Source organism: Bos indicus, chromosome 3 (genome assembly GCF_029378745.1).
Source record: "Bos indicus isolate NIAB-ARS_2022 breed Sahiwal x Tharparkar chromosome 3, NIAB-ARS_B.indTharparkar_mat_pri_1.0, whole genome shotgun sequence".
Lineage (NCBI taxonomy): Eukaryota > Metazoa > Chordata > Mammalia > Artiodactyla > Bovidae > Bos > Bos indicus.
Window position 1 is genome coordinate 117,862,055 of NC_091762.1, and position 140,882 is coordinate 118,002,936.

General features: G+C 50.4%; 2 protein-coding genes and 1 long non-coding RNA gene across 5 annotated transcripts; 2 read left to right on the top strand and 1 right to left on the bottom strand.

Moving 5' to 3' along the window:
* Nucleotides 1-15,742: 15,742 nt before the first annotated feature.
* LOC139182301 (uncharacterized) lies at nt 15,743-24,521 on the bottom strand. Its single transcript, XR_011565969.1, has 2 exons — nt 23,807-24,521; nt 15,743-22,614 (listed from the first exon to the last, which is right to left on the bottom strand). It is a non-coding gene; the product is annotated as an uncharacterized lncRNA (long non-coding RNA).
* A 181-nt stretch (nt 24,522-24,702) lies between these two features.
* On the top strand, nt 24,703-85,282 carry TRAF3IP1 (TRAF3 interacting protein 1). Of its 3 annotated transcripts, XM_019958021.2 has the most exons (17): nt 24,703-24,919; nt 28,726-28,794; nt 29,150-29,311; nt 31,007-31,150; nt 31,248-31,646; nt 34,015-34,086; nt 35,118-35,193; nt 39,551-39,646; nt 44,267-44,368; nt 46,643-46,663; nt 47,703-47,787; nt 48,178-48,261; nt 50,405-50,528; nt 50,722-50,758; nt 53,291-53,367; nt 82,119-82,342; nt 83,015-85,282. In XM_019958021.2, the coding sequence occupies exons 1-17, from the start codon at nt 24,797-24,799 to the stop codon at nt 83,178-83,180; spliced, it is 2,061 nt and encodes a 686-aa protein (XP_019813580.2). In that variant the 5' UTR covers nt 24,703-24,796; the 3' UTR covers nt 83,181-85,282. The 3 variants fall into 3 exon arrangements, with proteins under 3 accessions (XP_019813580.2, XP_019813578.2, XP_019813579.2); XM_019958019.2 differs by lacking the exon at nt 39,551-39,646 and having other exon boundaries at nt 24,706-24,919; nt 44,306-44,368; XM_019958020.2 differs by lacking the exons at nt 39,551-39,646; nt 44,267-44,368 and having other exon boundaries at nt 24,708-24,919.
* A 17,452-nt stretch (nt 85,283-102,734) lies between these two features.
* ASB1 (ankyrin repeat and SOCS box containing 1) lies at nt 102,735-126,931 on the top strand. Its single transcript, XM_019958022.2, has 5 exons — nt 102,735-102,876; nt 107,005-107,146; nt 108,797-109,099; nt 119,752-120,137; nt 121,323-126,931. Exons 1-5 carry the CDS (start codon nt 102,837-102,839, stop codon nt 121,448-121,450), a joined length of 999 nt encoding a protein of 332 aa, XP_019813581.2. The 5' UTR covers nt 102,735-102,836; the 3' UTR covers nt 121,451-126,931.
* Nucleotides 126,932-140,882: the final 13,951 nt, after the last annotated feature.

Consider the following 140,882-nt stretch of genomic DNA (forward strand, 5'->3'; position numbering starts at 1 on the left):
GCTTCCTCCCTGGTTTCCCAACTTTTGTTTTGCTTGTACAAACAAACTGGGGATGCTAATTCCTGTGCTGTCTTTCTCATCTGGGTTTAAAAAATAAAAACCAAGCTTCTAAGCATGTTTGCTTAAAGACCATCACCTTGCACTATTTACAACAGTCAAGACATGGAAGCAACTTAAGTGTCTATCAGCAGATGAATGGATAAAGTTGTGATACGCACACACACACACACACACACATATATAATGGAATACTCAACTACAAAAGAGAATGAAATAAAACCGTCTGCAGCAAGGTGGATGGACCTAGAGATGATCATACTAAACGAAACAAGTCAGAGAAAGGCAAATGTCATATGATGTCACTTCCATGTGGAATCGAAAAAAATGATACAAATGAACTGATTAACACGACAGAAACAGACATAGGAAACAAAGTTACGGTTAGCAGAAGGGTAACAGACAGAGGGATAAATCAGGAGTTTGGAATCATCAGATACACACATTACTATACACAAAAGAGACAAACAACCAGGGCCTACTGTAGAGCACAGAGAACTCTATTCAATACCTTGTAATAACCTATAATGGAAAAGAACCTGAAAAAGAATATATATGTGATTATATACATACATACACATACGTATCCATATACACGTCACTTTACTGTACACCTGAAACTAACACACCATTGGAAATCAACTCTCAGCTCAGTTCAGTTCAGTCACTCAGTCGTGTCCAAGTCTTTGCAACCCCATAGACTGCAGCACACCAGGCCTCCCTGTCCATCACCAACTCCTGGAGTTCACCCAAAGTCATGTCCATTGAGTCAGTGATGCCATCCAACCATCTCATTCTGATCTTTCCCAGCATCAGGGTATTTACCAATGAGTCAGTTCTTCACATCAGGTGGCCAGAGTACTGGAGTTTCAGCTTCAGCATCAGTCCTTCCAATGAATAGTCAGGACTGACTTCCCTTAGGATGCAATGGTTGGGTCTCCTTGCAATCCAAGGGACTCTCAAGAGTCTTCTCCAGCACCACAGTTCAAAAACATCAACTCTTCGGTGCTCAGCTTTCTTTATAGTTCAACTCTCACATCCATACATGACTACTGGAAAAACCATAGCTTTGATTAGATGGATCTATGTTGGCAAAGTAATGTCTCTGCTTTTTAATATATTGTCTAGGTTGCTCACTGGAGAAGGGAATGGCAAACCACTTCAGTATTCTTGCCTTGAGAACCCCATGAACAGTATGAAAAGGCAAAATGATAGGATACTGAAAGAGGAACTCTCCAAGTCAGTAGGTGCCCAATATGCTACTTGAGATCAGTGGAGAAATAACTCCAGAAAGAATGAAAGGATGGAGCCAAAGCAAAAACAATACCCAGCTGTGGATGTGACTGGTGATAGAAGCAAGGTCCGATGCTGTAAAGAGCAATATTGCATAGGAACCTGGAATGTCAGGTCCATGAATCAAGGCAAATTGGAAGTGGTCAAACAAGAGATGGCAAGAGTGAATGTTGACATTCTAGGAATCAGCGAACTAAAATGGACTGGAATGGGTGAATTTAACTCAGATGACCATTATATCTACTACTGTGGGCAGGAATCCCTCAGAAGAAATGGAGTAGCCATCATGGTCAACAAAAGAGTCTGAAATGCAGTACTTGGATGCAATCTCAAAATGACAGAATGATCTCTGTTCATTTCCAAGGCAAACCATTCAATATCACAGTAATCCAAGTCTATGCCCCAACCAGTAACGATGAAGAAGCTGAAGTTGAATGGTTCTATGAAGACCTACAAGACCTTTTAGAACTAACACCCAAAAAAGATGTCCTTTTCATTATAGGGGACTGGAATGCAAAGTAGGAAGTCAAGAAACACCTGGAGTAACAGGCAAATTTGGCCTTGGAATACGGAATGAAGCAGGGCAAAGACTAATAGAGTTTTGCCAAGAAAATGCACTAGTCATAGCAAACACCCTCTTTCAACAACACAAGAGAAGACTCTACACATGGACATCACCAGATGGTCAACACCGAAATCAGATTGATTATATTCTTGGCAGCCAAAGATGGAGAAGCTCTATACAGTCAACAAAAACAAGACCAGGAGCTGACTGTGGCTCAGATCGTGAACTCCTTATTGCCAATTTCAGACTTAAAATGAAGAAAGTAGGGAAAACCACTAGACCATTCAGGTATGACCTAAATCAAATCCCTTATGATTATACAGTGGAAGTGAGAAATAGATTTAAGGGACTAGATCTGATAGATAGAGTGCCTGATGAACTATGGACTGAGGTTTGTGACATTGTCCAGGAGACAGGGATCAAGACCATCCCCAAGAAAAAGAAATGCAGAAAAACAAAATGGCTGTCTGGGGAGGCCTTACAAATAGCTGTGAAAAGAAGAGAAGCGAAAAGCAAAGGAGAAAAGGAAAGATAGAAGCATCTGAATGCAGAGTTCCAAAGAATAGCAAGAAGATATAAGAAAGCCTTCCTCAGCAATCAGTGCAAAGAAATAGAGGAAAACAACAGAATGGGAAAGATCAGAGATCTCTTCAAGAAAATTAGAGATACCAAGGGAACATTTCATGCAAAGATGGGCTTGATAAAGGACAGAAATGGTATGGACCTAACAGAAGCAGAAGATATTAAGAAGAGGTGGCAAGAATACACAGAAGAACTGTACAAAAAAGATCTTCACAACCCAGATAATCATGGTGGTGTGATCACTCATCTAGAGCCAGACATCCTGGAATGTGAAGTCAAGTGGGCCTTAGAAAGCATCACTACGAACAAAGCTGGTGGAGGTGATGAAATTCCAGTTGAGCTATTTCAAATCCTGAAAGATGATGCTGTGAAAGTGCTGCACTCAATATGCCAGCAAATTTGGAAAACTCAGCAGTGGCCACAGGACTGGAAAAGGTCAGTTTTCATTCCAATCCCTAAGAAAGGCAATGCCGAAGAATGCTCAAACTATTACACAATTGCACTCATCTCACATGCTAGTAAAGTAATGCTCAAAATTCTCCAAGCCAGGCTTCAGCAATACGTGAACTGTGAATTTCCTGATGTTCAAGCTGGTTTTAGAAAAGGCAGAGAAACCAGAGATCAAATTGCCAACATCTGCTGGATCATGGAAAAAGCAAGAGAGTTCCAGAAAAACATCTATTTCTGCTTTATTGACTATGCCAAAGCCTTTGACTGTGTGGATCACAATAAACTGTGGAAAATTCTTCAAGAGATGGGAATGCCAGACCACCTGACCTGCCTCTTGAGAAATCTGTATGCAGGTCAGGAAGCAACAGTTAGAACTGGACATGGAACAACAGACTGGTTCCAGATAGGAAAAGGAGTACGTCAAGGCTGTATATTGTCACCCTGGTTATTTAACTTATATGCAGAGTACATCATGAGAAACGCTGGACTGGAAGAAGCACAAGCTGGAATCAAGATTGCTGGGAGAAATATCAATAACTTCAGATATGCAGATGACACCACCCTTATGGCAGAAAGTGAAGAGGAACTAAATAGCCTCTTGATGAAAGTGAAAGTGGTGAGTGAAAAAGTTGGCCTAAAGCTCAACATTCAGAAAACAAAGATCATGGCATCCGGTCCCATCACTTCATGGGAAATAGATGGGGAAACAGTGGAAACAGTGTCAGACTTTATTTTTTTGGGCTCCAAAATCACTGCAGATGGTGACTGCAGCCATGAAATTAAAAGACGCTTACTCCTTGGAAGGAAAGTTATAACCATCTTAGATAGCATATTCAAAAGCAGAGACATTACTTTGCCAACAAAGGTCCATCTAGTCAAGGCTATGGTTTTTCCTGTGGTCATATATGGATGTGAGAGTTGGACTGTGAAGAAGGCTGAGCACCGAAGGATTGATGCTTTTGAACTGTGGTGTTGCAGAAGACTCTTGAGAGTCCCTTGGACTGCAAGGAGATCCAACCAGTCCATTCTGAAGGAGATCAGCCCTGGGGTTTCTTTGGAGGGAATGATGCTGAAGCTGAAACTCCAGTACTTTGGCCACCTCATGCGAAGAGTTGACTCATTGGAAAAGACTTTGATGCTGGGAGGGTTTAGGGGCAGGAGGAGAAGGGGACGACAGAGGATGAGATGGCTGGATGGCATCACTGACTCAATGGACATGAGTCTGAGTGAGCTCTGGAGTTGGTGATGGACAGGGAGGCCTGGCGTGCTGTGATTCATGGGGTCGCAAAGAATCAGACACGACTGAGCGATTGAACTGAACTGAACTAGGTTGGTCATAGCTTTTCTTCCAAGGAGCAAGCATTTTTTAATTCCATGGCTGCAGTCACCATCTGCATTGATTTTGGAGCCCCCCCAAAATAAAGTCTGTCACTGTTTCCATTGTTTCCCCTTCTCTTTGCCATGAAGTGATGGGACCAGATGCCATGATCTTACTTTTCTGAATGTTGAGTTTTAGGCCCATTTTTCACTCTCCTCTTTCACTTTCATCAAGAGGCTCTTTAGTTCTTCACTTTCTGCCATAAGGGTGGTGTCATTTGCATATCTGAGGTTATTGATAGAGTTGATAGATCAACTCTACTTCAGTTAAAAAAAAAACCATGCATCTGTCATGAGTGAGATTTTGGGGATTGAAGGCAGAGATCTGGCAAGAGGGTCCTCCTGGAGCAGAGTCAGGGCAGTGGTGAGCTCTCTCACCCCCGCCCCTGTGTACTGCCTGCTCACAGCTAGACCCCTGAAGCTTCAGCGTGCCTCTGGGTCACTCTGCAGCCTCTTCCTCCTCTGATGCCCACAGGTCCCGTGTTTGAACATGTGCTGTCTGCTCATGTTCTTCGATCCATGAAGATGGCCCTGGGTGACCTCTGGGTGGGGACATCAAGCCCAGAAAAGACATGGTGGGAGCCGGGTGTGCGCTGACTTGAATCCTGGACATGGCCTAGTGCAGGGAGTCTCCACCCTCTCCAGCTCTCACCTCTGCCTGTCCTCTCTCGGGGACACTGTGCCCACGCCCACCACCTGTCCCTGATTTCCTCTCCTGCCCTCCTCTCCATCCTCACCTCTCACGACCCCAGGGCTCTTCTCACACTCAGAACTTATGGTCCAACTGCCCTATTTGGGAAAAATTTGATGACATCCCTGCCTGGGACCATGGAGGCTTTTTTATTCTGAGGGACAAAGTTTGCGCCCGCTTGGTCTGTAGGTCTAAGTGAAGTGAAGTGAAGTGAAAGTCGCTCAGTTGTGTCTGACTCTTTGTGGCCCCATGGACTGTATAGTCCAAGGAATTCTCCAGGCCAGAATACTGGAGTGGGTAGCCCTTCCCTGCTCCAGGGGATCTTCCCAACCCAGGGATCAAACCCAGGTCTCCCGCATCGCAGGTAGATTCTTCACCAGCTGAGCCACCAAGGAAGCCCTGTTCTCACACCTGTTTGAAACTCACTCCCTGTTTTTCCAAGGACGAGCTCCACTTCGTCCTACCAAAGCTTCTTGCTTTGTTTCTGTTGAACTCGTTTGTCCCCAATCTTCCCCTCAATATTCCCCTCCCTCCCCTTGATATTCAGGTCACCAAGATTTCAGGCCACATGTGCGTCAGTCCAGAGATGAACTCTCCTCTACGCGCCCTTAGCTGGCCAATAAAGGAGCTCCCTGAAGGCTTGCACATTGAGCTCCCATTACTGGGAATTGTCCTTCCAGGTCCTTGGAGGGTTCTCAGGCTAAGCAAGTGGTTCCTGGAAGAAACATGTGCATCCCTGGTGGCTCTAGGCCTCTAGCTGCATGGCCTGTGTGTGTGTGTGTGTGTGTGTGTGTATGTATGCCTATCACGAGGGACTAGCATCTTTCACCAGCATCAAAAGACTCACCAGCATCAAAGGACTCACTGGCATCAAAAGACTGACCCATTTTCTGCAACCACCTTCTTGCAGAGGACGAAGCCTTTGTTCTCTTTGTGTGGGAGATCTGAAATGTACCTCCAGCAGGCCGAGTTGTTTTTCAGAGAAGTGCTGGGGGCTTAGCAGGTGGGAAGGAAGCTTGGCCATGGCTCTTACGTAAACCTCCTTTCTTTCTGAAAAATTGGTAAGACTCTGGTTTCCTCCTTCTCAGTGATAACGTAAGCCCTCTCTTTAGACATAAAGTTGACAGGGTGCAATGGAAATACCCTGAAAACATCACTCCTTGCTGGTACCTGCGATTCAGGCCTGTGAATGCCCCCATTCTTGGTGGTGGTGGACACCTAGCAGGCACCAGGTTCAGCTCTTGCACATGGCGGAGAGCCTCAAGGAAAGACAAGCCCAGAGCACTCAGCATTTGCCGAGAGCCTACTAAGTCCCAGAAAGTGGAACTGGTTTTAGTCCGTTCGTAAAATTTCATTGCACTTACAATAAAAACAGTTGCTTTAACTCTTGAACTATTCCATGCACGTGGACCCACCAGGAGTCTCAGCTGGACCAGCCCCGCTTTCTTCCGGCAGCTGGTATCATGCCTCCTGTTACCTGTCTTACATCTCTAACAGCTGTTGGGCACATATAAAGTTCATCTGTTTGCATTGATTGAACAAAGCGAAAGGACGAGACTAACGTTTAAACCGTTAGCTGTATACTGCCTTTCTTAGGAACACATCACCCCTGGATCTCTGTCTCGGCTTTTTCTTGGCCGTGCAGTGAATATTGTGGGAATTAATATGAATGTTATTTTCCTGTTTCTCCGGCTGTTTTTGTTCTTACAGTGTTGACTTGATTTGTAGGCGAGCACATCAGAAGGAAGGGCATATCAAACCTTATTTAGAAGGTGGTAAACAGGCTTGTTTGGGGGGATCAGAGACCAGCATGATGGACAAAGTCAAGGAGAAAGACTGAGGTTGGTGGGGAGGGGGTCAGGCACGGTGGGGGAGGGGCTAAGGGCCTCTGAAATTTGATCATCAAAATGATCCCCAGTGGGGCTTCCTGGCGGTCCAGTGGTTAGGATTCCACGCTTCCAATGCAGGGAGCGTGGGTTTGATCCCTGGTTGAGGAATGAAGATCCCATATGCCACAGGGCTCAGCCATAAAAAAAGGAACCACAGAATGTGGCCCGAGAAAGGGGTTGGATAAGTGGGCTGTGGGGACCAGCAGAGGTGGGAGTTGAAGATCTCTCAGGAAATGCAACCCTGAGCAGCTGTGGTTTGTTTTTATTTTTTTTCTTATCCTGCAAATGTGTGTGGTGTATACTGTGCAGAATGGTGGCTTGGGTTTCATAATTCACATGGCCAAAAAGTCCGGAAAAGTCTGGTTTCATAATTCACATGGCCAAAAAGCTTTCCACCGAGTGGCCTGTGAGATTCCTCAAGGGATAGTGAGCGGGTGGAGGCCAGCTCCGGCTCCTGGTGTTGTCGGCTGAGCTTCAGCAGAGGCTGACCGGTCCAGCCTTGGCGGGCAGGAGCTGATGTGGCTGGGCCCAGGCCATCCTATTTCCCGCCACTGCGGCTGACTTCTGAATGGCCAATGGCAGGGGCATGTTGACTTCAGCTGGTCAAACCATTTGTCTACCTTGTCGGTCATTGCCTGTTCCTGGTGGGTGTTTTCTGGTGGGTGTCAGTGTGGGAAACGAAGGTCTTCACGTCATGACACTCACCAGGGCTGATCGACACACATGCCCCTCCACAGAACTCGTGCCCTCAATCTTCGAATCCTTCCAGGCCCAGACTAGTGGCAGCCAAGCCTTTAGTCACTGTCCATGGGTTTGAATAAAGTCAGGTCGCTTCCCTCTCTATACACAATGAATGGCTAAGTGTGCTCCCCAAGGGTGGTGGGCAGAATCATGACCTTTAAAGATTTTCACGACCTGATCCCTAGAACCTCTGAATATGTTCATGGCCAAAGGGACTGTGCAGATGTCTTAAGTTGAGGATTTTTTCCCAAGCATGAATTTTCTTTTATTTATTATTTGAAACTTTTTATTTTATATTGGAGCATAGCTGATTAACAGTGTTGTGATAGCTTCAGGTGAACAGTGAAGGGACTCAGCCGTACATATATATGCATCCATTCTCCCCAAAACTCCCCTCCCATCCAGGCTGGCACATATCAGTTGAGGAGTTTGAGATGAGAAGGAAATCTCAAGTTACCTGGGCAGGCTCAACTGAATCATGTGCGTGCATGCTAAGTCACTTCAGTCACATCCAACTCTTTGTGTCTGTAGCCCGCCAGGCTCCTCTCTCCGTGGGATTCTCCAGGCAAGAATACTGGATTGGGTTGCCATGCCCTCCTCCAGGGGATCCTCCCGACCCAGGGATGGAACCAGGGATCAATGTAGCATCTTCTGCATCGGCAGAGATTCTTTACCACCAAGCCACCTGGGAAGCACCAACTTAATCATAAGTGTCCTTAAAAGTTAGACACGGAGGCAGGAGAGTCAGTCAGAGAAGGTGTGACGGTGGAAGCAGAGGTTGAAATGATGTGACGGCTGGAAAGGAGTCACTAGCCAACAAGCCCAGGTGGCTTCTAGGAGCTGGAAAAGTCAGGGAAGTGGATTCTCCCTGAGTCTCCAGAAAGAACACAGCCCTCGCAGCACCTGGATTTTAGCCCAGTGAGACCCGTTTGGGATTTCTAACCTTCGGGATTGCATGATGCTAAACTTCCATTGCTTTAACGTTTGTGGAAATTTACCGCAGCAGCGACAGTGAATGAACGCATCACGTGTCTCCTACCTGGGAGACTGGGACTACTTCCCTTCACCTCTGCCTTTCAGAGACAACTGAGTGAGGCTGGAGTGTGGCAGCTGCTATTCTCAGGCACCTTTTGCCAGCCCGTTCCTGTTGGAAATGCATCCTCCTCTGTGGGTGGAGCCACCCCAACCCAACACGGCAATAAGTGGAGCTGAGGTACAGCAATGGGGACAAGAGCGGTGGGTGATGTGAGGGTCTGGGTTTAGGTGGTTTACTTTAAAAAAAATTTATTTATTTGTTTGTTTAGCCGAGTCCGGTCTTAGCGGCATCACGGGGATCTTTGTTGGGCCACACGGACTTCCAGTTGTGGAATGCGGGCTCAGTGGTTCCGTCACACAAGCTTACTTGCCCTGCAGCTTTGTTCTCTGACCAGGGATTGAACTCGAGCCCCCTGAATTGCAAGGCAGATTCTTAACAACTGGATGACCAGGGAAGTCCTTCATGCGGTTCACTTCTGTCCTCTGGCCTTGCTTCTGCCCTCTCCTGAAGTGCCACTTTCTTCTTCCGGGGGTTGCTGTTGGCTGTGCCTGACCATGTGACTTGGAGGGTCTGGTGGCATGGTGACTGCTTGGCATTTCATGGTCAGGCGCTCCATCTCTGCTGGGGCACAGAGGCATGCTGGCATGCAGGCTGTTGGTTTGGGCTGCAGGTAGCGTGTGGCCATGCTCCAGAACCCTAGGCTTCTGCAATTCTCCTGCAGGAGCTTGTCATAATATTACCACAGACTTAGTCCATCCCAGAGGAAATCAGTCCTGAATATTCATTGGAAGGACTGTGCTGAAGCTGAAGCTCCAATACTTTGGCCACCTGATGCAAAGAACTGACTTATATGAAAAGACCTGATGCTGGGAAAGATTGAAGGCAGGAGGAGAAGGGGGCGACAGAGGATGAGATGGTTGGATGGCATCACTGATTCAATGGACATGAGTTTGAGTAAGGTCTGGGAGTTGGTGATGGACAGGGAAGCCTGGCGTGCAGTGATTCATGGGGTCACAAAGAGTTGAACACGACTGAGCGACTGAACTGAACTGAATGCTTTAAAGGAACACAGCTTCTTTTCCCAGCATACCTCTATAACCACAGAACCTTCCAGATTGCATGGTGTAAGTGGTAGGGATGGTTATACCACAGTCTGCATCTGCTAGAATTTTTTCGGGCCTGGGACCCACTCAGAGCTGCGCTGGGACTTTTCCCAGAGCCACTGGGTAAGCGTTGTTTTTGTCGTTGCTGTTGCTTAGTCGTGTCCAACTCTTTGTGACCCCAAGGACTGCAGCTTTCCCTGTCCTTCACTAACTCCCAGTTTGTCCAATTTCATGTCCATTGAGTCGGTGATGCCATCCAATCATCTCATCCTTTGTCGCCCTATTCTCCTCCTGCCTTCGATATTTCCCAGCATCAGGGTCTTTTTTAATGAGTCGGCACTTTGCATCAGGTGGCCAAAGTATTGGAGCTTTGGCGTCAGTCCTCCCAATGAATATTCAGGGTTGATTTCCTTTAGTATTGATTAGTTTGATCTCCCTGCTGTCAAGGGACTCAAGAGTTCTTCTCTAGCACCACAATTCAAAAGCATCGATTCTTCAGCGATCAGTCTTCTTTACGGTCCAAGTCTCATTTCCATCCATGACTACTGGAAAAACCATAGCTTTGACTAGATGGACCTTTGTCGGCAAATGTATTCAGGCATTATTCCCGCGTGTGGCCCGTGCTGCCTCCAGCATCCAAAGAGGCTACCAGGCATCGCGGGTCCTTCTTAGTGGTGCAGAGCACGAGATGTAGTATCTGTCCTTTCTTTTGGAGCAGATGTTTGCTATGCTGTAAAGCACTGGACTCTTAAATGTTGGCATTTCAGTATCCTGAATCATCCCATGATTTCTCCCCCACCCTCTGCAGCACGCAGATCTTACCAAAGTCTCTGATATGTTTTCCTCTTGCTCATCCAGCTTAATTAATATAATACCATCAATATGCTGGACCAATATGATGTCATGCTGAGTGCCCAGACAGTCCAGACCATGTAGTCCAGCCCAGACAGTCCAGACCATGTTCTACAGAGGGAAAAGAGTTAACATAACCCCGGGGCAAGACCATCAGTGTGTCCTCATGTCCTTCCTAAATGAATGTGAACTGGTCCTCCTTCTTAGTAGGGATGGAAAAGTGTGGCCCACGGATCTGAGATCGTGCTGACCTGCTCTAGCAAAGACATCATGACTGGGGCTACTGCTTGCTTGGGTTTGCAGTGGGTTTGCGCCCACTGTCATTGTCCAGGATCCATCTGAATTTTATAGGAGCTAGACTGATAAATGGATATGTGATGGGGAAGACGATCCATTTTAAGAGGGGGTAGAACCATTCCTATCACCGTTCACTCACGCCGGTATACGGTATCATTTGGGTTCACCCTTGTGGCTCAGCTTGGGGAGGGGCCGTATCGGGGGCTCCCACGCAGCCTTCCTCCCTGCTGTAGCTCTTATTCCACAGTCTAAGGACCTGGACAACACGGGGGTTATCCCACCTGGTGATATGTCCGTTTCGACTGTGCATTTAAGAGCTTGGGAAATGATGACCAGCTGGGTCGATAGATTCAGAGGACCTCACAAAATCTGAACAAACCTAACCCTAACCTAAGCAAACCTTGGTCCAGACTCTTTACCACTGACCCTGAATGCCCTCATTCTAATAGGGGTCAATATGGTGCTTCAGGTCCCCTGGGCCTATATATGTCCTCCCCCAGTGTAACATTAGCCGGATGAGTGAACTTAGGTCTGTCTGGAGAAAGACCGCTCAGGACTGCAACTGCATACAGTGGCAGTGATGGGAATCGGGGCCTTCCATCAGGCAGTGGGGTCCAAGTCTGAAAAGGAAGGGACTGAGGCATTTTGTTGGGGCGGATACTCTAAACCTCTGGGTTATCTTTCTTCGGTTGCTTAAACCTCATTGACTGCCCGTCCATCTGGTCCCCAGGAACGTTGTGCTCTCTTAGCCGTTTTCATAGCTGTCTGCATGCCAGCTCCTCCTGGCTACCACCCCAACTTTGTCGCTCTTGACTGTAATTGTATCTGCCTTGTTTCTGATCTTTCAGCATCGCTACCTGGCGTCTATTGTTCTGAGAACCCAGCATCCCCTTTGTTAGCAGGGAGCCCAGACTTACAACAGCATCTCCTGCCACAGCTGAGTACATGCCTCACCAGTCATTGCTGCGGTAAAAGAAGTGATCCTGGGGACTTCCCCAGTGGTTCAGTGGCTAAGACCCCACACTCCCAATGCAAGGGACCCAGGTTTGATCCCTGTTCAGACAAAGCTATGACAAACCTAGACAGCATACTAAAAAGCAGAGACATCATTTTGCTAACAAACATACCTCCAGTCAAAGCCATGGTTTTTCTAGTAGTCATGTACAGATGTGAGAGTTGGACCGTAAAGAAGGCTGAGTGCCAAAGAATTGACACTTTCAAACTGTGGTGCTAGAGAAGACTCTTGAGAGTCCCTTGAACTACAAGGAGATCCAACCAGTCCACCCTAAAGGAAATAAGCCCTGAATATTCATTGGAAGGACCGATGCTAAAGCTGAAGCTCCAATACTTTGGCTACCTGATGTGAAGAGCTGACTCATTGGAAAAGACCCTGATGCTGGGAAAGATTGAGGGCAGGAGGAGAAGGGGACAACAGAGGATGAGATGGTTGGATGGTATCACTGACTCAGTGGACATGATTTTGACCAAATTCTGGAAGATAGTGAAGGACAGGGAAGCCTGTGCAGTCCATGGGGTTGCAAAGAGTCAGACACGACTGAGCAACTGAACAGCAACTGGAGACCACACGCCACACATGAGTTTGCACACTGCAGGTAAAGACCTGGCGTGCCTCAACGAAGACCCAGGACAGCCAAAACAGATAAGTAAACAAACAAATCAATTTAAAAAAAAAAGCTCCACCAGGACCTTCCATGGAAGCAAGTCAGCTGGTGGGTATGCTGGCCTCACTTTATCAACTCTAGCAGGCCTAATTCTCTGAGCCCTTCAACCCTTTCCTCCACCGTCTCCCATGGCAGGGCTGGTGGTTTTCCTTCTTTTAGTGAAGGCCATGGCTTTGTGTAGGCTTTCAAGAACCAGACAAAGAACTAACATGGTTAGTTCCATCTCCCAGGGCCCTTGCCAGGGTCATAAATCCCATGTTGGGAAAGTCCTCCCGTCTTGACCAACTCTCCCTTATCCAGCTCTTCATCCCATCCCCTGCAGAGGGCACGCTGGGATGAGTCCCACGTGCGGTCTCCAGGCTCTGCTGGGTCCTGCCGCTCCTGTGGGGTCTAGCCCCTTCCTCCCTTAGTGGGCCCAGCAGGCCCAGACCGGAGATGTTGTGACTTGACCCTGGTGAGTGGTCTGGGGCCAGCAGGGGGCTAACGGGGAAGACCCCAAGAAGGGAGTGTGTTGTCTTTCATGCAGTGACCTCTGTGTCGTCTCAAGAAAAGGGGAAACGCTAGCCCTTGGCAGGGAGGAGTGGGCCACTTCTGTAAGACCAAAGATTCCAGGGGAGATCCAGGATTTTTGATATTTGAGCACATCAATCCAGATGTCTTCGTCTTCAAAATCTCAGTCCTATTCCATCCCGAATCAGACACTTCCTCTTGGCACACCGGTCTTCCTGGAGTTGAGAAACAAACCTCGGGAGCCCTTAAAATGATTTTTGAACCAGAGCCTCGGCTATTTCTGACCTTTGGCTTCAAGAGACAAGAGTTTTAGTTTCTTTACAGCCTGCCAAGGAGGTCCTCTGACTCTCAGCCCCGGGCTTCATGGTCTTTATCCACCGTCCTGGCAACCCGGGGGTCCTTTCAAGTACTGCAGATAGCGCCCCCTGCTGGACCCCCATCCCTCCAGCGCTGGGGTGATTTCTCACAGGGCACCAGGCACTCAGAAATCACCAGGTGATTTCTCCCTCTTATGAAAATTGTGACCATTTCAGTTCAGCTGGCCAGTTTGACTCAGCTTCAAACTCTCAGGTTACCAACCACTTCCTCAGGCCCCTCCTGACAGCAACTATATTAGGCGGTGGCCCCTGGGAAAGCGGGTCTGTATCCCCAACTCACACGTGGACTCCCTGGAGTCCTCCCAAGGAGTGAGGTAAGCCCCTTTGGTTAAGTCTCCCCAGAGAGGAGCTTAGCTGGGAGCCAACAAGGACCAATAGTCCTGCGGAGCAGGCTTTGGGTGGCCGCCCACAGCGTCCACGTCCGTGGCTCCGGACTCTGGCTCAGTTCAGCCGAGATTCACTGTGGAACTGGAGGAGACGGTGCAAACGGCTCCTGCCTGCCTGGAGCTTGTGTTGTAGTGGGGAGGAGACACTGCACACCCAAGCTACACAATTCTCACTGAAGTGCCGCCCGGAGGAAGCTGACGGGTATCCGCATGCCCCCTGGTGAGGCACCGTGGAATACAGATCAGAGGAGGCTCCCCAAGAAGGGACCCACAAGCCAGTGGGAGGCCACAGGTCATGCGGGAGTGGTAGGCTGGCATAGTTCTGGGGGAAAACTCAGGCTTTATATCATTCAGACAGAAGCTGTGTGCTTCAACTCCTCCGTCAGGAGTGGTTGGTAAGCTCTGTGGCAGGCTGGGCACGGGGAGGAGGTGGGGTACCCCGGAGCTCGGCACCTGCCAGCCTGCCCTCCTTGTGACACCTACCCTGGCAGGAGGCCCCGCGTCACATGAGCTGTACTCGTGCTTTCGGGCACTCAGAGGCTGACTTTGGACACTAGTTAACCGGACTGTTCTGGAAAGGGCTTGCTGGGGATTCTGACGGCAGCTGATTCTCGCCCTTCGTCTGAGGACCAGCCCTCCCCTGTGCAAGTAAGACGGAAGCCACGAACCCCAACTCCAGGAAGGTGCCCCAGTTACTCTCTATGTGTCTTCATGGATTCAAGGTCTCTCCGTCAGGTCCCCAGGTCCTGGGAGACCCTCCTTTGTAGGAATATTGGTGGACTCCTGGTCCTGCCTCCACTCTTCTGTGGGGCGTTTCTAAAAGGGTTTGTCTTTAGGGAAATTATTGGAACCGGTGTTTGAACTTGAATGTGAAAGCTGCTCAGTCTTGTCCGACTCTTTGTGATGCCATGGACTAACAGTCCATGGAATTCTCCAGGCCAGAATACTGGAGCGGGTTAGCCTTTTCCTTCTCCAGGGGATCTTCCTGACCCAGGGATGAAACTAGGTCTCTTACATGGCAGGCAGGTTCTTCACCAGCTGAGCCATAAGGGAAGCCCGTGTTTGAGCTTATTTGATTCCAATCCCTCACTTTCCTGGTGAAATAGACAAGGATTAAAGCCAGAATGGATGAAAATCACAGGGCTGGTTACAGGTAAAGTGACAGCTGGTCACTCTGATTTGGGGAGCTCACCCCAGGACCAGGTAAATGTCAGTCTCATTGTGACCCTGATGGACACAGTTCCACTTGAATGGGGTAGAAGCGGCCATCCAGGGCATTTACCAACAAGGCATCAATACTGTGCTTCTCCCTAGGAGGGGGCCTCTTCCGACAACTTTTAACTTTTTTTTGATTGAAAACTATTATTTATTGAGAAATACATCTAAATCACAATGAAGTACAAAGAAGCAGAGGAAATGTCCCATGACCCAACTCCAAGATCACGTCTGAAACCTTGAAACTGCTGGACTTATTCACACACTCGCACAGGAGACACTTCACATAACTGAGATCATATTGTCTATGTAGCACCTTACTTTGGTGTTTTCATTTAAACTTGTGGTATAATTAAACCATATTATTAAGAGCGCTTAGGAAAAAGCCATTGTACTAACAGCATCATCTATTCAGCATTTGGCAAACAGGTATTGAGTATTATGTATGCCTGACAGTGTGGAAGTAAGTATAGGGATTCAGGGCTGAGCAAATCGACCTGTATCAAGGAACTCACTTTCTGGGGGTGACTGTGTGGGAGACAAGACAGAAAACAAAAAGGCAGATATGAATAAAAAATTACTTCCAGACGGTGATAAGTGCTTTGAAGAAAATCAAGATAACAGGCTGGAGTGTTCTCATGTGGTGTACTTTTTTTGTTTATGTTTTATTTTTTGGCCATGCCACATGCCCTGTGGGATCTGAGCTCCCCAACCAAGGATGGAACCCATGCCTCTGCATTGGAAGTGCACAGTCTTAACCACTGGATCGCCAGGCAAGTTCCAGGTGTGGTTTACTTTCGCCATCTCTGAGACCCAGACAATGGCAAGGATGCCGCCATATGAGGATCTGGGGCGTGAGTGTTATTCCGCTGAAAGGACCTGCAAGTCACCAAGGTCCTGCGGCAGAAATGATCCTAGAAGCTCAGGAACAGATAAAAGGTGTTGTCTCCAGGCTCACTTGGAGAGGAGGGGGCGACGCCTTCTAGGCAGGCCCTTCGGGTTTCACAGAATGATGTCAGTTACCTTGAGGTTTCGATGCTGGAGTACACAGCGAGGTGCCTGGCTGGCCATACAGACTGATGCCTGCTCTTCTGAGCCTGTCGGGGCCCCAGGCCTGGGGAGGCTGTCCCCAGGCTCCGGCCACTTCTGTCCTGGTACCTGTCTCTGGCTGACCTACATTCTGGGCTCTTCTCGGATGTGCAGCTCAGGGGTCGTGCCTCTCTACCTCTGTGGGCCTTTGTCTCTAGGAATGTTCGCCTCTCAGGCAAGGGGAGGTGGGGTTGGAAGCCACCTTGTTTTGTGGACTTTCTCTCCCAGGGTGAGTCATGGCCACGGCTATCTCATTCATTCTTTCAGACATTGCTGATTTCAGAAGCATCTCCTGCCAGGCTTTTATGTTTCAAACACTTTCTCAGCTGTTATTTTCTCAAGTTATTGATATTTAATCAATTATCTTTTGTTATGAATGACACTTAAAAAAAAAAATGTTCCTGCCTTTTTCTCTAATCCTTTCATGACTCTGAGGAGCTTAGAGGGAATTCAGGTTACAGACACCTCCCCCCCAACCCCTGCAGCCAGCTCCCAGAACTGGGGGCTCCAGGCTGGCCTCCCACCCCTTTCTCTTCCCTGCCCTATTCCCGAGGCCCTGGTTCCAGATCTCTTTTCTTGTTGTTGTTCAGGAGTCCTTAGCTGCATCGCTAGCCCTGCCACCCCAGGGCCGGCTTGCCTTTGGGGTGAGGGTGTGGACTCACCTAGGGACAGCGTTAAGGACACGACCCGCAGGGACTCATGTCCATTCCACAGCCAGCTCCCCGGGGACAGGCCCTCAGTGGAGTGAGGCGAGCCTGCTTCCTGGTCCCAGACCTTCTCAGATCTCACACCCTCTCTTGTGGCCTCACAGGAAGTAGCAGGACCTATGACCTCGGGCCCCTATAAGGCCTCCTCAGCCTGGAAGGCCACTTGCTGTCCCCAGGTTGTGGGAGAAATTGGAGCCAGGACTCCCCTCAGGTGGCACTGGCTGGGCTCCTTGGTGGGCCCTGAGGGCCAGAGGGCTCTCCACAGCCACGCCTGCACCCTTACTCCTCAGACCAGTCAGTAACTGGCCACAGCGGCCCTGCCTGCTCCAGGGCCCAGAGGAGGATTCCGCCCGGCGTGGATTTTCTGGGCATGAGGCTGGGGAGTGTCTGTTGAGAAGGCTGGGTGCTTGGGGTCAGAGGCCTCCCTGAGTGCCCCCTTTGCCCCACCCTGCTCAGGACAACCACAGCCAGGGTTCAAAGCTCAGAGGAGGGGGCTCCCAGCTTGGCCACAGGGAGCACACAGGGGGAGAGGCCTGGGTGGGACGCTCCAGCTCTCAGACTCCACAACGCCCTTTGCTTCTTGAGCGGCCCCAGAGGAGCTCCACCTGGCCACCCAGTGCCAGGGATGCCCCTTCTCTCTCCCCCTAACACCTGGAGGGCAGGGAGTAGGTGCATCCTTGTCTAAGGACCTAATCACCTCAGAGCATTGGGCCAATCATCATGAACTAAGGGCCCAGCCAAGAAGAAGCGCACAGTCTCACAATGGCTTCCCTTTTAATAACAGACTTTCAGGGGTGACCCCCCCCGAGGCGGGGAAGGGGAAGGAAGGGGGTGAATACTGTTCTTCACTGTCGTGTGAATTATTAGTATCAGTGTGGGTGAGGATGCTTCCAAATGAAGAGGCGGTTTGGGAAACTATTTTATTCTTCTTTAAGGGGCTTGATGGACTGTTTAAGAAGGAAGGTTTGTTTTGGGGAAGGAGGATGTGTGTGTGATAAAGCCAAGTGTATGGACAATCTGGAGAACAGCTGGAATCTGGGAGCCCTGGATGGAGCTTAGTTCACAGTGAACACCATCACCCAAGGGACCAAAGCGCCGGATGCCACAGGGGACTGCTCTGCCGAGGCTTTGGGATTAAAGTTTGGCCTGAAGAACCCAGACTCCCGGAAATGTACTGCTGGGAGAGAGGGAATGGAAGGGAAGACGACAGCTTCCAAGGGTAGAGAGTGGGGTTTCCTGGGAGACAGGGAGATTTGATACGGCAGCTTTCAGAGGATGGAAGCGTTCTGGCCAAGGGGTGGACCTGGAAGTTGGGAAGCAGGGTTAACCGAGGGCCACTCAGGAGGAAATCTGAGAGTGTGGTTCTCCGGGAACTTTCTTCCCCGTGGACCGTGGAGTAGTTCTACATGGGCAGTTATTGATTGCCTTCCCTCGTGGGCTGTCGACTCTTAGGCTTCTCTCAGCCTCTCAGTAAAGTCTCTAACAGCCAGCCCACTTGTAAAAATCTCCAGCATCTATAGCACTCAGCACCCAGCAGTTATTTAATAAATGCCTAAATGGCATTTGCTGGGCTCTCTTCACCAGATATATATCAATGTCCAATAAGTACATGAAAAGTGCTCAGAATCAGTAATCACTAGATAAACGCAAATTAAAATCATAATAAGATGACATTACATACGTACTAGGATCACTAGAATTAAAGAGACTGGCATCAGGTGTCACTAGGGGCAAGAGGCAGCTGAGATCCCACGTGTTGCTGTGTGTGTGTGCATGTTCACTCGGTCATGTCAGACCCTCTGTGACCCCACGGACTGTAGCCTGCCAGGCTCCTCTGTCCGTGGGATTTTCTAGGCAAGAATACTAGAGTGGGTTGCCATTTCCTACTCTAGGGAACCTTCCTGACCCAGGGATCGAATCCATATTTCTTGTGTCTCCTGCACTGGCATGCAGATTCTTGACCATTGGCCCTACTTGGGAAGCCCATCTGTTGCTGACGGGAATGAAAACTGGTGCAGCCCCTTTAAAACCAGGATGGTAGGATTTTATAAGGTTGAGCATATTCTTCATGCACATGCGCGCACATGCATGCACACACACACACCAGATAGGCCAGCAGTCCTATTCCTAGGTATTTATCCAAGAGAAACTAAAACAATGTTTATGTGAAGACTTGTATGTGAATGGTCTTAGTAGTATTAGTCACAAAAATAAAAAGCTACAGGCAACTCAAATATCCATCAACTGGTAAACAGATAACTAAATTCTACTATGGAATTCTACTCAGCTGCCAAAAGGAATGACATACAAATGAATCTCAAAACATTATAAGAGAAAGAATTAAACACAAAAGACTATGTACTGCATGATTCTATTTATATGAAACCCTAGAAAAGACAGGGCTTCCCAGGTGGCACAGTGGTAAAGAATCTGCCTGCCAATGCAGAAGACGCAGGAGACTAGGCTTCCACCCATAAGTAGGGAAGATCACCTGGAACAGGAAACGGCAACCTGCTCCATTCTTGCCTGGAAAATTCCATGGACAGAAGAGCCGGGGAGTGGTGGGGTGATGGGAGGGCTACAGTCCAGGCAGTCGCCGAGTCAGAGATGACTCAGCACACTAGAAAAGGCGTGAACTTTTAAAAAAATTATTTTTCTTGAAGAATAATTGCTTTATAGAATTTATTTTTTTCTGTCAAACCTCAACATGAATCAGCCATAGGTATACATATAATCCCCTCCCTTTTGAACCTCCCTCCCATCTCCCTTCCCATCCTACCCCTCTAGGTTGATACACAGCATCCTACCCCTCTAGGTTGATACACAGCCCGTTTGTTTCCTGAGCCATGCAACAAATTTCCGTTGGCTATCTATTTTACATATGGTAATGTAAGTTTTCATGCTACTCTTTCCATACATCTCACCCTCTCCTCCCCTCGCCCCATGTCCGTAAGTCTGTTCTCTGTGTCTGTTTCCTCCATTACTGCCCTGCAAATAAATTCTTTGGTACCATTTTTCTAGATTCCATATATATGCATTCGGTTGAGTTCAGTCGTTCAGTCATGTCCGACTCTTTGCGACCACATGGACTGCATGCCGGACCACCCTGTCCATCACCAACTCCCGGAGTTTACCCAAACTCATGTCCATTGAGTTGGAGATGCCATCCAACCATCTCATCCTCTGTCATCCCCTTCTCCTCCGGCCTTCAATCTTTTCCAGCATCAGGGTCTTGCCAAATGAGTCACTTCTTCTCATCAGGTGGCCAAAGTATTGGAATTTCAGCTTCAGCACAGTCCTTCCAATGAATATTCAGGACTGATTTCCTTTAGGATGGACTGGTTGCAGTCCAAGGGACCCTCAAGAGTCTTCTCCAACACCACAGTTCAAAAGTATCAATTCTTTGGCGCTCAGCTTTCTTCACAGTCCAACTCTCACATCCATACATGACTACTGGAAAAACCATAGCTTGACTAGTTGGACCTTTGTTGGCAAAGTAATGTCTCTGCTTTTTAAATATGCTGTCTAGGGTGGTCATAGCTTTTCTTCCAAGGAGCAAGGGTCTTTTAATTTCATGGCTGCAGTCACCATCTACAGTGATTTTGGAGCCCCCCAAAATAAAGTTTGCCACTGATTCCCCATCTATTTGACATGAAGTAATGGGAACAGATGCCATGATCTTAGTTTTCTGAATGCTGAGCTTTAAACCAACTTTTTCACTCTCCTCTTTCACTTTCATCAAGAGGCTCTTTAGTTTTTCTTCACTTTCTGCCATAAGGGTAGTGTCATCTGCATATCTGAGGTTATTAATATTTCTCCCGGCAATCTTGTTTCCAGCTTGTGCTTCATCCAGCCCAGCATTTCTCATGATGTACTCTGCATATAAGTTAAATAAGCAGGGTGACAATATACAGTCTTGATGTACTCCTTTCCCTATTGGAACCAGTCTGCTGTTCCATGTCCAGTTCTAACTATTTCTTCCTGACCTGCATACAGATTTCTCAAGAGGTGGGTCAGGTGGTCTGGTATTCCCATCTCTTTCAGAATTTTCCACAGTTTATTGTGATCCACACAGTCAAAGGCTTTGGCATAGTCAGTAAAGCAGAAATAGATGTTTTTCTGGAACTCTCTTGCTTTTTCCATGGTCCAGCAGATGTTGGCAATTTGATCTCTGGTTCCTTTGCCTTTTCTACAACCAGCTTGAACATCTGGAAGTTCATGGTTCACGTACTGTTGAAGCCTGGCTTGGGGAATTTTAAGCATTACTTTACTAGCGTGTGAGATGAGTGCAATTGTGCAGTAGTTTGAGCATTCTTCGGCATTGCCTTTCTTAGGGATTGGAATGAAAACTGACCTTTTCCAGTCCTGTGGCCACTGCTGAGTTTTCCAAATTTGTTGACATATTGAGTGCAGCACTTTCACAGCCTCACCTTCTAGGATTTGAAATAGCTCAACTGGAATTCCATCAACTCCACTAGTTTTGTTCGTAGTGATGCTTCCTAAGGCCCACTTGACTTTGCATTCCAGGATGTCTAGCTCTAAGTGAGTGATCATACTATCATGATTATCTGGGTTGTGAAGATCTTTTTTGTACAGTTCTTCTGTGTATTCTTGCCACCTCTTCTTAATATCTTCTGCTTCTGTTGCTGCTGCTGCTGCTGCTGCTGCTAAGTCGCTTCAGTAGTGTCCGACTCTGTGCAACCCCATAGATGGCAGCCCACCAGGCTCCCCCATCCCTCGGATTCTGCAGGCAAGAACACAGGAGTGGGTTGCCATTTCCTTCTCCAATGCATGAAGGTGAAAATGAAAGTGAAGTCGCTCAGTTGTGTCCGACTCTGAGCGACCCCATGGACTGCAGCCTTCCAGGCTCCTCCGCCCATGGGATTTTCCAGGCAAGAGGACTGGAGTGGGGTGCCATCGCCTGCTTCTGTTAGGTCCATAAAATTTTTGTCCTTTATTGAGTCCATCTTTGCATGAAATATTGCCTTGGTATCTCTAATTTTCTTGAAGAGATCTCTGGTCTTTCCCATTCTGTTGTTTTCCTCTATTTCTTTGCACTGATCACTGAGGAAGGCTTTCTTATCTCTCCTTGCTATTCTTAGGAACTCTGCATTCACATGGGTATATCTTTCCTTTTCTCCTTTGCCTGTCACGTCTCTTCTTTTCACAGCTATTTGTAAGGCCTCCTCAGACAGCCATTTTGCTTTTTTGCATTTCTTTTTCTTGGGGATGGTCTTGATCCCTGTCTCCTGTACAATGTCACGAACCTCCATCCATAGTTCATCAGGCACTCTATTAGACCTAGTCCCTTAAATCTATTTCTTATTTCCATTGTTTAATTGTAAGGGATTTGATTTAGGTCATACCTGAATGGTCTAGTGGTTTTCCCTACTTTCTTCAATTTAATTCTGAATTTGGCAATAAGGAGTTCATGATCTGAGCCACAGTCAGCTCCTAGTCTCATTTTTGCTCACTGTATAGAGCTTCTTCATCTTTGGCTGCAAAGAATATAACCAATCTTATTTTGGTATTGACTATCTGGTGATGTCCATGTGTAGAGTCTTCTCTTGTGTTGTTGGAAGAGGGTGTTTGCTATGACCAGTGCGTTGTCTTCACAAAACTGTTAGCCTTTGCCCTGCTTCATTCTGTACTCCAAGGCCAAATCTGCCTGTTACTCCAGGTGTTTCTTGACTTCCTACTTTGCATTCCAGTCCCCTATAATGAAAAGGACATCTTTTTTGGATGTTAGTTCTAAAATATAATATTTATCTTTCTCTTTCTGACTTACTTCACTCTGTTTAATAGGTTCTAGGTTCATCCACCTCATTAGAAGGGACTCAAATGTGTTCCCTTTTATGGCTGAGTAAAGTCTCTGATGCTGGGAGGGATTGAGGGCAGGAGGAGAAGGGGACAACAGAGGATGAGATGGCTGGATGGCATCACCAACTCAATGGACATGAGTTTGAGTGAACTCCGGGAGTTGGTGATGGACAGGGAGGCCTGGCGTGCTGCGATTCATGCGGTCACAAAGAGTTGGACGCGACTAAGCGACTGAACTGAACTGAACTGAATATTCCATTGTGTATATGTACCACATCTTTATCCGTTCATCTTTTGATGGGCATGATTATAATGACAATTGCAGTTGCCTAGGGCTCGTGGGGGAGGAGATGAACTGCAAATGAGTAGGAGAAAATGTGTTAGGGTGCTGGAAAAATTCTGTATCTTGATTGTGGTGGTGGTGGTGGTAGCATAACTGTATGTAATTACCAAAATGCATCAGTCTCTACACTTAAAGTGGGTGAATTTTATTAAATGTCAATAATAATCAGATATAAATTTTAAGTTAAAAACTCCACATGTAGATACATCATAAGCAAAGAACACATAAAGCATGGAGCACTTTGAAAATGGCAAAAATGAATGTAAATAAAAACTATAAAGGTATCCATCATGCTTAATCGCTCAGTTGTGTGGGACTCTTTGTGACCCCATGGACTGCAGCCCGCCAGGCTTCCCTGTCCATGTGGATGCTACAGGCCAGAATACTGGAGTGGGTTGCCATGTCCTCTTCGAGGGATCTTCCAAACCCAGGGATTGAACCCAGGTCTCCTGCACTGCAGGTGTTCTTTACCATCTGAGCCACCAGGGAAGCCCAAAGGTATCCAAGAGAAGAACTAAAAAAGAGACCACAAAGCGTGGAAAGGATCTACTGAGTGCCTGTGCGTGGTGGACGGAAGACAGATGGGACACAACCACGAACACCGGGTAGAACAAAGGTGTAGCTTTGTGCTGGTTACAGAGCCCTGGCACATCGTTTGGTCCTCACCTCCCTGGGAGTTAGGTAGGCTGGCACAGATTCTCCTGCTTTATAGAAACAGAGACTCAGAGAAAAGGAGTTACTCACTCAGTTCATTACAGTCACTCAGCCGTGTCCGACTTTTTGCGACCCCATGGACTGCAGCATGCCAGGCCTCCCTGTCCATCACCAACTCCCAGACCTTACTCAAACTCATGTCCATTGGGTCAGTGATGCCATCCAACCATCTCATCCTGTCATACCTTTCTCCTCCTGCCTTCAATCTTTCCCAGAACCAGGATCTTTTCAAATGAGTCAGTTCTTCATATCAGGTGGCCAAAATATTGGAGTTTCAGCTTCAGCATCAGTCCTTCCAATGAATATTCAGGACCGATTTCCTTCAAGATGGACTGGTTTGATCTCCTTGCAGTCCAAGGGACTCTTAAGAGTCTTTTCCCAACACCACAGTTCAAAAGCATCGATTCTTCCGCGCTCAGCTTTCTTTGGAGTCCAACTCTCACATCCATACACGAATACTGGAAAAACCATACTTTGAGTCGACGGACCTTTGTTGGCAAAGTAACGTCTCGGCTGCTAGCAGAGACATTAGTACTCGCTCAGGAAGCCGTATTAAGTAGCATACAGGAAAGGGCATGTTTTTCGAGAGCACTCAGTCCAGTTCGCCTTAAACCTGAGAAAAAGGCACCGGGAATCCGGAAGTGCTGTGGCCGTCGCCCAGTCCTCCGGCGGTTTCCTCAGTCGCGCGCGGAGAAGCTTCTTCCTTGAGCTGGGGCTTGGAGGGGCGGGCCTGGGCGCCGTCACTCCGCGGGCACGCAGCCCCACCCACATCGGCGCCTCCGCGTGCGCGCGCAGCCGAGCAGGGGGCGGGGCCCCGCGGCGCGTCCGTTGCTAAGGTCGCGCCACCCCTGGCGACCGAGGGCCGCGGCCCGGCGCACGCGCCTGGGCGGACTCCGGTGCACTGTGGGATGGGAACCCGAGCGGCGCGTCGAGGCCGGAGCGGGCAGCGGCGGCGGCGGCGGCGGGGCCGGCGGCGGCCCGGGAGCCGGGCTTAGGCTCTGCGGCCGGCGGGGCGCGGCCATGAACGCGGCGGTGGTGAAGCGGACGCAGGAGGCTCTGGGCAAGGTGATCCGGAGGCCGCCGCTGACCGAGAAGCTGCTGAACAAGCCCCCGTTCCGCTACCTGCACGACATCATCACGGAGGTGAGCGCCGGGCCGGGATCGGAACTGCGGTCTGGGCCGGGTCCCCGTGCGCGGACCGGGTGCGGGCTAGGGTGCAGGTCCGGGGGTCGGGGCCCATGTGGGGTGTCGGGGTGCGGGCTAGGGTGCAGGTCTGGGGGTCGGGGCCCGGGTTCCGGGATGCGGATCGGAGGTCGGTGTTGGGGCGGGGGGCGGGGGCTGGGGGGTTCGGACCAAAGCTGGCGTCGGGATCGGACCTCGCATCGCCGAGCGCTGACGCTGCTCGAGGAGCCCGGCCTCGGCGGGACGGATGATCCCCTGGGCTACCTTTCCCGGGAGTGTCCCGGCTCTTGGGGAGCATTCTTATGTCTTCCGTCCTGCCCTACTCTTCTTAGAGCAGATCTTCCACTCAGCCCGGCAGGGCTGTTTCTGAGACTCTTTTTCCCTTGCAGCGTCTGGCAGATGGAGAGTGTTTACAAATCCCAGCAGAAGGACATTATTTTTTTCTTAGCGCCCCACCCAAGATTCCCTCCACCTGCTCCTGCTGTGGTCACCCCATTGTTGTTCCGTCGCTAAGTCCTGACCGACTCTTCGCAACCCCATGGACTGCATGCAGCACCGCCAGGCTTCCCTGTCCTTCACCATCTCCCGGAGCTTGGTCAAACTCATGTCCATTGAGTCAGTGATGCCATCCAACCATCTCATCCTCTGTCATCCCCTTCTCCTGCCCCCAATCCCTCCCAGCATCAGGGTCTTTTCCAATGAGTCAGCTCTTCCCCATATTGGATGTTTAATTAATGCCTGTGGGTGGACTTATTGAAGGTGGTTGTTGGGGGACCTGGAAGGATATAACTATAAAAGAGCAGGGCTGTATTTGCTGATCGATGGCAGAGCATGCCTTGAGATTAGTTGTCTCACTCTCTTGCCCGCTGGTGGAGGGTTCCTGAGTGATGGAGACTTGTTTGTTGGCACATCCCGGGCACGGTACACAGAAGGTGCACAGCAAACGTCACTGCTGAATGGAGTCAGTCACGGCTCCTGTGACTCCAGTGCCAGCGCCCATTTCCATGGTGCGCCCGAGTGTGGGGTTGCCCTTGGGAACCCAGGCCTGCTCTCTGGGCTTCAGGAATCAGGTTCACCTTGCAGGTGTCCCAGGCTCCTATTCTTGCCCATGTTGATCCTCAAACTTCACTTCTCGGTCCTTCCAACAGGTTCAGCATCTTACTCTTCCACAAACGTGCTTTACTTGTCTTTGCTCTCTTAGCTTATGATATGGACCTCTCTGTGCTTATAAGCTGTGCTTAAAACTCTCAAAACTGACCCACATCCCCAGGGCTGTCTTGACTGGCCTCCTTGTTCTCCTCCTAAGCTAGTGCAGCACCTAGACCGCCCTGGACAGTGTCTGGGAAGGGACAAGGCTGTGTGGAGAGCCTGGTGGGACAGGGCTGTGTAGGGAGCCTCTAGGGGGAGCCAGGCCTTGAGTGGCCTCACCTCTTCCTGTGAAATGGGCAGGTGGTGTCCTCTGACCCAGGAGGGATCCAGTCACTTAGCCAGGAGGTGAGTGGCTGACTGCACCGGTTGCTGTCCCAGCCAGACACTTCAATTTTCTGTGTTAGTCCTGTTTGCTCACTGAAACCAGAAAGCCAGGAAAGAGGCTGGGGGGGCTACATCTTTCTGTGGGTCCTGGTGTGGGATTATCATGGTGGCTGCTGTCCCCACCTCCTGCAAGGTTGGAGAGGGGAGGAGCGTTCAGGCAGGAATCGACTCCGTTGCCAGGTAGCTAGACTGTGGGGAAGGAGTTCAGTGTTCTCCATTGGGATCCACTGGTCTGCTTTTTTGCTAATCTAAGGTCAAAAGTTGGACTGTGAAGAAAGCTGAGCACCAAAGAATTGATGCTTTTGAACTGTGGTGTTGGAGAAGACTCTTGAGAGTCCCTTGGACTGCAAGGAGATCCAACCAGTCCATTCTAAAGATCAGTCCTAGGTGTTCTTTGGAAGGACTGATGCTAAAGCTGAAACTCCAATACTTTGGCCACCTCATGCGAAGAGTTGACTCATTGGAAAAGACTCTGATGCTGGGAGGGATTGGGGGCAGGAGGAGAAGGGGACAACAGAGGATGAGACGGCTAGATGGCATCACCGACTTGATGGACAAGAGTTTGGGTGAATTCTGGGAGTTGGTGATGGACGGGGAGGCCTGGCGTGCTGCGATTCATGGGGTAGAAAAGAGTCAGACACAACTGACTGAACTGAACTGAAGGTCAAAAGTAATTTCTCTACCTGTGTAAACATAAGTATGTTAATTGCCACTTATTTGATAAAGATGTTAGAACAACTGACATATGGAAAGCGTTTTCAAATAGTACATGGCGATTCTCTTAGCAAAATTCTTTACTACCCCTGAGTATAGTGTTCAAATTGCCATATTTTAGAGTTTTAGTTACTGCTAAGCTAACTCCGTATCTTTCATAACTTGAAGCATTGATCCTGTGAAATTAATGCCTCTTGTTGCTGGAAATGATTGCTCACAAGTTTATACTGTCAGCACACTAGAAAAACTTCAAAAGGAGCAAAATGAAGAAATTCTAGGAATATTAGATGCTCTTAATATTCCGTTTGATACAGGAAAGCCTGGCGTGCTGCAGTCGTGGGGGTTGCAGAGTCGGGCACAACTTAATGACCCAATAACAACTCGTAATGTTCAACCTGTCTTATAGGGGAAATAACAGCATAGCTGTTGAGCGGTTTGAGAAGTATAGCTAGCCAGTTGCAGCTTGGTCTTAAAGAAGGAACTTGGTATTAGTGTGCCACTGTCTGTTCTTTTCTTTTAAAGCATGTCTTATGGTGATAAGTACTCTTTATATCTGCCAGGACACACACTTATAGGCATATTCACCCTTACCACATACGGATGCAGTCTGATATTTTCCGATCGGTTTTATTTTTTAAAAATAGGCTTACTGCTACCCATTGCATTGACTTTATAGTGACCTGCCACAGGAGAACCAGTGGTCTGAGAGGACCCTGGTGTGTCTGGGGGTGGGGAGGGGCAGAAAGCATCACCAAACCTGAGGGGTAGCTGGGAGGTCCAGGTTGACTGGGGAGAGGGAGTGGTGAGGGGAGCAAAAAAGGGTGATGTGGCAACAGACCACCCCCTCCCCCCAGTCCCCCCTGCAGGGTCCCAGGAAGCGATTGATGCAGTGGTGCGGAGAAACCCAGGCCAGCAAGTCCCCTTTCTTCCCCAGATCCTTGCTTTCCACTGCTCTGAGCGACCCTCAAAAGATGCCTGTTTCTGCTTTTGGACCTCTCGGGGCCTCCATGTGGTCCTGAGGCTGAGTCTGTATTTCCTAATGGCTTTGAAGGCCACCTGGGTCAGGCCCCTGCTGGCTCCCTGGCCTTAGGCCCCTCCTGTCAAAGGCCATCTGCCCCTTGAACGGACCCGCTTGGCCCCGGACCTTGTGGGACTGTTTCTCTGGCCTGGCACATGCTCCCCCAGTTCTTCTCCAGTCTCAGCTTGGATAGGCTTTGCTCTGGGAAGTGTTCCCAGACATCCTGCACTTGGATCAGGGGAGATCCTGTGCCCACTTAGCGCCCTGCAGGTCCATCGTATTTACCTGTCCTCGCAGCCAGATTGACTTCCATGAGGATCAGGCGGACTCTGCCTAGGACGAGGCCCCCGCATGTGGCAGACGCTGGAATGTGTGTCATATCAGCAGATGGAGGATGGCTGGGTGTGGACAGAGCCGGGTGCCCTCAGTGTGGGGTGGTGGGTGCGGCTGAGCCCCGGGCTGTCCTGGGGTGCCGACCGTGGCCTTGCCTTTTCTTTTGAAGGTGATCAGGATGACTGGCTTCATGAAGGGCCTCTACACGGACGTCGAGATGAAGTCCGACAATGTCAAGGTAGGTGGGAGGCTCTCTCCCCGGGGACTTCAGAAGCTGTGCTCTGGGGCTGGAGCAGGAGGCTGGTGGCTCCGGGAGCGCCTAGCACTCTCCTCAGCTCAGCTTCCTCCAGCAGCTGCATGGCACGCTGTGTCAGCCTTCAGAAACACAGCTAGTGTTCCGGAGGTGGGTGCTAGCCCATCACCAAACTTTTATTTGGTGGTAGTGGGTATAAAGAGTCAGGAGTTCTAAATCCGACACACCTAAAAATAGCTTTTTGTCCAAACAGGAAACTGGGCCTGTTGAACATGCTCAGGATAGTGCAAGCTCTTTTTCAAATATTTTAATATCTGTGTTTCAAATGGATATCTTTCAGGATAAAGATGCAAAAATTAGCTTCCTGCAGAAGGCCATAGACGTGGTGGTCATTGTCTCTGGAGAGCCGCTGTCGGCGAAACCAACTCGGATTGTGGCAGGGCACGAGCCCGAGAGGACCAACGAGCTGCTGCAGAGAATTGGAAAGTGCTGTCTCAGCAAGGTAGCGCCACCTGCCCCAGAGCTGGGAGCTGTGCACACCCGGGAGGGTGACACGCCTGGGAGGGCGACCAGGCGGGCCACCCCGGGCAGTGGGCAGCATTGGAGGAGTGGGCTTTAGCCCTGTCCTCGCAGTCCGATCCCCCCTCTCCTGGAACCTGGGAGTTATCAGCCATGGTGTAAAGCTCTGCAGTGAACAGACGAGCGAGTGCCGGGTGCAGGTTTCCCGAGCTGTCGGTGTGCAGTGGGGGCACCTCGGGCGCCCTGCCTGGGGCACATGGCTGGAGGCTGTGCGCCCAGCCTCTGAAGCCCGGCGCTGCTTCTCCTCTTGGGCCCCCTTTCAGGGCCTGTAACTGTTTCCAGCTCGGGTGGCCGGAGTGGCTGGAGGAGCTGTTTCTCTCCGTCTGTGAGGTTTACAGGGTGTCCCTGTTCTCTGCGGGCCTTTCCAGCCCCCTTCCCGCTTCCCGTCCCCCCCTCCCTCTCCCTGCAGGAGTGTATGCAGAGCTCTGCTGCCTTCCGAGAAACCCCCCCACTCCCCCCATGCGCTCGTGAGGGGGCCGGATTTCCTGGGGTCCTCACCACCGGCTGGAATCCGGGCCTCTCTGGCCTTGCCATCCCTCTGGGGCCGTTGGAGGATATCTTCCCTGGGACTCTCCTCCTTCCTGGGATCTGAGTAGCCCCCAGTGGAGCAGAGCTGGACCTTTGTCAGGGGCGTGGCAAACACAGCCCTTGATGGAAGTAATGGGCTGGAGGCCGGGGGCTCGCCTTCCGCTGCCGTGGTGGGAGAGGCGGGCTCCAGCCCACACGGCAGGCAGGGAGTGGGGAGTGGGGTCAGACTGGCTACTGGGGCCGCAGGAGAACCCCGCCCGGTGGGTCCAAGGCTTGGCGACTCAGCTGCCCCAGATCCTGCTCCACGCTCCCTTTCCAGAAGAGATCTGACAAGAGATTCTGCTGAATCCTCTGCCCCCGCCCCGGGCGCCTCGCGAAGCCCCGCCCCTCGGGTCCTCGGCTCTCAGCGCCCCCTGGTGCCTGCCCCCAGGTCTCCTGCCCTGCCCGCTCCCTCGCTCACGCTGCCGGTTTTTCAGGGCCGAGATGCCTTCCCCGCAGCCTGTGGGGTCGGCTGCTCCTCCCGGGGTCCCCGTCATGGTCCCCTGGCACACTGCACCGTCTTGGTGGTTGTGTTTGGCCGTCTTGCTAGTGCGCAGCGTGGCCTTGGCCCTTGGTCTAGTTCCCGGCGTGCGACGGGCACTCGGCACAGGCTTGCGGAAAGAGGCAGTGTGTGGGCAAGGGGGAAGCCTGACCAAGGTGTCCAGGACTCCGGGGGCAGGCAGTCTGGGGCGCTGACTGCCCAGGGGATTTTGGCATCTGACGGGGCTCCAGTGAGATCGTTCCTTAGGCCGGCCTCTGTGGCTCTGTGAGAGGTGTGGGGCAGCTCTGCGTCCCTGACAGCACACACGGCCACGCTTGGCAGCGTGGGTGGAGGGAAGTGGGGTTCGCTTGGCTTGAGTGGACTCTGGTGTTAAGGACTGGAAATGCTGGAGGGGACAGTTCTAGGCAATGCTGTACATTGTCTGTGATAAAATTCATTTCCTTTAGGAGACAGAGAGTCCGTTTGATGAGCAGTCTTTGCTGACGCTTGTGTATTAAGTGTACTGATTTCATTGCAACCTTGCGTTTTCTCTCCTCCTGTTGGGACCAGCTCTCCAGTGACGACGCGGTGAAGAGGGTGTTGGCCGGAGAGAAGGGGGACACGAAAGGACGGCCCTCACTGACGTCCAAACCGCAGGAACTGGATAATAAGAACGTGAGGGAAGACGAGTCCAGGGTCCAGAAAGACAAAGAGGTGAATGCAGGTTACGTGTGTCTAAAAGAGCGGGGCCTTTTGTGGTTCAGGTAGATAATTTGTAAGTGATGCTGTTACTTGGCCTTTTATTTTCCAGGATAGAGGAAATTCTGAACTAAAGGAGAGAAGTACAAGCAGAGATCAGAAACAGAAAGAGGACTTAAAGGAAGAAAGCAAACCCCGAGAGAAGGAAAGGGACAAGGCCAAGGCCAAGGAGAATGAGCGGGACAGACATAAAGAGCCGGAGCGAGACAAGCACCGCGAAGCGGACCGCGAGCGCGCCAAGAACCGGGCGCGGCCGGACAGGGAGAGGGACCGGGACCGCGGCCCCCGGGAGCGCGACAAGGACGCGGAGCGCCGGAGCGAGGGCGGGAAGGAGAAGGAGCGCGGCAAGGAGCGGGAGCGGGAGCGGGAGCGCCGGCGGCTGCGCAACGGGGAGCTCTGCAGGGACCCCGAGCCCCAGCGAAGCCGCGAGCTTGACCGGCCGGAGAAGAAGGTGCGGGCCCCGGGGCTGCTCCGCCGGCCGCCAGCACAGGGCGCGGGCTCCTCGGGGAAACCGCATTTCTTATGTCACCCCCCTAAAATCACGGCCAGCCTGGAGTCCTTGCAGAACCCGAGGGTGTTGTCTGCCACGTGCACACGTGTCGGGTGTTTTCCTTGGGAGCGCGACCCCGCGACCTTGTGAGCTGTTCCTAGGCCGCCCTCTGTGTGGGGGGGCTCCCCCGGGCTGTGGGCCTGGCCGCCTGCATTCAGGGTGAGGGCCGCTTTCTAAGTCTCTGAGGCATTAGCCAGGTCAGTACAGCGAGACCCCAGCTTACTGAATTCCTGCTCAATTCAAGTTCTCAGGTAAATTTAGGATTTTCCAGCAAATTCGCTTGGTTTCAGGCAGTGGTTTTTATTGTTGTTTCCCTAGATGTTCAGGTTGTTTTGGAGACTCTGTAGATAGGGTAAGCCTCCTGTCAGGGCTGGCATCGCGGACTCTGATTCTTGGGGGACGTCGCATAACTGTAAAGTGTCCTGGCTAGGCCCTGGAAACTCTCCAGCCACTGGGAAGGAGGAAGCTGAGGTCTGGACCACTTCAAGGTCCACCCTAGGGGGTGGCAGGTGGCGAGGGGCCAGGCTGAGCCCCCCTCTGTCCTACTGCGATGGCCATCTGGTTTTGTGACTTGGCATCCCAGGGGTGTGGCTCTGGGAGGTGAGCGGGCCCCTAGGACCAGCCCAGCGCCAGGCCTGGAAGCTGGTCTTCTGGTGGTTCTGTTGGTAATGTTAGTGTGCCACCTGGAACCTTGGGGTCCCCCAGGAGCGTCCAGAAGTCCTCACCATGAGTTAGCTCACCATGCTGTATGTGTTGTAAAAACTGAGACACCCCTCGCCCCCGCCCCCCACCCCCCCATTTTTGCCTCTGTTTAAATGGGGTCTGCTAAGCCACTTCAGTCGTGTCCGACTCTGTGTGACCCCATAGACGGCAGCCACAAGGCTGCCCCGTCCCTGGGATTCTCCAGGCAAGAACACTGGAGTGGGGTGCCATTGCCTTCTCCTAAATGGGGTCTAAGGAAAGTCTTTTCCTCTGACCTGGGTTTTTGTGGTGCTCAGACATTCTTGTGCATTTTGCTGTGTCCTGCCTGGGCACCTTCTCTGCCGTCCAGGCCTTCAGACCCAGGGTCCCCCCTGTGATGTGTCCCGGGGTTCCTGGTGGTGTGCCTGCTGCTATGGGTGGACACCGGGCTGTGCTGCACTGAGTAGGCATCTGAGACAGGGTGATGGGACCCATCCTGCTCCCAGCTGGTCATGCTTGGCCTGAGTGGGTGTGCACAGACCTGTCTTGGTGATCCTGCTGGCCCGGCTCCTCTGTGTCCATCTGGGGCTCCTCTGTGGAGCAGGGTTTTATGGGGGGGGGGCAGGTTGCGCTCTCCCCCGGGAGCCCCCCAGAGGCCCGAGCTGCGAGGCTTCTGTGAGGGCAGCTCTGGGAGGAGGAGATGGCTCTCACCTGGGTCCTGCCGGGTGGTCTGATTGGATCTCTTGATGTAGAAGAGACACTCGTGAGATGTTCTTAGCCTGTGAACCCCCAAGTGTGTCCCTGTGTGGCGGTGGAGGTGTGAGGTCGGAGTGGCCATGTCGGGCTGCTCCCTCCTTGCGTGTCTGTGGGCAGCTGTGTGCTGTGGGCGGGGGACCCGGGCATGGAGCCCGGCCCACACAGGAACTGCTTCGGATGCAGTCTGCTACTTCATAATGAAGTCTCGAGGACACTGAATTGTTGAAATATTGAGCAGGCACCCATCGCTTTTCATGGAGGAAAATCTCAGCAACTGTGTCCCTTCTCCTTATGTTGACCTGTGTCAGAGAGTTGACTTAAGCGCCAGGCTTCCTAAGGTGTTGATTTAACCTCTTACAGGTTTCACGTCGTGTTTGTCTTGAGAGTGCATTCCTGTTGCAGAGTCTGAAGCCTTTGCTCTGTCGTGAAGTGAGAGCGGTTTCCTCTCGGAAGCTGGGACCAGGGCAGTGTTGCTCTGGGTGTCTGAGCTCCTTTCCGCTCCAGATCCCCTGTGTGTCCCTGAAATGTTTGCGGGAAGCTTGGCCTGTTGGAGGGACCGTGGGGAAGACTCTGCTCCCTGCTGTTTCCACCCTCCCCCCCAACCCCTGGGCCCTGCCTCTGACACCCGTGGCCTTCTGGCCGCCCCTGGTGGGGGTCCTGGCTGACCCGCCGCTGCTGGGGGTTGGGGCTGGGGGTTGGGCTGGGGCACGACGTGGTACTCCTGTATGAGCAGTTTGTCTTGCTGTCTGTCAGCCTTAGAGAAAGTGTCTCGATGCTTTTTTAGATGTTATGGTCTTGAGTAATTCTACAGTTTGAATTTTTTTTTTTACAGTTATCAAGCTCAGGAGAGATGTCTAAAAAGTTATCAGATGGATCTTTTAAAGACCCCAAAGCCGAAACAGAGGTAAAATTTGAAAAATAACTTTAAGAGATGTAAACCCGTAGCTGTGCTGAGACAGGGCGTGCTGTGCGTGGTCCTTCTCGGTGCCCGGGGCCTCAGGCGCGGGAGCCCACGTTGGTTCAGTTGTAAGAGGAACGGTGGTGGTGGTTTCCTGCCTGTGAAGTAGATGGGGCTGTGCATCCTCTGGGTTTCTGGGGCAGACTCCAGGGCCTCCTTGAACCTTTGTTTGACAGGTGTGACGGGTGGCATGCAGAGGGGCCGGGTCATGGTGTGGGAGCGGGTGGGGTGGCTCTTTGGATCAGTGTTGGGGGATTAAGTCACCAGGCAGATGGGGACGGAGGGCTGGCTCAAGGGGCCCATCCTGCTGCGCTTGGCCTGGGGGGACCCTGTACTGTGCTCCCCGTGGATGGGGTACAGTCCAGGCCATGCCCTCCTGGGGGTGTTTAGACTCCCCCTTACTTCATCATCCAAACTGCAGCTCGATAAGTGTATCTGGGCAGCCACAGGGAAGATGGACAGGCGTGGAGTGGACGCTGTGGGGTTGGTTAGGGCTCCACATGGTGGCTTGAGAGAGGGGTTGGGCGGGGAACTGCATGAGCGGCCGGAGGGTCGGCCTGTGGTATCTCCTGTGGTTTATTGCTCTGTTTAGACAACATCGAGTAGGTTTGCACTTTCAGAGTTGTTCATAAGCACACGGAAGTACTCAAGCTTGTATCAACAGAGGTCAAGTCCTCATAAACTCAGCTGATAAGACAGTGATTCTCAAGGGATGGTCAGTGGCTGACTTTTTTAGGGCTATACAAAAAATGTGGAATTCCGCCTTAGGGTGAAGGAGGTTTCAGCTTCCTTCTGACCCCCACGCTCAGGCCCTGCTGCCCTGACTGCCTTCAGCTCCCCTCTCGGAGCATCTGGGTGTTGTCCTGTTTCCTACTGGCTCTTTCCTTGCGCTTGAATAATACATCTGCTCATGATGCATATGCGTGATGTTGCTATGTGGGGCATCAGTTAATTTTTTTTCATTTTTTTTTTTAAAGACTGAAATTCCCACCAGAGCATCCAGGTCAGTGACAACAAAGACGTCAAAGCGGCGATCCAAGAATTCCGTGGAAGGTACTGCACAGTGTATCACATAATGTATCTGAAAGTGTTAGACTCTTGGCCTTAACTGCAGCATCCACTAGGGAAAAGCTTCTGTGGATAGAAAGCAGGTTTGCCTTTGGAGGGCATGAACAGAGACCATGCAAAAATGATGCAGATGTGTGGCTTTCACGCCCACACACACGTGTGTGCACCTGCACACGTGTGTGAGTTCACGACACCAGGGACAGAGGACACCTCTTTGCTGGAGACCTATGTTCTGATCTAAAAGATATGATTGTTAGGCTTCCGTGTCTCTCTGACTCTTCTGAATGGGTAGGCTAGTTTCGTCCTGATATAGGGTGGACATGGAGAGCATCCTGCACTTAGACAGGTGGTGTTTATTTTACGGGCTGTCTAAAACAGTGTTTAAAACAAGAGCAGAAATTGTCCCTAGGGGTCATTCTGAAAGCTGGAGCTGAAGCAGACAAGCCTGGCCTGGGTTTGCCCGAGGGTGGTGCCTTGTTATGACACACCAGGGAAAGAGTGTCAGTCTGTCCAGGGCGCGGAGGGACAGATGGAGCCCAGCAGTGCTGGAGGCTTTCAGTGGAAGCATGGAGTAGCTTTGAATGAGCAGTAGTTGTTCCTGAGAGTCATCTTTTCCCTAAATTGTAAACCTTAAAGTAAGTGTAGCAAGGATGCAGTAGTTGAGATTCTTCACTGAGACATTAAACTTAGATGGTACGTGTCAATCTTTGGCATTGATAAATGAGTTAGTGAACGTTTTTGTGCCAGAAACTTCTGTCTTTCGGGCCATCTCTGTGGGACAGGTTCCCAGCTGTGATTCCTGGCACGAGGGCTGGTATGGACGTCCTGAGGTTTCAGCTGCTGTGGGCACTGTCCCAGTCTTCTCCCTTATACTTTCTTCCGGGATTTGTTTTGAGCCTTTGCTGATTTTCATAGACAGAAAGCACTCAGAGTCTGAGTGCTCTTAATTCGCGTGAACTCCTTTAACATTAGGGACATCTGCCAGTTTTTTTGGCTTCCCTGGTAGCTCAGTTGGTAAAGAATCTGCCTGCAATGTTGGAGAGCCCAGTTCAATTCCTGTGTCGGGAAGATCCCCTGGAGAAGGGATAAGCTACCCACTCCAGTATTATGGCCTGGAGAATTCCATGAACTGTATAGTTGCCAGTTTTTAAATAAGTATCTGTTTCTTGTATCTTTTCAGGTTTTTAATTCTGATTATGTTTGGTTTCTGACTTGCCTAGGTGTTAAATTTTTATGCACTGGGATTTTTATGCCGTACCAGTCTGTTTGTGTGGTCTGCCCAGAGTTTTGAGATATGAAGATCTTTGTCCCCATGGTCGCTCTCCGGGTGCCCCAGGGTCGCCCCTGACTGGCGGTGCCTTCTTGCCTGCTCTGTACTCTCCCCGCAGGCCTTTTGGGGTCTGGAGTCTGCTGTTTCTGTTTCCGTTTTACTCTTCTGTTTCACTGTCAGTGCCCTGTCATTTTTCTTTTCAAAAAAAAATACAAAGCCATTTTATTTGCTTATTATTGCAGAGACATTTTCCAGTCATTTGAGTTCCATGAGTCAGAGATTCCCACCTCCCATGAAGCAGACTTGTCAGGAGGTGCCTGCACTTGGGTGAAGCCTAGGCTTTGTTCCTGGGACGCCTGGATCCTGCTGCTTTCAAGTCAGACGGGGGGTTTCCTCTCCAGAGACCTGTGTGCGGTGCTTGGGTGTGTCCACCAGTCAGGGATCGCTCAGTTGTTTTGTTTTCAGATTTCTGGAAATGGTATCTTCTTCACCTCATTAATTTTTTGGTGATCATTGTTGGAATACATAGAAGCTTTACTGATTTATGTGGCTGTGTCTTCAATCTAGCCTGTATCAAATCTTAATAGAGAGTTGTTGCATTGGTTCTTTTCATTTTCTAAGCTGACGGTCATGTCATCTGCTTTTCTCGTCTAATAACTCAGGGTGTTTGCATCTGGGTTGACTGGTGAGCTTGTACCATAAATTTCCTTTTATGTGGTCTTTAAGAGATTTGGTTATCAGAGATTTGCTGGCTTTACAACATTAAGCTCTACTGAGCTACTGACAAATAGGTGAACTTTTTTTCTTCCCTGCCCACTCACCAAGCGCAGACCTAATAACCCCAGGTCCTCAACTGGCACAGCTGGCACTGCCCCCTCTTGTAACGGGTAGCGTTTGGGCAAGTGTCTGGCGCCCAGGAAGTGTGCGAGACACAGGTGCTCTGTGTTCCTGCTGAGAAGAGAAGCCTTGAGTTTACTAGAAGGGTGGGGGTGGGGGGAGTGTCACGTTTGTTGAACATACTCAGAATCTGAAAGCCATTCCAGAATCTCTAGAGGATCGAAAAAGCATTCTGCCTAAGAATATGAGTTTTTTTTTTTTTTTTTGCTTATTCTTAACTAGTGAATTGTAGCAAAGTGAAGCACTTTCAGCTAGGGAATGCATTTTAATTTCATTTGTTCAATAATATGCAGCATTACCAATTAATACATATTTTCATTGTGCAATTTCATGTCAGGAAGAAGGGACTCTAGAACCAGTGAAAATAGTCTCTCCCCTGAAAAAGAATGTAACTCTTCCTACAGTAAAGCTAAGAAGGAGCATGCCGTGAAACAGTTCGGTAAGAGTGAGCCCCAGGGGAGGCTGAGAGTGCTCACTGGTGAGTTGAAACCTTTAGCTGCCGGATCCTCTGCTTGGCCACCGAGCAGACGGAGCCCTGTGGCTGCTGCCCCGGAGATGCACCTGCTCGGCTCTGGGAGGGGCCCTGGTGCTGGAGCACTGCCCTCGGGCGGCCGGGGTCGGGCAGGGCAGAGGGGCCGCCGACCCTGGGGTCTGAGCCACAGGGCGCCCCACCCCCAAGTGAAGGTTCCCTGCCACGGATCAGGCCCTGGCCCGTGGTCCACAGGAGCCTTCCATTGTTCTGCAAATGTCTGTAGGGTCCCTGCCCTCATGGAGAGTTTGCTCTAGAGGGAGAAGACAGATAAGAGAGAGAGATCAGGGAGTATACCTTCTATTAGATAATAAGGAGATGGCAGGGTGTATACTTTCTATTGGGTAATAAGGAGAGGTCAGGGTGTACACCTTCTGTTAGATAATAAGGAGAGGTCAGGGTATATACCCTGTATTAGATAATAAGGAAAGGTCAGGGTGTACACGTTCTATTAGACAATAAGGAGAGATCAGGGGATATACCCTCTGTTAGATAATAAGCAGAGGTCAGGGTGTATACCCTCTATTAGATAATAAGGAGAGGTCAGGATGTACACTTTCCTATTAGTTTAGCAAAGAGTTTTGAAGGGAAAGGAAGCTTACAGGAGTGAGGGGCGGGGGGCAGGGTGTCTGCACAGAGTCAGCTCGGGTTGCTGAGCACATGAGCTGCGGGTCTCCAGGACTGGCCAGAGGCCCATAGCTGGGACAGCGTTGCCTGTTGGTGAGCCTGGGAGCCGGGTGGAGAGGCTGGAGCAGAGAGAGGGCAAGTGATCGGAGACCTGGCTCCTGAGTGGCAGGCTGGGTTCGTCGGGGGCTGCGTCTGCTGGGCAGACTGTTTAAGTGTGAACGCAGCCCCTGGGGGTGTCCAGCAGGATGGAGACCAGCCCAGGCTTGAGAAAGGGCCCCCATTAAAACTGCAGGGAGCAGGAGTGAGGCAGAGAGCCGCCAGGGGCTGAGGCTGTGTGTGGGTGGCAGGCCGTGATGGCGGGGCTCGAGGGTCCCTGCTGAGACCAGGGTGGGGTGATGGGCATGCTGGTGCAGTGGGCAGCACCTGTTCACGAGGAGAGGAGTTGGAGAGAGGGTCAGTCCTGAGGGCTGGAGCCTGACCCTGGGTGGTGTCGTTTATGGACGCGGGGAAAGCTTTGGGAGAAGCTGGTTGGTGGATCGGGTGGCTGGGCCAGGAATTCTGTTCTGGAGGCATTACGTTCAAGGCACCCGTGAGACAGCCGGGTAGAAGTGTTGGGAGCACAGGCGGGTGTGTGGCCTGGGGTTCAGGGAGAGACCTGGAGAAGCCGGCGTTAACGTAAAAGAAGCTGGGAATTTCCAGGGGAGCATAGGACCTTCATGCAGTGACTCATGACTTGAGGAGCAGCGCGCCCAGGATTCGAGGGTCGGAGAGGAGGGGGCGACTCTGGCAGAGGAGACACAGGCCAGCGAGGTGGAGGCGAGTTTGGAGAGGGGCGTCCTGAAGCCAGGCAAGGGGGGCGTCTTACCAGCATCCTGCGGAGACAGAGAACTGGCCATTGAGTAGACGGGACAGCTAGTTGGTGACCGTGGCAGAAACCCCTGTAAATCCAAACAAGCCAAAGCAACCGGATACAAAAGCCTTTGCAATAGTTTAATCTGTCGTTAACTATCTCATGTCAGGAAGAAAGGAGAATGTTGTTTCAGCTAAAATTTTAGACCCCGTAGTACCTGGATTAAATAATGAACCAGATCAGGAAACTACAACTTCAGAAATAGGTGAGAAAAATATATTCTTTAGTTTAGATTCCTCACTGCTTTGATAAGAAATATTCCCACCACTTTAATGTTCATCCGATTCTTTTCACAATGTATTGAAGACCCGAAATGACTTGATATTCTGTTTGCTTTAATCTGCTAAGTTTTATAATGAAAAAGAGTAACTGAGCTTGACGTTAACCTTTTCATGCCTTTTTACGTGTGACATTTCTGAATCTAAGTCAAAGTGCTTTCTTTTATCTTGGCTGCTGGAATTTTACAAAATGGAGTAGATAGATAGAGACTTATCTTTCATTTCTCCAGACTCCTCTGCCCTGTTCTATTAAGCAAATGCTCCACCATAAATGGGCTTCCCCCATGGCTCAGCGGTAAAGAATCTGCCTGCAATGCGGGTTCCATCCCTGGGTTGGGGGGATCCTCCGGAGGCAGAAATGGCAGCCGGTTCCAGTCTTGTTGCCTGGAAACCCCCTTGGATAGAGGAGCCTCGTGGGGTTGCAGCGTCGGATGCGACTGGGCACGAGCATGGCCTTGCCGCAGGAAATATTTTAAGGTGCCTGCTCAGAGCTCCTGGGGACGGCATCCCCGAGGCGCACCCTTGACTTTTGAGGCTGCAGCGTGACGTGTGCACATGTGCTCGCCCTGCTGGTACGGTGAGGTTAGATGTGCAGATGCGGAATTTCAGTGGGATCATCCGAGATGACAACTGCGTGCCGTCTTCTTCGATGTTTAGCTCAGTTCTTCAGCAGTGTGGCAATTCTTGAGTGACATTTAAGGGGGAAAATAGTGTAAATCTTGACTTCAGGGAGAGGTAAATGTTTTTCTGGGCTGAGCTTGCCTCAGATCTAGCTGGTCTGTAAACATTCAGTGATTGTAACTGGAATAGCAGCAGGCCTGTTGTTGTGTGCATTCTGCCTTTCCTCATTTTTTTGCTGTTCTAAGAGATGTGTGTGCAAGCCTTCTGCTCCATCATCGGTTCAGCAGTGACGATCCGTGGTTGTTCTGTTCCAAGTAGGTCAGCCCTGTGCGGTTTATCTGGGTCTTGAGCAGTGTGGGGGACGGATGACCTACATCGGGGCAGAGTGCTTTCTTATGGATGGACACACCGTTCTCACTGACCACACGGGTTGTGCCATTCAGCCGCATCTCGTGATGGTTTATTTCACTTCTGCGGGAGCTTTTCTCAGCCCCTCGGGGGTCCCGGAGCTGCGGGAGAGGGGAGTGGGCCAGGGGGTGAAGCTGGAGTGAGAGGTTGCCCCGGGCAGGCAGCTGGGCGGCCCACGTGGACGCACCTCGCCTCCAGACCCGGACCCGCGACCCCGCTGGCCTGGAGCGAGCCGCAGGGTGTGCTCACTGAGCGGTGTCTCCTCATGGGTGCCAGGTGTGAGAAGATGTGCCTGGAGGATCCGTGCAGTGGCTGCCGTGTCACAGGCGTGCCGTGCACGATGGCTCTAGTGCTGGTCACTTACACGGCTGGCAGAGCCCAGTCAGGGTGAGCCAGCGCTGTGCTGAGAGGGCGTGATGGGTTTAAAGTCAAGTCAGAGAGTTCTTTAGCACTGTATGGATCTTTGTAGACCTTTATGTGCAGCTGTGAAAATGATGGGAGTTGCACGTTGAAGGAGCACAGAGCCCTGACCTGGGCCCCAGACCAGAGCTTTGCGGAGATGAGGGGGAGCCTGGTGCCACCTGGTGGCCACGCGCCGAGTCCCAAGCGCTTGCTGTGCCCAGGTGTGGTCCTGGCCCCCTGGGCTTGGGCGGCCCTCCTCGCAGGCCCTTCCTCCCTCGAGCCTGTCCCTGCGCCCCCCGGGTCCCCGTCATCACAGGTGTCCTCCCGCCCCGGCCGTCCCTGGACTCTCGGAATCCAGGGCTTGCAGCCGGCGTTGGGGTTCCTTAAGCCTCCAGGTGCAGTGGCGCCGTCTCTCACAGTCCCCGTCCACCCCCGGCCAGCGCTTCCCACTGAAGCTGTGCCTCGTCACTCTGACTGCTCCCAGGCCAGCCGGCCGGCATTGCCGCGGGGAGTCCCGGGAGAGTGCGCGGGCTTGGTGGTTCTCATTTGCCTTTTCAGGCCTATTGAAAAGTTCAGCAAGAGATTTGTCCATTTTTTTCTCAAAACACGAGCGCTGTCTTTCCCTGCTCCCATTCCCATGCAGGCTGAGGAGACTCGGTCCTCCCGGGACGCAGCCGTTTGATGGTCCGAGGTCTCCTGGAACCTTCTCCATCCGTCTCTTTATCTTGCTTGGGTTCCCTCGTTTCATGTCCTTCCGTTGTGTAGAAGTTTTCATTATGAAAAGTAGATGAAAGAAGAAAGAGGAGAGCGATCCGCACCGGTGTGCCCCTCACCCGGGCGCGGTGTCCGCACCGGTGAGCCCCTCACCCGGGCGCGGTGTCCGCACCTGTGAGCCCCTCACCTGGGCGCGGTGGTCCGAAGGTTCTGGCGTTGTTTGCGTAACCTATAGTGACATTGTTTTATGAATGATTTCAAAGGTATATTAAAAATATTTTAATACTCTAAGTATTCCGTCTGAACACTTCAGCATGCACTTACGTGGCCGTGAAATGACTGTTGAACCTAACGCACTGATTCCCCCAGAGCGTCTGAAACCCAGGCTGCATTCTGCCTTTTTACCCTCTGCTTTTGTCTCTTCCGCCGCTTTGAGTCTGGAATACCCCCCGCCCCGACTTTTGTCCCAGAACGTTGCCTTTGCGGAGCGGTGCGGTTGCTGGTCGGGTGCAGCATGTTGCCTGCTCGTTCCTCACGGTGTCATTTAGCTTAGAGCCCCCGCCCCCCTCCGTATTTCCCTTGGGTCTAAAGGCCTGATCAGACTGGGGCTGAAGGGCCTGCTCGCCCTCGCCCTGCGAAGGTGCCGCTGTGCCCTTTGCCTTACGTCCCGTCAGGATGCACTCAGCGTCTCTGCACCCCAGGATACGAGGCTGGGGCTGATCCCTGTGCCATGCAGCTCCCCCAGTGTAAACCCTGGTTGTTTGCGTTTGCACCTGGACATGGTCAGCAGCTCTGTGTGGTAAGACGCTGCACAGAGCCCTGGCAGAGAGCGGGCGGCTCGTGCTGTGCTGCGGGCCAGTGCTGGCTGAGGCCTTTCCGGGGAGTAACTGTAGACCCACCAGGCACCCAGCTTTGCTCACGTGCTCTCACTGGGGCGAGAGCCCACTCCAGGTGCGACGTTTCGCCCTCGTCCTCACCTGCAGGACCCGGTAATTACCAGTAATTCAGTCAACAGGTGGTGCTCATGCGCTGTGGTTTTTCCCTTTGCCAATTCATAGTGATTTCAATTTCTAATTTTTTTTCTAAAGCTGTTGTTTGCCAAGCTGGCTAACCTACACTCTCTGAATAAGGATTGGTTGTAGTATTATTAGTGAAGGTATAGTCTGTTTTTTTACGTACTTTCAATTTGTGTGAATTGGGGGTTCAATAAACCTCACTTAAGACTACTGCTAGAAATGTTAAAACAACCATCATCGGCCTCTCAAAAACTAGAGAACTTTGAGGAGATGAAATTGTGCACAGCGTCCTTGGTCTCCCTGAACCACGGACAGAACGCGCCTGTAATTTACTCACTGTGTTGGTGGAGTTTGCCACAGTATAGAAAGTATTTGATGCTTCTGAATAGTATGTGACAACTTAAAGTAATTGGGGTGTTTTCTTCTAAAATTGGTCATCTACGGTCATCTAATCTGATTTTTAGATTTGTTTTAGAACTTAATGGTACTTCATGTTGGTTCTTTGGTTGCTGTCCATGAGACATCATAAATAATTAACTACTTGAATCAGGCTGTTTAGGTCCACATCGTTCTTAACAGATCAAAAAGAATTTTCTCAGAAAATTATATGTTGTCTGTTTTATGTAGTTCTATTACATAAAATAAAGCAACTCTTTATTTGCTAAGAATAAAGATTGATTATTTTATAATGACAGCGTAATTCTGACATAAACTATTTCTTTGAGTACTTTTAAGTATAAGATTGTGTCTCAGGAAAGGGAGCATCTTCCCAGTTCTGTGTTTGTCTCCAGATCCATCTTAGCTACAGGGGGTCGGTGCTTTGGTAACGGGTCAGGTTTCCTCCCTGGTTTTTGCCACAATTCAGAGTGTGTCCCCTCAGCCCCCCTGCTTTTGTTTTTAATAGAAATGTTTTATTTCTCGGGTACTTGATATTTTCTTCTATTTGGTCAACATTTGCACGTCAGTCAGTAAACAGTAGGCAGGTGTGCTGGAGTTTCCGACGTGTGTAGGGCTGTGCAGAGCCAGGAGCGCTTCCCTCTTGCTCCTGCCGTCCTGAAGCTGCAGCCTCAGGTCATGACTCCCAGGCCGGGCCATCGTGGGGAGACCAGGGGGGACTGGTGGTATCAGGCCGTCCTGGAAACGGTGGGGGGGTCCCTGCCTCTGCCTCGACTGGGTGGGTGGGGCCTGCCTACTTCCCAGGCGCCCCTTCCCCGCGCCTGATCCCAGAGCCAGGCTTGGGGGGAGTGGTCCAGGTGCATCCTCTAGAAAGCCGCCCTGGGTCATCCCCGGGGAACTGGCGATGGGGAGGCACAGAGGCGTCACGTGCCGCCGTGACCCCACTGCACGTCTCCCTCTTAATCACCCGCCTTAACTATCTGACGTCAGAAACGAAAGAAGCTAATACTAACTCAGCTAGTATTTCAGATGACACTGCAGCCAGTTTGTGGAGAGGCAGCGCTGAGTCAGAGCCAGCCGTGAAGCAGAAAGGTAAGAGGGAGGCTGGTCACCCGTGCGTCCCCTACACGGGGTGTCCCGGGGTCATGGCTGCAGCTGCAGGCTCCCAGGCCTCTGACCCCGCCGAGGCCCAGCCCCTTGTCATCCACACTCAGGACTGAACATGGCTGGTGACTCGCTCTTGCCTGTTTGATAAACTAGAGGAGAGCGTCCTAGTCCTAGCCTGAGGGCAGCAGACCTCCCTGAGTCCTGAGTTCCTCCTGAGTCCAGAAGTGTTGGGGTGACCCAGGGAAAAGCCTTAGTTGCTGCTGGGGGTCCCGGAGGCCGGGCTGCAGCCCCAGGTTTCCCATCCAAAGAGGACTTCCCAGCAGCTCAGAGGCCGTCTCCACTCTTAACTTTTCTGTGATGTTCTCTGTCTCAAGCCCTCCCTCACTAAGGTTCTGCTTTCAAGCATGATTTTTTTTCCTCAGCATTAAAAAAATAAAATTGTAGTAAAGTTATACATTCAGTAATTGCTTTTTTTTTTTTTTTTTAAAAAAAGGTTTTTTATTGGAGTACAGTTGCTTTGCAATGGTGTGTTAGTTTCCGCTGTACAGCACAGTGAACCAGCGTACGAGCACACACATCCCCCGTTTTCTGGACCACTGTGCGCTTCTTCAGGCCCTGGAGGTCCTGCTGGGCATGGAGGGGCACCCTGCCCGCTGCCCCCATGTCGTGCCCCAGCGCCACACTCGGCGCAGGTGTCGGGGCCGCGGGGGTGTGGGCAGGTGAGGGCTGGTGTTTGCCAGCCTGTTCAGCAGAAAGTGTCTGTTGGAGGCCTGCGGTGCGCTCAGCCCTCGGGCAGAGAGCGCCTGAGTGAGCTGAGCCGGCAGACACTGCAGCAGATGCTCTGGGTGGTCTGCGGGGAGCCTTCACACCGGGGTCAGGGAGGGCCTTGGGGCCTCGGGGCGGGGCAGGGGCGGAAGCTGGGGCCAGTGGCCTTATTGCAAATTTGGAGACAGGATGCTGATGCTGTTTTTAGGGGTGAGTGGCTTCAGGATGCTCAGATCGCATGGGAAGTGTAGCGCGTGGTCCAGAGGCCAGACTGGCCGCGGCTGTGGGGCGATGGGGAGGGACAGAGCAGTGGGGTTGCCTGGAGGCGTGTGGATGCCCGGGCGATGCGCCCGAAGGCGGGGCTGGTGGCCTTGACTGGGGCTGGGAGCCCGGCGGTGGGGGGCCGGCCAGGGATGAGGGAGGAAGGCAGAGGGGGCCTTGGCCCGGGCGTTGGGGATGGAGGCTGGGTGGTGCAGGCGAAGCCCAGGGCCGGGGGCATCTGTGAGGCAGGGCGCCGAGCTGTGCTGGGGGCAGGCCACTCTGTGTGTGCAGTGCCCGGGGTCAGCTCGGGACTCTGCTGCCCTCGGAGCCCCCCGAGGCCCACAGCCCCTTATGGCTCTGAAGAAGGCCCGGGGCTGTGGTGTCAGGGCCTCGGGGGCAAGGCAGCTCTCGCAGTCTCTTCCCTAACACCCAGTGCGTCCTCCCCGGCGGCCCCGTCTTCCAGACTGCCCTCTGCAGGGATGGCCTCTGGGATGCAGGTGTCCAAGGCCCAAGGCCGGGCCCCTGCACCCCCAGAGCCGGCCCCTTTGGGGCAGCGTGTCTGTGGCTCTGACCTTGGTGTCCACAGGCCGCTTTTGCGGTCTGGCCTTCCCCACGTTTAAGCGTGTGTCCTCCGGGTCACCTGGCCATCCCTGGGGGCGTCTATTCTTGTCCTGCATCCAGGGAGCTTTGGCTCTTCTGCGCACGTGTTCGTGCGTTGTAAGAGTGTAGCACAGGGGCTGTCCTGGGTCCACCCACCCTACGGCGCTTCCCTCCTTGGTTGTGGCCTCGGCCATCACGTTTGTCCCCATCGCGTGGCACTTGAAGGAAAAGTCCCGGGTGCCAAGTGCCGAGGCGGGCTGCTGGGGGCAGACGCCCCGATGGAAAGACACCCGCGGCCGACTTACGTGACACGGGCCCGTTTGCCTGCGCCTGGCTCTGTCACCTCCCGCCTCTGTGCCCGTCACCCGTCTCTGTGACTGATATGCTTTCTCCTCATTCCTATCTGTTTTCAAGTAATGACATATGATTCATGGTTTTGTTTGTCTGTCTCTCTCTAAAAATAAAACAGTGGCATTAGGAAGCTGGAAAAAAGACTATGAGAAAATGACCGTTTTTCTCCTAATGGACATCCAAAGTTATTACTAATATATTTTTCTCAAATCCTGTTCTGATCATTAAATATACTGAAGTTTCCTGACAGAAATTGATTCTCTGATGTGCTTTTTTTTTTAGGTGACTGTCCTAGCGATGCAGGTAAGTAATGGCCTTAAGTAAATCTGTTTGGTATAAATTGTGTCCGTGTGTACAGACACTAACGTGCGCTCTCGGATTTATGCTTTATACGCTGTGTTAGTGAAAGCAGCTTAAGGAAACATAGCCACCAATTAAGATTTAACTTTTTATGTTTTAAAAGAATGCATTTCAGGAATTTTTTCTTGAGTATAAATTATATTTCCAATAATCAAATTCTGGTTTTATTATTTTCTAACATATTAAGCACTTTCACTTTAAATAGTAGGGTAAATTTAATTGTCTTAATAGTTTGGGTTTACTGTTTACTGATTAAATCTTTATCAAAATGAACACAACTTTATTCAGATTATAAAAATATTATGGTACAGAGCCAAAATAAAAAAAAACTTTAAAAATGCAGAATAATATGAAGAAAATGAAAAGCACTGGTAATCCCAGTGCTCGTAACTTGAATGAATGTCCTTCTAGACCCCCATCTATGCTATGTAGTTATTAGATACGTTACCCACCCCACTGTCCGTGCCTGGAGAATCCCGTGGACAGAGGAGCCTGGCGGGCTGCCGTCCATGGGGTCACAGAGTAGGACACGACTGAGCGCAGCACGCTGTTGATGATGCGTGTATTAACACGGTGACGTTTCATACGAGCGTGTGACGCGGGGCCAAACCACAGTTCCCCGTCTCCCAGTGTCTGTCCCTGCGGCGAGCGATGCCTGAGCATCTTGACGCGTGCGTGTTTACACGTGTGTGTCTGCTTCTGTCCTTGGCCTGTGTTTTCCTTTCAGTTAAACTGCTGACTTGACACACCTACCTGCTGAATTCCGATTTCTTGAGAAGTTGACCCAGTTGTATTTCTAGTCTGCCCATGTCCCCACACCTCCCCCAAATTTAGATGCCAAGCGTCTGTTTTAATTTCATCAGAATGATGAGAAGATTTTCATTCATGTTTGTCATTGTTTTGATGGCTGTCTCTTCACACGTTTACTTGTTTTTTTTTTTTCCCCTTTGTGAACTTGCTGGTGGGCCGGCCGCCCGTCCAGAAGGAGACGTTGGAGCTCCCGGCCAGGAGAAGAGCGAGGCGCCCGAGAACCCCGAGCCGCCCGGCGAGCCCCCCGCGGCGGTCAGGTCCGTGCGCCCGGTCCCGCCCCCGCCTCTCCGTGCTGCCCCAGCTCGTGTGCTGCTTGAGCTCCATGGTTTGTTCAGAGAAAGCGAAGCCCGCTTAGTGTCCTGGTACCTGAGGCGCGCCTGACCGCCGTGGAGCGTCTCGGAGCCTGAGCGAGGCTCGTGCTCACGGCTGCGTCCGTCACGGGCTTGACTCCTGGTAGTTGTGTGTACCTCTTGTTACCTTAACGAGATGAGGAGGTGGGTGCCTTAGACTTGTCAGGTTAGTGGGACGCTCTTGGTGTCCTGCAGACCGTGTCCTAAGCGGCAGGCTGAGGGTGGCCTGGAGGTTGGCATCAGCGTTGGTGTTCCTCCGTCCGCTGAAACGCCCAAGTGTTCTGTGTCTCTTTTCAGGAGGCTACCTCGGCCCGGGAGCGCACGGCCCGCGCCTCCCCGGGTCCGACGGCAGGAGAGTGTGGAGGCGCTGACCACGGACAGGTGGGCCCCGGGCAGCCACGCCGCTGTCTCGGCACCGGGAGTGGGGCAGGGGCTTCCCCAGCACGGGGGTGGGGGGGGGGGCTGGCGGGGGCGGCACACAGGCTGAGGCGGAGGCGCAGCACCTGGGGGGCCCTGACCTCTAAGCACGGGCCAGACCGCCTCCACACAGGGGTTCGTGCTCTGCAATCAGTCTTTGCCACTACGGGGAAAGTGTATGCCTTCCATCTCCAGAGAAGAGGATTTTCTGAGCATAAAAACAGTCGGGGGTCGGCGGGGGAATGGGATAAAAGAATTTAAAGGCTTAATTGCACAGAACTTAGAAACAAAAGATACAAAGTCGTGAGCAGTATAAAGACAGGCCACACGCAGGGCTTCGTAAATGTTACGGATCTCCCTGTGGATCCAGTGTGGACACAGCACAAAACATCACAGCGAAGGAACAGGAGAAGGAGAACGGGCTGGCCGGAGGGGCTCCAGCCAGGTTGGGAGGCAGGGCCTGGAGGCGGCGTGGTGTGTCTTTTAAGCCTTGTTGGCCAGGGAAGCGGAGGAATGAGGCAGTAGGTGGTGGTGGGAAGGCCTGAGAGAAGTTAGAGAGTTCCTGTTTTCAAGGTGAGACGAGCAGCGAGTTTCTCTGGTGGTGGGGATGGTCCAGTTGGGAGGGGAGACGGGAGGCCGGGTGGTGTGGGTTGGGGGCGGGCTGTTGGGGGAACGGCGGGCGTGTGGAGGGACTGGCCTCACGGAGCAGGGGCTGGTGGGCGGGTGAGGTCCTGGGTGGTGAGCTCCTGGCTCTTTGTCTTTCTCCTGAGCTGATGGTGAGTCTGGGGATGGAAGCTCAGGGCTCAGAGGAAAGAGAGGAGAGCCTGGTGCCCAGACTGGACCAGGGCCAAGGTCCTCGTTTGGGGCCGCCCCTGGGGACTTTTTGTGGCATCGGGACTGGGGCGTACGTGGAGACAAGGCGCCCGGCGTCCAGCTGGGCGCAGGGCCAGGGTGCTGCTGAGCCTCCTACAGAGGACAGGCCGCCCACCCCAGAGGTCCGCAGAGCCAGGAGAGGCAGGGTGTGTTCACGGGCGCCCCCAGGGCACGAGGTGAAGGGTCCAGTCAGCCTCGCGTGGACTGTTCTCCAGCCAGAGATGGGAAGACTCTGGGGTGGGGTGGGGTGGTCACGGAGCAGGGGCTTGGATTCGGGGCTGAGCGTCTGCTGTCTGCGGCGGTGACCAGGTCCCGCCGTAGGCCTGTGGCTGAGAGAGGGATGCGGGAGCATGTGGGGGCCCCAGAGCCCAACGACTAGGCGGGGCCTTTCCAGCACTGGGAACCCCCCAGAGTTAAGGTAGCAGCCCGGAGCGCAGCGTGAGCCCTGGGGCTGGCTGGTGAGGACCATCAGGGCTGGGGTCGAGGGCGAGAGCGCTGGTTCTCAGAGAAGCTCAGTCCGTTCCGTTCAGTCGCTCATCCTGTCCAACTCTTTGCAACCCCATGGATAGCAGCACGCCAGGCTTCCCTGTCTGTCACTAACTCCCAGAGCTTGCTCAAACTCATGTCCGTTGAATTGGTGATGTCATCCAGCCATCTCATCCTCTGTCAAATGACAGACAACATTCATCTGTTGTCAGAGAAGCTCAGACAACACGAAATTTAGAGCTGGCCGATTTCAGGGAGCGTAGCTAGAAGCCAGGGAAAGCACAGGGAAAACCACGCCCTCGCCTGCACCTGGAGAGTGGAGGCCTGGAGGCAGCGGTGCTGGAGGGCTCGGGAGGCCCGGCTCCCCAGGGCACAGGGGGGAGGATGGGGCCAGAGTGGAGGCCTGGAGGGGCAGCGGCTGCCTGAGGGCTCGGGAGGCCCGGCTCCCCAGGGCACAGCGGGGAGGATGGGGCCAGAGCGGAGGCCTGGAGGGGGTCAGCGGCTGCCTGAGGGCTCGGGAGGCCTGGCTCCCCAGGGCACAGGGGGGAGGATGGGGCCAGAGTGGAGGCCTGGAGGGGCAGCGGCTGCCTGAGGGCTCGGGAGGCCTGGCTCCCCAGGGCACAGGGGGGAGGATGGGGCCGGGGGGAGACTTGGGGAGGACTGGGCACACAGTTCCAGATGCCTGGGGTTGATGGGGGCGCGTGGTCGGGAGAAGGTTTCTAACGGAACCCAGTTTCTCTTCGTTTAGGACGGGGAGCGGTAAAACCGTGTCCAACGTGATCACCGAGTCGCAGAACTCTGACAACGAGGATGATGATCAGTTTGTGGTGGAAGCCGCCCCGCAGCTCCCCGAGATGTCAGAGCTCGAAATGGTGGGTGAAGCGCCACACGCCGGGCCGAGTCCTCCCGCTCTGAGATCTGTGTGCACAGAGTTCTCCTCTGAAGTTTCAGTTAGTTTTCCGCCCTCTTTAACCCGGTCCCTCCCCTGATGAGATCCACGCGGGCATGGTCTTGGGATCTCAGCAAGCCTGAGCCTCCGTTTTCTCTGCTTTCTCTCCCACTCAGGCCCAGGCGGTGGAACTGGAGGAAGACGAGAAGCACGGTGAGTCGTGGGCCGCTGTGCGTGCCCCGGGGTGTGCCCTCTGTGCTCTGAAAGGGCCTGGTGACGTGAGCTTGGTCTGCCGCGGTTTGCCCAGGGGTCTGAGTAGCAGTAAAGAGGATGCCGTGGGCACCGATGCCTCCTTGGTGTGTGGTTCATCCTGGGGACGATGGAAGCCACTGGGGGTGGGGGCAGGACCTGGAGGTCAGCAGTGGGCAGCTGTGGAGATGACATCCCTTCTTACCCACACGGTTAGACCATGGGATTGGAGGACTCCTGAGGTCCCCTCCAGATCGACAGTTCCGTAATACTGTTTTCTTCCCAAGCAGCATCTTCTTTTTTTTTTGCCGGCCACACCACGAGGCAAATGGGGTCTTAGTGCCCCATCGGGGATTGAACCCCTGCTCCCTGTGTTGGGAGTGCAGCGTCTTCACCCCTGTACCACGAGGCAGGTCCCCACAGTGTCTTCTTTTAGTTGAAACGTTTGTGAAGGCTGAGAGAGTAGTCTGGTGACCCTGGGCTAGCATGCAGCTCTTGCAGTGAGCAGTGGTCTTGTCTTAACCTCCGTCTCCACCCAAGGTGACCCCCCACTCCCCACACTTTTCAGGTCCTGGAGAGCATCGTTTCTGCTGTAAGTGTGTGTGTGTGTTTTTTTTTTTTTAAGAATAATGCCCATATTTCTATTATTGCCTATAAAAAGCAGTCATTCCTGCCTTTTATATCATCTAGTGCTTGTTTTTCCCCAGTTGTTTTGTGTTTGTTTCCTAGTTCTTTGAGTCAGAATCCAGGTAAGGTCCCTGTGTTTGCAGCTGACTGATCTAACTCTGAATTCTCTCTGTAGGATCCCCCTCCCACCCCATCCCACTTGTGATTTATCTGCTGAAGAGGCTGGTTGCTTGTCCTTTAAGTTTCCTCACGGTTGGGTGCTGCTTGTTACCCACCGTTGTCGTGGTTTTTTTTCTCACGTTCCTCTGTTCCTATGAATTGGTTCTAGAGACCTGGTCAGATTCGGTTTGCTTGGACGAGAGCAGGCGGTGGTGGTGGTGTTGGCTCTTGGTCACGCCTGCTGTCTCTGTGCCCAGACGTGGGTCTCACTCTGTTACTCCGTGGGGGTTGTGGGGGGTGGCCTTCTCGTCCCCACCCCCCAGCACATTTTGGTTGGCGACTCCACCTTGTCAGGCTTTCCCTCCCCTGGTGTTTGCTGCTCCACGCTCCCCCTTTATTGATGGGTTTTCCTCACAGGGCATTTGTCTCCTGGCACCTTGAGCGCTGACTGATGAGGGCTGTGCTGGTGGTGATGGTGGTTTTGATGTCGTTCTGACGTCACGGCTTTAACGCGCTTGATGCGTTTTGCTTCAGTCCACCTAAGTTTTCTCCGTGTCCTCTGCCCGTGTTTGCCCAGTAGACTCTGAGGCTTCCTGGTTTCTGGTGGGACAAAGGTTTTAGGCTCTTTTCTGTACTTCCTTCCTGCCCCGTATCTCCAAGGAGCCTGGTCGCACGTTACTTTTGGGTTGGTTATTGCATCTAGGGGTTTTCTTACTTTTTCCTAAGAAAGTCAAATCCTGAGTTCATGTAGGTATTTTCACTTTAGACTTATGATTTATGTTTTCCCCAAGTTCTTTGATTTGTCCGTGGACATCTCTGCTCGTGCCAGCAATTCTGGCTCCCAACACTTGCAGCCGTGTGTTTCTTTATCCTGCGTTTCACACACTCAGCGATTTTCAACTGCACTGCCAGTGGTTAACCGGAGTGGGGAATGGCAGCCCCCTCCCGTGTTCTTGCCTGGAGAATCCCATGGACAGAGGAACCCAGTGTTCTTGCCTGGAGAATCCCATGGACAGAGGAACCCAGTATTCTTGCCTGGAGAATCCCATGGACAGAGGGACCTGGCGGGCTACAGTCCACGGGGTCGCTGAGAGTCGGACATGACTGAGCAACTGAGCACAGACAGCAGCAGTGGCTAACACCCGTGTGCCTACTGAGGACACGTCAGGGTGCTCCTGGCAGATCTGATTGCCTTCTGGTTCTTAGTAGCCGCCCCCTTAGGGAGCACAGCCAATGGCTCTGTTTTTAAGTGGTAAAATAACTCTTCTCTGTTAGGTTATACATACCGATATGATACTGCTACGTTTATAGTTTTCTTTTGCTTTCGATCTTTAGGGTTTAAAATTTTTGATTTAATTTTGGTTTATTAATGTAAAATAGTCACATGGTTCCAAGGTCAAACGTGCCAAACAAGGTATATTCAAATGATTTTTCATATGGTATTTATCTCATGACTAATCCTTTTTTAAAAAAATAATAAAAAAAGAGTTGATGCTCTTTCTCCAATATAAAGAAATATTAGTACTTAGTCTAAAACAGGCTGAAAGAGTCGCTTTGCTTTTTTATCTTGTAAAGAGTATTTGAAGCTGTTTCAGTATAGAAAGAGAAAGAATCTTAGCATTCATTCCTCCTCACCCCACCCGCACTTAGAGTAAGCTGGCTCCTTAGGGCAGAGAACTGCTTTAACATTAAACCACTGATTTCCAACAGGAGGACTTGTCAAAAAAATTCTGGAGACTAAGAAAGATTATGAGAAGTTGCAGCAGTCATCCAGACCTGGAGAGAAGGTAACGAAATGACTTCTGTACACACTGGCATTTAGCCTCTGTTTCACACATTTGCCTTCAAGACTAGGTGCACCCTTCAGATCCTGTGACTATCGGTGACGTCAGTGGACATGTTTACAAGCCTCCCCCCGCTGCCCCCCAGTTGGCAGGAGAGATGACGCGGGGCTCTGGGGGCCTAATGTCGCTCCTCTGCACCCACGTCTAGTCCCGTCCTGGGTCCGGGGTGGTGGCCTCCCTCGGCCTGCGCTGACCCCGTGCCAACCCCTTCCTGCCCAGCACACCCCTTCTCCCTGCGCAGTGGGGGCAGGCAGGCTATCCATCCGCGCGACCCCAGCTGGTGACAGAGCGGGAGTCTGGGAAGTTTTCAGATCTGACTTGAGCACGCGTGCCGTCTGTGTCTGGTCTCCCAGCTGCCTCCCTTCCAGGTGTATGGCTTGGCTCTGTTAGGACCCCTGCCTCCCTCCCTCCAGCCCCTGCCCTAGGGCACGTGACGCGGGGTGAATACCTGCAGCCCAGGTGGTAAGCCTCAGATGCCACCAAGAGCTTTCCATCTTAACGCCTCAAAAAATAAGAATAAATCTTCACTTCTGGGGTTTTTTAACGTAAGTTTCTGGGTTTCTTAGCTTTGTCAGGAGCCAATAATCCAGTAAGTTTATATGCAGACACTCACGCAGCCGTTTCTCTTTCCTTCTAGTTGGATTAACGGTTATTTATTTTAGATAATTCTGCTTAATATATCCTGGTTTGTCACGAAGATCTGGCCTGAAGCAGCTGCAAGGAGACCTGTAGGGCTGAAACCCCCCGTTAGAGGGAGCCCCTTGCACCAGTAACAGGAGGAGAGCGTGGTCGCCCGCTCTTCTCACAGGGGAAAAGCCCTTTCTGCCGTCCGCGGTCTGTCGCTGTGGACTTTCCCTGGGTCGTCGTCCTTCTCGTGAGCCTGCAGAGCTGTCCGCTGTCCCGGCAGTGTTTGTGCAGACCTGTCGGAAACCTCCAGTGTGTGCCTCAGGCTGTTACTGTAGGTAACCTTTGAAGCTTCAGTTGGTTTAAATTTTATAGCTCTTTGTTTTTATGCAAAGCACACTAGGCCTGTGTTTCGGTTTCCTCTGAAAGTAAATTTCAGATGGGTAGGTCTCTTGCCTTCCGAAGATAAAAGGGAAAAAATTCCTTTGTTCGGTGAACATTCGCTGCTTTGAAAAGTATAGTTAGTGAGCGTTTTTAAAGCTGGGGGTGAAAAAAAAAGAAAAAAAAATAAAGTTGGGGATGATGTGTATTATAGTCGGGTGGGAAAACCCAGCAAGTTTTTCTGCTTTTTTTCTTTGGTATGTTATAGATGTCACATTTACATTTATTTAACTTCTAAAATATCTTAATTAGATTTTATAAAAATAAATGAAAATGTGTAGGAAAAGCTGAAGTCCTTTCTGGGCTTGCTTCAGTCCTGTTCTCACTAGGGTAGCCACTAAGATGGATTCGGTGTGATGCCTCCTTCCTGTGGGTTTGGAACCTCAGCTTGTTGCTTGCAGCTTTCTTCAGCTTGGAGTTTCTGAGACCCTGCCCGTTTTGATGCCTGTAGGTCTAGTTTATTCATTTTAATTGATGAATGGTATTCCAGTGTTTGTTAGTAATCAGTTCCTTCACTGATGGGCACTTTGGGTTTTCCAGCCTTTCGCTGTTGTGCAGGGCGCTTCCGTGGGCTCCTTTGCGTGTGTCCTGGCACATAAGAGCCAGTGTTGGTCTCCAGCAGTGATCAGCAGATGTTTTCTGTAAAAGGCCAGACAGTAAATACTTGAGGCTTGAGAGCCACATGGTGTCTGCCGCAGCTTCTCAGCTCTGCTGATGCCTCCACAGGCAGCTGTTGCGTAGACACTGGTGCGTGACGGCGTGTCTGCGTCCCCATAAAGCTGTATCACAACAGCAGGACCTGGCCTCGGCCTGTGGTTTGCGCCCCCCGCCCCCACTCTCGAGGCAGTGCCAGAACTGGAATCTCTCTGCCAGAACACGGGAAGGGCTTCAGTTTCACCAGGCTCCATGGAGGCTTTGCTGACTTGTTCTCTCAGTGGAATGAAAGTCCCTGTTTTCACACATCTCTGCGGCTAGAGCCGATAATGAACATGCCCACGGCCCTCAGAAGTGGCCTGTGTCCTCCGTCACCCGTTTCCTCCCTCCACCCCGCCATCCCCAGCAACCGATCACCTTCCTTCTGTTGCTGTAGTTTAGTTTGATTTCCCAGAATTGTATGTGAATGGACTCATTTGGCATACACTCTTTATTGGGTCTGGTTCCTTTTACTGGCCACGATTATTCTGCAGCGTGTCCATGTCGCAGTGTGTGTCGACACCTCACTTCTCTCACCGCCGAATGGATGAACTGTGCTGTGCTTACCCTTTTATCAACCGGGGAGCATTTGGGTTGCTTCTAGTTTGGGATGATTCCAGATAAAGCTGCTGTGGACAAGTCTGTGTGGACAAGTACCTTCGTCCAGCTGGGTAAACAGTTACGAGGGGACTGCTGGGTTGGGTGGTAAATGTGTGTTCAGCGTTTAAAAAAAACTGCCAGGCTGTTTTCCAGAGTGGTTGCACCACTTACCTTCTGACTAGCAGTTGAGTTCCAGTTCCTCCACGTCTTCATCAGCACTTGATACAGTCAGTTTCTAAAAATGTCTTGTGGTTTTGATTTGCATTTTCTTAGTTGCTGACGATATTAAATATCTTTTCTTTGCTTATTTTCCATTCTTATATCTTCTTTGGTAAAGTGTCCACATTTTTTTTTGCCCCTTTGAAAGTTAGGCTGGTTGTATTCTTACTGTTGAGTTCTGAGAATCCTTCATATATTCTGGACATAAGACTCTTATCAGATACGGTGCATAAATGTTTTCTTCTAGTCCAGGGCTTGTTTTTTCCTTCGCTTAAAAGTGTCTTTCAAACAGCAGAAGTTTAAAGTTTTAAAGCAGTCGAACGTTGGTGTTGTATCCCAGAAGTCTTGCCAAACCCTCGGTCACAGAGGTTTCTTCTTATATTTTCTGGAGATTTTATAGTTTAGGTTTTATATTTTGAGTTGATTTTTGTATAGAATGCAAGGTATGGATTGAAGCTTATTTATTTTTGCATATGGTAACCAGATGTTTCAGCGTCATTTGTTAAATTGTCATACTTAGCAATTTTTCCTGGCAGATCAGAGGGCTGTGCAACTGAATCTTTTTGTTTCTTTTTATTAATATAAATTCGCATTTGCCGTCGCTTCCTCTCTGCTAGGGCCACTTTGTGTTCATTGCTGTGGTCCTCACGTCAACCCTCTGATGTTGGTTCAGTCACTCCACTGCTAGGTCCTTCTCTTCTCGCTGTTTTCTTAGTATCGGAGCCTCTGAGTTGCTAGCTTTTCTGTTCTCTCAAACTAATCCTTTAGACTATTTAGTGGAATAATGTGCACCACTTCAGCTTTCATTATATTTGGTCAGATCTTCGTTGCTAAGGGGTCTGTGAAGTGACCCCTTAATTCCAGGCATCCATGTGCTTAGCTAGCAATGAGAGGTTCCATTATACAGAGGTTCCATCATACAGACCAAAACTTGCCAGATTTTCTCACTGCCTGGCATGGGCAGAAAATGACAGTTTTGCAGGGCACTTGGGTTAAATGGTGGAGGCCGCCTGCCTGGCTAAGGGCTGAGGGTTCTGGAACTGGCACATCTACCACATGTGGGCTGCTCACAGGGAAGGAAGCTTTGCTATTAAGAAGGGAGATCAGTAGTACTCTACCTCAATTAACAACAAATAAACCAAAACCCCACTAAAAGAAGAAAAGAAGGGTGAGCAGGCACAGGAGCCAGCCAGGAGTCCCTTCCACAGTGTTTCTCTAGGAAATTGCTTATTTCATGCCCATTTTACAAAGTCATGGCAAAAAGATGCTTCAAGATACTTTGTGATTTAAGAAATTGGTCTATAGTTATAGTTCTTCTTTCCAAAAATTTTGTGTTTTTTTTGCTTTGATAAGACTTTGAAAAAACTATTGAAAGAGACACTGTAGCAAAGAATTAGCTTTAGGTTCTGTAGGTACTGACTTCTGTTTTCCTTTCACTGATTTCTACTCTCTTCTTCCTCTTAATTTCTTCAGGTGTTTACTTTTTCTAGCCTCTTGAGTAAAAGACACTTAACTCATTTGTTTTTAGTCTTCGTCATCTTCAACAAATATATTTAAGACTATACATCTCCCTTTAAGCATGTTTTATCCTTAAATTAAAATTTTTTAAATACTAAAAACTCCTTGAATTTTAGTATAAAGTAGTTGGTTGTTATTTCTTCTTTAGCACATGAGCTATTTGGGAGTTTGGTTTTTAGCTTTTAAACACAGAGGTTTTTTTATTTAAGTTTATTTTTTAAATTTCCCAATATCTAGTATTACCGTATTTTCAAAGAACGTGGTTTCTGTGATGTTGATTATTTGGAATGGAGACTTTCTTTGTGGCCTAGTTTGTGGTCGGTTATTATAAATGTTGCTTTCATGGCTGTAGAGTATGTCTTCTTTTTCTCTTTGGGGTCGGTCCACACTTCAGCGTACACTGTGGATTTCATGGAGAGGCGATTGAAAGACTGTCTATTTGTAGGCCATATCTACCTGTGGTCACTCTTGATTTATATGTATTAATCATAATATTAATTGTTTATCTTTTCCAGCTCATTCAAAAATTCAAATAGTGTTTTCTCTGCTCTCACATAGCTTGTAGTGTGCCCTGAGTTTCGGTACTTTGTACTTTTTTGGAGGGAGTGTTTTTTTCCAATGCTAAGGAAATACATATTTGTAATCTGGGCATCTCTCCAGCCTGTCTTTGAAGTTGTGTTGGAAGAAAAGCCCTTTGTTATTGTGCTAATGGACTTGAGGAATACATTATGGAATAAATATGTGAGTCGGATTGCTTTGAGCATTTTTCTCCTCATCCGGACTTACTTGCTCTCTTTTCAAGAGGAAATATAAACTTTGTTAATAGAAAGATATTGGCTCATGCCAAGCATTTTTTTTCCTTCAAATTTATGAAGCTTTTGAAAAAACAGCTAGAAAAGCAGTTTTACTACAGTGTTTTTTATGCTTTAAAAGTGCTTGCTTTTCAAGCTTTATAAATGAAGATGCTTTGGAGTAATAACAGCGGTGTCAAAGACTCACTCACTCTAAAGCACTGTTTAAAGATTTCTCACTCCTAATTTCTCAGTCTCCTTTTATAGAATCTTCTCTTGGGTGCTATTTTTTTTTTTTTTTTCATTTTATATCTGTTCTGTGACTGTAAACTTCAGCTGCTTTCTTTTTCATTTAAATTCTTTATATTGAAATAGGCTCAGAGAGTCTCCTTCTCTTTGTAGATTTCCTTCTCTTCATTTATTTAAAGTTTTGGTGGGTTCTCTTCATCTTCTTGGTCGCATGAACCACGTGCTGTACTGGGGCTGCTAGAAGTCATCCATCCTCACAGACCAGAACCTGCGTGTGTGCCGAAATGGACCTCCAGATGTTGTTTTGGTGCCCTTCTGAAGGAAAGCAGTCATAAGGGCCCGTGTAACACCCACCTGTCAGTACAGATTGTGGGTGACTGTCTCCAAGAAGCTCTTGTCTGGGAATTTGAGAACCTCTCGTATCGTGAAATGGCTCTTGATGGATAAAATGACCATATCACAAACATGTTACATTTTAATGGTAATAAACAGAATATAGCTAACAGTAATCACCTAAACACTTACACAGAAGTCAGGGGTTCGGGTCATACACTCGCTTTGGTGATCTGAATAGATCTGAAATAGTCATTTCTTACTTTGGTGGCTAGATGGTGCAATTTCATTACAGATTCCGTAACCCTGTTAGGAAAATGCGGTTCCACATCCTCGCTAACTGAAGTTCTGTACCTGACAGACGTGTTTTTCGTTTGGAAGTTTATGGTCCTGGTCTTATTGGATGTTCTTATACTAGGAATATTGTTCCCATTTAAATTGCTGTGATAGAGATAAAAGGGACATGTGCTGCGATATGTCTAGACTGATGAGACTTTTAATAGCTGAACTGGGAAACCACTGAAATTCATTTTAATCATGAAGAGTTATAGGGCTTTTGTATTTATTTATTTAGAAATAAGCTGATAGTTTTATGTTTTCTAATACACAGGCTGGAGAGTCTGGATTTTGGATATAAAATTGAATTGTCACCACAAAATCATCAGCAGTATTGCTTCAGAATATTTACAGATATATGCCTTGGTTATATTATAGACCACAGAAATGATTTGTTGTTGCTCAGTGGCTGAGTCGTGTCCGACTCTTTACAAGCCCATGAACTGCAGGGCACCAGGCTTCCCTGTCCTTTACCATCTCCTGGAGTTTCCCTCCTCCTGCCTGGGCTGGCCCGCTGGTCCCTGCGGCGCAGCACGGGGCAGCCTCGCGGGCGGGCGTCTCTGCGGGTCGGGGGTGACAGAGGCAGAGCCGTGGTCCCGCTCATGTCCCGTGATCTCAGCACTGCGCTCAGAGCCCCGCCCGGTACCACAGACCACGTGCACTGGGCCCTCTGCACCCGTGGGTTCCGAACCCAGGGATCCAGCCAGCCTCAGACGGAAGATATCTGGAGGGAGAAGTGATTCCAGAAAGTTCCAAAAAGCAAAACTTAAATTTGCGGTGCTGGCAACTGTTTATGTAGCATTTACACTGTATTCCAGGGCTTCCCTGGTGGCTCAGATGGTAAAGCGTCTGCCTACAATGGGAGAGACCTGGGTTCAATCCCTGGGTCGGGAACATCCTCTGGAGAAGGGAATGGCGACCCACTCCAGTATTCTTGCCTGGGAAATCCCATGGGTGGAGGAGGCTGGTAGGCTACAGTCCATGGGGTTGCAAAGAGTCAGACACAAACGAGCAACTTCACTTCTTTCTAAGGTCATCTGAAATATGATGTCTCTTCCTGCCAAAACCATGACATGCTTTTAGAAGAAAACAAACAACCTGGGTCAGTAAAATTTAAGTCCTTTATTCCTCTGAATGGGATTTAGCAGTAAATAATATAATACAGGATAGGCCTGGACCATGGAAATAGCCTGTATTTGGTATTATAAATACCGTATTTATAATTCAGTATTATAAATAATCTAGAGGTGATTTAGGCAGCCCACTCCAGGACTCTTGCCTGGAAAATCCCATGGACGGAGGAGCCTGGTGGGCTGCAATCCTTGGGGTCGCTAAGAGTCGGGCACGACTGAGCGACTTCACTTTCACTTTTCACTTTCATGCATTGGAGAAGGAAATGGCAACCCACTCCAGTGTTCTTGCCTGGAGAATCCCAGGGATGGGGGAGCCTGGTGGGCTGCCGTCTATGGGGTCGCACAGAGTCGGACATGACTGAAGTGACTTAGCATAGCATAGCATTAGAGGTGATTTAAAGTATATGAGGGGATGTGCTAGGTTATGCAAATACTTTCACGTTTTATATAAGGGACTTGAGCGTCTGAAGACTTTGAGGTGTGTACGGGGTCCCTGAACCCATCCCCAAATGCCCGGGGAGCCCGCACTGCTGAGGGACTTGGTCTGGGTGACTGTGTCCTTGGCCGAGGTCTCCCGCCCCAGGCCCAGGTGCCAGCTCTCCCAGCCCCTCCTGGGCAGAGCTTGTGCGCGGCCTGGGGACCCATCCCAGGCTCACCAGAAGCCGCCCGCCCTGCAGGGGCAGGGCCTGTGCTGCGTGCATGAAGCAGAGCCACTCGTTCCCTCTAGAGCCGTTTGAATCCCGAGGTCCTGTAATTACTCATCTTCCCTTGAAACAAAAAGGTGTATTTCCCGGCAGCTATTCTTATTCTTAGTTATTTTTGTCCTCCCTAAAACATGCCTAATCTGTGGTTACTGTTTTAGGTGAGAAACACTTTTAGTTTTCTGGCCCCATCTCTTTATCGTTCCTTCTGACTTGAAAACAAAGCAGCTCCCTGGGAAGTGCTGTTGCTGGAGGAAACAGACCTGGATGCATGAGTTAGGTTTTCCCGAGTTTTTTATGTAATCCGGGTGGAATGGCTGTCTTGGAGGGACTGAGATAGAGTATGGCCCAAGGGTGCAGCTCTGGCTCTGTCTCCGGGGTCCAGGTCACAGGGATGTTTCAGAGTCAAGGAAAACTAAAAAGGCTTGGCATTAAAATGCTTCGATTTCTTACTTTATAGCAGCAGTGCGTGTACAATTTTTCATATTGCAGCACTATCAAGGTTTTCTGATCAAAGTCTCCAGAACGTTCCTTCTGGCCAAAGACCCCTCCCACCAGGTGGAACCCTTTGATGACTGATAAAGCCTTTCCGTCTTCCTGTTGTCACAGAGGCCAAGACGGACGGCCACTTAGTGGAGGGCTTGTGTAATGTCAGGGCTTTGCTCTACGTAAGCTATAAATTTCAGAGAATATTCTTAAATCCCTTAAAGAGAGAAAAGATGTTAAAGCAGCAATGTGTTTATTTTAGACGTTGCTATTTATAAATTATTTACAAATAAAATACACTGTGTCTTAAGACTCTTTCAAGTATACTCCATACGTGTTATAAAAGGTTTATTTGTTAGGTTTTGGTACTCAGGAGTAATTTCCACATATTAATAGTTTGGGTTTCTCGGTAGCTTTAAAAAGCTTGATTGTGCTACAAGTAGGGTCATTTGCAGTGAAAAATGATGGATGATTATATTGTAATAGTAACAGCCGAGTAAAGCAAAGCAAATGGGTTTTAAACAATTTTAAAAGCTACTTGTGAAGAAAAGCAGATTTAGAAGCAGGTCAACCATTTAAGGTTGTGAGGGGCGCTGTTGAGAACTTTCAGATGCTTCAGAGACGACCGACGGGGGAGTGTCGTGTGAGAAAGGAGCGTGTGTCGTGGTCCTCCCGCTCGGGACCCCTGCCCCACTCCTGCACTGGTCCTCTGGTAAGTCTCGGCTTCACCTCTAGCCCCCGGGGCAGTGAAGCCGGCTCGGGTTCCAGGGAAGGAAGGCCTTCTGCGAAGCCCGTCCTGGAAGTGGTGGCCGTGATCACCAGGTCCCAGAGCTGGTGGGCTTCTGTTAATGTGCCAGACCCCGAACACGTGCCTGTATGGGGCCACAGTGAGTGTCACAGGACTCTTGCACTTGGAGAAAAGTTGCATATAAGGGACAAAGAAATTCTGTACTCTGAGAACAGATTGCAGGTATCACCCCCAGATAACGTTCCTGAACAGTTTCTCTGAACAGGTCCATTCTCCATCCCTGCAGCAGGACCACCCCACCCTGCCCAGGAAGTGAGGGGACACCTCCTCAGCATCGTGGCCATCCTGGGTGGGGACTGCCCAGAAGGGAGGCCTGCTCTTCTCGCCGTGTCCCGTCACGTGGCACGTGTCTCATCTGTCCCGTTACGGCTGCTGCGCCCTTGGGTGTCTTCTCCACTGTCCCGTTCTTCTGTAATTCATGCTGCACGGTGGGGAGGTACTTCCCAACCCCATAGGTAGGTATCCCGTTCTTCTGTAATTCATGCTGCACGGTGGGGAGGTACTTCCCAACCCCATAGGTAGGTATCCCGTTCTTCTGTAATTCATGCTGCATGGTGGGGAGGTACTTCCCAACCCCATAGGTATCCCGTTCTTCACTAATTTTCAGTTTGATTCTTTATGTCACCGTGGGCTCACCACGGTTTCCAACTTTATTCTATCATTATTTTTACACTCAAATTGCCTCTGATTCGGCCAGTGGGGCTCCTTCAGATAGGCTCCTGTGCCCCTTCATTCTGCCCGTGTTGTTCCTGGAGCCCTTCCTTACTCTCTGGCCCACCAGAACGTCATAGGCTTTTCCTGTGCTGTCCCAGCCCTGGCGTGAGCCGTTTCCTCCTGGTTCCTTTCAGTGGAGGATGGTATTTAGAAACCACGGTCTGCTCCCTAGGGGTGCTCACTGCTTTTCAAGTGTTTCTTCTCTCAGGCCCTCTTGTTGGTCAGAGCTACAGATGAGAAGTGTGTATGAGTGTTATTGTGTACACACACGGCAGGGTTTATTCCTCGTGTGTGTGTGTGCGCGCGCCAGCTTTTCCCCTTTCTGTATTTTCATTTCCCTTCTCCAACAATGTGAAACCTGGCTCTCATTGTCCTTCATAGATGAACCCATAACGTGAATCCCCCTTGTGTGTAACCCATCTCCCATTGCTGCTGTTACCCCTGGCTATGTGGCTTCACCCATCTGGGCTCCAGTGACCGTCACTGGAACGCCAGGGTGGCCGCTCCCCTGCGGGTGGGCTCCCGGTCACTCCTGGACTAGACCGTCCCTGCATGGGTGCCTTCTCTGCACAGTCAGTTCTGGTTATTCATTTCTTTTAAATTATCAAGCTTATTGCAAAGAAGCTTTTGATAGAATCTGTTTAAATGTCTGCTTTGTTTGTAGTTTGGTTTTGTTCTTCTTTTAAAGTTAGTAGTACTACTTGCTTGTGCTTCTCTGTTTATCCAGAAATTTGTCCGTCAGTCTCTTAAAGCACCAGCTTGTCTCTTCGTTCTCCTTCTCACTGAGCCCCCCAGTTTTCTTTATCTCCTGCCTCTGTTCGTTGGGTTTATTCTGTTGTTGCTTTAAATTAAGCTGGACCCTTGTTGCCCTTGTTTTTGTTGTCATTCAGTCGCTCAGTCGTGTCTGACTCTCTGTGACCCCACGGACTGCAGCACACCAGGCTTCCCTGTCCATCACCAACTCCTGGGGCTTCTAAACTCACGTCCATCGAGTCGGTGATGTCATCCAAACATCTCATCCTCTGTCGTCCCCTACTCCTCCTGCCTTCAATCTTTCCCAGCATCTTTTGGGTCTTTTCCAATGTGTTGGCTCTTCACATCAGGTGGACAAAGTATTCCTTCCAAAAGCATATTCAGGGTTGATTTCTTTTAGGATTGACTGGTTTGCTCTCCTTGCATTCCAAGGGACTCTCGAGTCTTTGCCAGTGCCACAATTTGAAGGCATCAATTTTTTGGTGCTTAGCCTTTTTTATTGTCCAGCTCTCACATCCACACATGACTGCTGGGAAAACCATAGCTTTGTCTATACGGACCTTTGTAGGCAAAGTGATGTCCCTGCTTTTTAATACACTGTCTAGGTTTGACATTGCTTTTCTTCCAAGGAGCAAACATCTGTTAATTTCGCGACTGCAGTCTCTGTTCACAGTGATTTTGGAGCCCAAGAAAATAAAGTCTGTCTGTTTCCATTGTTTCCCCACCTCTTTGCTGTGAAGTGGTGGAACTGGATGCCTTGATTTTAGTTTTTTGAATGTTGAGTTTTAAGCTAGCTTTTTCACGCTCCTCTTTCACCTTCATCAAGAGGCTCTTTATTTCCTCTTTGTTTTCTGCCATAAAAGTGGTGTCATCTGCATATCTGAGGTTACTGGTATTTCTCCCGGCAATCTTGATTCCAGCTTGTGCTTCACCCAGCCCCGCATTTCACGTGATGTACTCTGCATAGAAGTTAAATAAGCAGGCTGACACTATACAGCCTTGACGTACTCCTTTCCCAATTTGGAATCAGTCCGTTGTTCCATGTCTGGTTCTAACTGTAGCTTCTTGACCTTGACCTTGATTCCTACAGTTACTGGTTTTTACTTAGCCTCTTTTTAACCTTAATGTTAACTTGTTTTATGATGATAAGTTATCTGGTTTTAAAAGTCAGTGTTCATTCGTTCATCAGCCACTTCATTCATCCCGTGCCACATCCTGGCCACTGCTCTAGGTGTCTCATCAGAAACGGATGCTAACTGTTATCAGATATCTTTTGGCAGCTGTTGGGATGATCACGTATCAATAGAGTTCCTGATGTTGAGCAGTTCTTACATTCCTAAAATGACCTTTGCTTTGTTGTTCAGTCGTGTCTTTGCTTGCTCATAGATAATTATCTGTCGCCTACAAAACTGTATTCACTTTACTGATATTTTCAAATGGAAATTTGTATCTGTGTTCCAGTGAAATTAACCTGGAGTGTCTGTGCTCCTCCCATACACGGGGCTCAGCTCGCCGCCCCTACCCCGGGAAGCCCCAGGAGGAACTCTGGGACAGCTGCCCCAGGGCTCTCAGAGATGTCCCAGAGCTGAGGTCTGTCCCTCTGTGCTTGCTTGAGTTTTGTCCGTGGGAGGCAGGCGGGGCGGCAGTCTGGAGGGTACTGTAGGGGCCTCCTCCTCCCCGGATTTGTGCAGGTGGCCTTGGCTGCGGCTATCTGAAGGCGATCCCAGCCTGGTGGGCCATATCAGGACCTGTCAATAGAAAGCCCCCAATCGGGTCCCTGCCCACATGTCCCCTCTTCAGAGGGGCGTTGCCTGTCTGCTGGCTACACTGGTCCTCCATGCAGCCATCACCCACCAGTCTCTGGCCCGACTATTCTCTTCCTGACATCAGTCGCCATGAAGAATGCAGGAACTGTAGGGTAAGACTTGTCGAATTCTAGGGTGTATCTTTGGGTTGACTTTTGGTTGCTGGAGGCACAACTAATAATGAGTCCCAGCTTGAGCCCAACCTCACCATGATGTCTACACCCACGCTCCTGCCTCAGGGGTTTGTGGGACCCCACTTCCTGTATTTGAATGTCCTTTGCTCTTCCTGTCCTTGGGCACACTCCTTATGTTCATTGCTAATTCTGTGACGTTCATTTACTGCTGAGATCTCTGATATTCTGGCTGCTTCCAATTACAGGTCTTAATTCTTCTCCAGCTCACATGCCAACCAGGAAATCCACTGGGTTCCCGTTGCCCAGTAATGGCCTTTTGGGATTAATGGTTAATTTGGCTGTGATTGTTTTATCTGATATCTTTGGAGCTGTGGTCTGAATTTAGAAGTACAAATATATAAAAATGAAACTGGAGCCAAACTTGTAAGAAAAGATGGGAGCAATAGGCTCAATAGAAAAAATGATAAATATTTTAGAAGAATTTAAAATGGCGGATTCTGCTAGTTAAGAGAGGGATGGAAAGGAAAAGCAAAATAATTTAATAATCCTAATGTGTGTTGCCAGCCATGATTGGGGAGAGAGAAAAATACTTTTAAAGTGTATTTTTAAACTTAGGTTCATTCGCTGCCACTGCCTGTATCATGGGAGGCAATTGTAAATCATAAAGCACGTGAACTTCAGAACCTTGTATCCTTTGAAATTTACTTAAGGTGCAACTGCTCAGAGCAGTCTGTGCATGAGACCCATCCAGAGAGAGTTTGTTAGATACTGGTTCTGGGTCTGCCCCAGACCCACGGGTTGGTCTTTGGCCAGGATGCCGGGGTGGATGTGTTTGAAACATTCTCAGCTGATTCAGAGGTACAGCTGGGAACACGACGATACCTTTGATTGAAACATTCCCAGGTGATTTGGAGGCACAGCCGGGAACACGACGGTACCTTTGAGCTTCTGCTCCAGGTGGTCACTCGCCCCTGGGGGCGTGAGGTGGGGCTGCTTAAACTGTGCTTCCGGTACCTGCCACAAGGGCTCAGAAGGCGCGGGGCCTTCACGCTTGGGGAGGAAGGAGCCCTCCACTGCCCCCATCCTCCTGGACCTGGCTCATGTGGGGCGGAGCTGGGAGCTACGCGCTTGAGGAGACCTAAAAGCCTAATCCTAACCAACAGTGCGCACCCCGCCTGCGCTGCACCCGGCCTGCGCCCTGCGTGCGCTGTGTGTCCCTGCACGGCGCCTTCCTCCTGCTGACGTGCGGGGGGTGTGTCTGCCCAGCTTGCTGTGTCGGGGGTGGGGGAAGGGCTGTGTCCTGTGGGCCGTGGCTTGCATGAGCCCAGCCCCTCCACCCTTATACGCTTACCCCAGGGCTCTCCCCGCTTGCCCAAGGTGACAGCATCCTAACAGTATTTTTTTTTTTTTTTTACAAGAAATGCCTGCACATACCTTTTTAATCTCTGAGCTCCTGAGAAATCTAAATAGCAAATACAGGATTGTAAAGAGGCTAAGGGAACGTGAGATGTAAAGAAAATGGCGTAAAGGGATGTTAGTGACTTTGTCCTTGAGGATTTATCAGTCACCTCTTTAAATGTGGGCACTGTTGCCGTGGAGATGTCATGGATGGAAAGCACGGCCCTCCTGGGAATGTCTTCTCTAGATTTAAATTCCTCTGCGTGCTCAATTCCAGTTTCCTCCGCCTGGCACCTCTGGTCTGGTTATCTGAGGGTACTCCTGGAGTCATCTGTCCTCTTTATAAAATTTTGGGCCATGGCTTTTCTTGCCTCGATGGCAGGGCTCAGTAGGAGGCTTGGCAGGTTTCCAGAATTCTGTCTCCATGGAACTTCTAGGCCAGATGGGCAGCTTGGAGCCCAGGAGTTTGCCTTCCCCCCCTCCTATTAGCGTTTTCTTACTGTATCTGGGTGCTCCAGCGTTGGGAGCATATGTATGTGGTTGCTGTGATCCCTTGATGAGTTGACCACTTATATGCCGTATGTCATTATATACTGGCCATTTTGGTCGCTTGTTGCAGTTACTGGCTTAAAGTCTATTCGGTCTGCCAAAAGTATAGATACCCCTGCTCTCCTTTGGTTTCTATTTTTGTGGAATATCTTTTTCTGTCCCTTCACTTTGAGCCTCTGTATGTCTTTACAGATGAAGTGAATCTCTTGTAGGCAGCAGATACTTGAGTCCTGCTTTATCTCTCCCACCCACTCTCTGCCTTTCCCCGCCCCCAGTTTACTGAGATATAATTGACATGTAGCACTGTGTACTTTTAAGGTATACAGCATAATGACTTGACTTAAATATACTGATATAATTGCCAGAACAGGTTAGCTAACATCCATCATCTCATATAGATAGAAAAAAAGAAGGAAATCTTTTCCTGTTGTTGAGAACTCTTAGGGTCTACTCTGCTAACAGCTGTCATATATGACGTACACTGTTCACTGTAGTCCTCACTGAACAGCACGTTCCAGTATTTATTTGTCTAATAACTGGAATTTGGTGCCTGCAGTTCCCTCTCCCCTCACCCCCTACCATACAGGACTTGTCTTTCTCTTGTCTTTTAGATTGGGAAATTTAATCCATCTACATGTAGAATAATTGTGCATTTGAAATCCTATAACATGATGCTGTTAAAATGCTGCTCTCAACTCAGCAGTGGCCACAGGACTGGAAAAGATCAATTTTCATTCCAGTCCCAAAGAAAAGAAAGGAAGTGAAGTCGCTAAGTCGTGTCCAACTCTTTGTGACCCCACGGACTGTAGTCTACCATGCTCCTCCATCCATGGGATTTCCCAGGCAAGAGTACTGGAGTGAGTTGCCATTTCCTTCTCCAGGGGATATTCCTGAACCAGGGATTGAGCCCGGATCTCCCACATTGTAGGCAGATGCTTTACCGTCTGGGCCACTGGGTAAGTCAGTCCCAAAGAAGGGCAATGCCAAAGACAGTTCAAACTACTGCACAATTGTACTCATTTCACATACTAGCAAGGTAATGCTTAAAATCTTTCAAGCCAGGCTTCAACAGTACATGAACCTAGAACTTGCAGATGTACAGGCTGGGTTTAGAAAAGACACAGGAACCAGGGATCAAATTGCCAACATCTGTTGGATCATAGAAAAAGCAGGAGAATCTATTGATTATGCCAAAGCCTTTGTGTGGATCACAACAAACTGTGGAAAGTTCTTTAAGAGACGGGAATACCAGCAGCCCACCTTACCTGCCTCCTGAGAAACCTGTATGCAGGTCAAGAAGCAATAGTTAGAACCAGACATGGAACAATGGACTGGTTCCAAATTGAGAAAGGAGTTCATCAAGGGTGTATATCGTCACCCTGCTTATTTAACTTATATGCAGAGTACATCATGCCAAATGCCTGGCTGGATGAACCACAAGCTGGAATCAAGATTGCCAGGAGAAATATCAATAACCTCAGGTATGCAGATGACACCACCTTTATGGCAGAAAGTGAAGAGGAATTAAAGAGCCTCTTGATGAAGCTAAGAGGAGAGTGAAAAAGCTGGCTTAAAACTCAGAATTCAAAAAACTAAGATCATGGCATCTGGTCCCATCACTTCATGACAAACAGAAGGGGAAACAGTGACAGACTTTATTTTCTTGAGCTCCAAGATCACTGTGGATGCAGACCTCAGTCACGAAATTAAAAGGCGCTTGCTCCTTAGAAGAAAAGCTATGACCAAGCTAGAAAGCATATTAAAAAGCAGAGACATCACTTGGCCAACAAATATGTGTATAGTCAAAGCTGTGGTTTTTCCGGTAGTCATGTGTGGATGTGAGAGTTGGATCATAAGGCTGAGTACCGAAGAATAATGCTTTCAAACTGTGGTGCTGGAGAAGACTCTTGAGAGTCCCTTGGACTGCAAGGAGATCCAACCAGTCAATCCTAAAGGAAATCAGTCCTGAATATTCATTGGAAGGACTGATATTGAAGCTGAAACTCCAATCCTTTGGCCACCTGATGCAAAGAGCTGACTCATTGGAAAGACCCTGATGCTGGGAAAGATTGAAGGCGGGAGGAGAAGGGGACGACAGAGGATGGGATGGTTGGATGGTATCACGGATTCAACGGACGTGAGTTTGAGCAAGCTCTGGGAGATGGTGAAGGACAGGGAAGCCTGGTGTGCTGCAGTCCACGGGGTCTGAAAGAGTTGGACAGGACTGAGCAACTGGACAACAATGAAGTGCTGACTAATGCCGCCCTGCTGTTTTTCTGACTTTTTGTGGTTCCCATGTTCCTTTTTTCTTATCTTTTTTGCTTGCCTTGAATTCCTGTCTTTCCACAGTGGTATGCCTTGGTTCTCTTCTCTTTATCCTTTGTGTATCTACTGTAGGTTTTTGCTTTGTGGTTATTCTGAAACTTACATAAAACATCTTATAGATAAAACAGTCTATTTTACACTGATAGCAACTTAACATCAATTGTATACAAAAACTCTATGCTTTTACTCCCCCTTCATATGTTTTTGATGTTATGGTCTACCTCTTTTTATATTCTTTATTAGCAAAATTATTGTGACTTTAGTTATTTTTAATACTTTATCTCAAACCTTCATTAAGTGATTAATACCTCCATCATATTATAGCATTAGAGTATTTTGAATTTCACCGTATACTTACCTTCACCATTATGTTGTATGTTTTCTTGTAACTAATTAGTATCCTTCTGTTTCAGCCTGAAGAGCTCCTTTCAGTGTTTCTCCTAAGGCAGGTCTGGTAGCGATGAGCTCCCTCAACTTTTGTTTGTCTGGGAAAGTCTCACCGCTCCTTTATTTCTGAAGGAGAGCTTTGTTGGATAGAGTATTCTTGAGCTAACGCCTTTGTTTCCCCCTTCATCTCTTTGAATATTTTGCCCACTCTTTTCTGGCCTGTAAAGTCTCTCCTGACAAATCTTCAGATTGCTTTATAGCAGGAAGTTACCAGCTGCTTTAAGGGTCTCTCCTTGTTTTTGATTTTTGATAGTTTTATTATAATACATCTTAGGGAAGATCTCCTTACTTGTGTGATAAGTTGCTTCAGTCGTGTCTGACTGTTTTAGACCCTATGAACTGTAGCCCACCAGGCTCCTCTATCCACGGGGATTCTCCAGACAAGAATACTGGAGTGGGTTGCCATGCCTTCCTCCATGGGCTCTTCCTGACCCAGGATCCAACCCACGTCTCTCATGTCTCCTGCATTGGTGGGCAGGTTCTTTACCGTGAGTGCCACCTGGGAAGCCCAAGATCTCCTTAAGTGAAGTTTGTTTGATGAACTGTGAGCTTCACGAATTGGATGTCCAGATGTCCTCCAGATTTCAGAAGTTCTCAGCCGTTATTTCTCCAAGCTTTCTGCCCCTTTCCCCTCCAGTTGCTTGCAGAGGCTTTCTTCACTCTTGTTTGTTCACTCTTTTTCCCCCTGGACTGGATCGTTTTGAAGGTCCCGTCTTCTTCTTCTCACATTCTTTTTCCACTTGAACTGTTTTGTTGTTGATGCTCTGGTCACATTTTTCATTTCAGTCACTATGTTATGCAGCTCCAGAATTTCTGTTTCTCCTTGTGAAACTTATTTTTTCCCTGTATGATTTTCCTGATTTGTTGAATTGTCTGTGTTTTGTTCTGCTCATCAAACTTCCTTAAAATAGCTGTTTTGGGTTCTCTGTTGGCTAACTTGCAGATCCCCGTGTCTGTGGGGTCACTCACACCGGAAGCACGCCGGTGCTGCTGTATTTCCTTGATTTTTCACGTTCCTTGTGCCTTCTGTTGCTGTCCTCACACCAGAAGTAGCAGCAGCCCCTCCAGTCTTTACTAACCGACTTGGGAGATAAATCCTCCACCAGCACTGCTAGGGAGCCCGAGGCTTTCTCACCTCTTCTGTTTGCACTCCTGTTTCCTGCTCGTCCCTCGCGGAATTCCTCCGCTTCTGTGCCTTCTCTGTGTCCTGCAGCTCCACGCTGGGTACTCACAGCCTCCCTCTGCCTTCCCAGGAGTGCAGCCAACGCTGGAGGTGTGCTTTCTCCCTTTGCAGACTCAGGATGGCTTTCTGCTTGAGTTCACTAGCTGTCCATCAAAGCTCACTGTCACCACTGTGGGCATCACTCACGGGGAGCAACTAGAGAAAGCTCTCGTGCAGCAGCGAAGACCCAGTGCAACAACAACAAAAAAGAGAGAGAGAATAAATGGCACTGTAAAATTCAGTGTCCACTATTACTGGAAGCTTGCGGTGAACTGGGGTAGGAAGGTGCTTCTGGCCGCAAGAGGGAGAGGTCCTGCATGGAGCAGTCAGCATCCTACACAGCAGGACAGGGCTGTGGGTGTCTCCGTGGAATTCAGGAGCAAGGAAGTGACGTGAGACCCTCTGGAGGGCTAACCGGTGCAGACAGAAATGTGGCTGGATTCCGGAAAGGAGACGGGGTTGTCATCATTTGAAGATAACAGCGGTCTACCAAGTCAGTCAACCCCTTAAATTTTAAATATGTTTAAAAAATTTGTAAGGTGGCCAGGGACAAAATAAATACACAGAAGTCAGTATTTTTCCTATATGTCAGCAATAACCAGTTGGAAACAATGTGTATCAAGCTCTTCCTCCAGAACTGGAAACAAAAATGTAAATTTCCACAGCATGTGTGCTTTTATTAAGAATTTATAGTAACTGTATTGAGAAGCCACAGAATTCTACCAAGAAATATAAAAGGCTTGGAAAAAGTCATGAGAGACATTGTGTTCTGCATGGAAACTCACTATTACAGAGATGTCACTTCTCTGAAATTAACTTATAAGTATAATGCAATCCCAGTGCGTGTTCCATGGATGCTTTGGAATTTGGTGAAGGATATTCTAAGGTTTCTGTGGGGCGCTTCCCTGGGTCCAGTGGCTAAGATTCTGCCTTCCGGTGCAGGGCGTGCAAGGTTGATCCCTGACAGGGGAACTAAGATCCCACTTGCTGCACCGTGCGGCCAAAATAAAAAAGTTTTATCTGAAAGAATAAATACATGGTCATAGCCTTTCATAAAAATGCTCGAAAGGACCAGTTTTAGGCCAGTAATGTATTCTTCACTTCATTCCTTTAAATAGAGAAAGAACCCCTCTAGCTGGGCGTCTGAGTCCGCGTTTCCCTGTTGCCTGCTCTGTTGGTGTCGTTTTGATCAGCTTCCCATGTGACAAGATGATTTTTAAATTATTTCCATTTTGGAGTCAGAAAGACCTGTCTGAAGTTGTGTCTTCTCTATTCTGTCCAGTAACCTCGGGCTTCAGCCACAGTGAACTCGCATAGCCTTCCGAGAGCGTTCCTTGTTCCTTTCCATGGACGGTAATGTCTGTAGAAGTAGCTGACACTTAATGATCTTTTGATTTCCCTCTGCACCAGGTGCTGGGTGGTTCCATATATGCATTTCTTCTCCTGTTGAAGTTTACCCCTTAGTTGTTCTCAACAGCTGACGTCAGTACAGCAGTTACTGCCCCTAGGACCTGCATCCGTCACTCCATTTAATCCTCACGGGAACTTACGAGATAGGTGTCATCCCATTTGCTAAGTTCGGAAACAGGCACAAAAGTTATCGTGTCTGAGATTACATAGACAGGAGGATGTCACCCAGGTCTGCCTGCATCCGGTCTGGGAGTCAGCCTCACACTACACAGCTTCGCGCATGTGCTTTCTAAAGGCTTCCTGCTTGTGTTTTATTTCTTATCTGTAGTGGCCGCAACGAGCAGGATTTTTTCCTGGCTGCCCGGGGTCTTTGTTGCCGCACCCGGGCTTTCTCCAGATGTGGCAAGGCCGGGCTGTTCGTGTTTGGTACAGGGGCCGCTCACTGCTGTGACTTCTCTTGATGCCAACCACAGGTTCGTGCTGGCTTCAGCAGCTGTAGCACTCGGGCTCCGCAGTTCCGTGGTGAGTGGGCTTAGGCGCTCTGCAGCGTGTGGGATCTTCCATACCAGGGATTGAACCCCGTCCCTTGCACTGGCAGGCGCATTCTTAACCACTGGACCGCAAGGCCACAAGGGAAGTCCCTGTGAGCAGATGTTTAGTCATCTGGAAGGTTTTTTAACAGCACGCCGCTGCCTTGGAGCAGTGGCTTTCTCTCTGCTGCCGGTGCTCAGCAGTCATTACCTGCAGCGGTCAGGTTGTGGTAGAACGATCGGAATCAGTGTTGTTGTTGCTGTTTTCCTGTTATTCTCTTTATTCCTTGGCAGATTAATCACAGATTTCAGCTTTTCAGTGCCACATGTGGGTGAGTTAGAATAGTCACAGCACCTTGCTAGGGCGCCATGCCAAAGAAACAGGGCATCTGGGCCCACGGGTACCAGCTCTGACATCAGAGCACAGAAATACAGTCCTGGCTGGTGGAAAATACTTGATGTACGTTGGTGCAGCCACGTCGTAAAGCTCTGTGCCGGGACGTCACGTGGCTGAAGACAGATATACCCGCTGGCCCAGCAGCGCCGCTTCTCACCACGCGTGCCGGAGGGTCCTGTGCGCACGTGTGCTGGGATACACCTGTGAGACGGCTCATAGCTGTGTGGTCTGTCGTGCCCCAGGCCAGGAACCACCACGTGTCCACCAGCACAGCAGTGGATGGGTACGTCGGTGTATTCGTCCGGTCACGTCGCCATTCAGCAGTGCCGAGGGACAGAGGCTGACACACGCGGATACGTGAGAGAGAGTGTGTGTATGTGTCTGTCTGTCTGTCTGTGAGATTCCTTCCTTCCGTCCTGCACACGTGGAACAGGCGGGCGGGTATGCGAACAGCAGAGCTGGTCACACAGACCCGGGACTCGAGCCGGCAGCGGCACCTCGGGCTCCGGGGGCCCTGGCGGGGTTTGCTCTCCTGACGCAGGCGGTGGCTGCAGGTGGCGCCGTGTCGTTCTCTCAAGCTGTGCAGTTCTGCCTTAGGTGCTTTCCTGTAGGTTAAACGTTAAAGTGTTTGGCTCCAGACCGTTTTCCCATGTGTTCCGTTTGACCCACACCGGACGTGAACACGTGCTTTGCAGAGAAGTCTGATGGCGGAGTGTCTCTGGGTGGATGGGACCCTCGGAATAGTCCTCCTGGGGGGTCTCTGCTTTCTTCCTGTAGCTTGGGTACAGGCATTCCTCGGTTTAGGAAGAAAAGGAACTTCTGACAGGCTGTATATGAATCACTTCCTGAGGTCATGGGGGAGCATGCTATTTAAAGCACACGCCCACACGCTCTGATTTATTGCCCCCTCCTTGATTCATCAGGCCACTGTTTATTGGGTTTGCTTAATGTGGGGCAGAGCTCTCCCAGGAGGTCCCAGGACCCCTCAGATCAGCGGCTGAGTGGAGGGCAGCGCTGTGCCTGATCCCACTCCTGAGAGATTCTGGCGAGACCTGCAGGTCAGGGTTTGCAGCATTATTTTGACGACAGTACTTTCTTCTCCTGAAGCCTTGTGTTGAAATGTCAAGAAACCTCTCAGGTTAATGCTTTTTACGTGTATGACTTACAATAATAATTATAAACTTAAAAAGTCACTATAAACACAATTAAATGCCCACACTTCTGGGGACAAGTACATGTGTGGCAAATGCAATTAATATTCAGTCCCAGAGGCAGCTGTTCCCCCGAAAGATCCTGGAAAGTCACTTCTTCCGAAGCGCGTGTGAAGTGGCCAGCCAAACGAGGAAACACTTTGCCAGAGGTCCCCGCCGCCCGACAGCAGCTGAGTCAACAGTCTGCAGCCCGTGAGAGGAGGGAGCCCGCCCGGCAGCAGGCAGGAGGGCGCCGGGGGTGGGCGAGTGTCCCCGCGTCACCTGCAGCGCCCCCGTCACGGCTGGGGTGCCGCCCGCGGGCCTCAGCTCAGCTCCGAGCCAAGAACCGCAGCCTTTCCATGAAGAGCTTCAAGAGCGCGTCTCATGGGGTGGGCTGTGTGTGTTTCAGAAAGTGAGGACAGGAAGCGATGTGTCAGGGAGGAAGGTAAACGCTGTTCCGACGGGAGAGCTCGTCCGCCTGAAGCCACGAGAACGCGGTGTGGGTTGGCGCTGAGCACACAGCAGGCGAGTGTCGCCTGCAGGAGCGTCACCTGCAGCCTCTCCTGAGGCCGGTGCCCGTCCTTCGTGGCGGAGACGTTTACAACAGCGGTGACTGTTCGTCCAGGGTTTACAATGTGTGAGGCACTGAGCTGCTTGCTTTATGTTACCCCATCGAATCCTGCCTGCAGGGTAAATATTAGCATTTCCATTTTATTGTGAGGAGACCGAGGCAGGGCGAGGTCAGGCCGCGCTCTGGAGGCCGTAAAGCTCCGAGGAGGCGGAAGGCCGGCTGGGTCCCCGCGGAGCGCCCGGGCCTGACGGCCCAAGCCCGCCCCCGAGTCCGCCCACGTTCCAGCGGCTTTTAGGCACTATTTGGGGGTAATGATACAGTTTCTCTTGTTTTTTTTTTTTTTTCTTCCATTTTCAAAAATTAAGCATATTTCATATGACTAATTCCTGTGTGGTGAGTACAGTGGTGGATTCTCAGATTTTACTGTACATATTAAAAGTCTATAAAACTGGGGTTTATAATGGTTGCGTTTGTCTGGAAAGTTGCTGATACAGCAGAACGAGCTGTGTATAAATCAGAGCCTGTCGTCAGTGGGGGTGCTTTGTAAAGCACAGAGTCAGTCTTGACTTACCCACTCTACCCGCCGCCTTAAATGAAAACTTGGAAAATGCCAGAATTTTTATATTTTGCAGCAATGGGAAAAGCCTATCCCAGCTATCATAATCCTAGCCCAGTCTTGTGTTAAAGTCCTTAACCCCTCAAAAGTAAGACTGTGCACTCCGTGGCGTGTGTCCCCGATGGCGCTCGGTGCCGACACAGAATCCTGACGGAGGCTGGCAGGCAGCCCCTGGGTGTGCTGTCCCAGGCGGGACGCACCGAGTTCAGCAGGTGCTGTGTGTGTCCGTCCCTGTCCCGAGGTCTCTGCCCTGTATGGTTTCGTGTTAGAGTCAGTATGATGCCAGATACATAGGAATTACTTCATATCATTATGAGTGGGTTTAAGCAGAATTTTAAATGTCTCAATTAAGTCAGTCATCAATATCATCACTATAATAAAGTTCAGTTTAGTCGCTTAGTCATGCTCAACTCTTTGCGACTCCTTGGACTGCAGCACGCCAGGCCTCCCTGTCCGTCACCAACTCCTGGAGCTTGCTCAAACTCATGTCCGTCGAGATGGTGATGCCATCCAACCGTCTTCATCTTCCATCGTCCCCTTCTCCTCCAGCCTTCAATCTTTCCCAGCATCAGGATCTTTTCAAATAAGTCAGCTCTTTGCATCAGGTGGCCAAAGTATTGGAGTTTCAGTTTCAGCATGAGTCCTTCCAATGAATATTCAAGACTGATCTCCTTTAGGATGGACTGGTTGGGTCTCTTTGCAGTCCAAGGGACTCTCAAGAGTCTTCTCGAACAACATAGTTTGAATGCATCAGTTCTTTGGCACTCAGGCTTCTTTATGGTCCAACTCTCACATCCATACATGACCACTGGAAAAACCGTAGCCTTGACTAGATGGGCCTTTGTTGGCAAAGTAATGTCTCTGCTTTTTAATATGCTGTCTAAGTTGGTCATAGCTTTTCTTCCAAGGAGTGAGCATCTTTTAATTTCATGGCTGCACTCACCATCTGCAGTGATTTTGGAGCCCAAGAAAATAAACTCTGTCACTGTTTCCATTGTTTCCCCATCTATTTGCCATAAAGTGATGGGACTGGAAGCCACGATCTTGGTGTTTTGAATGTTGAGTTTTGAGCCAACTTCTTCACTCTCCTCTTTCACTTTCATCAAGAGGCTTTTTAGTTCCTCTTCACTTGCTGCTATAAGGCTGGTGTCATCTGCATATCTGGGGTTATTGATATTTCTCCTGGCAACCTTGATTCCAGCTTGTGCTTCATCTAGCCCTGCATTTCACGTGATGTATTCTGCATATAAATTAAATAAGCAGGGTGACAATATATAGCCTTGATGTACCCCTTTCCCAATTTGGAACCAATCCATCGTTCCATGTCCAGTTCTAACTGTTGCTTCTTGACCTGCATACAGATTTCTCAGGAGGCAGGTCAGGTGGTCTGGTATTCCCATCTCTTGAAGAGTTTTCCACAGTTTGTTATGATCCACACAGTCAAAGGCTTTAGTGTAGTCAATGAAGCTGAAGTAGATGTTTTTCTGGAACTCTCTTGCTTTTTCGATAATTCAACAGATGTTGGCAGTTTGATCTCTGTTTTCTCTGCCTTTTCTAAATTCAGCTTGAACATCTGGAAGTTCTCAGTTCATGTGCTGTTGAAGCCTGGCTTGGAGAATTTTGAGCATTACTTTGCTAGCATGTGAGATGAAGGCAGTTGTGTGGTAGTTTGAGCATTCTTTGGCATTGCCTTTCTTTGGGATTGGAATGAAAACTGACCTTTTCCAGTCCTGTGGACACTGCTGAGTTTTCCAGATTTAGTGGCATATTGAGTGTGGCACTTTCATAGCATCATCTTTTAGGAGTTGAAATAGCTCAGCTGGAATTCCATCACCTCCACTAACTTTGTTCATAGTTATGCTTCCTAAGGCCCACTTAACTTTGGACTTCAGGGTATCTGGCTGTAGGTGAGTGATGACACCATCATGGTTATCTGGGTCATGAAGATCTGTTTTGTATAGTTCATAATAAAGTAGTCAGTATAATAAGGACAGCACATTTTTTCCTGGGAAGTAATTTATCATTGTTTATCATTGATTCATTTTAGTCACTTAGCATTTTAATTCAAAAGCACTTTTATAGCCACTACCTTTTTTTTTTTTTTTAAATTGAAGTTATTTTGAGATAACTGTAGATTCAAATGTATTTATAAGAGATAACAGAGACCCCGGGGACCCTTTACTTGGTCCTCCCTGCTGATAACATCTGACAAAGCTGAGTGCATTGTCACATCCAGGATGCAGACCTTGATGCCGTCAGGATACAGGACATCTCCAGCATCCCAAGGATCCCTCTTATTGCCCTTTTATAATGACACCCACCCTCTGCCTTCCACCCCACCCTGTCCCAAACCCTTGGCAACTGCTAATCTGGTCTCCATTTTATAGTGATATCATTTTAAGACTGTTATGGAAATGGAATCATGCAGCATGTAAATTTTGAGACTGGCTTTTTTTCACTCAGCATAACTCTCAGCAGGTCCATCCAGGTTGTTGTGTGAATCAGCAGTTCATTCCTCTTTTCTTGCCAAGTAGTATTCCGTGATATGGGCGTAGCATAGTGTATTTATTCACTCCCTGAAGGGTATCTGGGCTGTGTCCAGTGTTTGGCTGCTCTGAATGAAGCTTCCATCAACACACCTACACAGGCTTTTGTGTCAGCACGTCTTCCCTTCTCTGGGGTCAGTGCCCAGGGGTATAGTTGCTGGCTTGTATGGCGGTTGCACGGTTAGTTTTAAAGACCTGGTCACACTGTTTCCAGAGCAGCTGTACCGTTTTGCGTTCCCACCAGCCAGGACTGAGGGGTCCAGGCTCCGAGTCCTTCCCAGCGTCTGCCATGGTCACTGTTTCTGATAGGTGTGGGTTACCCCTCTTGTGCTGCTAATCGCGTTTCCTTGGCGGGGAATGACTGCGTGTCTTTGCACGTGCGTTCGGCCCTCTGTGTGTCATCTTAGGTGAAGAGTCTGTTCTTTTGTCCGTCTTCTAGCTCGATTGCTTGCTTTTTGCTGCTGATGTCCGGGAGTCTGTGCGCCACGGGTCCTGGGCCTTTGCCAGGCCTGTGCTCTGAGCGCACGCCCTCACCGTCTAGCGTGCCTCCCACGCTGTCAGCAGGGTTGTTGCCCATGGACAGTGTTTAATGGTGACAGCACCCATGTATCAGTTTTTCCTTCAACTGATCATGTTTTTAGTGTCAAGTCAAAACTGTTTATTTACCTGGCCCTAAATCCCGAGGACTTTCTTCTAGGTTTTTTCCCTAGAAGTTTTATAGTTTTATGTTTTCCATTTCAGTCCGTGGCCCGTTTCAGGGAAGTCTCTGTGTAAGGTGTGAGACTGGTCAGGGTCCCGTTCCGCCTGTGTGTCCAGTCTCTGCAGTGCCGCGTATGACAGTGTGTCCAGTCGCTGCAGTGCCGCGTGTGACAGTGTGTCCAGTCTCTGCAGTGCCGCGTGTGACAGTGTGTCCAGTCGCTGCAGTGCCGCGTATGACAGTGTGTCCAGTCGCTGCAGTGCCGCGTGTGACAGTGTGTCCAGTCTCTGCAGTGCCGCGTGTGACAGTGTGTCCAGTCGCTGCAGTGCCGCGTGTGACAGTGTGTCCAGTCGCTGCAGTGCCACGTGTGACAGTGTGTCCAGTCGCTGCAGTGCCGCGTATGACAGTGTGTCCAGTCTCTGCAGTGCCGCGTGTGACAGTGTGTCCAGTCGCTGCAGTGCCACGTGTGACAGTGTGTCCAGTCGCTGCAGTGCCGCGTATGACAGTGTGTCCAGTCGCTGCAGTGCCGCGTATGACAGTGTGTCCAGTCTCTGCAGTGCCGCGTGTGACAGTGTGTCCAGTCTCTGCAGTGCCGCGTGTGACAGTGTGTCCAGTCGCTGCAGTGCCGCGTATGACAGTGTGTCCAGTCGCTGCAGTGCCGCGTGTGACAGTGTGTCCAGTCTCTGCAGTGCCGCGTGTGACAGTGTGTCCAGTCGCTGCAGTGCCACGTGTGACAGTGTGTCCAGTCGCTGCAGTGCCGCGTGTGACAGCCTGCCTCTCCTCCGCTGGCTTGCCGTAGCACCTTTGTCAGAAGTCAGGTGGGCGTGTTTGTGAGGAGGACCTGGGTTCTCTGCTCTGTCCCCTGGATCTGGGTGTCCACCCTGCCCTGACCACACCGTCCTGAGTGCTGTTGCTCGAGTTAAGTCCTGAGATCCAGTAGCCTGATGCTTCCCGCGTATTTCTTCTTTTTCAAAATGTTTCGGCCACGCTAAATCCTGTGCCTTTCTGTGTAAGTTTTAGGACAGTCTTGTCCACGTCTACAAACCATTTGGGACTGTGGTAGGAATTGTATTAAACCCGTATATCAGTTTGGGGAGAACTGACATCTTTACTGTGTTAATCTTGCAGTTGATGGACAGGGTATGGCTCTCACTTTTTAGACCTCCTTTGATGTGTTTTATCCACGTTGTGCAGTTTTCAGTACACAAGTTCTATACATATTTTGTTAGACTTACGAATGGTACTTCTCTTTTCTGAGCAGTAATAGGTGGCGATGTATCTTTAATTTTGGTAGCCGTGTGTTCATTGCCAGCAAACAGAAACAGTTGCTTTTTGTATGTTTATCTTGTATCTCGCAGCCTTGCAGAATTCACTGGTTCTGTGAGCTTTGCCTTCTGTCTGTAGTCCTATTCGTTTAATGCTTCTGCGTGCCGGGCACTGTGTTAAGGCTTCCATGTGTTTGCTAAAGGCCAGAGCACAGTGGAGCTCAGATCTCGACACGTAAATCTCTTACTCACATCATCTGTTCATTTGGCAGGTTTTTAAGGAGCACTTACGTGGACCAGATGCAGGTTCCTGCCCTCTGGGGTCTTGGTCTGAACCGGATTAGAAGTGACACGAGCGCTTATGTGTCACTTGGTTAAACAAGCCTAGAAATAAAAGGAGTCCATCAGTTCTAACTTAATCCATCCGACTCCTGCTGTCCGTGGGCAAAGCGGGGGCATGGAGTCAGCCTGTGTGGTGGGAGCACCGGGGCCGGGGCGGGGGCGTTCCTGAAGAGTTTTAATTTCCCCAGGAAAGGTCCCCAAGCCAAGATGCCTGTCGGTTCTTGAGATTCAGAGATGTCAGTGGTAAAGTCTCATACGAAGAGAATTCTAGGTATTGCTTGTGTGAAACAGCCCAAGAACCCCTGGCCAAAACCGACTGAAGGTCTCTGGTCACCTCCCTCCTCCCCTCCTTCAGCAGCGGCCGTGGGAGCCCCTCCGCCACCTACCCGGCCCCAGGCCCCATGGCCTCAGCCTCCCCTGCTGCCCCATGTTGCCCTGGCCACGCCCTCCGTCCACACACTGGCTCCTCCCTCTGCGGTGGTCCTCCCCTCCCCTCCCCTTCTCTGCTGGGCGGGTTATCTTTCGCTCCGGGCTGGCGGGGTTGCAGCCCCGTGAAGTGGGGAGGTGGGGCCCTCAGGGAGTGACATGCACCCTGGGTCCCTTTTCCTTTGGGGACTGTCCTCTGTGTCCCTGCCTGAGCTCTTGTAACAAGAACAGCTGTAGGTTTCCGGTCACCTGGGAGATGAAGACCTTACTGTACAGGCCCTCACGGGCACTGCTGGCCGAGCCTCGGGGTCACAGGTGTGAAGCCCTGTCTACAATCCTGCAGGTCACGCACCAGTGCTGTCCCCGCGCCCACGCCCTCTGCCCTCAGGAGTAAGTGTGCTCCTCTCCCTTCACACTCCTCCCAGGAGAAGCCGCTTGTCTTCGAGTCGTCCTGGAAGAAGGAGAAGGACATCGTCTCCAAGGAAATAGAGAAGCTCCGGGTGTCCATCCAGACCCTGTGCCGGAGCGCCCTTCCCCTGGGCAAGATCATGGACTACATCCAGGAGGATGTGGACGCCATGCAGAACGAGCTGCAGCTGTGGCACGCTGAGAACCAGCAGCACGCGGAGGCCCTGCAGCAGGAGCAGAGGTGGGGGGGCGGGGGAGGGAGGGAGAGACAGCCCAGGGCAGCAAATGGAGGCCCTGCAGCAGGAGCAGAGGTGGTGGTGGGGGACTGGGGGAGGGGCGGGGGGAGGGAGGGTAAGGGCGTTAGGGACTGGGAGAGGGGTGGGGGAGACCTCTGGAGAACCCAGCCCTCTCAACCCTCTTTCTTACCTCCTCCCCCAAGGAAAGTACATTGCTTCTTCATTCACAACATAATGTGCATTTCTCTGTAGCAGCTAGGAAAGATCTGCACTCAGTGTTCAGAATCCCGAGATTTAGACATTCAAAAGGCAGGAAACTTAGCAGTTTGGATACCATGTTTACCTTGTGTCTTATCGAAACCCCCAAAGTTTTGTGACTGTAATTTGAAAGTATTTAAAATTTTTTACTTGAAAAAAGCACATTTATATTTTTATCCCCCCCCCCCACCCCTTTGGATACAATGAGTAATTTGCTTTTGTTACCTCCCATTGTTTTAATTAAGAAGCCAGTGTAGGGATTTCCCTGGTGTCCAGTGGTTAAGGCGCCGCACTCCCAACACAGGGGCCCTGGGTTCAGTCCCCAGTCGGGGAACTAAGATCCCCGCATGCTGCACGACGAAAAGCATCAGATGGGAAAGGAGAGAGGTCCTCACGAGCCCCGGCTTGTGTCCCGGCAGCATCACTGACGGCGCCGTGGAGCCCCTCAAGGCGGAGCTGGCGGAGCTGGAGCAGCTGGTCAGGGACCAGCAGGACAAGATCTGTGCCGTGAAGGCGAACATCCTGAAGAACGAGGAGAAGATCCAGAAGATGGTGTACAGCATCAACCTGAGTTCCAGGAGGTGAGAGCTCAAAGCTGCAGACTCCAGGGGTCCCTCAGCCTGCGCTTAAGGAGGAGGCTGGCACTTCGCTCCTGGTGTGAGGTTTCAGTCTGAAGGCGGCGGTGAGCAGCTCACAGCATCATCCTCCTGGTTTTCAGAGCTTTACCACCTTAGGCACGTTCGGCCTGGGAGAGACCGTGTTTCCCTGCCTTCCTCCACTGGAACACTCACTAGTTACAAACGGCTCTTGCTGACACCTCTGGTGTGAGACATTTCTCTGCAAGCCTGGTCTCTGCCGTCAGCTGTTGGGTTCTGGGCCGGTCCGTCCAGCGGGTGAGCGGTGCTGGGACCACCCGGGACGCAGGTGTCCAAGACCGCAGACTCCAAGCCTGCTGACAGGACTGCTCGAGCCCCGAGTGAGGCTGGTTGCACGTTTTAACAGGAGCCTTATAAAGGCAGTGAGGCCCAAAAAGCAGAGACTTATATTTTTAGCTCACTTCCACTTGCAAAGGGTTCATTTCAGCCCGTGTCTTTATAAGGTACCCACGAACTCTAGTTTTTAACCTCTCTGTCATTGCGTGTACCTTAACGCAATTCTTATTGCTCCCTATTATGTTGTGCTTATTTTTCCAGCCCTTAAAAGTTCATATATTTAAAAAGGAGATTTGACTGTGGCCTTTGCGGGCATCGTCTGACTTGAGAGTGTCATAGGCCGCATCCTCACTTTCTTCAACATCGAGCCCCTGGGCTTCCCCGCGAGCACATCAGTGCAGCTGTGGGACCCCTCATCCTCTCTAGAAGCAAAGCTTGCTGTTCAAGCCAACGGCCCAGGCCTGTTCCTTTGCCCAGCTGTAAGCACCCGGGCACCTCAGAGACAGGTGGCTCAGGAAGAACCTGCAGAAGGAAGACTTTAAAGGATGCACAGGAAAAAAAAAAAAATTAAAGGATGCACAGATTTGCAAAATTTTTTGATGTTACCATTTTTTAGAAATTTTTTTTAAAGTGAAAGTTTTTTTTAAAAAAACATGGTTTATATTTAGTTTTTCACTACGTATAATATTGTAAATACTAAAGTCTTGTATTTGTGTATAAAGGATCTCACCGTTTGGAGACATGCTTACGGGTCTTAAAGTCTGGGTCCTGACACTTCTGTTCTGCATACTATTATTTATGATGTAACCCAAACAGTGTCATTTTAAATGTTAGAATTTCCTGAGAGAGTTTTGTTTCTTTAAAAGATTAGCACAGATGGCACAGTTAAGTTTTTCCTTAGTGTCATTTCCAAAGTAAATCTGTTACAGAGGTCGTTCTATGATTTTTGAAGCAAAGTTCAAGATTGGATTATTAAGATGTGCCATTGTGAAACACTGGTCTTTTTCTCCTTTCTGTAGTTAACCATAAAATTCTGTCTGCTGAAATGACACTAGATATTAACACGTCATTGGAGGAGGGGAGGTGGACCGGTGACCCAGGCCTTCCCACGTTCACAGTCTCTTTTCCACCGACTCAAGTGACAGCCACCACCCCAAAGGGACCCTGTTTTGGGTCAGGTTAAGAAGTCTACCTTTTATGAATTTGTAGGTAAGACTAGAGTTTTTGTGTTGCAAAAAAATCGCATACATTGTATGTGAGTCAAATTTTGTATGGAATAGTCTCTCAAATTGTATCATAAAATTTATTTTTCTTTTATACATAAATCATTAAAAATAATCACCTGTTTTTTTTCTATCAGCGTATGGGGTTGTGCAGTTCAGTTCACACCTGGAAAAAAGCATATGGATTTTTAAAACTTCAGCATGTGTGCAGTTTTTTTTCTGTGAAGACAGTTCAGGCAATTTATATTTTCACTCATGACACCCCTTTTCTGTATAAATTGGAGTCTTATATAAGGCAGGTAAACACTTTTCAGGAATTTTATGATCATTCATGAAGTCCTAGGAAGTCGCTGCATGTGGTTATGACTGTATTCAACACAGATGAATAAATCCTGTTATTTATAATTTCGATAAAATACGCAAATAGGATTATTAAATGTTTTCTTCTGCTATGGCATGTAAGTTTTCAGGAAGTACTGGAGTCATACTTTAGACATTTTAATTAAAAACAATTGAGCTGGTTGGACTGACACATTTATATTTAAAGGAAATATGCAACCTTTGAAAAAATAACTTGGAAACTAAAATTCAAGCTTTCTACTTTGATATTCATACTTATTTTTCTTCTCAATAAGCAACTTGAAAACTAGTAATTGGACTCTAGGAAGAGAGGTGGTGGTTAGTGACGGTGTAAGTGGAGTTGGGGTCTTGGGGGGTCTGGAGTCCTCAGCCTGTCAACAGGTGCCTCCGAAGTATACCTGGACTTCTTCTCCAAGCCGCCCTGACCTGACCAGGATGTGTCTTCTGCTGACGTGCGCAGCGTGGGGGGGGACTTGAGCAAGAGGAGAGGTGGCCAGACCTCTCCCGGCTTTTGAATAAACAGCATGGTGTCCCCAGTCACAGGCTTAGGGTGACCAGCCAGCTTGAGCTCCCACAAAAACCGGGTTCAGAATGAGACTACCTTTGGATGTATCTTCCCTGAAAAGTTTATAGAAACAATCTAAAAAGGAATAAAAATTATTTGGTTTCTCCTTTTTCCTAAAAAAAAAAGAATGACATTGCCCATAGGACCCTGTGCTCAGGCGGCCCACCCTGAAGGGTTTCCGCACAGACTGGACTCCACTCCCAGCTCTGGGTCTTCCACCCACGCGCAGGGAAGCAGAGACAGGTCACCTCATTCCTCATGGCCCCCACGCCCCCCGCCCCACCAGGAGCCTACCAGCCAGAAAAGCAGGTGTGTGAGTCCCAGGGCTGCTGGGACAGGAGGAAGCCTCCAGCATATCCACTCCCTGAGCAAGCTCACCTCTGTCCCGTGATGCTCTTTATTAATAACAAGGCTGTGTATTTTTCTAAAAAGTATCCTGGCAAGCACAGTTTAACACAGGCTTTACCGGCGGGCGGAAGGAAGCTCCTGGAAGAACCCTCTCTGGTTATGTGTGTTTCCATGGAGGGAAGTTGAAGAGGACTTTTTTAAAAATTCATTGAGAGAAATGACATTTAAATGGCTTTTGAAGCTATGAAAACTAGCGTTTAAGTCCGTATTTAGAGCTGAGTTCCAGATTGATTATCAGCTTCTTAAACCAAGGAAGTTGGTCTTTCTGGTAAGAAAATGAAGTTCAGGGACTTGCCTGGTGGTCCAGTGGTTAGGACTCCATGGTTTCACTGCCAAGGGCCCTGGGTCTTGCTCTGAACTGTAGACCAAAAGGCCCCTACACATCTGAAGATCGAAGGCTAAGCCTGGACACTGACTTGCTCCCTTCACTGCCCTCCGTCGTGTCCGTGGGTAGCACCTTGGCGTCTCAAAGCCCAGACAAGGCTCATCATGGACAGCAAAGGGCAGATGGGCCAGTCGTTGAAGCTGGGGGTGGCCTGCCAGCCAGGGGTGCATCTCACTGGCCACCGGGGTTATGGCCGGGATGTGCCCTGCTCCGTGACTCCTGGACCTTTCCCCTCTGCCCGCTGACCGGCAGAGAAGGACCAGAGTGCGCCATGTGGGGGAGTGCAGGTCCCACTCCCAGCCAGACCCCACCTCTCCAGGTGAATTCTGCCCTCGTCAAGGTGGTCTCCTCTGCTGACAGGCTCTTCTTTCCCCTAAACGGCACAGGCTAAGGCAAGAAACTTGGTGGGAAGGAGGCCAGGGGCCTGGGGAGAGCTTGGGACTTTGGATCTGTGTGGCCTGGATACCTCCCACCCCACCCCTGAGCTCAGATGCCGGGACAGGGTCACCAGCCCCTCAGTACCAAGGGCTTCTCAAGAGTTCTGGCTCACACGGGGCTCCTGCCCACCCCTGCATCCTGCAGGGCAGCTGGTCCCCGTCAGCTTGGCAGGGGGCCCCACGTCTCCTTCCCGCCCCGTGGTGCGAACGTGCCCCCGACGCACGTTAAGCCCGGGACTGCTCCCTCCCGTGTGGAGTGCCGGCCGCGAGCGTTTTCCTGGGGGAGGCCAGGACCATGGTATGCGCCGAGGCAAGTCCTGTCCAGGCCTCCGCCCGAGGACACACAGGGCTGGACGCCACAGACACGTCTTTGCCTCGGCCTGTGGCCACTGCCGGGGACTCGGGCCTCCTAGCTGCTGGTGCCGAGGAGGGATGTGGTCTTAAAGCCGAGCATGGGGCCCTTCAGGGCTGAGGCTTCTCTCTAAAGTGCATTAAGCCCTCTGGCCTGGGCAGTGAGCAGCCAGCACTTCGAGCAGACGCTGACCACCCTGCCTGGTGGACAGACAGACGGGGCCGGGCGGGCACAGGTCTCCCCAGGGCCCAGCTGTCCTCCTGGTCCTAGCCACAGGGAGCTCAAAGGGACGGGACCAGACGAGGAAGGGTGCCCATGGCCCCCCAGAACAGGAGGCTGAGCGAGTGAAGGACTCCCCAACACGGGACTGGACTCCAGCTCTGCCGTGAGGACCCTTGAGTACCGCTGCCCGGGAGGTGGAGAAGGGGGCCGTGGAGGTGGGCCAGGGCGCACCACAGGGCAGGGCCCGAGAGAAGGTGAGTCCACGTGCTTGGTGGGTGCAGAGCCCACGGCTGGTTTAGCCCTCGAGGACACATGTTGACCTTTCTCCCCAGTCTGTAAACTGGAGAGTAAAAACAAAAATCCCCGTGACGTTACTGAAGAAATGTAAGCTGGTAACACGCTGTAACTCTATAGTGATAAATCAGGATGGTACTGGTCTGGGAAAATATAAATTAATCAGTGAAAGAGCATAGGAACCCCCAGCCAGGTACATAAATTCTAGGAATTTTAATTTCTAATAAATGTGGTACTTCAAAGCAGAAATAATTCAGATCGTTGTCCAAATTAATGGTGTTGGAACATATGGTTCTCCATATGGCAAAGACTATTACATACAAAAATAAATTCTAAAAAAATTAGAGAGTTCCAAAAATATGAGAATACTAGAAGAAAATAATTGGAGAATACGTATAGCATGTGTAAAACTGTTTACATAATATATTGATATATGCATTGTACTATTTATAAATTTATTTGTGATAATTCTGTTTTGTGAGAGGCAGTGTGATACGTGGGAATAAAGCACGGGAGGAGAGCACAGGGGCTCCCCTGGTGGTCCAGCGCCTCAGACTCCACGGTCCCAGCAGGAGGGGCGTGGGTTGGATCCCTGGTCAGGGAACTAGATCCCACAGCCCCAGCTGCAACTAAGACCCGGCACAGCCAAAGAGGTAAATATAGACATTTAAAAAAGATGAGCGCATATGAAGTGCTAAACATGTTAGGGTGAAAAAGAACTTCCTTTTTCAGAAGCCATAAATGAAAAAAAAATATATTGATACTTGGCTCTGTAAGAAATAAAAACTTCTATGTAACCAAGCAAAAGTAAACAATGGCTCACTGGGAGACATATTTGCAACATCTCTAACAGAGAGTCAGTATCCATAATATTCTTTAGTAAGAAAAATACTTGTAGCCCAGTTGAATGATGGAAGGAAGATATAAATAAGCAGTCAATTCGTGGAAGAATCCGGAAACCAACATTTGGCCTTATTCTCCAGGAATAACAGGGCAGAGAGTTTGGGAATCCAGGCTGGAGAGAGTGGCCGGCGTTGGGACCCTGGCAGGTCAGGGTGTCCAGCCCTCAACCCAGGGAGGGGAGGGCTCATCTGTTAGCTGGTTACTTTGGGCAAACAGCCTACATTTTTGCCTCACTTTCCCCTGTGTTTGGTTGGGTTCATCCACATGGTTACGGCTTCATAGGATGTTGTCAGAGGATAAATGTGTGACTGGTTATAAAGTACATAGATCAATAATTGGCTTGTAGTAGCTCTCTATAAGCACTGAAAAGCACTCTTTCCTTCTGGAAAGAGAAGGAACGTGCCAGTGAGCGAGGTCTGTGGCAGCCATGGCCTCCACGAGGGAGGATGTGGCGCTCAGAACACAGCCCACCCTGGGGTCTCCCCGACCATTCCTCTCTGCACAGACCCCAGCCAAAAAAAAAAGTATTTATGTAATGTTGGTGATGGACAGGGAGGCCTGGCATCCTGCAGTCCATGGGGTCGCAAAGAGTCAGACACAACTGCTAACACACTTCCTCCTGTGAGCCTCTTGGGGCTGGGAGTCAGGCCCTAGCTACCCATTCTCCAGATGAGAACACCGAGGCCGTGAGAGCACAGGCCTTGGCCAGGTCTAAGTCCCAGGCGTGTCGTCCGGTGGCCTCTGGGGTAAGCAGGCCTGGGCTGTGTCGGAGCACGAGGCTGGCTCCGGATCCCAGGCGGGCAGGCAGCTCAGAGGGGATCGCTGGCCTTTGGGCTGAGGACACGTGGCCTGCAGGTCCCCGGCGTGGGTTCCTCTTGCTTATTCTGTCGTCTGGGTGAGCACAAAGCTAAGAAAGGGTGAGTGGGTGGTTTCTACAAACCCCTGGGTGTTCTGGCTGGTGCCACAGCAAGGGCAGCCGCGGCCGGTGTGCGCACGGTGCGCTGACCAGCCGCAGCGGCCGCGGGTCATCCCCTGTCCGGCCTCAAACCGGACACCAGAGCCCAGACCCTAGTACTTGGCCGATCCGCCTGGGGGCCACAGGCACTGGGCTTGTGGGCTGGACCCACCAACCCATTAGGCACAGTGCCAGGGCTCATGGCACTTCTAGCAGCCCAGGGAAGTGCTTTTTTTATAATAAAAAACTAACTTTCAGGTCGGAGTAAATGTTTAAGTGTGTAATGGTTATACATCTGCCCTTATAGCAATGTGGTTGTAAAATAGAATTTTTAATATTTTTTGTGGAGGAAGGGCCCCCAGAGGCTCAGCTGCCGTGGGCTCTCGTGCAGCCTGAGGCCTCCCGGCCGCTGGGACTCAGACCGTCCCAGCCCCGTGTGGCTGGACCCACCGCGGAGGGGACCTCACCCCCACGCCTCCCGGACGCGCCCCAGAGCAGAGCGGAGCCCCGTTCTTCCGGTGGGTTTTCCATTTCCAGGGATTAGGGCTCTGAAGGAAAGCGTCTTTGGGGCAGTTTCAACACAAACACCAGGATGCACTTAAAAATAGAACTCGCAAATAGAAACCCTGAAACCATGGCTTTTAGGCAGGCATTAAGCGCATTCAGCTGGGGGCAAAATCACACCTCCCCGCATGAACGTGGTCCTTCAGCCCGCGGTACCGGGGAAGGAGCCTGTCCCCTTAGCGGTGGCTTCTGTGACCCTTTGCCAGCGTGCCCCCCAGACGGGGCTTGTGGACCAGCCTCCAGCCCCCCACAAGACTGTCCCCTACCGCCTGTAAAACTGCACGCCCCTCTCAGGGTTCCCCCTATTTTGACACCTGCCAAAACACCATTTGTGGTTTTAAAGTGAGGTTCTTAGACTCCTTAGTGACAGGAGGAAAGAGCAGCGTGGGTCTCCGGGGTGAGCGTTCCCCTCACCATCCCTCCAGGAGAAGCCTGGCAGGGCCCTGCCCGAGAGACCCCTCTGGACCTCCAAAGCCCCCTGCCACAGACACTGGCATCGTGAGGGCCTGAGCACAGGTCAGGGGGTGCAGGTTGGGCTGGAGCTGCTCGCGCAAGTGATTGCTAAATCTTTCGGAACTCTGAGCTGTTGTGTTAAAAACGAAGGAAGTGGATGCTGAAAATTCATCACCGCTTAGCTTAATTATTTGGTTACTTTCTGCTCTCGTCTGCACCTTCGGGGCCACCTGTCGGGTGAGTAGAGTATAGACTATCTGTACTTTGCCCGATCCAAAGTCAGTTGTCACTTTGGGCTAAGGCTGGAGTATTTACATCAGGGAAACTGGAAGATCTGACCCAGTGAGAGTGATAATAAAATGTGTGTATCTGCAGCCATTCCATGCGGAATAGCACAAGAGAAATCGAGGCAGTTCATTTCAGTATTCAAAAATGATCATTCAGTTCAGCAGAGTTATCACTCACGTCACTGCTGAACGAGCCAGGTTCCTCTGCAGAAATTGGTCGAATATCTTTCCCCTTACTCGTGGAAACAAGTGGAACTCTTAACCCACATTTAGGCCAGGGCTGCATTTGGCAATTGCACCGTAGGTTGACTGTGAACCCAAGTGTTCAGCAAAAATCCACGAAAGCATTCTATGAGACTTGATTATCGACCTACATGGCATTTGTAATAAAGAGTATTGTGTATTTTATAGGGCTTCCCAGGTGGCTTAGCGGTAAAGAACCCACTTGCCTATGCAGGAGACCTCGGTTCGATCCCTGGGTCGGGAAAATCCCTCGGAGAAGCAAATGGAATCCCACTCCAGTATTCTTGCCTGGGAAATCCTGTGGACTGAGAAGCCTGACGGGCTACAGTCCAGGGGGTCACAAGAGTCAGATGTAACTTAGTGACTAAACAACATCGTGTATTTAATTATTTGTAAATTATGTGCTGCACATATTTGCACCACGACCATTTTGAGACTATATTGTTACCTACGGTCTCACTGATGCTATTTGTCACTCCCCTCCCTCGGGTCAGGGGAGGAGAGGTCTTCTGTGTGGCCTCTGGTTCTGATGGGGCCTCCTCCAAGTTCTGGGCCTCATCCCTGCGGGAGGCAGGGGATCTGCGCTCCAGGAAAGGTCAGAAGCTCCCAGCCCCGGGCAGGTCTGCAAACCCTTCTCAGGAGCAGTGACGGCGTGGGTGGGGGTGTCTGTCCCCGCTCCCAGACCTGACCTTCCGCAGCGGGGTCTTCAGGCTGCATTTCTGCCGGGTCCCCAGGTCCTTGTAAAGGGCCAGCCTGCTGGAGCTGCAGGGGATGCAGGGGATGCAGGCGACGTGTGCCCATTGCTTTCTAAGTGACCACACCTGTCCCACTTCCCGACAAAACAGCCTTTGAGCTGACAGCTCCTCCAGGCTCTGCTTTCTCAAACAGACACACTCAGGGGCTTTGGGTGTGGGCCCCTGCCTCTGGATTTGGTGGGCTCAGGGGTACTGAGGTCCTCCCTGGGATCAGCTGGGTCTCCTGGATCAGAGCCAGAGGACTTGGGGGTGAGGTGGGGTGGGAGCACTGCAGACAGAGCGGAGCTGGCCTCATGGACTCCAGGGGCGGGTCCAGGCTGCCTCCACCCGGGGTCCCGCCAGTGGCATCCTTTCCCTGGGAAGGCAGGGGTGCAGGCGCAGGTCTCTGACCACCCAGTGCCCTTCCGCTGACCCTGCTTGAGTGGCTGGTCCCGGGGCCCAGAAGGTGGCCCTGGGGGTTCCCTGGGCTCTGCTCACACAGCTACTGCTCTACTTTGTCTTATTGCCTTCATAGCTTTCTGCTTAGTTACTATTTGTTCAGGGCTTCCCTGGTGGCTCAGTGGTAAAGACCCTGCCTGCCAGTGCAGGGGACACAGGTTCGATCCTTGGTCCAGGAAGATCCCACGAGCTGTGGGGCAAGTAAGCCCACACATGGCAAATACTAAAGCCCGTGTGGTTAGAGCCTGTGCTCCCCGACAAGAGAAGTCGCTGCGATGAGAAGCAACAAAGGGGAGCACTTCGACTGTCGACCTACACGAGTTTATAAAAAGGGATTGTTCGATTTGTGGGGCTTCCTGGTGGCTCAGCAGTAAAGAATCTGCCTGCAACGCAAGGGACACGGGTTCGATGCCTGGGTCAGGAAGATCCCTTGGAGAAGGGAATGGCAGCCCACTCCAGTATTCTTACCTGGGAAACTCCACGGACAGGGGAGCCTGGTGGACTATAAGCCATGCGGTCGCAAAAAGCTGGGCACGACTTAGTGACTAAACAACAACTCACTATGATGATGGATTTCTCCTTGATACATTTTTTCATCCTTCGCTTTTAAATCTTTGTTAATGTTTACATTTTATCTGTGTCTCTTGTAAACACTAAGGCTGCGCACCTTTGTCTTTAACCTGGGTAATTCGCCCTACTTGGATGTATTATTCTGTCTCGTTAAGAATACTTTTCCTACTGTTTTGGTGCTTGTTTTTCTGGCCTTGTTGTGGACACAGGGAAGTTTTCAGCCTCTTTTTCGTGTTCAGTTTTCCTAGAGCTCCCTAATTTCGGAGTTATGCACTCTATGGTTGTTAATTTGATATCTAATCTGCTTTAATCCCACTAAGTTTGATCAATATCTTTACTTTCTTCCAATAATACAAGGACGACCTCTACTTAAATACTGTATCATCTGATTTTTAGCTTTATCCCGTTGTTTTTTTGCTCACAAATTGTTTTTAAAGGTTTTTAATTTTTAAAAGTTTATAGATTTCCTGTTTTGAATTTGTTTTTTATTTTATACTAGGGTTGATTTACAGTGTTGTGTAGTTTCAGGTGTATGTACAGCAAAGGGACTCAGTTATGTATATAAATGCGTCCATTCTTTTTCAGATTCTTTTCCTATATAGGTTATTGTAGAATATTGGCTAGAGTTCCCTGTGCGATACAGTAAGTCATTGTCGACTATCTACTTTATACAGGGTATTGTGCATATGTTGGAGAAGGCAATGGCACTCCACTCCAGTACTCTTGCCTGGAGAATCCCATGGCCGGAGGAGCCTGGTGCGCTGTGGTCCATGGGGTCGCTGGGAGTCGGACATGACTGAGCAACTTTACTTTCACTTTTCACTTTCATGCATTGGAGAAGGAAATGGCAAGCCATTCCAGTGTTCTTGCCTGGAGAATCCCAGGGACGGGGGCGCCTGGTGGGCTGCCGTCTACAGGGTCGCACAGAGTCGGACACGACTGAATCAACTTAGCAGCAGCAGCAGTATGGCTGAGTAACATTCCATTGTAAGGTGCATCACATCTTCTTTGTCCATTATTCTGTTGATGGACAGTTAACTACCTGTCCTGACCACTGTAAACAGTGCTGCGGTGAACATCAGGGTGCGTGCATCCTTCCTGACCGTGTTTTCCTCTGGATATACGCCCAGGAGTGAGATTGCAGGGTCATGTGGTAGCTCTATTTTTAGTTTCTTAAGGAACCTCCCACACTGTTTTCCATCCTGGCTGCACCAGTTTACCTCCCTACCAATAGAGTAAGAGGGCTCCCTTCTCTCCACACTCTCTCCAGCATTCATTTATAGACTTTTGATGATGGCTGTTCTGACCAGGGTGAGGTGGCACCTCGTTGTAGTTTTACACATTAAGGATTTTGTTGTTGTTTAGGCAGCCAAGGTTTGTCAACATTCGTTCACAAATTTATCAATATCTGCTCATCATTTCTTCTGGCATCTTAGACCTTCCATCTGGAACCACCTCCTTCTTTCTGTAAGTGTCCTTTTTCAAAACTGGTCCTTCAAAATTTCCTTTAAGGAACCCGTGATGCAGCAGGCAGAACTGGGTAGAAAGAGCCCTGCCATCTCACTAAAGCTTGGCGAGTCAGTGGGAAGCACGCTGCCTTCCGTCACTTTGCCTGCCTTCCGTGGGGGCTGGACCGCTCGGCCAGCGTACCCGGCATCCCCGCCCATGACATCGCCACCTCTAGGGCTGCTGGCCACCTTCTCAGGACCCCTGTCTTTGCAAAAAGTTGTGCTCAAAGTGGGACTTAAACTAAACAGACTTCCTCTAGGAAACACACACAATCACACTGCTGCGAACGTTGCTTTTATGGACATTTCCCCGAGAAATATTTCTCTCTGGAAAAATAAATTCACAGGATGTAATTAAAACCATTATATGTGTATGTTGGCCTGGGCACGTCTTAAGTGCTTCACCAAATGGGCCACCAAATAAAGAAATGAAGGCCGGCTTTGTTCACGTCTAGGAACAATGACCTTTATTAACTGTAACCCAGGGCGTTCTTCTGTTCCTTTGCGGATTCAGAAGCAGCCTTTCACCGGGACCGTGTTCAAGGCACTCGCCTTTGGTCCTGACCGCAGTGTGACCGACCCCTGCTGGGAACAGCAGAGCAGCCTGCGCGGTGTCACTTGGACGAAGGTGACCGTTTCAGGGCCCATGGACGGTCGAATGGCCTGTGTTTTCTGACTTGCCACCTTTGAAAAAATAAAATACATTCCCCTTATCTTCCAAACATCTTAAATTCTAAAGGAGAAAGTGACCAGAGTCATGAGCCTTGAGCGACACGGCTTAGGGAGCTACATGGTATATCGTCTCCTTTTTAAAAAATTTTTTTTCATTTATTTACTTTTGTTTGTGGTGGGTCTTCCTTGCTGTGTGAGTGCTGTCTCTAGTTGCGGCGAGCAGGGGCTATTTGCTAGTTGCGGCGTGTAGGCTTCTCGTTGCGGCGGCTTCTCCGGCTGTGAGATGCAGGCTCTAGTTGTGGCTCTGGGGGCCCAGTTGCTTCGTGGCCTGTGGGGATCAAACCTGTTTGGCTGCAATGACAGGCAGGTTCCCAACCACCGGACACCAGAGAAGTCCCCATGTTGTCTCCTTTTTTGGACGAAGGTGACCATTTCAGGGCCCGCGGATGGTTGAATGGCCTGTGTCGAATTCTCTGGGGAATTCTTCCTTCATCCCAGTGCCCTGGTGGAGGACACAGCCACAGGTGTGCACAGTCCTCATGGTGGGCATGTGGCCCAGCAGGCCAATCAGAGTATTCTCCGGGATGGATGTGTGATGCAGGCCGAGAGGTTTCTCTTGCAGCCACTGAGTGAGGAGCTTGAAGGCCTGTGGGGATGCAGTGCAGAACAAACATGGAGGAGAACAAGTCTGGAGAAGGATGAGATCTACTGCCAGACCCTGAGCTCCTGGATCCAGCTGTGCCTGAAGACCATCCCATCCTCAACTTCCCATTCTGTAGATGTCTTGTGGGTGTGATGATTCAAGCTGTGTGTCGTCTTGGCTAGGTCACGATGCCAGTTATTTGGTCAAACACCCGCCTGGGTGTTTCTATCAAGGCATACTATAAATGGAATCCGCATCTACAATCCACTGACTGACTTATTTATTTAAACCCTTGTCTGTGCCATGGACATGTGGGATCTTAGCTCCCTAACCAGGGATCAAATCCATGCCCCGTGCATTGGAAGCATACAGTCCCAACCACTGGACTGGCCAGGGAAGCCCCCCTTTGACTTTAAATTAAGGAGATGACCCTGAATAGTCTGGGTGGGTCTTAGGCAATCAGTCAAAGGCCTTAAGAGCAAAAACAGGTTTCCTTGAGAAAAAGGAATCCTGCCCCAAGACTGCAGCACAGAAACCTTGTCTGAGTGCCCAGCTTGCTAACCTGCTAAAGAGTCAGATATGTCTTAGTGACTGAATGAACAAGAGCAACAATTTGCCCTACAGACTTATCTCTTGTCTGAGTTTCTACCTGCCAGCCAGATTTCAGACTTGCCAGCCAACTCCTTGTCCCCAGGACGGACCCCAAGGCAAGGATTGTGTGCATGTGATTAAGGGTGGAAATGGTGGGTTCTGATTTCAGCCGGATCCTGGGGCCTCCGAGGCGTGAGCTACAGTCAGTTTGCCCTGCCTTAAGTAGGGACTGCCACTCCCAGGCCCTCCTCTCTCTCCCCCTGCAGACATTCCAGAGCCCGTGGGTTACAGCAGACCAACAGAGTCTACTGTCCTTCACTGGTCTGAGCAGAGCCTCTTCTGACACAGCGTCCACTCCCTGTGTGAAGGAGGGATGCCCTCACCCTCACCTATAGACCATGCCAAAGGCTTTTAATTATTCAGGTGGCCAGACTCTGCCAGGCAGCACAGCCTTTGGCGTTCAGGCTTGGAGTGGTGGTTCCTCGGCCACAGGAAGCTGACCATGGCCAACTGGCTGGCCAGGGCTCTGTCCCCAGAACATCCACATACAGGAGACGCCTGAACTGACGGTCATGTAGGGTCAGGCTGGAGTTTCTCACACAGTGAGACTGAGGGCTGCCAGGGCAGAAGCCAAGAGATGGCCAGCCCAAGGAAGTCCATTGGCAGAAAGGGGCTGGGCATGTGCCCTGCACAAGCCGGCAGAGAGACAGGGAGCGTGCTGGAGAGACAGAGAGAGAGACACCAAGGGTCAGGGAAACAGGGAGACAAAGAGAGACAGAGAAGGCGAGACTGTATGACCCCAAACAGCTGCAGCAAAATATATTCCCTCTCACATCTTTGCCCTGGAAGTGACACTGATGTTCCTGCACAGAGAGATGGGCAGGGTCCATGCTAGCCCCCTGACCTCGAGTGGACATCGGTCACTTCTTGGACCAACAGAATGTGGCGGGAGTGATGCTCACAGCTTCCGAGAGGTCATAGGACAGGCGTCCCCCCCAACTCTCTCCCTCTCTGCCCCTGCCTGCTCTTCTTTGTCTTCCCCACCCCCGGACCTCCCACTGGCATCCAGTCACCATGCTGTGAGGAGCCCAAAGTGTGGGTGTTCCTACCGCAGCCCCAGATTTGAGACACAGAGTGAGAAGGCCATGCGAGCGGACAGAGCTGGAAGGGATGGGGCCACAAGCCAAGGAAGCCGGGACCACCAGGAGCTGGAAGAGACGGGAAGGGTCCTGCCCGAGAGCCTCCAGAGGGATCATGGCCCTGATGACACCTTGAGTTCAGCCTCTGCCCCCAAACTGAGCAAGAACACGTTTCCTCTGGTTTCGGAGTGTGTAGAAATTGTCGTGGCAGCCACAGGAAGCTCACACCCAGAATCACTAATCCCCTGGGAGTGAGGGCTGAGAAGGATGGAGTGGAGCCAGGGAGCAGGGGGCTTCCATGGGAGGCAGGGAAGGTGAGAAGTTAACCACAGACAGAGAGGAGGCCTCGCAGCCAAGAGACTGGACAGCCAGCAGCCAGCATCAGCCTGTGAGCGCTGTCCTTTCAGGCGACCCCACCCCAGCCTCGGGGTCTCCCAGCCGAGGCCCCAGTCGTGAAGCAGAGACAAGCCGCTCCCTCTGTGCTCGTCCACACTCCTGTCCACAGAAACCACGTGCTATTACACACGGTGACACCAGCTGGTTGTGGTTCGAGGCTGTTGCTTTGTTAGCCAGTGACACAGAGAGACACAGGCTTGGCAGGTCAAGGAGAGAGACAGGATCAGAGAGGCTCCTGGGTCCCAGGCAGCCAGGCTTCTGAGGTCAGCTCAGCCAGACACCCTGGCCACCCCGCATCCCCAGACCAAACCAAAGGCTCCTTGGACTTGAACCAGCTTTAGGGGATGTCTGGCTAAGATCGTGGCATCTGGTCCACTTCATGGCAAATAGATGGGGAAACAGTGACAGACTTTATTTTTTGGGGCTCCAAAATCACTGCAGATAGTGATTGCAGCCATGAAATTAAAAGATGCTTACTCCTTGGAAGGAAAGTTATGACCAACCTAGATAGCATATTCAAAAGCAGAGACATTACTTTGCCAACAAAGGTCCGTCTAGTCAAGGCTATGGTTTTTCCAGTGGTCATGTATGGATGTGAGAGTTGGGCTGTAAAGAAAGCTGAGCACTGAAGAATTAATGCCTTTGAACTGTGGTATTGGAGAAGACTCTTGAGAGTCCCTTGGACTGCAAGGAGATCCAACCAGTCCATTCTAAAGGAGATCAGTCCTGAATATTCATTGGAAAGACTGATCCTAAAGCTGAAATTCTAATACTTTGGCCACGTGATGCAAAGAACTGGCTCATTTGAAAAGACCCTGATGCTGGGAAAGATTGAAGGTGGGAGGAGAAGGGGACGACAGAGGCTGAGATGGTTGGATGGCATCCCGACTCAATGGACACGGGTTTGAGTAAACTCCGGGAGTTGGTGATGGACAGGGAGGCCTGGCGTGCCGCAGTCCATGGGGTCGCAAAGAGTCGGACACGACCGAGCAAATGGACTGAATTGGTCTGTGTTTTGGCACCTGACCGTCTCTTGCAGCACAAACTCTTAGCTCCCAGGGACGCACGCAACCACGCAGTGTTGGACGTGGGGGCAGTGGCCCTACGAAGGCCTTCATCTTCTGTTGCCTTGGGTGGCATGGCTGGCAAGGTCACCTGGGTCTCTCTGGAGCCCCCCTACCCTCTTCTTCCTTGATTTCCCAAGCAGTCAGTGTGGCCCGCCCAAACCTGGGTCAGATCACAACACTGCTTGGTAAAACCTGGTGACACGGGATAGCAGCGGGCATCACCCGGCCCACAGAGCCTCCCTCCTGGGTTCAGGAAGGGCCTCTCTGTCTGGTCCCTTGACTTTGGGGCCTTTCTCTGTGGTTAACTCCCTACACCTTGCCTCCTGTTCCCCAGCCTTACTCCCTCCTTCTTGGCCCTCACTCCCAGGGTGATTTGTGATTCTGGTCCATGACTGGGTGTGAACTTCTGTGGCCACCATGACAATTACTACACACTCAGAAACCAATGGAAACGTGTTCTTGCTCAGTTTGGGGGCAGAGGTCTGAACTCGAGCTGTTGTCAGGGCCATGATCCCTATGGAGGTTCTCGGGCAGGACCCTTCCTGTCTCTTCCAGCCCCTGGTGGTCCTGGCTTCCTTAGCTTGGGGCCACATCCCTCCAGGCTCTGTCTGCTCACATGGCCTTCTCACTCCATGTCCGAGTTTCAAATCTCCCTTTTTGTTTCAGACTCAAAGGCCTGTTGGATTTAGGGCCACTCTGAATCCAGGATGACTGAGATCATTAAGTTAACTACATCTGCAAAACCCCTTTCCTCCAATCAGGTCCATTTCACAGGTCCCAGGGGTTAGGAGGGGACTTATCTCTTCAGAGAACCCCATTCACTCCCTCACTGGGCCACAGGCTCCGTGGGCAGCGTCCACTCCAGCTCACCCGCATCAGGCCGAGTGGCTGTCACTTCTGACCATTTGTTCAATATCAAGTCCCGGCGAGCTCCTGCGAGCGAATTAAAACATCCGTCTGAGCAGAAACAGCTTTCGAGGGAGCCACGTCTCTGCCCAGAGAGATAAGACGGCTCCTCCCGAGCTGTAAGTCAAGGTGAGACGAGATGGGGGCCCAGAATGTGCGGGTGGAGGCTGGCAGGGAGCCTGGTCACCCAGATGGCGAGGTGGGGGCCGGGGGAGCTTCTGATGAGCTGGGGGGCAGGTCCTATGGCCGAGGGTGCAGACAAGGGGTGCCCGGGGTGTGCAATTTCTGGTCAAGGATTACAAATGTTTTATGCCAAGCTACCTTCCAGAAAGATTGGGCCAGACTTCAAGGAGGGGTCATTTGGGGACGTAGGGTGTTTTTATTTTGGGGACACAGATGAGTGGGTGGCTGAGGGACAGCCCTGAGCTGCCAGATGGCAGGAGGCAATGCGGGTGGGAAAAAGCTAGCGTGCCCCTGGGACCTGGAAGGGGCAGGGACAGTCTCCACTCTGCCAGAGGTAGCGCTGGCCCTGCGTCCACCCAGGACGGGTGTGCCCAGGGTGGTTGCATGATCTGATGATTCTGTCTGTAGATCCACCTGCAGCCCGTGTTGGTGGGTGCTTTGGGCTTACTGGACCCAGGCGGGATGGTGAGGCCTGAGGAGAAGCTGCAGGGCTGGACAGTCCTGGGTTTGAGCCCCGGCTGGGCCACAGCATGTTGTGGGCACAGCACCGAGCCTCCCTGACCTCAGGGCCCTGAGAAGCAGGGCGAGGGTCAGTGCCACCTCCAGTCCCTGCTGGTGTTGAAAGCACCGGGCCCAGCAGGCAGTTAGGGGGAGGGGTGGGATGCCTCTGATCCAGAGGGATCTCAGGTCTATCTAGAGAACAGACAAGATCCCAGGGCAGCATCAGAGCCAGGTGCACGCAGGAAGTGACACCTGCTCAGGCCGTTTAACCCCTTGGAGCCCAGGCCCTCATGAGGGGACAGGGGGCTGGGGGACAGGGCTGCTGAAGCTGGTGGGGACAGAGGTCTCAGCCTGGCTGCATGAGAATCACCTGGGAGCCTCCAAAATCCCCATGCCCAGCCCACACCCTACATCCCTTGCATCAGGATCTCTGGGGTGGGGTGGTATCAGGCCTGCTTTAAAAAAAAAAAATTGTGGTAAGATGGGCTTCCCTGATAGCTCAGTTGGTATAGAATCCGCCTGCAATGCAGGGGACCCTGGTTCAATTCCTGGGTCGGGAAGATTTGCTGGAGAAGGGATAGGCTACCCACTCCAGTATTCTTGGGCTTCCCTTGTGGCTCAGTTGGTAAAGAATCCGCCTGCAATGCCAACCCGTAACTCGTGCCCATTATACAACTCCCCTTTCCCCCAGCCCCTGATTCCACCATCCACTTTCTGTCTCCATGAACTGACTCCTCTAGGAAACTCGAGAGTGGAATCAAGCAGCAGTCTTCGCCTTTGCTGACTGGCTTCTTTCACTCGGCATCGTGTCCTCAAGGTTCGTGCATGTCCTCCTATTTGTTAGGACTTCCTTCCCTTTTAAAGCTAGTAATAACCCACCCTGTGACAGGCCACACTGTTTACCCAACATCTCTGATGGACACTTGAACTGTTACCAGGTTTCCCTGCCTTTCAAGCTCCCAGGTGTTCTGAGGTGCAGGCCGGTGGGTCTGGGTGTGCCCCTGGCTCCCTGGAGCGTAGCATGTGGTCATCACGCCCAGCTCTTCTGCCACTGGTGCTCTCAGGGGTTATCATGTCCAAACAGAGCTGGAGGCAGCTCCCTTCCCCCCAGCCAACACCCTTGCAGACCTGCAGCCGGGTGGTACCACCTAGAGCATTTGAGCAGCCCCCTGGGGACACCTGCCCCGCCGCTGTGGCTCCCCTTACACCGACCTGGTCCTGTAGTTACAAGGCAGGGCAGGCCAGCGGGTCATAGCACAACTGTTGGGGGTCTCCAGTCTCACCTGTCCTCAGCCACCTGCTCTCCCCCCAACCCCTCCCAAACACCCCTCCCACCCCCACTTCCATCTGCTGGAGCCCTTCTCCCAGGGGAGCATGGAAGGAGCCAAAGGAATCCATGCTTACAAACCAAAACTCAGGTCTGACAATATTTCAATAAGCGTGTGTGCAAGAAAATGATCACCTTGTTCACTAATTTATTCAATAAGCGCTTTGTGTCAGGCACTGGGCTATACTTTGATAGATAGGATCCTTGACTTCAAGGAAGGAATTAGGCTTTCCGGGTGGCTAGTGGTAAAGAACCCTCCTGCCAATGCAGGAGACCTGACACGTGGGTTTGATCCCTGGGTCGGGAAGATGCCCTGGAGGAGGGCCTGGCAACCCACTCCAGTATTCTTGCCTTGAGAATCCCATGGACAGAGGAGCCTGGAGGGCTACAGTCCATGGGGTCGCAGAGTCCGACATGACTGAAGCAACCCCAGCGCACTGCCTCATCAGATTGGCTCCCCTGGGATTCGAACCCGGAGCTAGAGCCTTCCTTGGTCCCTCCCACATTCTCCAGGCAGAAGGCCACGCCCTCCCAGTGGGGGCGGGGGCGGGCCCGACTAACCCGAGTACTTATGATATGCAAATTAGGCCCCGCCCCCAGGCGGGATATTTTCCCAGACTCCTCCGCTCCTCCTGTGGACAAACACAGCCTTGGCGGTGCCCGACGGGGCGCGCCTCCGACAGCCCGCCCCGCCCCCCGCCCCACCCCCACTCCCCAGAGCTCGTCCGCGGCAGCCCGCGCCCGTTGGGCCTCACGTCGCGAGCGTAGCGGGAGCGCGAGGCCCCAAAAGCCCTTGAGGGAGGCGCGCGCCCGCCGGAAGCCGCGTCCTCGGCACGGCCACTGCCCGCGGCGCCGGAAGCGGTCGCGCGCGCTGTGGCTCCGGAAGTGGTTCCGGCCGGCGGGGTCTCTGAAGCGGGCCGCGCGGGGGGAGGCGGCTGCGGACGGGCTGGAGGCCGAAGCCCATGGCGGAGGGCGGCGGGCGGGCCGGGCCGGCGCCCGCAGGTAACGTGCGCGCGCGGCCGCCGGGCGGCGGGGGCGGCGGGGGCGGCGGGGGCGGCGGGGCCGAGGCAGTCGCGCCCAAGCCGCGTCGGCTCGTGACCGGCAGGGCCTCACGGAGCCGCCGGGGTCGGTCAGCGCGGCTCTCCGGGGCCCGGGTGCTCGGCTTCCTCTCCTGTGGAGCTTGCGTGGTCACTGTCAGCCCGCTGGCCTGGGGGGTTGGAGGCGACACCCCCCGCCCCCAACCGTCAAGAGAGGACGTAGGTCATTCTCCAGTTCTGAGCGCACCAGAGGTGTGGAAAGCCGCAGGGGTCAGCCCTTATTTCTGTTGCCCCCACTCCAGCCCTAGCACGGGCAAGGGACCGCGATAACGCCACCTCCAGCGAGCTGTCAGTGACACAGCAGGTCCGCTGCAGGGGCCCTGGCCCCCCGCCGGGGAGGCAGCCCTGACAGACTTTAGCGGGCTAGAAAGGCTCCCGCCCACTGCCCAGAATAGCTACGGGACTGGGGGGTCACCACCTTGAAATCTTCTGCTGTGCAGGTGTGAATCTGCAGGGGGAGTGCATTTGCTCGCGGTCGGGAGCGGCTTCCTCTCAATCTGTGGGCTGGGGTGGGTGGGTGGCGGTTCCCCTCCATGCCTGTTTGAGTTTGCCCTGGGTACTAGGTGCTTCTGTGTGCTGCGGACGGTACACGCACGTCCAATGAGATACCCCTCCACAGAGTTCGTTAGGTAGTAATAAACTAAGAATTGTTTTACTCTTACTCCTAAATGTGCCAGAATTTAAGATATAATGTTGATTTGGAGACAGGTGCAAGTAGTGCTTTTCATCCTTCCCTCCATTCATTCATCCAATGAACAGTTGATTGAGGAACTGATACCCCAGTGAACAAAAACACAAACAAAGCCCCTTCCATCCCAGGCTTTGGTTGGTATCGACTAGCCCCAGGTACAGCCAGACCTTAGGGTCCTGGACATCATTTCCTGTGAGAGTGAGGGAAGGACTGAGAGGAGTCCAGTAGGATGAGGAGGGTTGCCAGCTGCTTCCCGGTGTGGAGGGTGGTCTGGGGGAAGGAAGGCAGACTGACTCTGCCCTGCACACAGGCACCCTAATATCCAGGCGGTGCTGTTTTAGCGTTTACTGTGTTGCTGGCCTGGGAGTAGAGGGGTCAAGGTTGATGCTTAAGTGGTGTATGGTCGTTGGAGAAGCTGATCAGAAAAATGCAAACAAAGTTACCTTGAATCTGGAGCTCGTGGGTGGTAGGTTGGAAGAGGCCAACAAGGGCAGGCTTGGAGGAGAACTTCGCAAAAGTGTGTCAGTTTCCTTACACCTTCTGAATCTTATTCCTGCTTTGAACTTTTCCACTCTGTGGGTAACTCAGTGGAGAATAACTTCTGGAGGAGGATTGGCCTGGGGGCCCACGGGCTTCTCGATGCCTTGATCTGCTGAGGCCTGGTCGTGGCAGGTGCTTGAGTGACCCTCCCTGCTCTGCTCAATGACCTGGGGCCTTTGTGTCTAACCTCTGCTAATGAACTGTCAAATCCTGGAGTGTACTATGGCCCAGTCCTGTACACAGTAGGTAGGCAAAACATCTGATTTGGATATGAAAAGCAGCTTCAGGATTGGAGAGCCCACCTGTGGCAGGGTCACAGGCTAGGCCGCCTGGCACTGTGGGGACTTGGTGAAGCAGTCTGAGTTCATGCTCTTTCCTTCTGCCTCCTGTCTATGTAATTAAGTTTATAGAACTCTTAATTATCTGGAGATGTTTAAGCTTCCACGTTGAGGTGAGGAGCTCAATCACAGTTGCCCTTTGACAACCCAGAGGGTTACCAGAGCTCCGCCACAGTCAGAAATCCTTCTTAGACTTTACAGCTGACCCTCCATATTTGAGGTTCCGCATCCAAGGATCAGCCAGCCGTGGACTGTGTAGTGTAGTGTGTTTTTAGTGAAAAAAATCTGTGTGCGAATGGACCCACGTAGTTCAGACCATGCTATTCAAGGGTCAGCTGTAGGTATGTCATTGTACAAAATTTGTTGACTACAGTTCACCGTTGGGACAACTTGGGGATCCTCTGCATGTGAGGTTCCCGGACATCTGGGGATTCCACCAGGCACCAACCACAGTGCAGTGTTGTGGTATTTACTGCTGAAAATACCCACGTATAAGTGGACCCCTGCAGATCAAACATGCATTGTTGAAGAGTGAATAGTATTTGGGGTCTAGTCCATTCAGGATGTGATAGCAGAGTAGACTGGATGGCTTATAAACAACAGAAATTTATTTTTCACAGCTCTGGTGGCTGGTAAGTCCAGGACCAAGGTACTGGCATATTTCGTGTCCAGTGAGGGCTTCCTGGTTCATAGATGGCCATCTTCTTGCCGTGTCCTCACGTGGCAGAGGGCCATGGAACTCTCCAGGGTCTCTTTTATAAAGGTGCTAATCCTATTCATGACAGCTTCGCCCTCATGACCTAATTAACCACTAAGGTCCTACCTACCTCTTAATAATCACCTGGGTGTTAGGACTCCTAGCATATCATTTGGCAGAACATTTTGGGAGACACGAGCATTCCATTTATAGCAACTACTCTTCCCATTCCTCACTTGACTTTGATGCCCCTTTCTGACTTCCCTGGTGGCTCAGACGGTAAAGCGTCTGTCTACAATGTGGGAGACCCGGGTTCGATCCCTGGGTTGGGAAGATCCCTTGGAGAAGGAAATGGCAATCCACTCCAGTACTATTGCCTGGAAAATCCCATGGACAGAGGAGCCTAGTAGGCTACAGTCCATGGAGTTGCAAAGGGTCGGACACGACTGAGCGACTTCACTCACTCTGACATATTATGTTATTTACGTTAAGCTCTTTTCTGGGCAATTGATTGTTTTATTTATCTTTTGATTCTAATGAGAGAATTTCTACTGTCTAGTAGGGTAGATGTCTTCTCATACATACTGAATAAGCTGAAAGTGTTTCTTATTTTTATTTCCAAATAAACCTTTAGAATATTTTGGTCATATCTCATGTAAAGGCCCCAGAGAGATTTGTTAAATCCCTTAATTTATTTGGTATCATTTAAAATTTCCCTAGCTCTGACTCTCATCCCGTACACTGTGTGGTTTGTACCATCCATTCCAGCCTTTATTGTTTCTCAGTTTTATAGTCTTCATTATATAGGTCTGGCTTTCTATTTATATCATTGTATTTTAAACTTTTTTCCTTTTTACTGAGGTGCAGCTTATATTCAGTAAAGTGCACCCATCTGAGGTACCAAAATGTGTGTCACTCACGGGGACTCCTGTGTGGCGAGGCTGTTGCCTAGATCAGCATGGCAGAGTCATTCGTGTTATAAGGAGCAGTATTTTTTTTGGTACTGAATTTTGCTAAATTCAAGCATCTATTTGTAACGGAGGGGAGGATTATATGTTTTTTCCCCCAATACTGACATTTTTGGAATAAATCAGAGTAATTTTATGTTGACTTATTTTTTATTTTTTGGCCACACTGAGGCATGTGGGATCTTAGTTCCCTGACTAGGGGTGGAACCCAGGCCCCCTTCGGTGGGATTTTGGAGTCTTAAGCACTGGACCACCAGGGAAGTCCTGTGATGACTTTTTTTGATGTATATTTCAAATTTTGCTTTGCTAATATATTATTTAGGATCTTCTCTGTTCTTAAGTAGGTTTGGATTTTGATGCCTCACCCCGCCAAAAGTTTTAAACGTTATATTCTTGCCTGGTTTGATGTTGGGCACATGCTAGCTTTATTCAAGGAGATTTTCTACGTCTCTCTGGCTCTGGAAGTTTCTGGAGGCAGGGGAATAATGTACTATTGTTGAAAGTTGGAGAGCACTCTCTCGGTGGGAAGGGCTGCCCTGGTGGCTCAGGCAGTAAAGAAACCGCCTGCAGTGCTGAGACGTGGGTTCGATCCCTGGGTCAGAAAAATCCCCTGGAGAAGGGAATGGCAACCCACTCCAGTACTCTTGCCTGGAGCGTTCTATGGACAGAGGAGCCTGGTGGGCTACAGTCCATGGGGTCGCCAAGAGTGGGACACGACTGAAGGATTAACCCTGTCCTTGGTGGGCGGCGCCCCTGCTGGGCCTCCCAGAGCTGACAGGCGCCCCTCTCTTCAGTGCAGGTCCTAATCTGAAGGAGTGGCTGAGGGAGCAGTTCTGTGACCACCCGCTGGAGCACTGCGAGGACACGAGGCTGCACGACGCTGCCTACGTGGGGGACCTGCAGACCCTGCGGAGCCTGCTGCAGGAAGAGAGCTACCGGAGGTGAGTGCTGCTGAGGTGCTGCCCGGAGCCCGGGAGCCCCTGATACTTTCCAACTCCAGAGGGCGGGGAGCGAGGGGACTGAGGGAAGCACCATCAGGCTTGTGGGCGGTAGCCAGAGAGGCAGGGTGTGGAGACCTGAGTTCAGGTCCAGCTCCGTCAGTGACCGTCTGGTGCTGTCCGGGTGTCAGCTTCCCTGAGGTTACCCCTGATGCCAGCCTCGTTATCTCTTCAGCAGCGGCCCTGCTCCTTTGCGAGCCTCATCTGGTTTTTACCCTAAGTCGGGTACAAAAAGTCTCCTCCTTGAAGTGTTGCATCGGGTCCCCCGTGTGTCCAGCCTTCCTGACGGACCGCACCTGGCAGGAGCCCTGACGTGCTCTGCCCTGGCTTTTCAGGCCCTCAGGCGTCGGCCTGCAGGGCGCAGGGCTTAGCCTCTGGCCCGCTGTCTCGTCACCCAGGGAGATCTGGATGCCTACCTTCTGGCTCCTTTTGTCGATAGCGCCCTGCCTGTTGCCTTGCCACCTCCCGTGACCAGTGCAAGCCCTTCCTTGATCAGTAGCATCAGAGTCTTGCTATCACGTCTCCCTCCTTGAGACACCCGGGGGAGCACAGAGACTCTGCTGGCTGTCTATGTGTCTGAGATTGGAGTCTCAGATAGGTTTGAAACTCATCTTCAGCTGGAAACTCCAGGCTTTTTCTGTGTGTCTGTTTCCCCTTTGGGCCTGGGCTGGCAGTGAGTTGATGGGAGAAATGCCTGCATATTGATCCTGAAATTTGTACCCCTTTTTTTGTGGACAGTTCGCAAGAGAAGGATTTCTAGCAATACAGAAATAGGTTTTCTCCTTCCCTTCTAATGTCTTAGCATCATTTCATTAGAACAGATATTTTATTAAAAATAGTCTCAAATGTCCAGAAAGGCTCATCATACAGAGCGAATAGATGGACTGCACATGAGTCTCTGATATCAATGACTCACGTCAGAAGGAAGCATTAAGCTTTTGTGGTACTGCAGGTGTGACAATAGGACAAAGGCGAGTGAAGCTAGGTGTTAGGCCAGGCAGTTTCATGCTGCTTTTTCAAGTACTGTCTTTGTTTCTTCTAATACTTGGGATCCACAAATCTCCAGTGTGTGATGGTATTTTTCTGTTGGGATATATTTCTTTGGTGATGAGTGCTTGGAGCATTCCTTGGCCTCCTTGGCCAGTGGAAGCGAGTTCACAGCTGAAGGAGGAGCCCTGGCCCGCTGCGTGTTTCTGGGTCACTGCTTCGGTGATCTGGATCCTTGGGCTTTGTTCAGAGCCGGGAGCGTGAGGTGACGTGCGCCTCGGCTGGTGACGTGGTGGGTCTGTGTACTGCACGGCCGTGGCGTTCCTTGACGGGGCTCTCGGTTTGAGTGCCACTTTCCGTGCGGGCTGAGCCTGGCCGGTGTCCCTCTGCTGTGGTGCTCTTGGTGCCGGTGCTGTCTAGCTGTGCCTCAGGTTTCCTGGTCTGTGGGCCGGGGCTCCTGCGGCAGGCGTGGGCCTGGCAGGGGGAGTGTGTGAAAGCGTCTCCTGCAGCCGAGCCCCTGGAGGCGTTCTTAACTCGAGGGCTGCCCCCTGCTCCCGGCCGGCGTGTCCTGCGCCTCCCAGCCTGGCTCCCTGTGCTCTCTCTCAGCCGCATCAACGAGAAGTCCGTGTGGTGCTGCGGCTGGCTCCCCTGCACGCCCCTGCGCATCGCCGCCACCGCGGGCCACGGGAACTGCGTGGACTTCCTGATCCGCAAGGGGGCCGAGGTGGACCTGGTGGACGTGAAGGGACAGACGGCCCTGTACGTGGCTGTGGTGAACGGGCACCTGGAGAGCGCCCAGATCCTCCTGGAGGCCGGCGCCGACCCCAACGGAAGCCGGCACCACCGCAGCACGCCTGTCTACCACGCCTCGCGCGTGGGCCGGGCGGACATCCTGAAGGCCCTCATCAGGTCAGTGCTTGGGTTGCGCCCCGCCGCCTCAGCGGCCACTGAGGGGCCCGTGTCTGCAGCCACCTTCTAATTCCTTATTTTCTCCCCATCTCAAAGTAGGCTTGTGACAGGATTTGTCCGTTTTGTCTTTTTAAAGAGTTGCTTCTTAGCTTTATCAGTTCTCTTATTTTCTTACTGGTTAATTTCTATTTTTGTCTATCTTTTTCCCTCTTTTCCTTGATTTTCCTTTACTTTTTCTCTAACTTTTTGAGTTGCATGCTTATTCATTGTTTTCTTGATTAACAATGTAAACTTTTAAGGTTATTAACTTACTTTTGCCTAGAGCTTTGTTTTTGCTAAACTTTTAAAATAGGCATAAGTGAAGTTGATTTTCTCTTTGTTTTTATAGGTTTTGAGGCTCTTAACAGTTTAATAAAAACCTCTGTGAACTTTTAATTTTATTGTATTGTGCCCAGATAATACAGACCATATAATGTCCATGTTGATTCTTTTTTTAAAAAATTATTTTTTAAAATCAGGTTGCTTTGTTGTGGATCCTTGTAACAAAGTACAAATCACAGGTGTTGTAGTTTCATAGGACAAGGTGGTAACTTCAGTTAATACTATTCACACTCCCTCTCTCTGTTTTTTACATTTTTAACCGTTGGATCTGCCCCAGATTCAGAGAAGTCTGTTAGTATCTAATTACTGTTGTGATTTGTCAGTTTCCCCTTGTATTTCTCATAATTTTGCTTACTGTATGTTGATGCTAATTGGGCTCATAAAAATTCTTGCCTGTGGATTATGCCCTGTATGAGAGCAAGAGGAAACCATTGGTTTCCTTGAGGGTTCATTTAGGTAACATTCTGTCACTTGTAGTTTGAATCTTAGTGGCTTAAGTAACTCTTTGTGTCTTTGTGTGCTCACTGTTACTATTTGACTGTCTGGGATTCTTTGTTTCTGAATACAATTAACATTATGGCTGTAGCTGATTTTAGGTTTGTTTCTATTATCTTTCTGTCTTAACTATACAATGTCTGTGTTCCATGATTTGTGTTTTCTTTGCTTTCCTTTCTGTTGTTTTAGACGGTTTATGGTCTTACTTTAATTGCACTAATGATTGTCATTTAATCAGTTTGATCGAGATTGCATCTTCAGTCCTGTGCTCCAGTGAGTTATTTCTACCACTGATGCTTTCTCTCCCCTCCCTTGCTCTGGAGGCAGTTTGTTCTGTGGTTGGACTGAGTGGAGTTTATTTAGCCGGTTGTCTGTGTCAGGAAGGACTGCGGAGGACTACAGCATTGTTACAGGCCACAGTGGGCGGTTCTGAGGGCATCTGACCCAGTGCAGACATGGTTTTTAAATTAGGTGTTGAAAATATATTTATTATATCAGAAGGTTTTATGTATCACATGGCTCTGGAATTGGCTTTTGGAAAGATAAATGAGGGTGACATGGTTGTTAGGTTAGAGGGATAAAGGAATGCAATGCTTCCCCCCCCCTTCTTTTTAAGGATTTCTAGCCCAAGAATCTAAGGCATTTCAGTACCATATCTTTGCATCTTGGAGAATGTAAGTCATTAATTTGGAAATGGATCCAGTAGGGTCAATCCAGGGCTTCCCTGGTAGCTCAGCTGGTGAAGAATCTGCCTGCAATTCAGGAGACCCCAGTTTGATTCCTGGGTCGGGAACATCCGCTGGAGAAGGGATAGGCTACCCACCCCAGTATTCTTGGGCTTCCTTTGTGGCTCAGCTGGGAGAGAATCTGCCTGCAATGCGGGAGACCTGGGTTCGATCCCTCGTTTGGGAAGATCCCCTGGAGAAGGGAAAGGCTACCCACTCCAGTATTCTGGCCTGGAGAATTCTGTGGACTGTATAGTCCATGGGGTTGCAAAGAGTCGGACATGACTGAATGACTTTCACTTTCAGTGATAAAGAACCCGCCTGCCAATGCAGGAGATGTGAGTTTGATCCCTGGGTCAGGTAGATCTCCTGGAGGAGGAAATGGCATCCCCCTCCATTATTCCTGCCTGGGAAATCCCATGGGCAGAGGAGCCTGGCAGGCTGCATACAGGCCGCAAAGAGTCAGACACAACTGATGACTGAGCACAGGCAGAGGATCAGTCCATGAAATTTCGTCCTGGTTCCAAACATCCCGCTGGGCACTTCAGTCAGTTCATGATGCACTGCTGCTTTGAACTAGCCGCAGGCTTGACTCTGAGATACATGTCCAGATGCCTTTCTTGATACAGCGTCACTCAGACATTCTGTTTCCCGCTGGAGCGCAGGATGTCACTTGTGCGGTGAGGTACCAAGAGCATATACTATTGTAAAGTTTCCTATGTTCTAAACGACCCGATAATTGACTTCTGAAGAATGGAGTTAAGTTACTGAACAAATAACACAACCTACATGTAGTCCAAACTCAACTCCTGCCTTCCCTGTGTCCCTGTCCCTCACGGGCAGGGCACTCTCTGTCACTATTATGGTCTGATGTCCCTCTGCAAGTAGCCTCCGTTTTGTTACTTTTCATTGCCCTTGGTGTTTTGTTTTATAAAGGTAAGGAGTGGTATTTCTGTGTGTGCAAAAGTTATGTTGATTTATGCAGTTGTTCCATGGTTCCTGGCCAGCGATATTAAAAGCAGTACGGGAATTTTGGAAAATACTCAGGATTAAAATTAACTGGCTCCCAGCCAGTACGTTTTTATGAGCGGATGAAGGCTGTCTTTCCCACAGCTCAGCTAATACCAGATTGTCGTGTTGCCCAAAATGACAAACATTCTGGAAAACATCTTCCTAAGAATAAGGAGGAAACAGATTTCAGTGCTTGAAATCTGAGTCTCTTAATTGGTTGTATGAAATGAAATAGCAGTTTCTGCCTGGTTTGGTTTGTGTGTCAGAAGGTTGTTCCTAGGACAGTTTGTAGAACAGGTGACATGTGCATCTGTAGTGGCTGATGGTGCTCCATGGCGTCAGAGGGGAAGCGGGGTGTCCTTTGAGCCCCTGGGTCTGCGTGCCACCATTGTCTTCCTCAGCTCCGTGCTGCTGAGACACCACGGTGTCTGTTCTGGGGAAGAGACGGGTGATGAGACAGGATTGCCAGCTGTGAGTGTTGGCCTGCGTGTTTACCAAGCCCTGACAACGCTGCTCTTCTCTCCACCCTGGACCCCTGAACGGTGGACCCCATCGTCATCCCTCTTGCCCTCGTATGAGACAGACTCTGCCGACAGCGTCCTTGAGGCGTCTGGGGGCTGGGAGGGCGGTGGGGGGCCGTGCGCAGTGCTGCCTTCCAGTGTTAGCTCCAGGGCAGGGCAGACTCTCTCAGAAGCCAGGCTCTGTTCTCGGTGCATCTGATCAAGCTGTGCGTGGTTTCATTGGTCCCAGTACCGCTGATGTTCCCTTTCGCTCTTTGACCAGGGTGGTGTCTGCCAGCTTTCTATGTTGTGAAGCTCCTCTTTTTCCCTCTGTGATTAATAAATATTTTCGTGGATAGGTACTTTGCAACCATGTATATATCTTATTCCTCATCAAATTTTTAATCCATTTATGTATGTTCGACTCATGGTTTCTTGTGGAGTTAGAGTTATTCTGGGCTCATACGTACTTTGCCTGATTCAGCCCTGGGCTTTGTCATTTCTCCAAGGAGAATGATGTTGAAAAGCCAAGATCTGGACACTGGGAGTGCTTATTGCTTGTCGGGTGTTGCTGTTTGCAGGCGCTCTTACTGGACACGTTTCCATCTACATTCCTGTGTCTATTATACACCGGTGGTTAAAGAGTACAGCCCGAGGTCTTAGTACAGTTCAGCACCTGGACAGCTGTGAAGGTTAGTTCAGGGCTGGGGAGAGTGCTCCCACCTCTGGGACTGCTCTGAGCTGCCCCGTGTCATCCTGCTCTTCTCCCTTTCCAAATGTATGATTTCGACATTGAAAGACCTGGTTCCCCTTACTTTTTTTTCTTTCCTTCTCTGGCCGCACATCATGGCATCCCCAACCAGGGATTGAACCTGCACCCCCTGCAGTGGAAGCAGTCTTAACCACTGGGCCGCCATGGAAGCCCCTCTCCTTACCTCTGATGTGCTTCTTATTCCTCGGTGTAACCAGCTTCCTATGCTCCTGCCCCTCCCACGCGGGGCTCCTCACCTCCCTCAGCAGGCAGCATCCTTAGCGGGCACCGTCCTGACGAGGCCTGGACTGCGGCACTCTGAGCCAGGCCACCCTCCCTGCTGTGGTCAGTGGCGTCTGCTTAGAGTGAAATGACCAGCAGGTCGTTTGCGCTCGGCCTGGGGAACTTTACACGCCTGATAGAAAGCCCTGTGTTTGGGTGTCTCTGAGCGCAGTGACAAGGGCAGGTGCCTCGAGGGCATCCTGAAGGCTCTGTTCGAGAATGAGGCTTCCAGGTCAGGTGGCTCCTGTATCTGCCGGTGTTGTGTTCATCCTCACATCCAGGCTGCCTATGAGAGTCGGGAGGGGGGTTCCTGGACAGCTGTAAAGGTTAGTTCAGGGCTGGGAGAGTGCTCCCCGCTCTGGGGCTGCTCGAAGCTGTAGGCCTTGCAGGCGAATCTGGTGCTCAGAACAGTCTGGCTGCTCTCGATGTTCCGTGGGCCTGAAAGAAGAGCCAGCTTGGTGGGCAGGGCGGACAGACACCAGCTGGACCCACAGTGGGTTAAGGTGTTTGCTTTCAGTTTTAGGGATTGCTGTTTACTTTTTTACATTGTGGATTTACATGGTTCCAAAGTCAAATCTGTAAACAAAGCGTATTGAAAGAAGTCTAGCTTCTGTCCTCACCTGCTTCATCCCTGCCCTGTGGAGAACCATTGAAGAAGTTTTGTGGTTTATCCTTAGACACTGAACACTAAGCAGACACGCCTGCATGTCGAGGTGTGTGTCGTATGCATGTTTGCCGTGGAGCCTTCTTCGCAGGGTGGACGGCAGTGTACTGCCTGCTCCTCGTCCTGCATTCCGCACTCGCCAGTGGCCTGGAGACTGTTCCAGAGCAGCACCTGCCCTGCCCCTTTTCCCTTGTCGGATGGGCCACCTTGGGTTGGCCACCGATCACTCAGTCCCTCCTGATGAACCTGTGGTTGTCACCTGCCTCCGGCTGCTGTGGGTGCTGTTTTAATGAACTGCCTGTGTATACGGCTGTTCGGAGTTTTGCAGATTTTACAGATTTCCCTCTGCAGGGATTGCTCCATTTTGTATGACCCCAGAAATGGATAAGACTTCCTTTTTCTTTAAAGCCTGGTCAGTAAGCTTTTGGATCTTCTGCAGTCCAATAGGCAAGAAGTGCTGTCTCTGAGTAGTTCTACTTTGCGTTTCTGTTATGAGCGAGGCTAACCATCCTTTCCTGTGTCTCTGGCTCATGTGCCTGTAGGGCTGTTGATCTCCTTTCAGAACATCTTTTTAGAGTAAGGATGTTAACTGTTCGTTACCTTTTATCCAATTTTTCACTTACTGTTGCTGTTTTTTTGGCATGAAAAAGGTTTTCTTTAATTTTCATATTAAAAAACTTTGTTTTTATATCTTATCCTGTTTGATCTTCCAAATGAACTTGATAATCGACTCATTTAGCTTCAGGGATGTTAATTTTATGTATTTATATTTATAATCAACCTATTTAGGTTTAGGAAGAGTATTTTCATTTATATTAATATGCTTAGTGAAATCTTAATGGTGTTGGGTGTTCTTATCCAAGACTTGGTATGTCTTTCTTGCTTGTGTCTGCTTTTGTGACTTTCAAAAAAAGTTTTTTTTCTAATTATAAAATACAGTTTTCCTCATGCACACTTTGGACGTTTACTGTTAAGTTTATGCTTAGCTGTCTCACTTTAATGTTTATTTTGCCATTAGAAATGAAGTATTTGTCACTTTATCTTGTGACTTGTGTTTGTTTGTATATGTAAAGGCTATTGGTGTAAAACCTGCTACTTCATTGCTTCTTAATTGTGTTTTCATTAATTATCTAGGGCTTTCCAGACATAGTCATGTCCTCTGTAAACAGGAAAAATTACCTCTTCTTTTCCAGTTTTAATCAGCTAATTGCTTTCTCTGTCTAATTGCACTAATACTTTAAAAGAAAAACACGCCTTTAGAAATAGTGGCCAGAAAGTGGGATGGTGTGTCTTGCTCCTGACTGAGCTGCTGCTCATGTTTGCCCGTTAGGTGAGATGCTGACTTCTGGGATGAAGAAATATTTTTCATCATGTTAAGGAAATATTCTTCATGTTCTATTTTATCAAGTGTTTTTGAACATGTCTAAGTGTTGAATCTCTAAAGCCTTTTGATGAAAGTGAAAGTGGAGAGTGAAAAAGTTGGCTTAAAGCTCAACATTCAGAAAACGAAGATCATGGCATCTGGTCCCATCACTTCACGGGAAATAGATGGGGAAACAGTGGAAACAGTGTCAGACTTTATTTTTTTGGGCTCCAAAATCACTGCAGATGGTGACTGCCGCCATGAAATTAAAAGACGCTTAGTCCTTGGAAGGAAAGTTATGACCAACCTAGATAGCATATTGAAAAGCAGAGACATTACTTTGCCAACAAAGGTCCATCTAGTCAAGGCTATGGTTTTTCCAGTGATGAACAGGGAGGCCTGGCGTGCTGCAGTCCATGGGGTTTCAAAGGTCGGACACGACTGAGTGAGTGAACTGAACTGAAGTGTTGAATTTTGTCATATGCCTCTTTTGCGTTTGAGAGAGAATTGTGGCTTTTTCCGTTCAGTTCAGTCTCTCAGTTGTGTCCGACCTTTGAAACCCCATGGACTGCAGCACGCCACGCCTCCCTGTTCATCACCAGCTCCCGGACTTTACTCAAACTCATGTCCACTGAGTCGGTGATGCCATCCAGCCATCTCATCCTCGGTCATCCCCTTCTCCTCCCACCTTCAGTCTTTCTCAGCATCAGGGTCTTTTCCAATGAGTCAGTTGTTCGCATCAGATGGCCGAAGTATTGTAGTTTCAGCTTCAGCGTCAGTCCTTTCAATGAATATTCAGGACTGATCTCCTTTAGGATGGACTGATTGGATCTCCTTGCAGTCCAAGGGACTCTCAAGAGTTTTCTCCAACACTACAGTTCAAAAGCATCAATTCTTCGGCGCTCAGCTTTCTTTATAGTCCAACTCTCACATCCATACATGACCACTGGAAAAATTATATCCTTGACAAGACAGACCTTTGTTTGCAAAGTAATGTCTCTGCTTTTTAATATGCTATCTAGGTTGGTCATAACTTTCCTTCCAAGGAGTAAGCATCTTTTAATTTCATGGCTGCAGTCACTACCTGCAGTGGTTTTTGGAGCCCCAAAAAACAAAGTCTGCCACTGTTTCCCCACCTGTTTGCCATGAAGTGATGGGACCAAATGCCATGATCTTAGTTTTCTGAATGTTGAGCTTTAAGCCAACTTTTTCACTCTCCTCTTTCACTTTCATCAAGAGGCTTTTTAGTTCTTCTTTGCTTTCTGCCATAAGGGTGGTGTCATCTGCATATCTGAGGTGATTGATATTTCTCCTGGCAATCTTGATTTCAGCTTGTGCTTCTTCCAGCCCAGTGTTTCTCATGATGTACTCTGCATATAAGTTAATAAGCAGGGTAACTATACAGCCTTGACATACTCCTTCCCCTATTTGGAACCAGTCTGTTGTTCCATGTCCAGTTCTAACTGTTGCTTCCTGACCTGCATACAGATTTCTCAAGAGGCAGGTCAGGTGGTCTGGTATTCCCATCTCTTGAAGAATTTTCCACAGTTTATTGTGATCTACACAGTCAAAATCACTGCAGTTGGTGATTGCGGCCATGAAATTAAAGGACGCTTACTCCTTGGAAGGAAAGTTATGACCAACCTAGACAGCATATTAAAAAGCAGAGACATTACTTTGCTAACAAAGGTCCATCTAATCAAGGCTATGGTTTTTCCAGTGGTCATGTATGGATGTGAGAGTTGGACTATAAAGAAAGCTGAGCACCGAAGAATTGATGCTTTTGAACTGTGGTGTTGGAGAAAACTCTTGAGAGTCCCTTGGACAGCAAGGAGATCCAACCAGTCCATCCTAAAGGAGATCAGTCCTGAATATTCATTGAAAGGACTGATGCTGAAGCTGAAACTCCAATACTTTGGCCACCTGATGCGAAGAGCTGACTCATTTGAAAAGACCCTGATGCTGGGAAAGATTGAGGGCAGGAGGAAAAGAGGATGAAATGGTTGGATGGCATCACCGACTCGATGGACATGGGTTTGGGTGAACTCTGGGAGTTAGTGATGGACAGGGAGGCCTGGCATGCTGCAGTCCATGGGGTTGCAGAGAGTCGGACACGACTGAGTGACTGAACTGAACTGAACACAGTCAAAGGCTTTGGCATAGTCAATAAGGCAGAAATGGATGTTTTTCTGGAACTCTCTTGCTTTTTCAATGATCCAGAGGATGTTGGCAGTTTGATCTCTGGTTCCTCTGCCTTTTCTAAATCCAGCTTGAACATCTGGAAGTTCACAGTTCATGTATTGTTGAAGCCTGGCTTGGAGAATTTTGAGCATTACTTTACTAGCGTGTGAGATGAGTGCAATTGTGTAATAGTTTGAGCATTCTTCGGCATTGCCTTTCTTTGGTATTGGAATGAAAACTGACCTTTTTCAGTTCTGTGGCCACTGCTAAGTTTTCCAAATTTGCTGGCATATTGAGTGCAGCACTTTCACAGCATCATCTTTTAAGATTTGAAATAGCTCAACTAGAATTCCATCACCTCCATGTCCACTAGCTTTGTTCATAGTGACGCTTCCTAAGGCCCACTTGGCTTCACATTCTAAGATGTCTGGCTCTAGGTGAGTGATCACAGCATCGTGATTATCTGGGTCATGAAGATCTTTTTTGTATAGTTCTTCTGTGTATTCTTTCCATCTTTTCTTAGTATCTTCTGCTTCTATTAGGTCTATACCATTTCTGTCCTTTATTGAGCCCATCTTTGCATGAAATGTTCCCTTGGTATGTCTAATTTTCTTGAAGAGATCTCTAGTCTTTTCCCATTCTCTTGTTTTCCTCTATTTGCACTGATCACTGAGGAAGGCTTTCTTCTCTCTCCTTGCTGTTCTTTGGAACTCTGCATTCACATGGATATATCTTTCCTTTTCTTCTTTGCTTTTCACTTCTCTTCTTTTCACAGCTATTTGTAAGGCCTCCTCAGATGGCCATTTTGCTTTTTTGCATTTCTTTTTCTTGGGGATGATCTTGCTCCCTGTCTGTTGTACAGTGTCATGAACTGCCATCTGTAGTTCATCAGGCACTCTGTCTATCAGATCTAGTCCCTGAAATCTATTTGTCACTTCCACTGTATAATCGTAAGGAATTTGATTTAGGTCATACCTGAATGATCTAGTGGTTTTCCGTACTTTCTTCAATTTAAGTCTGAATTTGGCAATAAGGAGTTCATGATCTGAGCCACAGTCAGCTCCCGTTCTTGTTTTTGCTGACTGTATAGAGCTTCTCCATCTTTGGCCGCAAAGAATATAACCAATCTGATTTCGGTATTGACCATCTGGTGATGTCCATGTGTAGAGTTTTCTCTTGTGTTGTTGGAAGAGGGTGTTTGCTATGACCAGTGTGTTCTCTTGGCAAAACTCTGTTAGCCTTTGCCCTGCTTCATTTTGTACTCCAAGATCAAATTTGCCTGTTACTCCAGGTGTTTCTTGACTTCCTGCTTTTGCTCCAGTCCCCTATAATGAAAAGGACATCTTTTTTGGGTGTTCTAGAAGGTTTTGTAGGTCTTCATAGAACCATTCAACTTCAGCTTCTTCAGCGTTACTGGTTGGGGCATAGACTTGGATTACCGTGATATTGAATGGTTTGCCTTGGAAACGAACAGAGATCATTCTGTCATTTCTGAGATTGCATCCAAGTACTGCATATTCTGACTCTTTTGTTGACTATGATGGCCACTCCATTTCTTCTAAGGGATTCTTGCCCACAGCAGTAGATATAATGGTCATCTGAGTTAAATTCACCCACTCCAGTTCATTTTAGTTTGCTGATTCCTAAAATGTCGACGTTCATTCTTGCCATCTCCTGTTGACCACTTCTAATTTGCCTTGATTCATGGACCTGACAGTCCAGGTTCCTGTGCAGTATTGCTCTTTACAGCACTGGACCTTGCTTCCATCACCAGTCACATCCTCAGCTTTTCCCCTTAGTTCTGTGAATATGATGGATTATGTTAATAGAGTTTCTAATATAGGAACCACCCTTGAAATAACCCCCATGAGGTCATCATGTGTTGCTTTCTTAATGTTTTGGAGTACCTTTGCTGACGTTTTATTGGAGGTTGTAAGTTGATGCTCATAAGTGCAGGTCACTGGTAATTTTTCTTTATGGTGTGACCTTTGTTTGGTTTGGGGTTTATTCTGTTGTTAATTGCATAAGATGAATTTGGGGATTTTCCTTCTTTATCTTTGCTTGAAATAGTTAAAATAGCCATAGGATTGTTGGGTCTTCACAGGTTTGAAAGAATTCCCTTATGAGCTTTCTTGTGTGAGAAGATCCCAAGGTTCTGAACTCCCGTGGTGCCTGCTGGGAGTCATGGGTCCACTGCGAGCAGGGGACGCTCCGGTGCTTGGGGCGTCGGGCCGTCCCCGCAGGCGCTGTCGGGATCTGCTGACCATGCTGGCCTGACTGTCCGTGTGTCTCCCTGCAGGTATGGGGCGGACGTCGATGTCAACCACCACCTGACTCCTGACGCCCAGCCCCCTTTCTCGCGGCGGCTCACCTCCTTGGTGGTCTGCCCGCTGTACATCAGCGCCGCCTACCACAACCTGCAGTGCTTCAAGCTGTTGCTGCAGGCGGGGGCGAACCCGGACTTCAACTGCAACGGCCCCGTCAACACGCAGGGCTTCTACAGGGGCTCGCCCGGCTGTGTCATGGACGCCGTCCTGCGTCACGGCTGCGAGGCAGCCTTCGTCAGCCTGCTGGTGGAGTTCGGAGCCAACCTGAACCTGGTCAAGTGGGAGTCCTTGGGCCCAGAGTCGAGAGGCAGGAGGAAGGTGGACCCTGAGGCGCTGCAGGTCTTTAAAGAAGCCAGAAGTAAGTGGCTTTAATTCAGCTCTGCCTGGCAGTCTCTTTAAATCGGTTGAATGAACCAAGTTGCAGCAATGAAAATAAAATTTCCTAATTAGCACTTGGTCAGAACCTTCAGTTAGGATTAGGAATTTTTAGAACGGTCTTCCAGATTAGTTTCTTTTTAAATTCCTGGACACCAGGGGTTAATAACAAGGAATCTATAAAAATAAACGTTCTCAGAGTTCCTGGGTTTATGTTCTCTTTACTCCTTTGCTCTACTTTGTGATCTGAAATTCTTTTGCGTTTATGGCTTTTAAGTGTTTGCTTTACAATAGGTTTCAAGCTCTTCCTCCTCTGGGGCCCTCACTCCCCCTTCTTCAATTCCACTCAAATACCATCATTCTGGATTGTGAACTAAGCCTCATTTTTGCTAGAATTAAGTCTGAGGTTTGCTTATTTATGAAGAAGGCTTTGCCACGGAATTAAGTTGATGGACAGGGAGTTTGGGGTTGATCCATGGCTTGGTCTCGTTATCATTCTCCGGGACTCAGGAGTTGACCCTCGGTGCTCCCTCTGACCTGCCCATACCTGGCCTCTTTCCCGCCTGGGTCTTGAGAGCATCTGAGTGACCACCTTTCCCCAGTCCCTTACCTCTTGAGAACATCTCTGTGTTGTGTTCTTGTTACTGGTTTCCCCTAAACCGATCATTAAAACTTGCTCCTGTTGAGAGTTGGTTACTGGTCAGCTGGAGCCACACTATTAGTTAGGCTGCCTGTGTTCGTGCCTGTTTCACGAGGCAGAGACACAATGAGGCTTTTTTTCACCCACAGTAAAATTATCAGCCTACCCTCCTCTGTTGTTTGGTCTGTTCCCCTCAAACCCCTTTGGAGCTTCTGGGGTAGACCAAGAGCAGAGGCTGACAGGGCAAGGATCAGGGCTCGTAGTGGTCAGCTCTAGTTTCTATGCCTAGGGAACTCAGCAGAGGTGAGCAGGTGCTTGGATAGTGAAGACTCTGCTCCTTGTGCAGATGAAGGAGCAGGTAACAGGCCTTTGTCACCAGAGCCGGCTTGCCTCTGAAATTGGGATGCTGGCAGCAAGCATTGGTGTGTCCTGCCTGCCGTCCCCACCAGCCTCTGGTCTGAGGTGATAGGGGAGAAACTGGATTAACCCCCCCTTCCTCTGTCTCTCCTTTCCTCCCACCCGTTCCAGGTGTCCCCAGGTCCCTGCTGAATCTGTGCCGCGTGGCTGTGAGAAGAGCGCTCGGCAAATACCGCCTTCATCTGATCCCCTCGCTGCCTCTGCCAGACCCCATAAAAAAGTTTCTGCTTTACGAGTAGAATTCCGGAGTGCCATTGATTGCAGTGAAGAGGCGGCGGTGACCTGCAGTGCAAGTTGACACCGACTCTCGCCCCGTGACCACGTCCTGTGCTGCCGAGTCCCACCCGGCTGCAGGTGAAGCAGGACTGGCTTTGTTCCCCTGGACTGTGCTCTATCTCAGGTGTTTGGGCATCGGACAGTTTTGGGGTCAGTATCAGTATCAGCCGGGAGGCTCCTACACAACTTTATTTTGTGCTTCCTCAGTCTGTTTGTAAATTAATGCAGTGGGCCTTGAAATGTGAGCAAGTTGGGGCTGAGGCTGGAGGCCTGCTGATATCCTGAGTAGAGAGGACTGGCATCTTCCAGACTGCTTCTGGGTTCACTTCTCAACTTGATGGCTTGATTGCAGTCAAATGAAAAAGGGAGTTTTGGTAAAAAGTAGAGTACAGAGACACAGTTCGTGAACTTGAGAGTTTGTGTTCCCAGCTCCTGGGTTGAACATGTGATGTTTACACACACACGCACACACACATGCACACGCTTTCCTTGCCACCTCAGTGTTCTCTCCATGTGGTGGGGGCGTCGTGTCAATTGGCTTCATTCAAGGATGGTTTCCTGGCCACTTGGGTTGGCTTTACTGTCTCAAGGTTAGTACCTACAGTGTTCACAGTCTCTTTAGGTAATGCTCAGAGCTCGACACCTAGCCCCATGCCCAGCTGTGCCTAGCATCATGCCAACAGGTCTCACGAGTTCTCTGCCATTTCACTCTCGGAGCTTCCAGAAGTCCACTGATTTCAGGAGGCCCACTGCCTCCATTCGGACCAAGCACCGTCCAGCAGCATCCACTGCCAGTTCTAACAAGTCCACGCACGCACTGTGAAGTGGAAACTTGACTCGTCTTCTGGGTGGTTCAGAGCTTTCAGTTCCGTGGTGTCCTGTGGACAGAACATCTGGTGTTTGGCTGATTGTGCTTCAGTTGTTTGGACCTGATGTCTCGGTAGTTGCTCCTAGAACTGAACAGGGGGATAGCAGTGAGGTTAGAGGTTTCCTGTGGCCTGCTGGGGGCTGGGGGAGGGAGAGGACTGAGCTGGGTTATCACCTGACAGCTCGGCTGTGGTCAGGGCTGCGTGGCCAGATGTGTGTCATGCCGGCACAGGTGGGCCAGTGGCTGCCTCTTTGAAGTATCCAGGTGCCACTGTTTGCAGGGAAATCACATCTGGTTGTTGAGGCCTCAGAACCATTGTGTGGATCCATGGAAAGTATTTAGAAATGGACAGATTTCACATCTGTGTTTAGATTTTCTGTAAGAGTTGAACAAATGATATGGGTTTATTTAATTATCAGCATTGTTGTGTGTCTTCACTGACTAGACTACCAGCGTCTGGTCATGGTCTTCGTGATTGAGGATGGAGTTCTGAGTCTGTCTCCTGGCGTGGGTGGACATGTGTTGGAAGCCAGGCAGGCCCATGTGCACACGAATGAGGTCTTAGGGGAGAGAAATCTTCGGTGATTCAGAGGGGAAGATGCAGCCACTGGAGTTCATTGCAAGCTGAGGCCGCGGCCTCGGAGGCTCAAAAGTGGGCTGTAGGCTGCCGCTCTTGGCTGCAAACCTGCTGGGTGGGTTGCATTCAGAGCTCGGGGTCCCACCTGCAGCAGGAGAGGCATCCTGAGAGAGGAGGGGCCGTGGGCGGGTGGCAGATGGCATATTTGCCACCAGATCCGAGCACTGCTGAGATTTGGTCTGGGAGAGTGATAGTGTGCCGGTGGCCCTCTCGGGCAGTGGCTTCCATCGCAGCTGTTGGGGGAGGGCTCTCCCTCCTATAGGGAAGGGTTGTAGGATAGCTGGAGCCGCTGGAGAGGGGCGGAGCCACAGGAGGGGGTGGAGCTGCCAGCGAGGGGGCGGAACCACTGGAGGGAGGGTCCCTGGCAAGGCAGCACATCCCCTTCTCAGTCTGGCTAGAGGAGTCTCAGGAGCAGCTCGCTCACCTCACTTTGCACTCCTGCAGCTGCCCTTTGGCCTGGATTCCCTTCCTGGGGCCTGTGCTGCAGGCTCGCAGGACCCTGTGTGCCCTGCACTGCTGGGCATTGTCTGCAGGGGTTTGTTAGGGACAGAGCCTCCCTGGGGTGGGAGGTGACTGTTCACAGACCTGGAAAGCAGCATCGGGGGCGCTGCCAGGCAGGAGAGGCAGGGGCCCCCGGCTGGCCTGGCACGGTGGCTGTCTGGCTGCTGTGCAGGGTGATGTGAGTGCAGGACTTGTTTCTGGGGGATGGAACCATTTTTCTGGGGTCTCTCTAGAGGACTGGACTGAGTTGATCCTCACTGTTGGGCCTGGCCCAGACCTGGCCAGGGAGGGACTGGGACTCGGGAGGGGTTGAGCCAGGGAGTGGGGGCCCCCGCACCGTGCGCCCCAGAGCGTGGTGGGCTCAGAGCTAGTCATCCTTTATAGAGGCAGGTTGACTTTCTGTGTCCAGCCAGCCTTTAGATAATTTTTTCAGACCCCCAGCAACTGAGGTTCAGCCTCTAGCTTGAAATTCCATATGTGCCACACACGACTCTGAAAACAGCATAGCTATATACTTAGGGCCATTTCTTCTTGTTTTGAGCCTCACGTTACTAAAGCTCCCTTTTTCTGTTGTTGGCAGGGATAGGTAGGGTACAGACTAGGAAGGAGTCTCTCTCTCCATAGAGCACTTTATAAAAGCCCAGTCTCCAAACCCCGGGGTGCCCACTGCCATGTAGCCAGGAAACGTGGACATGGGTGATGAGGTTGTGGCCCAGAGCACTGTGCCCATGGGGCGGGGCACGACAAACCGATGGGCAGGAGCTGGGGCCCCCAGCCTGTCTCAGGAGTGTGCTCACTTGCTAGGGCGCCTGAGGGCCGTTCGGCTGAAGGAATCCTGTGCTCGGGGCCTTGGCTGCAGTGGACGAGTGGGGCTGAACCTAGGGAGGTGGGGCAGCGCTGAGACCTCGGAGAGGGTTCCGCTTTGGTGTCCTGGTGGGAGTTCCGAATGTATTTCCAAAACCTATCAATGTCATATGTATCCGTGCCTTTTCATGTTATTTTTGGTATTTATGTATTTATTTATTTATGCCCTGCCTTGTTCCAGGAAAGGGTTCAAGGTCGTCATGCTTGGTTTTGATGTTCTCTTTTGACGTTTGATAAGTTTTAGTCAACATGTGCTTGTTAAACAGGACGTTTTAAAAAGAAAGGACAATTTCTTTTCAACACAGTTTGCTCATGTTGAATATGTTTCTGTTATCAGGCCTACGTGCCATCATTTTCCCCCTTTCTTCATGGAGCAGTGTAAGAGAGGAGCCTGCAGGCAAGGTTGGACCCAGCCAGGGAAAGTCCGCCTTGGAGAAGAAGGCTCCTCTGTGCTGAGCTGCCTCCTGCCTGGTCCTGAGCAGGCCCGGCTACGGGCCGGCCATGCTTTTCCTGTGGGGCTCTTGTGAGGACACACGGGAGAATGTCTGTGAAAGCACTGGGCACTTGAGCCGTCCTGGTGACGTGTCAGCGCTGTCTCTGTGCATGTGGTCCCTCTTCTCAGCGGATGTGCCTTTGAGGTGATGACGACCTGTGGCCTTGCTGGTCGGCTGGGCTTTGTGCCCGGGGGACAGTGAGAGTCACGGTGACCGTGACACAGGCCTCCTGCACAGGTCAGAAGGGCAAGGATGCGCGTGAAATCACATGGGAAGTCAAGTTTACTCCATTTAGAGGGTTGTCTTTTAGTCTGAGATTATGTTCTTCCTAATTTGGGTGATAAAATGTCCTTTTATGTAATGAAGGTGATAATAGAGGGCAACGTTGTTGGTTTTTTTTAATGCACCTGGTTGCAGAATAAAATGTTGGCTGCCCTTCATCAGATCCCAGAACTTCTTTTTAAGTTGGCCAGGCTCTGAGAACCAGCGTTGGGACCCACAGTCTGTCTATAGCCTGTGTTCACGACTGAGGAGTTCCTCCTGGAGTCTCCAGCGGCCTGTCCGTAGCTGAAGGAGAGCCCATGGTTCCGCTGCCTGGTAGTCCGGGGACAGGCCCTGTGATCACCGGGAGGGTCAGGAGCGCGTGCTTGTGTCTGTGAAGACAGCGCCATCCCTGTGGTGGTGGGCCGCTGGCCACCCTGAAGGACCCTCCCAGGAAGCGAGCATGGCTCCTCAGTGCGGCTGCTGCTCACCCTGGGCACCTGAGGCACCCCGAGGCTTGGCGCTGGTGGTGGGTGGGCCTTCTGGTTCCGGGGCTCAGGCTCTTCCCCTGCCCTTGGGGCCGCCTGCCAGGCACTCAGCGGCTGGGCCTGAGGGGCCTGGGTGCCCCGCCAGCTCGGCTTTCCCTCCTGGAAGTGTCTCATTCAGCCACCTGACATCTCTCCCTGGCTCACTTAGGCCTCACTCTCCTTCTCACGCTCCCCGCCCTCCAACCTGACTCCTTTGATGTGGAATAGAATGACTGAAATGCACACATGAGTGGTCAGTGGGATCCTGTCCTCGGAGAGTTCCACGGGAGGGACATGCAGGTTCTGAAGTGCAGTGGTCTGTGGAACATACGCCGTAAATGGTAGGGAGACGGTTGGATGCGGACGTGAGTGAGGGTGGAGGTGGCTTCTGTTGCCTTAACTCATAGTTGCTCAGTGTCTGGAGGGCATGAGGATCCTTTCTTTTTTACATTGCTTGGATCTCAGACCTCTACCGTGTGATGTGTGCGTGTACATGTGTCCAGGTCCGTGTGGTGTCTGAGCGTGGCTGTCCCGTGTGTTAGCACCTCAGTTTGCTGCTGTGGTTTAGCCGGCAGCACCCCTGCGCCTCCCTGCAGTGTTTGCCCAGCCCCCGTGATTTCTGTCTGGTGTTGGGCACGTGCGGTGTGACATGCCCTGGAGCCCACATGCTGCTGGAGTGCTGGCATCAGCCCTGGGTCCTCCCTTTCTCTTTGATAGTGACCGCGCTTGTCTGCAGCAGCTGGGACCATGGCTGTTGCTGCACTTGGGCCTGGTTAGGAGCTTTCAGAAATGGGATGGGCATCTTTGGTAGGTTACTGTAACTGTAATGAATGCTTTACTCCCCGTTGACTCCCCCCAAATGCCTTAATTCTGTGTACTGTTTATCTCATTGGAGAGAAGAATTGATCACGTGGCATCTTTGTATATGCACTTTAGGTAGAGGAGTGGCTCTCCGGAGAGTTTCTCATCACATCTGTAAATGGGAGTCTACCCGGCTTCTCTCCACTGCTCCGGGGGGCCTCAGTGCTCCAGGGAGGCACTCATAGTGCTGCACAGGTTTAAACTGGGATGAGCCTGTTTCACTTAGTGGGTTTTAGTCTGAAGAGAAAGTGCCCCTAAAATGTCTGAAACACATGACTCTCCATTGTGGTGACACTGTCCCTACAGCACTCTCTTGGGTGGGGAGGTGGTGGGGACTGTGTCATATGTGACTTATTTTGACAGTGGGAGGGTGAGTTGTGAAGCTTTGGGAATGAATGAACTAAATAAAGCATTTATTCATTTCTCCATGACTCCATGGCATGTCTCTGTATTTGCTATTAATATTTCAGATATTTCCTTCGTTCCTCACACCAGTCCCCAGGCCCATCTGTAGATGTACACCTCTCCTGCTCTGCTGAAAAACGGCCTCACTTTCTGTCTCAAAAACCAGCTGCCCGTGTGGCAGGGATTGCTGGTTCTCCTTCACTATCCATTGTCTGCGTCTATGATAATAGAATCCACGGTTATAACTGGAGACTTGAATGCTCTGAATAAAGTCTTCACTTTCCAGACTTCTTATAACTAGATGTGGCTGTTTATCATAGTTTCTTCCTGAAATCCCATTAAAATTACAAGGAATTTTAATTTTTTAAAAAAGCATAAATCCACTAAAATGCCTATAAGTGGCAACAAAGTTTTGGAAACTCTCAAGAAAATAGATGAATGGTAAGTGACTTAGCAGTGCCCAAGAAAACGACATCGTAGGAAAGAACGAGAACAGTTGAGGACCTGGTGTTACTGCAGAGCTCCGGGAAGCTCTGGGGCTGGCAGCTCCAGGCGCCTCTAGAAGTGGATGTGAGGGGAGAAAGCGGTAGGACTGGCCAAAAGCCAGTTTGGAAGCAGCTGTAAGTCTCCACTGCACACAGATGGGCACTCGTCGCTGCCCTAGCCCACTGGGAGCTGAGACGTCAGCGTTCAGGATGTAAAGTCCTCAGCTTAGGAAACAGGCCATGTCCTCCAGGCAGGAAATAAAGGAGAAGGAGGCTTCTTAAGGAGTCTCACCAGCCTGAAAGGAAACACTCAAAAGATACCAATACTGAATGGGACCAAAGAAAATCATACCCTTCAAACAGTGGATACCAGTAAAGAATTCAAGAGAATTCTGAGAATGAAGCTGTGTTTCCAGATTACAAGGACCAGCTAGTACTAACAACGGGACCAGCCCTGACACATCACCGTGGGGTTCCAGATCACTGGGGAGAAAAGATTGTAACAACGGGACCAGCCCTGACACATCACCGTGGGATTCCAGATCACTGGGGAGAAAAGACTGTATAACTCAGGGGTCCCCAACCTCTGGGACCAGCCTGCGGCCTGTTAGGATCCGGCTGCACAGCAGGAGGTGAGTGGCAGGTGAGCAAGCAAAGCTTCACCTGTATTTACAGCTGCTTCCCATCCCTGGCATTACCACTTGAGCTCCACCTGCTGTCAGCTCAGTGGAGGCATTGGAGTCTCACAGGAGCTCAAACCTTACTGTCAACTGTGCATGCAAGGGATCCAGGTTGCATACTTCTCATGAGGCTTACCACCCCTGTGTGCGCACCCCTGCGCCTCCCCACCATCCGTGGAAAAATTGTTTTCCACAATTGGTTTCTGGTGCCCAAAAGGTTGGGGACTGCTGCTATAACTTCTGGAGAGAACAGGACGTACACAGGTTGAGTGAGTTGAGTTCAGTCACTCAGTTGTGTCCAACTTTGCGACCCCATGGACTGCAGCACACCAGGCCTCCCTGTCCATCACCAACTACCAGAGTCCACCCAAACCCATGTCCATTGAGTCAATGATGCCATCCAACCATCTCATCTGGTGTCGTCCCTCTTTCCTCCTGCCTTCAGTCTTTCCCAGCATCAGGGTCTTTTCCAAGAAGTCAGTTCTTCACATCAGGTGGGCCAAAGTATTAGAGCTTCAGCTTCAGCATCCGTCCTTCCAATGAATATTCAGGACTGATTTCCTTTAGGATGGACTGGTTGGATCTCCTTGCAGTCCAAGGGACTCTCAAGAGTCTTCTCCAGCACCACAGTTCAAAAACATCAATTCTTTGGGGTTCAGCCTTCTTTATGGTCCAACTCACATCCATTCATGACTACGGGAAAAACCATAGCTTTGACTAAATGGACCTTTGTTGGCAAAGTAATGTCTCTGCTTTTTGATAAGCTGTCTAGGTTGGTCCATGGAGCAAGCGTGTTTTAATTTCATGGCTGCAGTCACCATCTGAAGTGATTTTGGAGCCCCCCGCAAATAAAGTCTGTCACTGTTTCCATTGTTTCCCCATCTATTTGCCATGAAGTGATGGGACCAGATGCCATGATCTTCGTTTTCTGAGTGTTGCGCTTTAAGCCAACTTTTTCACTTTCACCTTCATCAAGAGGCTTTTTAATTCCTCTTCACTTTCTGCCATAAGGGTGGTGTCATCTGCATATCTGAGGTGATTGATATTTCTCCCAGCAGTCTTGATTCCAGTTTGTGCTTCATCCAGTCCAGCATATCTCATAATATACTCTGCATATAAGTTAAACAAGCAGGGTGACAATATACAGCCTTGACATACTCCTTTCCTGATTTGGAACCAGTATGTTGTTCCATGTCCAGTTCTAACTGTTGCTTCCTGACCTGCATACAGATTTCTCAAGAGGCAGGTCAGGTGGTCTGGTGTTCCCATCTCTTGAATTTTCCACAGTTCGTTGTGATCCACACAGTCAAAGTCTTTGGCATAGCAATAAAGCAGAAGTAGATGTCTTTTTTTGAACTCTCGCTTTTTCGATGATCCAACGGATGTTGGCAATTTGATCTCTGGTTCCTCTGCCTTTTCTAAATGCAGCTTGAACATCTGGAAGTTCACGGTTCACATACTGTTGAAGCCTGGCTTGGAGAATTTTGAGCATTACTTTGCTAGCATGTGAGATGACTGCAATTGTATGGTAGTTTGAGCATTCTTTGGCATTGGCTTTCTTTGGGATTGGAATGAAAACTGACCTTTTCCAGTTCTGTGGCCACTGCTGAGTTTTCCAAATTTGCTGGGATACTGAGTGCAGCACTTTCACAGGATCATCTTTTAGGATTTGAAATAGCTCACCTAGAATTCCATCAACTCCACCAGCTTTGTTTGTAGTAAGGCCCGCTTGACTTCGCATTCCAGGTTGTCTCTTCTAGGTGAGTGATCTCTGGGTTGTGAAGATCTTTTGTGTATAGTTCTGTGTATTCTTGCCACCTCTTCTTAATATCTTCTGCTTCTGTTTGGTCCATACCATTACCGTCCTTTATCATGCCCATTTTTGCATGAAACGTTCCCTTGGTGTCTTTAATTTTCTTGAAGAGATCTCTAGTCTTTCCCATTCTATTGTTTTTCTCTATTTCTTTGCATTGATCACTGAGGTTATCAGGACACAGATTATCAGGAATCAAAATACCGTTGGAACCCTCAAATGTGACATCGGACAAGAGAGGAATCAGACCTTTCAGAATCCTCAGAATTTGGAAGGAAATATATATAAAAGTCATGCTAAAGACTTGTAGTTTTTTGAAAATGTCTGTTCCACTCACCCTTTCTTAAGAAACTGAGAGGATGTACTCTTCTAGATGAACGAGTACACCAAGAAAGGAGAAAACCTAATATTCAGGAACTGTGGATCCAACACAAAAGAGGAAGGTGACTCCCAGGAGCATAGTGAAAGCTTTGGGGATGGCAGCTGTGTGTCTAGTCCAAAGGCAAGGAGCTGAGACCCCAGAGAAGACGTCCTAATTACTAGGATACCTGTCGTTTCTGAACATATTTAGATAGGAGTTGGGAGTGACTTATTGACAAGTACCTGAGAAACCAAGGGACGAAACTCCAAGGAAAACAAAAGGTTGGGGAAGAAAGAAAAAGTTACCATGGTAATAGTAGCCACCTCAGCTGTGATTCGTGTTCACATAGTCATACAACATCCACTTACGACCATAAATGCTCTTGGGGGGTGGGGTGGGGTTGGAGGGGTGGGGACGTGCCTGTGAGTGAAAGCTAAAAAAGAGCAGAATTCATTACAACCAATGGCAGGCAGCAACAAAGCCCAGTGTTGCTTCTTTCTAAAGAAAATGGATACACCTCCATAGAAGGCAAAAAGGGCATTCAGTTCAGTTCAGTTGCTTAGTCGTGTCCGACTCTTTGCGACCACATGGACTGCAGCACGGCCAGGCCTCCCTGTCCATCACCAACTCCCGGAGCTTACTCAAACTCATATCCATCAAGTTGGTGATGCCATCCAACCATCTTATCCTCTGTCATCCCCTTCTCCTCCCGCCTTCAATCTTTCCCAGCATCAGAGTCTTTTCCAAAAAGGGCATACAAGTCACTTGAAAATTTAGTAAGTAAGTTTAAGTGTTAGCCGCTCAGTTGTGCCCGACTCTTTGCAATCCCATGGACGGCAGCCCACCAGGCTCCTGTGTCCATGAGATTTTCCAAGCAAGGAGACTGGAGTGTGTTGCCATTCCCTTCTCCAGGGGATCTTCCCAACCCTGGGATCGAACCCGGGTCTCCTGCACTGCAGGTAGATTCTTTACTGACTGAGCTATAATTTAAGGGGCAATTTTATAAATCATGTAAAAAGATAGGATACATTACAAACAACTTTATGATAGTAAATGTGAAAATGTAGAGGAAACGGACACATTCCCAGAAAAATAGAAGTCATCTGATGCTGGAAAAGATTGAGGGCAGGAGAAGAAGGGGACGACAGAGGATGAGATGGTTGGATGGCATCACCGACTCATTGGACATGGGTGGGTTAATTCCGGGAGTTGGTGATGGACAGGGAGGCCTGGCGTGCTGCGGTTCATCGGTTCATCGGGTCGCAAAGAGTTGGACACGACTGAGCGACTGAACTGAACTGAATTTAAGGAGATGTTGGGACAGCCACCAGGGCGGCCACCACTGGAAGGAAGCGGTATTGGAGTCCTTACTGCGGAAATCGCGGCGCGTCTCCTTTAAGAGGAAGTGAAGCCCCGCCCCGTATGGAAACACCTCTCGGGGCCCTTCGGGTAACTTCCCACTGTGCCGGGGCAGGAAGGACCCAGGAGGGGCGTGTTCCCGTGTGTGCGGCTACGTGGGGGCGGGGCTTACGGAGCGGTCCTCTGGTGACGCGGCCGGCCCTTGGGTCGGCCGTGATCCTGGGTCCTGAGAGCTGGGTGGGGCCGTCATGAAGGGTTACCTGGCTGTAGGGCGCGTGCTCCCCGAGGACGTGGGCCGTGCTTCTTCCAGGAGGGCTGGCCCCGGGCCTGCTTAGGGGAGATGGGCCGGCGGGGACTTGCTCTTGCGGCCCCGGCGTGGTTGGTGTAGAGCAGAGGGGGAGGCCGTTCCCCCGCGGGGCGCTTTTGTAAGAGAGTCTCAGGTCTGGACTCCCCCGTGCGTGTCGCCCGCTCAGGCCCGGCCCGTGAGAAGTGCGGCCCAGGGTGGAAGGACCGGCTGCTCCTGGGCTGGGCGCCGGGAAGCCGAAGCCGGCCGGAACTACGGCGGGGAGGCGTGTGGGAGAGGCTCCGGCCTCCGCCTCCCAGGCTCCAGAGCAGCGCGGCCGACAGACGCGGGCAGGGGAGGGCCTCGAGGCGGAGCGCTGTGGGGTCCACGTGTCAGAGAAGCCCTTACTGCTCTGGGAGGACGGGCCTCGGAGCGCCGCGGGCAGAGGGCTGTTCACCACGCGTCCCCCTCGGACAGAACAGCAGGTGTGAGGAAGCCCACGGCAGCCACACCAGGGGCAGGTGTGAGTGCAGTAGCTCCTGCCTCGTTTCGACACCAGAGAAGCCAGGCTGGAGAAGAGCCTTCTGAGCGCACACCGTGGGAAGAATGCGTTCAGAGAAGGATACACGCTTTTTTGCCAACAAAAGCTTCATAGCAGAAAGGCCTGATGAATGCAGTAACTATCAGAGAATCTTCAGTCGTATGTCTAAGTTCATTCAGCAGCAGGAAGTGTATACCAGAGAAAGCCTCTTTGAGTTCACGGAATGAAAGCTTTCTGCCAAAGTTGAGCCCCAATTTACGCTGAAAAGTTCACAGCCCGAAAAAGCGCTCGGAGTGCAGCAAATGTGGGAAAGCCTCCTGCCCAAACGTCCAACTTGTGCTGCACAAAAGCCTGGTAGGTATGACCAGTGGAAGGAAGTTTGAAGCTGTAGGTCCAACCTCATTCACCCCTTGCGGGCTCACCGTAGATTAAGGCCAACCTGCAGCAGATGTGAGAAAATGTTCCGCAAAAGGGTTCACCTTGTGAAGCATCAGGAGGTTCATGCTGGAGAAAGGCCTGAAGTATGCAGGGAACGTGTCTTCTTCTTCAGCGGAAGAGGCCCCGTGTCAGCCACAGCTTTGATAGACTTTGTGAAGATGCTGGAAGTTGAGCTTCATGTGGTCAGACGCCCACACAGGATATTCCTAAGGAGGGCTGTGTGCGTGGGGGGCTTTCAGGTGCAGCATCAGACTTGATGGCTGGGGCTCTTGCCAGAGTTCTCTCACTGTCAGTGTCTGGGGCAGAAGCCATACCACTGCTCTGCTAGCTGGGAGGGACTTGTTACCTGTGATCCCTCGGGTCCCTGGAGGCCCCTGTGAGCAGCTTGAGCACATGGATGGGCTGCATCCTCTTCCTGACTAGTTCAGGCATGGGTGTGACCTGCACTGACCAGGAGGACCTCAGCCGGCCTCTCTCTGGCTCTCAGGATGGTTTTCGTTTTTTCAGGGACACTGTTGTCCTCACTACTGGATAAATCTGTCCAGCTTTTGACTTAAACTTCCAGGGAACTCTCGCTTCCTATTATTCTGCTGGGGTGGAAGTAAAGGCCTTGTTTTTTAAGCCACCTTGAGCCTGGGAATTTCTGCTTACTGTGTAGGGTGAGCTTAGAACAGAGTTGGGGGCTGCCAGCATTAAGGGTGTGGGTGAGGGAGGGGAAAGAAAATGAGAGAACTCTCTACTTTTGGCCTGGTTTGCATTGCTGCCCAAGACTTCCTGGGAATGACTAAAGCTTTGAGGCTTAGTCCTTTGGTCTGGAATCTGGATTGTTTTTGGACAGGAAGGTCACCCCGAGTTGGGATGGTTGGTATGACACCCCAAGTGCATCTCAGAGCTGCATGAGTTTGGTCCCTTGAATGCAGGGTGTGTCTCGCATTCCGCAGCACTGCTGATGGGAAGTTTTTTCCTAGCGTCTGCCTAGGAGCCTTGCCCCCTGAAGTTCAGAAACCGACAGGCATATGTCATTGGCCATAAGGCCCACAGAGCTGTGTAGGAGCTGTAACTAGTGCAGAAACACTAGGCATGATAGTAGGGAGTAGGGGAGACTGTGTCAAAGTTGGGGGGCATGTGCCTCTTTTAAATGGACATTCACAAATGTTAGGGTAACTTTGGCTGTGGAAAATGAGAGTGTACAGCAGTTCTCACGATCTCCAGATGGCATGTCTCTCCTACCACCAAGCTCACTCTCAGTAAATCATCCAAAGGTTCTGTAGTGGCTGAGTGCCTAGTCCAGGGCAGAGAGGTTCACTGGGAGGCCTTGGGCTGCTGGGCCAAGGCTGGTGGGCAGGAGGCCACCTGTGGGCGTGCCCAAGAAATCCACTGGGCAGCTGCTTGCAGGGGCTTCTGTTGAACTTGTTGGAAAGCTAATGGGAGCAGGCCAGACTCCTGGGGAGAGCTGGGAAGCTGCCTGTGGGGAAGTTGAACTTGGTGGGAAGCCAGTTAGGATTCCTGAAGAACCCAATCAGGAAGCTGCCTGCTGGGTGCTGCTGGGAGTTGAACTCCACTGGTGTCTCATGCCAACCAAGTGCCGAGGGAGTCAGAGAAAGGGAAGTGCAGTGGAACCATGAAGAGAAATGCCCTCCTTCCCAGCATCCCTCTGGCAGCCACTCCTGACAAGCTTCACACTGTTCCAGCTGGCAAGTTAGCAACGCTCCAGGCTCACAGCCGAGCAGTGGAGCTTGGATTTGGGGAGCTTTGGAAGAGGATTCATGTAGTGTTCTTGAGGCAACGTGGCAGGCTTCTTCCTCCAGGGGCCCCAGCCTCCCCTTCAGTCAGGGAGTCTGGCCTGTGAGTTGAGTTAGGCCCGGGCACTGGGTGAGAGGCAGTCTCTATTACAATTGTGACTCAAGTCGGGTATTTGACTGTTTCCTGTTTTATAAATTAGTCAGTACTCATAGTCTGAGGGTTTTTTTTTATTTTTTTTAATTGATTAGTCACTAAATCGTATCTGACTCTTTGTGACCCCATGGACTATAGCCTGCCAGGCTCCTCTGTTCATGGGATTTCCCAGGCAACAATACTGGAGTGGGTTGCCACGCCCTCCTTCATGGGATCTTCCCAACCCAGGGATCAAACCCAAGACCCTTGTTTTTGCAGGGGGGTTCTCTACTGAGCCATCTGGGAAGCCGATTCTTGGGGTACCATGTTCAAGTAACTGCTGTCAGAGATCCCTGTGGATCAGGCTATTTTGATTATGGGTGCACATCTGTTGTCTTTTTTGACAAACATCCCCCGCCCCCCACCTTTGAGGGTCAATTCCTGCCATTTGGGCTCTACTCATCTGGAACCTCATCATCTCTATTAAAATTGGGGAGCTCATCTTGGTGCAGCAATCCCCCACCCCGTCTGCTGCTAAGGAGAGCAGCTGTGTAGCTTTCCAAGGGAATGAGCACTTCCTCGTGTTTCTCAGCGGCTTAGTCTCTTCCTGGATCTCCTGAAGGCTGTAGCTGGGAGGTGGTGTGCGGATTACACAGACTGTATCCAGTTCAACCGTCCTGTGTCTCTAGGCATTTGGATTCCCTCTTCTGTGCCAGGGCAGCTCTGGCATCTCAGTCTTGCCAAATGTAGACTGTTTCTGAGTAGAAACTTTGCTAGACAGCCAGACATGTTGTTTAGAAACACCTCCAGCTGCTCAAGTGAGTGCACTAAATCTGGACTCTAGTCACATCACCGTCCTCCATGAATTTGGCCTCAACTAGTATTATGTTCGACCCTCCGTGGTTTGACAGCCTCTGAGTCAACTTGACATGTTTCCCATGTTTCTGATATACGTTCCCGATATGTATGTTAGAAAGGGCTTGCTCATTGGAAAAGATGCTGGTTCTGGGAAAGATTGAGGGCAAGAGGAGAAGACGGCAACAGAGAATGGGATGGTTAGATGGCATCACCAACTCAATGGACTGAGTTTGAGTAAACTCTGAGAGATAGTGAAGGGCAGGGGAGCCTGGCATGCTGCAGTCCATGGGGTCGCAAAGAGTGGGGCATGACTGAGTGACTGAACAACAACAGTCTTGTAGGTGTGTAAGCTGTTCTACCTGGAGTTACCAGGTGTGTTCCTGGCCTGTTGGAGCATGTGATCTGACCTGTCCTGTGTCTGGTGGCAGCAGAGCGGTGGTGGTGGGTCTTGACAATAGACCCACAAGGCCCCCCTCAAGGCATCTACCCTTGGCAAGGTTATCACAGGCTTTTCAAACAAAGAAGAATCTTTTAAGACGTAATGGACAAACGACTTCTACTGGTGAGGGAGGCTTAGGACAACTGTGGGGTTTAAGATGCTTGGTTTTCCTGGGTCCAGCAAAGGTTGCCACACCCAGTTTCATGCTCCCACACATTCCCAGTAAATGTCTGACTTTCTCTTGAGACACTGATGAGACTGAATCCAGCTGTTGTTCACAAGCAACATAGCTTTTCTGTATGATTTTTAGAGCTATCAGCCCTGTGACTGCAAGGAAAAAAGAGATTATTTTGAGAATTGAAGTATTCTGCTTCTCACTGTTGCTTGTCCTGGGAGTTAAGACAGCATGACTTGTCATTTTTTCTCTGTGTGCACTCTCGTGCCCTTGAGGCTCTATTCCGTACTGTACTCCCTAGAGTCAACATTACTACCATTTAGGAAAAGAAGCTTCAGTTGCCACAGGGGCTCTAAGTCCCTTGCTTCTGTCAGTACTTCACAAGCAACCCAAGGCCATGGCTTGATGAACTCTGTTGCCAGCACCCGCAGGCATCTGTTTCCCACTGACGGTGAGCTCAACACTGCTGGAGCTGAAAATCACAGCAGATCAATCCGATCTCATCTCTGCCAGTCTGTTTCCTGTGACTGCTCCTGGTACCAGTTCTGTATCAGGGTCCAGTCCAGCGGACAGGAACCACATAATAATTTGAGCAAGGAAGGATCGTTAACTACTTCCAGTGGGGAGAAGGAAGATTCTAAGATACCTCATGGGAGAGCACCCAAGGACGGAACAGACATAAAAGGGAGGGAGCGCTCCCTGAGGCTGGATCAAGACTTTGTCGGAAACAGTGTTGTTTTAACTCAACAGATGGCAGAAGAGTTGGCAGGGTTGATCTAGACCAGCAGTGGTCCATGCTTGTTGGTCCAAGACTGATGGGTCAGAACTCTGAGCTGTCAGAAGGTGGGAACTTCCATCGCTAGCACCCCCTTCCCCCACACTGGGATGCCTACGTGATTCACCTGGAAACTGGCAAGGCGGAGGGAGGTGCTGTCCACTTTGCCTAGGAGCCTTCTGGGGCATGGCTGGGCTTGCTGGGGAGCTGCTGAGAAGCCCTTCAGGGGGTGCCCTTGAACCCACTAGAAGCTACTTGCAGGGGTGCACTGAGCTCCCCACCAGGAAGCCATCTCAGGCTCACGGCAGGGGCGAGCTCCTGGGTTCACAGTGCTCCTGTCAAGCACCTGGGGAACCAAGAGGAAGGAAGGCACCCGGAACCAGGCTTTTTGAATTGGGTCCACTGAGGCAATTAGCAGAAAAAGGAAAACGAATGACAGGAGAATTGGAAAGGTGAAAACAGAACTCGTTGTTTGACAATAGGTGTAGCAAATCCGAAAGTATTTACAGTTACGTTTTTAGATTAATAAGAAAGCTTATAAGGTTGTTGAATATACATAATCAACTCTAAAACCAATTGCATCCTGTGCACCATAACCAGAAAATTAGAAATTAAGGCTTAAAAAGTTCAACTTACAATGGCATAGAAATCAAGTACCTAGGAATACGTGTGACAAAAGACATGTAAGAAAACTTTGGGAAATATCAGAGAAGACACAGAGCATAAAGTATGTCAAATTTCTCCACATTGGCCTATGTAGATTTACACAATCCCAATTAAAATCCTTAGTGGTTTCTTTTTGAATTGGAAAGACAGTTCTGATCATCACATGGCAGCGTAAAAGGAGGAAGCTAGTCAACTGATTCTGGAAGGAAAAGGACTTGCTGAGAGGTCATGCTCTCCCGGATATGAAGACTTCGCATCAAGCTGAAGAGAGAGTGGAGTTATGTAGGCGAGGAGACAAGAGGACCACTGGGCCAGATCAGAGAGCTCAGGGATGATCAACGTACACATGTTTGTGCTTGATTAACGGTGAAACGGATGCTGCAGAATAGTGGGAGAGATGGGCTAGTGAATGATACTGTTGGAACAGTGGGGATCCGTATTCACACACACGCACATGCACAAATGGATCTCCATGTTTCACCATACTAAAAAGTCAACTCCAGATGCATTATTGATAGACAAGAGCAGGGCCAAAACATGCGAATAAAAAGGAAAATGTTCATGATCTCAGGGTCTTAAAAAAGGTGCAAATTATAAACCACAGAGCAAAAGACTGACAATCTGCATTAAAATGAATTTCTGTTCTTCAAAAGATGTTATAGATTGAAAGACAAAGCAGTAAGTGGGAGAAGATACTTGGGATGAGACAAAGGTCTTACATCTAGAATAAGTAAAGAATTTATACAAACCAATAAGAAGGAAAGACTGATAACCAAACAGAAAGGAGCTGAACAGGAACTTGATGCGAGAGGAAAGGCACAGGGCCAGTAGACACCTGAAGACTGTTCCCCTTCAGTGGCGCTCAGGGGAAGGCGCACAGGGAAACCACGGTGGGAGCCCACACCTGACCGGCTGGCAGAGAGCGCGGAGTCCTCACTGGTGGCGGGAACGTAAACGGCACCAGCGCTTGGCCAAACAGCGCGGCAGCTTCTCACAAGGTAAGCTTACCTGTGGTATCCTCGGACTGTAGGACCCAGCGAGCCCACTCCTAGGGGTTTGCCCCAAAGAAACAAAAACGTTTGTTCACACAAAGACTTGTAATCACATATTCACGTTTGTTTAGAAGTCTCTAAGTGGGAAGGGCTTCTCTTGTGGCTCAGCTGGTAAAGAAGATTCCCTGCAGAAGGGAAAGGCTACCCAACGCCAGTATTCTGGCCTGGGGAATTCCACGGACTGCATAGTCCATGGGGTCGCCAAGAGTCGGACACGACTGAGCGACTTTCACTAATTGGTAAAATCCCAGTATCTATTGAGAGGAGGTAAACCAGGACGCACCCGTATGATGGAGAACGGTCCTGCGATTAAAGAGGCTCGGGCTAGCGCTACTGCAGCAACGTGAACCCTGAAAACGTGCTTGGTGAGAGGAGCCAGACACAAAAAGCCACACATTCCAGGATTCCACTTACATGAAATTTAAAACATTGCCAACTATAGTGATGGAAAGCCGCCCAGTGTCACCTGGCATGGGGCAGTGAAGTGGTGCAGAAGAGAAGAGGGGTCACCAGGGGGCACGAGGCATTCCCAGGGTGTAAGGCCCTGTTCCCTGCCTTGAACCTGGTGAGGGCAGCCCGGGGGACGTGGAGGCCGAAGGGTGTGGATTTGTGCACTTCCAGTGTGTGCAGTGTACTGTATGTCGCTTTACCTCGCAGCAGAGCTGTTAAAACCACACACCTTGTATTTGATCAAGAAGAAGAAAAATAAACCACACGACTGTGCCAGGGCCTGATAAGAAGACTGCGATAGTCCCAACTGCAAGTTACTTTTAAGTAAAAGCCCCATAAGTTTCTAATGAACCCGTTTCTCCAGCTCTGGCTGCAGCCCCTGGTGGGTGCTCTGGTTTGGGGGGTGGTTGCCAAGCCCTCCATGTTGGCCCCCAGTGCCATCTCCTGCCCATCACAGCTGAGGAGAGGAAGGCCATCTCCCCTGGGCATGGCATGCCACCCACCCCCCCCGCCCCCCATGCTGTTTGCGCTCCTGCCCCTCTGCATACCATGGTCCCCTGATGCTGGCCACCCCCTGACCCCTTCAGATGGCCCACACAGGCCCCTGAAATGCCCTTGGCACCCCAGGATGAAGGTCGGTCATGCATGGGGTGAAGCATGGCCAGGGCAGAGCCTGGAGGCCTGCGGGCGTGTGTTCAGGGGCAACGGGAAGGGCCTGGTGTCCCAGGAGGAGGGAGGTGGCCATCAGGAGATTCTGCAGATCCAGAGTGTCTGGGCTGCCCCCCAGGGGCAGGGGCGCTGGAGTGAGAGCAGATGGAGCCCCAGAGAGCATGCATGGAGATGAGCTTAGGTCTTGCCCCGCAGGACGATGTTTCTCAACGTGTGCCCGTGGGGCACCTGGCAGCCTCAGGAAACACACAGGAGGTCTGGCAGATTCATAAAGAAGTCCAGGGAGCTGGCATTGATCGCATTTGTTTCACAGTCTGAAGCGAGTGATAGATGGTGGGCTTCACAGAGATCTTGGGAGCTCAGCGATTACGTCCTGCAGGCTTCACAGGCCTGCAGAGCAAGGCTGTGTGACCTCCGGGGCTGCCAGCAGGCAGCAGGGGGCAGTGTGTCTGGGCTTCAGAGTTCATGCAGTTTACCAGTTACTGTTTATGCTGAAGTTTTCATTAAAATTTCTCTCTATTATGTTGTGACAGCCAGAATAACAGCTCTCCCCAGGTGAGCCTGTGAATATGTTACCTCGAGGGGCAGAAAAGTGTTAGTCTCTCAGTCATGTCCAACTCTTTGTGACCCCAAGGACTGCAGTGCACCAGGCTTTTCTGTCCATGGGATTCTCCAGGCAAGAATACTGGAGTGGGTTGCCATTTTTTTCTCCAGGGGATCTTCCCGACTCAGGGATTGAACCCAGGTCTCCTACACTGCAGGCAGATTCTTTACCATCTGAGCCACCAGCAAGAGGCAGAAAGGACTTTGCAAATGGGATTAAGGTAGGGGGAAATGAGCTGGAACAGTGACTGGGGTTTTCTTGGGAAACCAGTGCCCTTTGCTCTGAAAGGCGGCCCCTTCATTGGCTGTGTATCCTCGGACCCTCGTACAGGGCTGGCTTCCAGTAGGTGCTTCATAAATGCTGGCAAGTGATGTCTTTCCATAAAAGTGAAAGCATGTTGTGGATTGAAAGAGCCCCCGGAGAGCCCCTTGCTGAGCCCCTGGTGTGCAGCAGT

Coding starts and splice junctions, on each gene's coding strand:
- ASB1 (XM_019958022.2), top strand. CDS start 102,837: ATGGCGGAGGGCGGCGGGCGGGCCGGGCCGGCGCCCGCAG. Junction 109,100..119,751: donor ATCCTGAAGGCCCTCATCAG/GTCAGTGCTTGG, acceptor GTCTCCCTGCAG/GTATGGGGCGGACGTCGATG. Junction 120,138..121,322: donor GGTCTTTAAAGAAGCCAGAA/GTAAGTGGCTTT, acceptor CACCCGTTCCAG/GTGTCCCCAGGTCCCTGCTG.
- TRAF3IP1 (XM_019958021.2), top strand. CDS start 24,797: ATGAACGCGGCGGTGGTGAAGCGGACGCAGGAGGCTCTGGGCAAGGTG. Junction 35,194..39,550: donor ATCCAAGAATTCCGTGGAAG/GTACTGCACAGT, acceptor ATCTCATGTCAG/GAAGAAAGGAGAATGTTGTT. Junction 44,369..46,642: donor GCCAGCCGTGAAGCAGAAAG/GTAAGAGGGAGG, acceptor TTTTTTTTTTAG/GTGACTGTCCTAGCGATGCA.